The sequence below is a fragment of the Mustela erminea genome, chromosome 20, assembly GCF_009829155.1.
Source record: "Mustela erminea isolate mMusErm1 chromosome 20, mMusErm1.Pri, whole genome shotgun sequence".
In the NCBI taxonomy this organism is placed as follows: Eukaryota; Metazoa; Chordata; class Mammalia; order Carnivora; family Mustelidae; genus Mustela; species Mustela erminea.
In genome coordinates this window covers 8,658,518-8,800,829 of record NC_045633.1, presented here as the reverse complement: position 1 = coordinate 8,800,829, position 142,312 = coordinate 8,658,518, and the positions used below count along the sequence as shown (strand labels likewise).

Genomic DNA, 142,312 nt, shown 5'->3' with positions numbered 1-142,312 from the left:
CATTGTTTGACAGTGAGGATTTCTTGTTCACCATTCCTTCTTCTTTTTTTTTCTCTTTCTCCTTCTTCCTCTCTCTCCTTACCTCCCTCTCTCCTTCCTCCTTTTCTTCTCCCTGAGCTGAGATCAGTGACAAACTGCTCATCCCTGATGGATCTCCTGAAACTTGGACTAACTGGTAGAAGTCCTCCTTCTGGAACCCCCTCAGGGGATATGGGTAAATTGATCTTCATTCTCTCACAAACCCGCTCCCCACTGCCTTTCTTGCCAAAGCCTTACATCTTTATGCTGAGACAGTCCCCAAGCCTGGCCCTCCTTGGACAGGAGACTCAGCTCAAGAAATATCCTTCCACTGAGAATTTTGGAGTCAGAGAGACTTGAGTTTGTATCCCAGACTGGTCCCTGATCTTTGGTGTGACCTTGGAAATACACTTAACCTCTCTGAGACTGTTTCTTCAACTGATGAATGGGAGTAATAGGCCCACCGGAGTGTTGAGGAGATCAAATGGGATAGTAAAGCGCCTGGCACCTAATAGGTGCTCAGAGTTTGTTCCTACAGTCACCAAGCTCATAAAGCCCTCTTTTCTATCAGGGCTGATGGGCAGAGTCAGTCAGGTATGATTGATGATAATTTAAAATATCTACATAATTGCTACTTTTTAAACATACTTTCATTTCTATAATCTCATTTAATACCCACAGTAGCAGTACCTGCCCTGATATTAATATTTCTCCAAACCCTATACTTCAGAGGAGGAAACTAAGTCTCAGAGAGTTGTGTAACTTGCCAGCTTCAGTAAGTCAGTCAGTGGTGGGTTCAGCATTCCACTCAAGGTGTGAGAGCTCCAGAGCCTCTGGCCTGTCCCCTGGTAATATGCCAACACGTTGTCCTGCCCTGTGCTATTTGATTCTTTACAAGAAGCTCAAAAAAAGTGGACCCTTTAGTGGCCTTTCAGATCTCTTTAACTGGTCGGTGGGGAGACCAACACTGAGTCAGGAAAGTATCCCATGGGGATTCTACAGTCGTATCAGGAGGGTGACCTGGCCTCATAAAGCTAACAGGAAAAAAAGAGTCGTAGCTTTTAGAGCTGGAAGGAGCCTAACAGAAAATCTATTCCCCGCTGGCACTTTCACATGATGAAGTGGAGGCTTGGAAAGGAATTTGAACCCATGCCTTCTGATCCCCTCTAAGGGTCTCGCTGTATGACTTGAGGGAAAAGGTGCCGCTTGGCTTCTATAGCCTTGAGCCCCAGTGATAGCAGCCAGGAGGTTCCTCCAGCTCTCAGGGGAACCCTGTCCTCCCTCCTTGCCCCATCTTCAAAGGAGCTGGGAGGGAGGCAGCAGGATCCCTTCTTATCCCCCATCAAGGCCACTCTCTGGTATTGGTTGGGGGCTCTAGGCACCTGTGTCATGGCTCCAGGAGGCTCATGATCATCTCAGGAGGGATGATCCCCTGCCCTTCCCCCACACACTCCTTCACATGCTCCCCACTTCAGGGGGGAGAGAGGGGGAGGGAGATGGCAGTGACTGAGAGCTCCAGCCAATGCCAGGCATCGATCTGGCTCTAGACGTTGTCATGGCAACAGCTCTTCCACTCAGGGAGAGATCAGCTCACCACCATGAGGAGACCTTCTTAGCCCCCTCCCCTTCCCAGGCCACCCCCCTGTCTCATCAGCCCCCTTGCTCCCTGCCCCCAACTGTACTAGTCCCCTTTCTGTCTGCTCTGGACAGTCATCCTACGCTGCCAGCACCCCTTCCCCTCCCATCATCCTCCACCACTCTTCCTCCCCCCCTCCCCATCTCTCCTCTCCCTGCACTCTGCCCACCAGCCATCACCCCTGCAGGCCTTAGGGCCATCTCTTACCTGGGCACACATAGAGATGCAGGGAATGGGAAAGGATGGACCCTCCCTCTGAGCCTGGATGCTTAAAGCAGTCTCTTCCTTCAGGCAGGCTGTTCTCCCCGACTGCTCCCCAGTAGGCACTTCTTCGGGGGAGTAGGCAAGGTCACTAAACAACTCTGTCTGCCTGAGAGAAGCTGGAGAGAAAAAAGCTCAGACTTACTGTCGGACCATCCTGGATTCTAGTCCCTGCTCTGCCATTTACCAGCTTTGCAACTGGTGGGAGACTCAGTTTCCTCAGCTAAAAAAGAAAATAACAGTATGGTAACAGTAGCCACCTCGACAGGTTGTTGGGAGAATAAAATGAGATGCCAGTAGCAGCTCACATTCACTGGGCCCTGGCTATATACCAGGCACTGTGCTAGGCACTGTATATGTGTCACTCAGTCCTGTGAAAGCCACATTTCCTGTCCCCACTTACAAATGAAGAGCTAAAGCTTAGATCATGTAACTCACCAAAAGTCACCAGGCTGGGTGTCCTGTGAGCAGTCTTTGGTCCCAGTGAGACTGAAACCAGGGTTCTTCGATTCAAACTCTATCCTTTCTTGCACCCAGTATTAGGAAAGTGGCAAGCGGATTGCCTTGCACACAGTAGGTGGTGGATATCTATCACATCCTACCCTGACAGTTAATTAATTAAACCATTTGTTATGTGCCTAACATGTCCGGGGTGTTAGAAGTACGATGATAAATTACACACAATCTTTGTCCTTGAAAGGCTTAAGAGGCTGTAGCAGGAGACAGTCATGCAGATACCAGCAGTTTGGTAATACGGGCTTGAGCCTAGGCTCTGGAGCTACTAAGTCTGAATACAAGTATCACCTGCCAGCTAAGTGGTCTTAGGCACAGCACTTTTACCTTTCGGGGTCCTTCTCTCCTCATCTATACAGTGGGGCTTTGACTGGAACCTACCTTACAGAGCTGTTGTGAAGATCAAAAAAGAAAATGTACACACTACCCAGCATAATGCCCAGGATAGATTAAATCCTCCATGAAAGGGCAAAATCAGTATTTTTATTCGCAGCTCAGTTACACTAGAACCAGGAGGGGGAAGGGTCAGCACTCTTTGGAGGAATCAGGAAAGTGGTGAAGGTGGTGAGGCTCTTGCAGAATCTCGGAGGACTGGCTCTTTGCCAGGCAGTCCAGGAGGGGCAGGTCATCTAAGGCAAAGGATTCATCTGGAGCGAAGGCGGGAGGCCGACTAGAGCGTGTGTGTGAGGAAGGATGCACAGTGTGAATAGCAACAGCAGTGTTTCCGGAGCATTTACTCTGTGCCTGGCATCACTTTAGGTCAGTGGTTCTCCCTCCAGGCTGCACATAAAACACAAAAACACAAAAACACACCTGCAGAGGTTTGTATTTGATCTGTTTAAATATGAATGCTGGGCCCTATCCCTAGAGATTCTTATTTAATTGGTCCGGGGTGACCCAGCCATCAGCTCCTTCGGTGATGCAGATATGAATCCTGGATTGCAAAGCTTTGGTCTGTGTGTTTTAGAAGTATTAACTCCATCTAATTTCCATGACAGCCCTATGAAGTTAGTACCAAGGCTCAGAGAGGGTAAATAACTTATTTTATGTAAAGTTGAGTTAGGGCAAATCTGACTCCAGGAACCTCTTCACCACTATGCTGTGAATGGAGAAGAGGGTGTTAAGGGGAAAATCAGAGCTGGCAAGATGGAGAGGATGGGGCGGGTGTATAATAGGTGCCATTTGGGCATCCACTCTGATTGTCAGCTTTGTGACCCCATCTCCTGTGGCACCAGGCACGGATGCTATCGTCCTACAAATATCTCTAGGCTGTGCTGCTAGGGATCAGGACCTGCGTTGCCTTGTCCCTAGCCCCAGTCTTCACTGAGATGGGCACTGAAGTTTGAACATATGTGTGAACACCACAAAGGGATCTTATGAAAATGCAGATTCTGATTCAGTAGGTCTGGGATGCACTTCGAACAAACTCCTAGTAGCTTCCAGTAGCTACTCTGCTGTGAATAAAAAATGCAAGTATAATGTGTTTTTTCTATCTATGGGAGCCCATGTGTGCTAGAACTTGGAGCAAGTCCCCTTCTTTTTGCCCCGTGAGTGACTTCCGCACCTCGTCATTCCGTAGAAGCCTCCCCATGCTTCAGAAATGACCTGCCTTATTTGTTGCTCCCCTAAGTGACACTACAGTATGGTTCTCAAACTTAAGCATGCAGTAGAATCATTTGGAAGGCTTGTGAACATGCAGACTGCTAGGGCTCATTCCAGAGTTTCTGAGTTAGCAGGTCTGAGCGGGACCCGAGAATTTGGGTTTCTAATAAGTTCTCAGATGATGCTGCTGTTGCTGGTCTGGAGACCACGGTCTGAGAAGGGCTAAATCACGGCACTATCACCAGGACAGCATTTCCTTCACCATGCTTAGTGTGGTTAGCTGCAGTGGCTTGCTTCTTCTCCCAATGCAAGGGGTAGTTGGTATGGAGTCAGGATCCCCAGCTTCAAATCCTGGATGTGCAACTAGCTCCATTAGGGACCATATCTGCTTTGGACTGAGTTGGCTGCTTATGATGAAAAACCCAAGTAACAATGACTTCTACAAAATAGGGGTTTGTTTTGGTCTCATGTGACATAAAGTGCAGAGGTAGGTAATCCAGGGCTAATCTTCTAGGTCCTGGATATCATCAATATTCCAGACTCCTAACTGCTCTATTCTCTCTAATTTGTGAAATAGCCTCATGAACACAAAATATCCCCCTCAGCTCTGGCCTTAATGCTTGTGCTCCAGAAGAAGAAAGGGGGAAAAAGCCAAGGGTATGCCTAAGTAAAATCCTCTTTTAAGAAGATTCTCTGGGGGTGCCTGGGTGGCTCAGTTGGTTTAGCAACTGCCTTCAGCTCAGGTCATGATCCCTGAGTCCCTGGATCGAGTCCCACATCAGGCTCCCTGCCCGGCAGGGAGTCTGCTGCTCCCGCTGACCTCTCTCTTCTCATGCTCTCTCTCTCTCTAATAAATAAGAAAAATACTTAAAAAAAACAAAAAAGAAGAAGAAGATTCTCTGGAAGCCATACCTAACATCTTCACTTACATTTCATTGGCCAGAACCCAGTCACATGACCATCCCTCCCTAAAAGGGAAACTGGGAAATAAAGTTTTGTTTTTGTCTTTTTAAAAACTATGTTAGTCATCATCACCAACAAAACCTGGGTTCTCCTCATGAAGACAAAGAAGAAAATGTCTATTGTGCAGATAACTAGCAGTCCCTAACACAGTTATCCTGAGGAAGTTATTTCCACTCTTAGGCTCCATCTCTGCAAATATAAAACAAAGTTGAAGTTAAAGATCAATGAGATCCAACGCATCTCCATGGTTTTCAGATTTCATGACTCTGTACCAAAACTTATTAGTGGTGTTCAGGGAAAGTTAAAGAGGCCTGGGCATTACTCTCATGTAGTACTCCAGGTGTCCTCACTTTTGGAAAGTGTCAGAATCTATCTCAGCATGTCCATCCATTCATGCAGACACCTATTACAAATGTTTTTGAGTACCTGCTACCTGCTAAGTACTGAGGATACAGCTATGAATAAGACAGATGTGCTCTTCCTGCTCTTTTTGCCCTCTTAGCGCTTACAGTCTGGCTAGAAGACAGACATTAGCAAATAATGCTACAAATGTGCAGTAAAGTGCTCTAATGAAAGGGCCTTACTACATGAGTGCTCTAAGGAAGATGGGAGGGCATAATTTAAATGGGGGAAGCAGAGAAAAATCTCCCTAAGACTTTATTTTCAAGCTGAGACCGGAAGGAAAAGGAGTCAGTTATGCAAAAAGACAGAGGAAGCGCATTCCAGACACACAGAACAGCAAGTTCAGACACAGGCCCTAGGGCAGGAAAGAACTGGGCTCATTCTAGGAAATGAAAGATAGCCAGGGTGTCCAGATGTCATCAGTGAGGAAGAGGCTGACGTGGGATGAGGACGGAGTGGTCAGTAGATACCACCGTTGCAGCCCCATGTAGGCTCTGGGAAGGAATTTGGATTTTATTCTGAGGACAGTGGGATGTTATTGGTGTGTGTTAGGCAGAGGTGGGACAAGGCTGATAAAATCAAATCTGCATCATTACAGAACCTCTAGATGTTGTATGAATAAAAGATTTGGGGGGGAGGCAGAGTGGAAGTGAAACGCCTTTTAGAAGGCTATTGCATCTGTCTGAATAGGAGCCGAGTGGGGCTGGGATGGGGGTGATAATTGGTAAACTGGTCTCACTGAGAGTGATCTGATATATTTACCTAGTCACCCACTCATCCATTCATGCATCAGTCCACTTTCCCATTCGCCCACCCGCCCATCTGTCCACCCATCCGTCCGTCCATCCATCCATCCGACCGTCCGTCCGTCCATCCATGCATGCAGTTATTCATCCATTCAACCATCCACCTGCCCACCCACCTACCCATTCAAGGGATGTCTTGAAGTACCAGTTCCTACACTAGATGTATTGGGTGAATAAGATGGTTTATTCCCTCTAGGAGTTCACAAGTTAGAAGGGTAGAGACACACAAACAAATCATCACAGTTCAGCACAGGCCATAATAGCAGTGAGTTCCAAGAGGTGTGGAAAGAGACTCTTACCAGTGGTGATCTGTTTGCCTAGTGCTAGTGGAAGGTGAAAAGCCACAGTGTGATTCACAACTCTGGTTGCCAAGGGTGAGGACTTTTCTGGGTTACAGTGAAATAAACACATTTGAGGGCAATAGCAAGACCAGGGGAAGTTGACAGCCTTGGAATTTAGCTTGGGAATAGACAAAAATCCCAGGGGATACTAGGAAGTAGACACATCCAGAACAGATGGAGCTTTCCTATGATTTTATCCTGTAGGGTTTTTATGCAGGAGTTTGAGGTCTCCTTGTTGACAGCCCATTGGTGATTTATTGGCTGGACTCCATTGGCTGCCAGTGAGAGCAGGACTGGCTATTTCTGCTTTAGGCATCACACAAACCCTTCAAAGTAGGATTCTAAGGCTCTGGGAGCAGGAAAACCATGGGGTCAAAACAGATGTGTTCAGATAGGTGGTATAGTATAATGGTCAAGGATCCATGTTCTGTAACCCCGCTGCCTGGTTCCAAATCCTGCCTCTGTTGTCTGCTAGCCATGTGATCTGGCAAGTCATTTAATGTCTGTGTGACCTAGTTTCTCATCTTATGGGAGAATGCGATCATATCTCCCTTGTGAGGGTTCAAGGACTTAATATTGCTATAGTACTTAGATCAGTCCCTACAACACGATAGACACTGTACATGTTTGTTAATAAGATCTGCCCTTAGTTCTTTTCATTCAGCTCTGTAGACAGACTTTCAGGATGAGACCATGTGCTCCCTGGTTTCCAAGACACTGGGACCTGGGAATTGCCTCCCAGGTATAACCTTGGAATGTGCTGGTATCAGGTGTTATATTGGGACAGCTAGAAATCTGTATTTTTCTCCCATTAAACCAAAGCTCCTTGGAATGTTTGCTCTAATGACTTACTTTCTGTTCCTGGTACGTTGTCACTCATTCCTGAGACTGTACCTTTGCCTGCCCCTTGCTGTAGTAGGTAGAAAGTATACGGCCGTGGAAAAAGCTTGGGTTCGGGAGTCATACTTGTTTCGAGCTGCTCAGCTCTGTGTAGGTAATTTAACTTCTCTGAGCCCAGTTGGTTTAACTTTAAAGTGGTAAATAGCACTGAGCTTGAGAAGGCCTGGAATAAAGTAGTTGAGGCCCAAGTTCAATAGCTGGCACAATAGTGGAGCAGAGAAACTTGAAGGGATAGAAGCCATGAGGGTCAGAAAGGCATACAACAGTGGTTGAGTGTGAACTTTTGAGACCTCCTGTACTCATATCTTCCAGTTTCCTCTGCTTCCAGTTATATTCCATTTGGGTCTAGAAAACCATGTGCTCAAAGTCATGACTCCATAGGTGGGACAATGCCAGTATGTTCTCTTTTGACCATCGGTCCCAGACCTCAGAGCATTTCATCAGACTCTTCTAACAAATGAAGGGTTGTCATCCTTGATCTTGGGCCAAGCAGGTCTAGCTGGTACATTCTGCTACAAAGTCTACTCAACAAAGTGGCCTATTCTTAGAAAAGCCTGAAGTGAATTAATGCTTGTATATGGGGGTTCACATCGCTTTGTCAAGTATTTTGTTTGTTTGTTTGTTAAATACAAAGCATAGGGGCACCTGGGTGGCTTAGGCCACCCAGGTTCCTTTTACCCTTAGGTAAAACGTCTGCCTTTAGTTCAGGTCATGATCCCAGGTTCCTGGGATCACGCCCTGCATTGGGCTCCCTGCTCAGCAGGAAGTCTGCTTCTCCCTCTACCTCTTGCCTACTGCTCTCCCTGCTTGTGTTTTCTCTGTTTCTCTGACAAATAAATAAATAAAATCTTAAAAAAAAAAAAATAAATACAAGGTGTATGTTGTAGAAAGAACAACATCAGAATTTGGGGGTTACTGGGAGCCAAGAAGAGGGATGATAGCCAGTTCAAGGTTTATAGTTAATAATTTTAGCCAATTTCCTTGAGGTTCCAGGCCCTAGGTAACCCTGGGTTCTAATCCCTGCTCTACGTCTTTCTAGCTATGTGATCTTGGACACGTTTCTTTTTTTTTTTTTATTTTTTTATTTTTTTAAAGATTTTTTTTATTTATTTATTTGACAGAGAGAGAAATCACAAGTAGGCGGAGAGTCAGGCAGAGAGAGAGAGAGAAGCAGGCTCCCGCCGAGCAAAGAGCCCGATGCGGGGCTCGATCCCAGGACACTGAGATCATGACCTGAGCCGAAGGCAGCGGCTTAATCCACTGAGCCACCCAGGCGCCCCAACGTTTCTTGAATTTGTATTTCCCTTGTCTGTAAATGAGCGCCATTGGTAATAATAACTACCTCATAAGGTTGGGATGAGGAGCTAATTTGTTTGCCTTTGTTAGAACTCCTAGCCCAGTGCCTTGAACTTAGTAGCAACTCAATAAATGCTGTGTCCTTTCAAATGGCCACATGTACAATCTGCAGACTTATCCATTGACAGCGGCAGATGATGAACATCTTTATTTAATTAAGTCCCAGATTCTCATCCTTGCCCCAGGCACATAAACATAGCATATTATTATAACCCCTAGAAGCTTTTAAGCTTTTGCTTGGCTTGGCTTGGCTTGGCTTGGCTTGGCTTGGCTGGGTTGGGGCTGGGGCTGAGGTTATAGAGGAGCCAATCCACCAGTGGTTATGAGAGTCTTATGCAGACAGACCTGCATGGTAAAACATTTCCCAGTTCAGTTACCAGCTAAGCAGTGAGGGCAGCTGTGTTTAGACAAGTCTTAGTTCGAACATATTCCCTGCCTTCCACTGTGTTCCCTTTTCAGCTGCTCCCCACCATGGCCCAACTCTTCTTCCCAGAAATGAGTTGTATAAAATGGTCTTTGAGAGTCAGGCAAACCTGAATTTGAATATTGTCCCTGGCACCTACTGTCACATCTTTTTGACTCTGAGATGACTTTGGTTATAAAATAGGCCATTTTTTTTTTTTGTATCACCAAGAATAAAAGAAAGCTATGACATGCCATCAATTATAAAACAGGTTTCAGTAAGTGTGAAAAAAAAACGTGCTTTTTAGAGTCATTTTCCCTTTCTAAGGAATAAGTGAGGAAACTAACATTTAGTAAGCACCTACCATATGTGAGCCCCTTTAGTCATTTGCAATTTCATTTCATCTTCATAGTGTGAAAATTAATAGGGGGAAACCTCACTTAAGTGGAGTGGGAAGCTAGAAGAGGGAGCCATACCAGTCAATGTCAGTTACACCAAGAATTATCAGTTAGACAACAACAGAACAATTCTCAATAGGAAAGAATCATCCGTTGCAAGCCCCAACAAGAGAAGAACTACATCTCTTGCCAGAAATGGACTGTCCCTGCAGCTCAGCCACTGAGAAACCATCATCACCTTAAATTCCTGCTTTTCTCCAAGGTATTTTCCTTGGAGAAAATAAAATAATGCTCCATAAAATAATGTTTCCTCTCCTTTGTTGGACTTATAGTTTTACTGTAGTTTCCATGTCCAAAATTGAAATTTTCTGCTATTCCCAAGTAAGCCCATTTTTGCTGGTAAAATAACTTATTTTTAAGGTTAACAATAGGAACCCTGTGAGATGGGTATTTTCATAACCATCTCCACTGTATAGAATAAGAAATTGAGGCTCAGAAAAGTTTGGATTTTCCGAAAGGTATATAACTTATGATTGACCAAGCTTGGACTGCTCAGGTGTGCTGCCTTCTCTGTGCTGCTCAGTAGTGAGTCTCTCATCACCTAGGGTGATCAAATATAGGATGGATGACCAAATATAGGGTGTTGAAGAGTAGATGACTGGCACAGCCCTCTATATACTTGTAAAGTACATGCAAGAATCCCTATTTTGCAAAGGGAGAAACAAGAGTTTAAGTGACTAATGAAAGTGAGTAGACCAGCTGAGATTTGAACCCAGACCTCTCAAACTCTGGAATCCTTCCTTCACTGAGTTCCCGCTCTCCTGGGAGGAGTGGAGGAGTTGAAGCAGACAATAAGTCAGTAGACAACTAAATAGGCAGAGTTATTGTAAATATATTTGTAAAGAACTTTTAAATAAAGTAGGTGATACCATAGAGAGGAAATGGGTGGGGAGAGGTCTCTATCAATGGAGTGATCAAGAAAGGACTCATAGAAGACAGGGAAGCATTGAATCCTCACACCATCCTGGCTTGAGGATTAAATCTTGTCATGCATGCAATGCCCACAGCACCTAATAATTGGTAGCTATTATTAAGAAAAGTGAAGTGCTCTCTTAAAGGTCATTGTGGAATCAAAGGAACAGCATGCTTTGTCCCACCTCCAAAATCTAGATCCTTTCTCTCATGGAATAGGAGGGAGGAAGATAATTGGAGGAAGTGAGAGGCTTGGCAAATAAACCTTGGCAGGCTCAAGGCTATAGCACCCGCAGACAGCTGTCTCATTCAGTGCTTGGCTACTCCCCTGCAGAGTGGAGCATGCCAAGGGGCTAAGAGTCATCTCTGGCTGCCACACTATAGCTGGGTGACCTTGGGCAAGTCACGTCTTCTGCCTAAGCATCTGTTTGCTCATCTGTAAAATGAAGGTTTAGGTCTTGAAAATGAAGTTCCCTTCTGGCTCTTTCTAATTCTGACCAACGCCTCCTTCCTTCTGCAGACACGTTCCCACAGTGCCCTCTGTTGGTCATTTAGTAGAGAAGATGGACGTACAATCTCAGAAAGACTGGTGCTCACTATTGGGAGCCTGGGGAAATGAGGCCTGCTAAATACTTCTCTCCTGTGGGGAATTCAGAAGCTTTGGGGGGCACATAGGGATCAACACATTAGGATAAGAGTCAAGAAGTCTGACTTACCACAATCACAAAATTTTGGAAAGAGAAACATAAAAACTGTCTATTGCAACAGCAACGTTAGCTAACATTTGTTTAGCGCTAACCATTTACCAGGCACGGGCTAGATGTTGCGTGTAAAGTGCTGAGTATAAAAGGTACAGGACCTGCTTGAAAGAAGCCAATATCTGCCGTGAGGGCCAGAGGAGGAGCGCGTGCCCTCAGCTGGGCAGAGATTATGACAGCCTGAGACTTTGCATGTGCGAAGTCCCTGAAGGAGTATTCAAAGAGGCAAAAGAAGTTGAGTCAATAGAGACTAGTTACTGGAGGCTAAAGTATCTTGGAATGTTAAAAACATGTCTGGCCGAAGTACAACCACCTTGGAAAATTGCCTGACAGTATCTACTAAAGCTGAATACCACACTTCACCAGAAATGGGGAGCTATGCTCACTGAAAGGCAGACACAAGTAAGCAGCATGCCTCACAATAGCTGAATACTGGGAACAACCCATATGCCCATCAGCAATAGAAAGGATCAATAAATTAGGTCATATTCTTTGATATGTCAGCAGGTAGAATCATCAAACTGTAATTAAATACAGCAACATGGGTCAAGTTCACAAAGATAATATTGAACACAAGAAGTCAGGCTCGACTGATGCATCATTGACCTCTACCTCTAAAGCTAATAATACATTATGTGTTAATTAACTGAATTAAAAAATAAAATTAAAAAAAAGTCAGGCTCGAAAGTTAGATACTGTATGAGCCCTCTTATATAAAATTCAAAAAAAGACAAAATTACTCTGTGGTGCTAGTAGCTGGGATAATGGTTGCCTTGGGAGGGGTTGGAACTGGAGGGGCAGGAAGGGGGCTTCTTGGGGAGTGGGTACTGTTATATTTGTAAAAGTGGGTACTGGTTGACTGTGTTCATTTCGTTAAAATCCCATCAAGCTGTGTACATGGGATATGTGCATGATGTGTATATTATGCACAGTCAGATATAGCAAAAACACTCTGTGGCTGCAAAGTGACATCACCTTTTTCATCAGTCACATGACTGTCACCATCAGCAGGAGCAGCTTAGCCACGAATATTTTGAGGACAGTGCCCTAAGTGCTGCTTTTTCCCCTGAGAAATTGCAACCAGAGGGGAACGAACACTTGACACGGTAACCAGTTGCACTGAGTTCCCAAAAAGAAAAAAAAAAAAAAAAAAAAAGACTGACTAAAGGTCTGGCAGGCACATCAGGCTCTTCAGAAAGTGCTTGAAGGAACAAGGGAGGGAGCGTTTGCTCCTCAGCCATCTCTTGAGGTTGGAGTTGCCTTCCTTCCTGGCTTTTCAGAACCAGAGAGGCTCTCTCCTGGGTTCTGAATAGTCTGAGGGTTTTAAGGCTAAGTTTATCAATGGGAATCTGCCTTGAGACAGCCCCAGGCTGGACAAAAGAGGGCCATGCTGGGGCCAGAAGGTTTGACAGCCACAGCCTGTCAATGACAGAGTCATAGACCATTAAGTTAGTGGAGGGGATGTTATTATCTTAATTTATAGATGGCCTGAGGGAAATTAAGTGGCATTCTTAAACTCACACATCAGAAAGCCTGAAATATGAATGTCTTGATTCCTGGTTCAGGGCACTCTGATCACGAAGGGGGTAGGATTAGATCATCTGTAAATCTCCTCTGTGTCTCCTAGGTTCTGAGTTCCTGTTGAGGGTGAAAGGAGCTTCAGGATGTCTCAGGAAGAGTGGCTTTTGTTTTGTTTTGTTTTGTTTTTTGGGTCATTTAGCCTAGCCACAGTTATTGGCACACACATGTACACTCACATACACAGACTCCATGCACACACACACATGAATACACATGCATAGGTCTTGCTGTGATTCTGAGGTAGGTTTTTAGTCGTCATTGCAGAGTGTCACAGGTCCTGCAGGGAGGTTGTGTGGCATAGAAAAAGGAGCACATGTTTTAAATTTAAGCAAATCTGAGTTCCAATCGTGAAGTCTGTCACCTCCTCACTGTGCAACCTTAGGCAAGTTATGTAATGTTCCTTAATCACACCTTCTTCATCTGTAAAATGTGAAACTGGAAGTGCTGACTCACCTATATGCACAGAGTAAATGACAGGCATTTGCCATCTATATGATGTTGAAGAGGGGTCTTAAGCCCCTTTATGCCTCAGTTTTTTCCTCTGTGAGGTGGGAACATCACTATCTCAAAGGCTTATTGTGGGGATCAAGTTAGGTAACACAAGTAAAGTGTTTGGGGTCCTGGCTTATACATACTAAGTGGTCACAAAGTATTATTCCATGTGCTGAGGGAGCGGATGATCCCTTCCACGCGCTCCCCGGAGTCCTATTCTGGCAAACACCAAGATTCTAAAAAATGGCCGGTCTCCTCTTGGTCACATCTAGGAGCTAAGAGGGCAAATAAAGAGGGGCAACTGGGTGGCTCAGTCGGTTAAGCATCCGACTCTTGATTTTGGCTCAGGTCAGATCTCGGGGTGGTGAAATCAAGCCCCGCTTCAGATTCTCTCTCCCTCTGTCCCTCCCCTTCCCCTCTCCTTAAAAAAAAAAAAAAAAAAAAAAAAAGAGCAAATAAAGAGATGCGAGAAGCAGCTTAATACATTCCAGTGGGAAAAACAGTAGGTGATGATGATAAGGATGGTAATGCTGCAGTTGTCATCTGTATGATGCTTCCTGCATTGCAAAGGGACTGCACATCCTTTCTCTCCTTTATTTCTCTAGCAACCTCCTATTCCCATCGTGAAATATAAGGAGGGGGAGTGTTTGCATGGGTACTTTGGGACCCAGAGCCAAAGGGTTCTGCCCTTTAAAACTGTAGCTCTATAAATAAATAAATACATACATACATACATACATACAAAACTGTAGCTCTTCTCAATAAATTTGGAATGAGGCTTAGGCATTGAAATGAAATCTGTACAACCAGACCCCTTCTTTCCCCTATAAACCCAGATCACCACATAAAGTATTCTATGAAATAAAACTAATTCTTTTCTCAGACAGGGGTTCCCAGCGTCTGGTATCTGAAGATGGAATCCACAACAAATGCTTTCTATGCTTGAAAGTCCCTCTCTGTGACTTTCTAAGATTTGATTGGTGATTGACTGTGAAGGGGAACAGAATTTGCCACCCCAAAATATGCCTCTTCGGCATAAGGATTATTTTGAGCTAGTTACTTTTTTTGAAGTCAAAAAAAAAGCAGACACAGAAGCAACTCTAAAAACTGAGTAGAAGTTACTGGGTTTTTTGGTAAGATATTAACACTCATGAGGGAAATCTCCATTTGAGTGGGTGGCTTCCTCTCTGTGTCAGAAAGAGGAGGATGGCTGCAAATCTCCAGCAACTCTTATCAGTCTAGAAGACAGAGTTAAATCTGCATAACAATCTTACCCTTGGGGCGCCTGGGTGGCTCAGTGGGTTAAAGCCTCTGCCTTCAGCTCAGGTCAGGATCCCAGGGTCCTGGGATGGAGCCCCACATCTGCTCTCTGCTCAGCAGGGAGCCTGCTTCCTCCTCTCTCTCTGCCTGCCTCTCTGCCTACTTGTGATCTCTGTCAAATAAATAAATAAAATCTTCAAAAAAACAAAAACAAACAAACAAACAAAAATAAACAACCTTACCCTTGTTTACTGCCCTTTTTGGTAACTTCCCATAACTAACTACCCACCCTTAACATATTCTTTTGTCTTTAGCTGGAGATGATATTTAAAGTGATGGTTTCCGGACGCCTGGATGGCTCAATCCGTAGTGCATCCACTCGTGGTTTCAGCTCAGGTCATGATCTCAGGGCCCTCCATTGGGCTCTGTCTGTGCTCAGCAGGAAATCTGTTTCTCTCTCTCTCTCCCCCTTTCTTCCTCGCCTCTTCCCCACTCATGTGTCCACTCACGTCTGCCTACTCTCTTTCTCTCTCTCTCTTTCAAATAAATACATTTTTTTTAAAGTGATGGTTTGAGCCATATCAAAGAATTACTCAATTTTCTTGGTTATCTCCCATGTATATAGGAAGTATACATCTTATTAAACTTGTTTGCTTTTCTCTTCTTAATTTTTTTTTAATTGAGGGGAATTGTCTTAGCCAAGAATCTAGAAGTATAGAGGGGGGTTAGGTTCCCTCCTCTGTAGCTGTGATATGCATTAAATTCAGGAGTTAGTCTTGTGAAACTGAGTAAAGGAGACCTCATTTTAACTGGAACCAAGAGACCAGAAGGGGGAGCTCTGATGCTCTACCACTGTCCTCAATTGCAACCTTAACAGGAAGAGCTATACATCTTGCATTCCTAGAGTATAAGGAAAAGCCTATACTTACTGCTCCATTAGGAGGAGGGAAGAATGTCTCCCTGCCCAGTAACAAGCTCAGCCAATAAGAAACCAACACCACCCTGAATTCTCACTTTCCTCTGTGGACTTCCTTTCAAAGCAGCCCCTCCGGACTTCCTCCTTTTCTTATTTCCTCTCCTTTGCAGTGCCTATGGTTTGCCATCACTCGGCCATGTCCCCAGTTATAATTCCTCTGCTATTGTCAATAAGCCCATTTTGTTGGTAAATGACTAGCTGTTTTTCTTTTAAGGTTAACAGCCTCCCAAGCTCTTTACAGGTTTCGTATTGCTTTTTTGGGTTTTTTTTTCCCCTGCTGTTAAGTAGTGATTACTCTTGAGTTCTCTCACTTTACTCCCCACCAGTAACCACTCTGTCAGCTCCAATACAGCCCTTCTCAATGAAAAAAAAGAAGAAAAAGCACCCAAACTTTCAGTCAATACTCCCCTGAGGCCAAGGAAGATGGGAATTAAAGGGGAAAGGAAAACAGCCCTTTGTAAGGTCAGCTGACAATGGAATGGGCTGAAAGTCTTGGAGAGAGCCCAGAAGTCTTGTCTCAGATTCCGACCTGGTCCTTTCGTCATGATTATCCAAGTGAGAAAGTCTCCTTTATTTCTGAAATTAAGTGGTTCCCTTCTTTCCTGATAGTGTGATTAGGCTGGAAATAAAGGAATAAAGGAGAAAGGGTGAAGCTGTGTCTTCATTTAGTCAGCCGGTAATGTTCGAATATTGCAAAGCCCCTGTCCTCAAGGAACGAACAGTCTGGGGTGGAGGGTGGAGGGCAGATGTAAAAATAGATCATCTCAGATGCAGATAGTGCATGTGATAATAAGATTCTGTAGAGAAGGTGGTCACAAAGAGGAGTGGGATCAAATCTAGGCCAGGCAGGAGACTTAGGATAGTGTGACAGGAGAAATGACCCTAGAGCTGATGAGGGATGTCATCCCTGGGGGAAAAGGCCTTCCACACAGCAAGAATAGCACATGTGAAGGCAGAGCAGTGTGAAATAGGACCAGTCAGGGAACTGGGGAAATTCAGGGTGGCTGAAACATGATGTATGAAAGGGATAAGTAAGTGTAAGATCTGAAGCTGAAGAGAACAGGCTTGGCTCAGACTGTGGAGGATTTTGTCAGCCCTCTAGCTGACCAACCTCAACGGATAGAAGGTTAAAAGCTGCTGGAGGGATATAGAGAGAGAAGTGAGGGGCACCTGGGTGGCTCAGTGGGTTAAAGCCTCTGCCTTCGGCTCACGTCATGATCCCAGGGTCTTGGGATCCAGTCCCACATCAGGTTCCCTGCTGAGCAGAGAGCCTGCTTCCCTTCCTCTCTGCCTGCCTCTCTGTCTACTTGTGACCTCTGTCAAATAAAAAAAACAAAATATTTTTTAAAAAATAAAGAGAGAAGTGAGCTTGCTGCAAATGCTTGCTAGTTTCTGTGTAGAGAATGGATTGGGAGGGGTGAGGCTGGAGAACACCCATCTGGGAAGCTATTATATCAGGTAAGAGAGGACATTAGTTTAGAGATGATCAGGGTATATGGGGTTGAAGAAGAGTGGATGGATTTAGTAAAGTTTTAGGAGAATCTACTGTGATGAGGAAGGAAAGCAAAGGGGTGATTTCTCGCCTTTTGTAGGAGGAAGAGTTTAGAAGAAGAAAGGGTAAGGAGAGATTATGAAATGACTTAGGTGGGGTGGAACTTATCCTCTGGGGCCCCCATTCCAAATCGCCTTTAAATGACCAGCTTTCAGAGGTACCCTTTCTCCCCATCTTCTCATGCCCGGCTGGAGATAGCACATCCTGTAAGATCCTTTATAGGATTAAGAATGAATATCCCACTTCTCTCTTCTGGATCTAAGTTTCTATCTGGAAAGGGACTAAACTTCGCGGGACAGATCCTTCCCTCTTCTCCAGAGAAAGAGTGGAGTTCTCCCTTCTCCACAACTTGTAGCAATGTCTGTCTTGAACTCACACTGTTTAGCTTTGGCTGCCTAGAGTTTGTATTTCTCCAGCAGACCTTAAGCTGCTGGAGAGCAGGGCTGCCCTATCCTCCTTGTATCTTCCACCTGCTGCTTCTAGGTGCTCCCCCGGAGTAGAGATGCCAGTTTCTCTGAATGTGCGTCAGGTCCTCTCTCAGTGTCTCTGTCATCCTTCTAGCCCAGAACTCTCAGACGCTGGGTCCAGAGTATGTTTTCACTGTGCTCTCTGGTTTGTACTTCTTGTCCCAGTCCCAGCTTAGCAGGACTAGGGGAAGGAGGAGAGGAAAGCTAAAGGGAAATGAGACATGGCCAGAGTCCTGGCCTTGGGGAGTGGGATCCAGGTCCTGTGTCTTGTAGGTATGTATGCATATGTTTATGTATCTATGAGCATATGTATGTGTATATGTGTAGCAAAGAATGTTATTTTTTCTGTACTAAGGTGTATGTGTCTGCATCTAAATGACCATGCATAGATTAGTGAGTATGTTAGCTTCTGTGCATCCGTGAATGTCAGTGCCTGTGTATGTGTGAGGGCCTCTGTGTTGGCAAATATGTGTATATTCACATGTGTCACTGCATATGTATATGTTCCCATGTGCCTGTATGCAAGTGGGTACATGTATGTATGGTGGTTTGTGTATGAAAATGAGTGCCTCCTGTGTGTAGGGGGCTTTGTGTATAAACAGAGGCAGAATACAGTGTCTACTAAGTGTGTCCTCCAAATTCAGGCTACCAAGGCCCAAGCCCTGAATTCAGCATTTAAAAGCAATAGGTCCTTCAGTGAGTGATCGCCTTCTTTAAGCCTTAGTTGCTCATCTCTAAACTGGGACTAATAATAGTTCCTACCTCCAGTATCTAAGGGGAGAGTGGAAGGTTGCATTGCCCCTAATGTGCTTATAATAATGCCTGGTGCATAGGACAGGCTAAAAGTATTAACTTTACTAAGTTATGGTGATATATATATAAGTGATTGGGCCTGAGGGCCCTGGTGAGGATCTCTGCATGTGGAAATGTCCTTGGGCTCATGACATTGGTGTGTGTTTATGAGTCTGAGGGGGTCAGTGGGTATGCATACTTGAGTGTGACCTGTGCATGAGTGCCTCTGTGTTTGTGTCCCACCAGATTGTGAACCTCTAAGGAGAAGGGACTATGTTTCATTCATTATTGTACCTCGGCCCTTAGGTCTGGGATGTAACAATTGCTCAGCAGATTAGTGTTACCCAAATGAATAAAGTGGAATGGACGTTCAGAGATTGTTATTCATTTAGTATGTCCATCTGCAGAACACAAAAATCTGTAACTAACTCGGTATGTTATAAATATATAGATAGATAGATGGAGAGAACAAGGGGGATAGGTAGAGTAGGAGAGTTTGTGGTGGATAGATGATATAGATGGATAGACACATGCATACATAGTTAGCCGGGATTTGCTCTGGTTAAGTAGAAGCTCACATACTTTACACTGGAAGAGATATCAGATGTGATATATCCCAAGGAGTTCCAGAACTTTGCTTTTGGTAACCCTTTGGGTTATCTTGGAGTTTCTTTGAGGGCTAGAGGATGAGGGAATCACAGATGGGAGTACTAAGCCTGTTACCTGACATCAACAAGAGTCTATTTCCATTTAATGTCTACATATTGGGTATTCACGTAGAACTGTATTTAAAGAAAGGGTTCCACTATAAATGTTAGAGAATCTTCTAGTCCAGCCCCTTTATTCTATAGGAAGGAGAAGATGAACCTCAGAGACAGGAAAAGGTTAAGGCCCCTGACCTGTCTTTCAGGTGCATTCCTAGTGTACTCCTCCTTTAAAATGCAATACCTCTGAATCCATTGGCTTACTAGGAAACAAGAAGCAATTCCTCCCAAGAACTTCTTTTTTAAAAAAGTCACTATTAGAGTACACTTTTGGGGTATCTAGCCAGAAACACTGTCATGTGTTCGAGACCTGCCTCCTCAGGTTGGCTGTGTTGGCTGTGTTTGCATTAGGTGAGGCCACTCACCTGCCCTCAGATGTTTGGACCAAGGGAGGCACTCTGACCAAACAGGGAAATCTCATTCTTTCTTGTACAATTTAGATGTAGGATACCAAGTGTTAGTTGGTCTATATGGTCCCTGAATTAGGAAGTGAAGGGAAGCTTCAGTGTCCATGTTTAATTGAGGCATGATGAATGAGTAGCGAGAGTTAGTTTCAGGACGGGGGGGAATAAGGAAGACACACAGAGATAAGCAGATGTGAAGGCTGTGTGGTTTCAGTAAAACTGAGGGAAGGACAGACAACCTCGGTTTCTGCTGGTTTTCTTCATATAGCCAGGTTGTATCTTCTGTTCTGGATTTTTTGCTCTTATATTTTGATAATTAATTCTCCTTTTGCCTGATGTCATTGGCGTGTGTTTCTGTTTCTTGAAACCACACTATCTCTGAACATGAGAGCACTTCGGAAAGTCTCCTCCTGGCACATAAACAGGCTCTGCTCCGCTGTGGTCTGGTCCTGGCCTGATCATTTTTTCCCTGAGGCCAGCTTGCAGGAGCTTTGTGTATAGCTATGGGAAGGGGAAGCATTCTCTTTTTGTGGCATCTTTGTGGAGTATTTCATGAAGGCCCATCAGAGGTTTCCAGAAAGGGACTTCACTCATCCCCCAGGCACTTCTTCTGTATCCCCATGGCAAGATCAACATAGCATTTTCCACTGGGACTTCTTGCTTACTTTGGAGTGCACCACTGTTCACAGCTAGAGGTATACTCTGGAGTGACAGCATCTCTGCATTCAAATCAAGCAAGTCCTCCAGCATTTGGGTCCTAGGGTAGATTTTTGCCTACTCTTAGGCACATCAAAGCATGTCTACAGTATGGAGGTAGGCAGGGGAGCAATGGGAACCAGTCTTCCCTGGGAGTAGAATCTCCAGAAGTGGACCCTTTACAACTCATTCCCATGGCCACTACTGAGACCATGTTGGAAATACATCAGAGGACACAGGTTAAAGCAAGGATCAGTCTGTTCAGTTCATCAGCAGTTAGAACAAGGTATACTTGGGAAGGAACCATGAGAGGTGTCTTTTTAACAAGCTCATCCCCTTTCTCCTGCCTCCACCCCACAGTGATACAGCTCGTCTACTCTGGAGTTACAGAGTAACACATGTTACGTTTCTGGTAAAGGCTGGGGTCACAGAAGCACAGAGCAAGTCTGGCTCCAAAATCCTGCTAATAAATGAGGAAATCAGGCCAGTCCAGGCCAACAGGGCCCCCACCATGAGAAAAAGAGGACTATAAAGGCACAGAGAGTGTTGAACAAGGGGATCTTTTCCCTTTCCCCAAACCTAGCCTGTCCCAGAGTCTAAACACCAAGACTGTCTATGTGATTTGGAGAGAGAACCGGCATAGCTGATGGGTGACTGGAAGCCATCACCAGAGGGAAGAACACGAGCTTCAAGGCTAGATGCTTGGCTGAGCTCTTAGAATAGCCCAGCCAGAAGGACAGGCAGGAGAACCATGGGCCAAGCCACCAGGAACCCTGAAATATAAGAGAGATATCTGTCAAGTGTTGGCCTTTGGAACTCAGCAGCCAAAGCAAGCTAGCCCCTCTATACTTTGCCTTACTAAGTATCCTTAATATCCGTTCTAGTTTATAACCCCTGGGAAGTGGCAAAGGGGTCATGTGGTCATAGCTATCTAATCATCAAACACTTTTTCATATTACTTTGGGTATATTGGAAGGCAAATTTCCCCCATCCTCCTTTGCAGGTAGGTGAGGTCACATGATTGAATCTGGCCAGTGGAATGTGGGTAAAAATCATATATGCCATTTCTAGACCTGGTCCTTAAAACCTCCTGCATAATTTTCCATACTCTGATCACCCACCATCTAGGGGTCAGATGCCAAGGATCTGGCAGAGGACTTGCTGGGGACAGTGGAATTTCCGGAGTTACCAGAAGGTAAGAGCCTGACTTCCTTATGACTGCAAAGCACAGAACTACATCCCCCAATGATTTAGTGGGACATAAACTATTGTGTAAAGGCACAGAAAGGTGAGGATTGTCTGTCATAGCAGCTAATATTACCTATGCTGACTAACACTAAAGATGGAGAAGGACACAGACGTTAAAAAGCCTTCGAGACCTGACTTACTGGCTTAGAATCCCAGCTCTAGGGGTAGCTGGGTGGCTCAGTCAGTTAAGCGTCTGCCTTTGTCTCAGGTCATTATCTCAGGGTCCTGGGACCAAGCTCTAGGTCAGGCTCCCTGCTCAGTAGGAAATCTGCTTCCCTCGCTTTTTGCCCCTCCCCTTCACTTGTACACTCTCTTTTTCTCTGTCAAATGAATAAAATCTTAAAAAAAAAAAAAAGAGGTGGGGAGAAGAAGAAGAATCCCAGCTCTACAACCAGTTGTGCAGGCCCAGGTAAGTTACTGAGCCTCACCATGGCTGAGTTTATCTGTATGCAAAATTGAAAAGCAACTAATACCTCATGGGACTTTTGTAAGGCTTAAGTGAGTAAATTCATATCAAACATTTGGAACAGTTCCTGGCACATAATAAACACCATAGAAGTGTCAGTTTTGAATATTAGACTCCGAGATCTGGGAGGGTTGGGAACACATCTCCTCTGGAAATGATCATATACTCAGTGTTAATGAAGGGTGTGGGTCCTGGATGATAGATGCCTTGTACTAGGGGGCCTGGGAGAGGCATGTGCACCCCTCCCCCCACACTCTGAGATTATAACATTTCTCTGTCCCATAAACTTCAGAGTAACTTGCTGATGTTCTAGGAGGAAGTGAAGAATATCATAATTTTCTGAAATATTAGTGTGTGACAACCAGTTTGTATTTATGAAACGCAGGTGGTTGTTCAGTTAATTCTAAAATCTCAGACATGTTTGTGGGAGATAGCAAACAAAGAACACCATAAGTGCCCTCTTGTGGCGTTCTTATACCGCATGAAATCACTCCCCTTTTCTTCCAGAAAGCTCCAGAATCCACTGCCCATCCTAGAAACTCTCCTGGGAAACTGGGCTGTTTCCAACACTGTGCTAAACTGAAGTACTGGGAGAAGTGTATGAGATGTGATGTCTGCTCTCAAGCTCCTTTTAGTCTGAGCTCTGACTCCTGTCTCTGATGAGCACAATTTTCTGATTGTTGTCTGAATATTAGCCCTAAGTGTGGAGGGGCATCTTGACCTTATCTGGAAACTTTTAGGCTATTATCTATCTGGAGAATTAAGGATGGAAAGAACGTTTTCATGTCTGGGTTCACCAGTATAGGTCATGTGTGTGTTGGGAAGAGGGGCCAGTAAAATCTTAGTAGCATTGCTTTCCCTTTGGTCCAAAACACATTTCTTGGATTGGTCTCCCTGTTAAATTCCAGGTCACCCACCAAAACACCATTCAGATGTTGCCCCCTGCTAAAATTCTTGCCTGACCTTACCAGGTACAGTTTATTACCCTTCTGTGTGCTCCTGCCACACTATCTACTTGCTTGCAATTTGCTTCTATGACTATCTCATTTTTGCAACTCTTGTTCATTCTGCCTGTAGGGCTTGTTCCTTTATTATTTGCAAACCTGGCCCCTTTTTCTCATTGCATTCAAATATCACCTCCTCTGAACATTTTTCTGGCCATTTACCCATTCTGATAATTATTTTTCCTTCTTGCCTTATAAATAGAACCATCAAACATTGGTTTAGGACATGGCCACCCAGAATAAAGATTACGTTTTCCAGCTTCCTTTGCAGCCAGGTGTGACTAAACTTTGGCCAGTGAGATAAGTGGAAGTATCAGGTGTCAGCTTCTAGGAATGTTCCTTAACACTCTGACTTTTTCCATATTCCCTCCATCCTGCTGACTAGAGATGAAGATCGGAGCTCTGGCTTCCATCTTGGAGCAGGAGGATGAAGAAGGTGGAGGGGAGAGCTTACAAGAACTTGGATTCTTGATGACCTTGTGGTGCCACCCCAGGATCCCCAGATTGCTTGTCTTTGGACTTCATTTACATGTGAGTAAAATAAACTACTATCTTTTTAAAGACACTATTACCCATGCTGATGACTTTCTAACACATCACTCTCTTTTCTAAATTATCTTGTTAACTTTTAATTGACTGTTTCCCACACTGTAACATAAGCTCCCTGAGGGCAGGCACCTGGTCTGTGCTGTTTACTATTAAATCTTCAGCATCTAAACAATGCCTGGCAAACAGTGGGCACCCAATAAGTATTTATTGTTAAATGACTGGCCCCTGTGCTAGACTTTGAGCATCTCCAGAGCCACACTTGGGACTGATTGATTTCAGTGTCCACAGTCACTAGCACAGGCTAAATCAATGTGCACTGAATTGAGAAGAGGACTAAAAGACGGCAGGGAGGGAGGGTAGTGGGATAGGCAGGAGATAAAAATGTACCTGCAGCGCTGGGGGTTCCATTCACGACGCCAAAAGATGGAGCACCTGGGGACAAGAGCGGAGGTGAAGGTTTCCTCAGTCGTGTGCCGGGGACTGGCACTGTGGCCATAGCTGCTCCAGGTCCTCCTGGACCTGGCCACCACAGCCGCTGATCTGGCTGGACCTGGCCACCCTCACTGCTGAGGCATCTGTTATCTCTAAGCCCATTTCATGCATTTGAAACTTAGTTCTTCCAGCAGATTTGTGAGGAAAGTATTTGTGTCCCCATTCAACGGAGGAGAAGGCTGAGGCTCAGTTGACCAAGGAAGGCTAAGTTGACCTTGTTGTTGGTAGTAAAGCTGGAATTTGAACCTCCATCTATCTGATTCCCAAAAAAAATTCTTAACCCTCCAACAACCCTGTGATACCACATGAAGCCTCAAGTTGAGGGCTCAGTAAAGAGGCAGGACAACTCCGGACAGAGCCTTCTTTACAAGACAGCCTCAGTTTACTCACCTGGAGAATGGAAGTGGTAATAGTGCTTACCAACTTGGGCTGTCGTGAGCATTCCATGTGATGATGCATATAAATGTTTTGTACGGTGCCAACCCCATGTGTTATTACTGTTACTGTCATTGCTGCTGTTACTAGCATTACTGCGTCCTAATTTCTTTAGGACAAAAAAAGTTGCTTTCTTTCTTCTGGGTTTTTTGACTCCTCCATTCTAGTGGTAATAAAAATCAGAACAGTAGTGTTCACCCATGGGCAGGATTGGTTAACATTTGTGGGCAATTATAAAGCTTCCCCTACATCATGCCCCAGAATATTAAAACTGGATATTGGAAAACATAGTCATTCACCAGAAAACAAAGTTGGGTTAGAACCTAGACTTCACCCAAAAGGGGCTGAGGTAAGGGGGCCTGGCAGGAAGAAAAAGGGAAGGGGAATATGCTGTGGAATCAGTCTGAGCTGGGTTCAGTTCTAACTCCAGCTGATCGTGAGCTGAGTGACTTGGGGTGAGCCACTTAATCTCTCCAAGCTTCAGTTTCTCGCTGGTAAAATGGACTCAGTCAGGAGAATGAAGTGAGTTGATGGATACTGAGAGTTTAGCCTGGTCTCTAGCACATAGAGGTTCAGCACAAATGGCAAATGCTATTGTTATTTACCCAAAGCACCTCATGGAAAGGTAGATTCACGGGTAGGGGCTGCAGTGAGGAGGCAAAAAAGGCTCTACGTTGTTAGGGTGATGACCCAGGCATCTGTGGTTAACTGTCAGCACTTGACCACCTGGCCTTCTCACCCAGAAGTGGGCCACTCACCTTTCCGAGTGATGGGTCCCAAATCTACAACCTGGGCTGGGTTGATAGCCACTACTCCACTGCGACGTTGACTTCTTGAGCAAGACTGTGGGGGATGGAGAGATCTCATTATATCAAAATTTAAAGTCATAGTTTCTATCCAGGATGTCCCTGCAATGGGACAAGAATTTGGCCCAAGAATGGGACCCTATGCACCATGTGCCCCTAACTCTGAGGCTGTGGTTTTCTCAACTTACTGTCAAGTCATAAGCAAACATGGATTTGACTCCTTTCTACTTATCTCATCCATTCCATCACATCTCCACTCTGATTCTAGCTGTCTAATTTGGTACTAATGACTTCACCTCTCTATTACCTTCCTGGTCTTAAAGATTAAAATGAGCGTGTCTGTAACACCCAGGTACATAGTCCACACTCAACAAATGCCAGCTTCTAGCAGGCAGTACCAAACAGGGGCTAAGAGCATGGACACTGGAGTTACCTCCCAGCTCTGATGCTCTCTAGCTGTGTTGCTTTTGGGCAGAAGATCTCTCTTAAGCTCAGTGTCCTCATCTGTACAAGCGGGTTAACAAAAAATCTACTTAAAGGGTTCTCGTGAGAATTTAATTAAATAAGGCATATGAAAGTTTTAGTGTAATTTCTGACATGAAATAGGCACTTAAAATTCCACTATTATGAAATCATTCAAAATATGTCTTGTGCCAAGGAAACTTAGTGGGCAGGCTTCTTTGATCTACTTCCTAGGGACACAATAATTACATACACATGGGTTTTTTGGAGATTGAATGTCCATCCATTCATCCTTTCCTCTTCCCCTCCCTCCCTCTCTCCCTTTCTTCTTTCCATCCCTCTGTAATTGCAATAAATATATATGGTGAGACTACCAGGTACCAGGCCCCATGTGAAGCTCTGAATAGTTCACTCTAAAGAGATACTCACTGGCTGGCACTGTTCATTAAGGGAATCGCAGAGATGAATCTCACAATGCAGGAAGACTAGGTCATAATTTCCAGCAAACATGAACATCTGAACTGAGAACCGGCTTTCTGAAGACACCCCATTCTCCTCCACATGGATGGTGGAATCATACTGATTTGGGCAGCTGGGAAGGTGACAGGGGCAAGGGTCTACTTTCAGAACAGCTCAAGGAACCCGAGGCCCTTGGCTGTATCTTTAATCTGCATCCAGTATAAAAACATCATCACAGAGAATTTAAGAGTTCCCTGATTCCCTCCATCCTGACATAGACTTTTATTCCCCTGGGTTTCCTTCAAGGTATTTATTTTGTTTGAAACAGAGAGAGAGAGAGAGAGAGAGAGAGGGAGAGCGCTCATGAGAGTGGGGAGGGGCAGAGGCAGGAGCAGACTCCCCACTGAACATGGAGCCTGACCTGGGCCTCAATCCCAGGACCCTGAGATCATGATCTGAGCCAAAGGCAGATGCTTAACTGACTGAGCCACCTAGGCGCCCCCTCCAAGACATTTATTCATCAGCCCAGGTTTCAGTTTTGTGGGGTTTGTTCTCCGAGGTGAAATAGACCGCTTCAAATTCCACCCAGACCTACTTTCTAGCTAAATGATCATGAGCAAATGACTTAACCTGTCCGAGACTCCCTTTTCTGGTCTGTAGAGCAGACAGTAATCTGTACCTCCTGGGGTTGATGTAACCATTTAGTGACACAGTGCATGGCTAAACTCATAACTAAACTCAGTGATACTTACTAGCTAATATTGTTACCATGGTTTGAATCATGATTTATGGATATACATTTTCCCTTTGTTTTTGCCAGTTAGCAATTTCAGCGATATCTTGTCCCATAACACTTGTCGTACCGTTTTCATGTTGATTTGTCGGTGTTACCATCTGTATAATAGCCCATCATTACTTAATGGATCCCTGTTTTTGAACTGTGAACCTATTGCCAAGGTTATAAAGGATACTTAAGTGAAAAATAATTGGCATTTCTTTATCTTGCTGACCTATTTTGTATTAATGCTTTAGGCTAAAGTGTCAAGAGTGATACTCCTGGGTCAAAAGTATGGTCGTGATATGTAATGCCAAATTATGTTCCAAAAGAAGTAAGCCAGTTTACACAACTACCAAGCAGGGCCATGGTGATTTTTCTCCCCCGAAAACCTTATTCAGGCCAAAAGATAACCCAGAGTTGCCCGTTACCTGTTTCTGATGATGAAATATTTCACGGGGTCAGTCTTATCTTCAGTAGGTGTGGCATAGCAGTTCCTCAACAACAGGTTAAACCGGGAGGTGTCCCCTCTCTCCAAGATGGCACCCACATAGAGCATAGATTCAACAGCCAGGACAGCTACAGCCCCTTCGTAAGGAGATACATAGTTCTGGTCTTGAAACAGGGCCATTCTGACAGTGAACTCTCCATCCCCATCCACACTGATGTTCAGAGAACTGAGAAGAAGAAAACCGTAAGAGTGGAATCGTTAGGTTCCCACCAGTGAGAACAAAGTAAATCCAGCCCTGCACTTGTGTGAGGCTATGAAAGTGAAGGCACATCTTTGATTCCTAAAGGAATTAGTCAATCACCTATTTAAAGCATGCATTTAGTATCTGCTAGGCACTAAACTTGACAGGCAGACAAGTGAGTCTCTGGGATCTCCACCCATTCTCCCTGCCTCACAGATCCCCTGTATCTCCTTCCCTCAGAGAATAACAGCAAATGCACACCTCCATCTTCCCCCTGTACAATGGGATCCGGCCCGTGGGTTCTCACCGTTTTTAGCAGCAGATCTCCTCCCTCCTCCAGGGAATCACCCAGTGAAACATTCATTTTAAAAGAGGAATGGCTTTAATTTTTATTTATTATGAAACCTGGAGCCCCAACACAATACAGTCTGAAAACCATTGAACTAGAAAATTACTGGTCCTTTTCATGCTACTCTGAGAGCCCAGGAGGCAGTGGGGGGATGGAAAGGGCACCCTGGAGTTCTGACACAGAAAACCCCCCGCACGTCTTACGGTCTAAATACTGAGGGGTCCATTCCGCAAGGCCCTGTTTGGGCACTGTGAGACAGCAGTGACCAAAACAGATGAAAACGTCTTCCAAATGAATCCCCACCCAAATTGCTACTTAGTTCTATTTCTAGTGAATTGGGAGTGCTTTTATCTAATCAAAGCTCATCCCAGCTTAAATCCCACATCTGTGGGGAGGCCTTCCGGCTCCCTCCATCCCCTCCCCACAAAGCTTAGATCAGGAACCCTTGCTTCCTGACCCCACAGCACCCTGTGCTTCTCCCACATTGCATTCATCTCACTTGTAAATAGTGATGAAATAATTAGTTGCTTAATTCCTTTCTTCCTCAAGATAAATGAAACTGTGGTGTGTTTTTGTTCCTTAGCATATTTAATTAACATTATTTTATGTTGCTGCATTGCTTCGTAATAATAATCTTTAATGCCCACAAAATACTCTATGTCTGCCTTGTGCATGCTGAACATTAATCTATGATCAAGAAATATTTGCAGAGTGAATGTTGGAAAGAGTGAGAGCTCCTGTAGGAATTAGGCAGCAACCTGAGGACATTTTAAGCTTTGCTTGAAGTGGATGTGATCAGTGTCAGGGTTATAGATCAAAAGGCAAGGGTCAGTGCCATACCTTACAATGGGCTGCAGGGCAGTTTGGAGGCTGACTTTCATGTCCAATGGGTAGGCACACTGGAAATTGATGTTGAGGATGGTGTCTCTGATGATGAACTCATTGGCCACAGAGAGGGTGTTTTTGTAGATGGCATGGGTTCCATTTCTCTTTGGCATAAAAACAAGACCACGTGTATGTTTATGTGTATGCAGCTGTATCTAGAACTCAGGCCTACATGACTGTAAGGTTGATACTCTCCATCATGCTGCCACCCTGCCTTCCGATCACCAGGAAGAACATGGGCCTCTTCCCTTAGTGGCCCCTGGAGCCTTATGGGAAGGGGACTGAGAATCCCAGATCAAAAACTAGAACAGTAATTTTTGGCCTTTGGGGAGAATCAGCAACTACCATGCTTACTCCCATGTTGACCCCTCCCATATCACCCCTAATTAAAATAATCATAATCACAGCTTACATTTATTGAGCTCAAGCAGCAAACCTCTTCTAAGCTCTATATGTGAACCAGCATGTGTACTCTCACATACTACATACACTACTACTCTCACATACTACTAGATACTAGAGGCCCAGAGAGGCTCAGTGATTTGTCCAAGGTTTCACAGCTACTGAGATAGCTCCACAGCCCAACTCCCACCCTCTGGTAGCAGTGGTGTAAACACCATTCACCTCCAGAATGTTTCCACAGGCTCCAGCATGGGTAGGGCTGGTCACGGATATCCAGTTTCTCTCCTCTCTTTGTGTGATACTGCTGCAGTTCCGGTCTCGCAGGTAGGTGATGACATTGTCCCCAAAACCCAGGCCTCCCAGCTGACACTTGTTCAGTGACACCTTGATCTCCTTGGCCCCACAGTCTAGCTGAGGCTGCAAACTGTGGACATCTAAAAAGTTGAGAATGGGGTAGGTGGAGAGTGGACAGGGTTCTGGAAGCAGTGGGCAGAGCCCACATTCCATGCCCTTTGGAAAAGCCATCATATGTACCAGGGAGTGAGGTAAACTAGTAGGAGCCTGGGACCCAGGTGGGATTCACACCCAGATTGTATTGGGTGAGGCTGGCAAAAAAGCCCCTGGTCCAAGATTTCTAGGCATCCTGTGTGCAGGTGTGGACTTTCATGTCTTGGGGATTGGGGATCAGGGTCTCTGGGAATTGGGGTCTCTAGAGAAGCAGAACTACCCTGCATTCCAGACTGGAATCAGGGGTAGACACATACTACTCCTGCTCCCTGGCTTTGTGAAGCCAGCACATCTGACCAGGTTCAGAGCCATTGCATTTCTTTTTTTCTTTTGTTCATTCATTCATTTGGCATTTATTCAACAAATAATACATCTTGAGCATTACTGTCTGCACTGTTCTAGGTACTGAGGATACAGTGTTTGTCAAAACTGACAGAATCCCTACACTTATTTATGGAGCTAACATTCTGATGGGGAGGTAGATAGCAAATGAAGAGAAATACCATTTTGATTGTATTTATGAATGCATTGATTCAAATACATTTGCTAACCACCTTCTGTATGTGTGAGGCACATTCAACACAAAAATAAAGAAAACATGGACCCAGGCCATGAGGATTCCTTGGTCTTGTGTCAGAACCAACATGCCAACAGCTTATTAAGATACAGTGTGATAAAAGTACTAACTGAAGTATGTTCTAGGTGCACAGGGAAACACAAGAAGGTATTTCTGGGTCTGTCAGTTAAGTCAGGGAAGGACTCATAGAGGGCTGGGAGTTGGTCAGGAGGAGGAGTTTTGCAGGTGCACAGGGCAAGTGAGGACACCCCTGGCTTAGGAAATAGCAGAGGCAAAAGCGTGGTGATGGAAGAGAGGCTGGTTGTTTATGGAGAAGCTAAGCTCAGAGGTGCAGGAACTTAGAATGGGTAGGTGTAGAGTGTGAGAGATGGAGAAGTAAGCAAAAGCCAGGTCACAACGGTATTGTGTCTGGAAGCAATGGGGACTTGTTGAGTAGCCACCAGTGAAGACTTGAGGCAGGCCACCCACCCACCCGGTCAGCTCAGAGGACCTGCCAAGGATACCCTTGGAGTCTTCAGGTACAGAGGAGACATCCTTGAAGTCCACCATCTGATTCTGTGGTTGCCCAAAACCTGGAAAATAACCTGGAGCCTTTGGGGGCTTGTCCACCCAATAAGCAGAGAGCGTCTTCATGGAGATCAGGATTGTTTCCTTCTAGTCCTGCCCCTCATCCTCACCCTACTCCTGCTAGGCACACCCAAGCACCACCTGGTCCACACTCCAGCCCAGTCTTCAAACATATGCTTGTTCTTGGTCCACTGTCTAGAACACTTCCTTTTCTGTAGGGACTGGGAGTGTGTTCCGAGGAAGGCACTTTTATGCCAAGGGCAAGAGTCAAACAAAGGCCCTAATTAGAGTCCCGGGAGGGAAGGGAATAATCTTAATGGGAAGTTCATCTAACCCCAGGGCTTAGGGCTTGTTGATGGCATCTCTACCCATAAGTCATGTGCCTCTGCTTGCTTACTTCCTGGGACAAGAACCTTATCACCTTATAAGCCTGCCCATTTGGACTGCTCCAATTTAATTTTTGCAGTTACCCTGTATTGTGGTTATTTGTACTGTAATCTTATTCCCATTTTACAGATGAAGACATTAAGGCTCAGAAAGTCTAGGTGCCTTGACACAGGCTCTAGAGAGCTACTATGTCACAAATCCAGGACTGGCACAGGAGTCTACCCATGTCCTTCACATGTAGATCTACAGATATTTTAATGCAATTCCCACACCTGCAGAGTCCTCATCGTTAGTACCTTTGTGCCCTATGGGTCAAGCTCACCAACACCATAGCTGCTTTCTCAGGCTGTGGTCCAAAGACTGACTTGGCAATTTGTTTTGTCCCAGCTCTTCCATACTTGCAAATAGCTTTGAGAACCTTCATTCCGTGACCTCAGTTCCATCCCCACTGACTCTGGTCCACACCTTGTCCATACCCTCGGAAAAGGACAATCCTTCTGTGCTGCCTTGTCTGCTCAGACCAGCATTGTTCCCATTGCTCAGCCCTGCCAAGCCACTCACCAGAGCTGTTGTGGTCCTGTCTGCAGTAACAGTTCCAGGTGCCGTTGAGAAAGCTGCATTCCTCCTCCGGGCGGCAGGTATTCTCACACTTGTCCTTCGCAGTGTAGGGGTCTCCAGGGTGAGGCACAGGGGAAGAGGATCAGGATGCAGAGCAAGGCAGTCTGAGGCCACCAAGGCCAACTCTCTTATTCTACCAGGGCCCAGAACTCCTGCCCAAGGGTATGCGATACATAGTGGAAGGGTCAAGCCTCAAACTCAGATTATCTGACTCCCAGTCCAGTGAAATGAGAACCCAGAGACAGCCATCCTCATGCTTACTACATGGCAGACACTGTTGGAGCACTTTCAACAAATTAGCTCATTCAGTTCTCATGGTAGGTTTATGAAACTGGGTAGCATAGCGGTTAGGTATATAGATCTTGGAACGAAAGTGTCAGGGTTCATATCCCACCTCTGTCATGTTCCTGCTCTGTAACACTGGGACAGCTGTTTAACCTCTCTCTGCCCCAGACCTCTCATTGGGTGTAGTTATATAGTACCCATATCTCATGAGGCTGGTGAAAGCATTAAATGAGTTCATAGTCTAAAAGCACTTTGGCTTGGAGCAGGGACCAGTATGCATTGGCTGTGACTTTTGCCATCATCCATTTTTCTCATATCAGAAAACTAAAGCTCAGAGAGGTAAATTAAACTGCCCAACTGGAATCTAAATCTGAATGAGCCCGAGTTCTTCATATCATGCTACACATATGGATATATGTGTGTATGTATGTGTATGTGTGCAAATGTATATGCATATGCATATGTATATATCAAGAGAGTTTGACCTCAACTCTGAATTTCTGGCGTTACTTGAAATGTTGGAAAGCCTGGCAACCTTGGGTGATATCCCCACTGGGCAGTAACAGGCAGGGGCTGAATCCAGGCTGTTCTGCTTAGTCTCCTGATCTGCTCCACTCACTGCTGATGCCTGGGCTGGTCACCAGGTAGCCCTGCCCCACAGTCGTCCCCAGCTCTCTGCCACTCACCTGTGCAGTACCTCAGATTACACATGGGGGTGCCCTGCAGCCGGTACACGTGGAACTCGCCTGGGCAGGCCTTTACCTGCACCTCAGTCTTCCAGAGACAGCAGTTGCCACTCCAGTGGGCACAAGCAGTGCGGCTGACGATCCCCTCCTCGATGGTAGGGTGTGTCCCATTCAGCCACATGGGAGCCTCTGTTTGGCATCGGAGCGCTGGGACACAGGTCTCTGGCAACCTCGCTCCTCCATCTCCCACGAAGCGGTACCAGCCGTTCAAGGTGCTGTCACACAGCTGACCCCATCCTGTGTACTCTGTACTTCGTGATGGTTCATCCAGACGGGTATAATTCTGGCAGGGGTCATAGGAACGGATGTTGGTGAAGTTTCTGTCCCCTGGAAAGCAGCAGTGTGCTTCAGTTTACTGCGCATCCTCAGAGCCTACAGGGTTTTAATCCTCCCCTCTCCACACATATACACATGGGCACACACACACTCGTTTTGTTTTGTTTTGTTTTGTTTTAGAGAGGGAGAGGGCAGGCAGAGGGGGAGAGAGAGAGTCTTAAATAGGCTCCACACCCAGTGCAGAGCCCAACACGGGGCTCAATCTCACAACTTTGGGTCATGACCTGACCTGAGTAGAAATCAAGAGTTGGACGCTTAAGCCACTGAGCCATCCAGACACCCCCTATGCACTCAGTTTCTAATTTTGAATGTGCTTAAGGACACTAATGAGGAAATGAGGCACACAACCCATTCATTACACATTGGCCTCATCCCCTTAGGGTCAGAATAATAATGAGGACTTTGTGTGGTATTTTATAGGCATTAAGAACACCAAGGTCTCCACCCTGCACAGTTTCAAGGGGCATCCTTCACATTGAGCTTGATGCCCTTCTCTTTGGCTCTACAGTTGTGCATTGTTCCCCTGTGCAACCTTATACTGTGGTCCTGTTAGACCATTGTATTATAAATGTAATACAGGCTCCCTGAAAAAACTCAAATGTCATTAAAATGAATAAAGTAGAAATGAGAGTTGTCATAAGCCCATTCCATCCCTGGAAGTAACTATAAATTTGCTGTATGGTCTTCAAACTCTTTCTTTTTTTTTTTTTTTTTTTTTTTTTTTTTTTTTTTCTTCAAGATTTTATTTATTTATTTGACACAGAGAAAGAGAGAGATCACAGTTAGGCAGAGAGGGAGAGGGAAGCAGGCTCCCCGCTGAGCAGAGAGCCCAGATGTGAGGCTTGATCCCAGGACACTGAGATCATGACCTGAGCCAAAGGTAGAGTCTTAACCCACTGAGCCACCCAGGCGCCCCCTTCAGACTCTTTCTATGCATATGTTTAAAATATAGGGATTTTTAAAAATGGCTTAATGCTGTACAACTTTTTTTGCCCTCACTTACATATTTTACTTACTATATCATAGACATTTCCCCCTTATTAATAGATAATAGATTTAACATAAGATTTCTCAACCTCGGCACTACTGATGTTTGGGGCTGGATAATTCTGTGTTATGGGGGGCTGTCCTATGCATTGCAGGATGTTTAACAGCTTTCCTGGGCCCTTCTCACTAGATTCCAGTAGTTCCTTCCTCCTAGAAGTTGTCTCCAGGCATTGCCCAAATCACCCCCAGTAGAGAACCACTGCTCTAACATTTCCAATTTTGCTCATCTCATGGGGCTTTTTAAAAGATTTATTTATTTATTTTTGAGAGAGAGGGAGTTAGAGGAGAGGAGAGGGACAGAGGGAAAGGGAGAGAATCCCAAGCAGACTCCCCACTGAGCACAGAGCCCCATGCGGGGCTCCATCCCACCACTCTGAGATCATGTCCAGAGATGAAATCAAGAGTTGGCCTCTTTATTGACTGAGCCACCCAGGAGCTCTTAATCTCATTTTTTTTTTTTTGTGGCTTCTTTTAAAGATTTTTTTAATTTATTTGAGTGAGAAAGAGTATGAGAGCACATGAGTTGGAGGGAGGGGCAGAGGGAGAGGGAGAAACAGACTCCCCACTGAGCCAGTAGCCCGATGTGGGGCTTAATTCCAGGACCCTGAGATCATGACCTGAGCCGAAGGCAGGCACTTGACCAACTGAACTACCCAGGCATCCCCATCCCATGGTTTTTAACAGATTAAGGAACTATGATGTGTAGCGAAGCTGAGAATTGAAGGGGGGTGGGTTGGTCAGTCTGGGTTTAAATCTAGTGCCATACCTGCTGGATTTAGGTCATCAAGGATGACCTTCACAGGTGGTTTGACTCCCCTGAGACTTGTCTGCAAAACAACACCTGCAAGTTAGTGGTTCCCAAACTCCCTCCATTCCTAAGCCTTGAGTCACAATGTTTTCCACATTTGTGTCCCCTTGTCCAGTTATCTGCTTAATATGTTTCTTTCAATGACTCTCTATAAATTTGTTTCATCTTAAGGAATAATAATCTGTGATACTGTAGGTGTGCTGTACTAGTTATACATTTCTAACATACATGAAAAAGTATACCTAGCCATCAAAAAATTCTTCAAGAGTTTGCCATGCACTACTGTAGTCATCTTAGGAGGTATTCCCTGCTTTGGAGAAATAAAACCCCACAGCATTGCTTATAACAATAATAATAAATATAAAATGCCAAACACAGCCCCTGAGGCCTAGTAGGAGTTCACACTGGTTCTGTTCTCCAGTTCTGATTTACTGAATAGTGTCAGTGCCTGAATTACGGACTAAGTACACACACATGATCACATTCTTGAAATACGTGTTAGAGGGACTTTTTTGAAAAAGAGATTTTTAAGCCTTGCTTACGTATGTACTTGTTTTAAGTAAAGGAGTCACTGCACTTGCTGTTCTTGGATTATTTCCCACACACACACTGTGTTTTTCCAAGAGCGGCCATGAACTGGTTCCCCCTTCCTCTTCCCACAGCCCCCTCCACAGGTGACACAGACAGAAGTTTCAGCCTGATGTTAAGCCCGAGGACCCTTGCTGCAAACATCTAAGATGCCCAGTCCACAGATCTTTGAAAGGATCACCGAGAGATCATTACCTCTGGTCCTTTCTTTTTACAGATGAGTAAAATTTCAGAGGAAGGAGAAGGTGCTTGCCAACGCAAGGGCACAGAGTGACTAGGAGATTCATGTCCCCATGAATCTGGGCTCTCTGAGCTCCACATATTTTGGATATGGGCAGTTACATTAACTGACTCCATGGTCCTTGCAGGGGGGATTTCCTGTTTGACTCTGAGAGATTATGGCTGTATTCTGGCTTCCCTCGTCTTGTACCCCTTGACTTCTAGCTACTGAGTCTTCACTTTAGACATGTCCCTGTTCCCCTTACTGACCCTGAACTGCCTTCTCTGCAGCTCCCCAGATATTATGGGGCATCTGAGATGCCAGGTGAGCAGACACACACCTTGCTGTTCTGTAGATGCCAGGGTCAGAAGGCAGGAGGCCAAGGCCAGCCACAAGACACAAGAGCCCACCATCCTTTCCATAAGGTGAGACGTGCAGGTCATTCAGCAGCGTGCAGACTCTCCATGCAGCTAGGGGAAAGGAGAGACTCAGATACAGTTAGGACGACAGAGGTCATTCCTTCTCAGATGAGGGTAAGAAGGGAATTCATATCAGTTCAGCACCATGACTTGTACTCAGCCCCTTGCACATGTTAGCTCATTTAAGGCTGTGAACCGCCCTCCGGGAAAGGTACTGTTTTTGCTCCCATTTATGGATGAAGAGGGAGATGGGTCTCAGAGCATATTAATCCCAGAGATATGGACTGAGCTCCTCCTACATGTAGACACTGGAAGTTAAATAGCTTGCTTAAGGACACGGGCCCATGTTCACAGAAACAGACCCATAATTTCTTTTGTGAAGGGCTGCGTTGTTTTAAAGCAGGCATGTCTTGCAGAGAGGAGGTGGGGTGATGAGGGTAAGAGGCTTGCAGAGGGGATGAGGTTGACAGCAAGAGAACCGAAGGCAAGTTTGGAGCTGGCTGGCACTGCAGGACGTCCTAGAAGGCCTTAGGTTGGTTCTTACTCAAGTAGGGGTTCAGGCACTGAAAGACTGGATGGAGGGGAACTTATAGTGCTATGAATATCTACAGACAAAAGTAACAGCTGCTTTCTCAATGCTTTGCTCAGTGGTGTGTTGGGCACTGTCCTAAGAGACTCCTGAAGTGTCCTAGATGCATACAGATGTCCTGGGAGGGTGGGACCATGTCAGACCGTGCCCACGTTGCTTGCTGCTAGCATGGTGTCTGCCACATAAGGGGTGCTCAGTAAAGATCTGAGTGATAAATGAATAAGTAAATACGGATGGGGAGGGCAGAAACAAAGAGCTGTGCAGAGTCTGCCAGTAACAGTCCCTCTTCTGGCAACTTTCCTCCAATAAGCAAATCTTTGATGGCTTCTTAAAGTCTCCGGAAGACTCAAGTTGAATCTAGATATCCTCTCTGTTCCTAGAGAGGATATCATGAATATGTTATGAGAGAGCACCCAGGACTACTAATTCTAAGGGATGAGATCCCAAGTGGGGGCCTATGTTCCTGGAGGAGGGACAGAGTGAGGGGGCATCTTTAGACCTGGAGTCGCCAGCAGGTAGCTGGAATCTTGGTTGAGCTGAACGCACAGTGAAATCCGGAGCGCTTGACCGGGCTGAAAGTTATTCTGAAAGCTTCCAGAAACAAATAACCCCAGCACATCCAGTGGGTCAAGGGTGGTGAGGAAGCCCCCCAAGATCAGAAGGAAGCCTGCTGGGGCTTGAAATGGTACTTACCTTGGGATAAGAGCACAGAGCTGTCGTCTGGTCAGCCGTGGAAAAGCCGGCTCTGCACCACACTTTTATTGCAGTTTTCCGCCCACGTGGCTCTCCGCGATTGGTACCCAGATAGGACTGGAGTTAATCTCAGGTATACATTGGTCTTGTTGGGCGTAGGTAAGATAAACAATTTACCACAGAAAATAGCGGAAGAATATTCCCCTCCATAAACCAATGAAGTTGGGACCACATTTATTACCAGAAACCAAACACTAATCAAAAGGGAGCTTAAAACCCAAAGGGAAGTGAGAGAAATTAAATAGGCACTTGTTTGCACAATAGATTTCCAATTGTACCTTGTGTTCTTAGCTAATCACCTTAGAACACTTCTGCTTCTAGATGCCACTCCACTTGGGGCTAGTTAGAGCAAGGGAATAAAGAAGGAAGTGGGAGATGGGTGTTTCCTATTTTTGGCCCATAGACTCTACCCACCTTCAGATACTCAGTGTTGTGTCTGGGAAGGGCCAGTTTCATGATGGTGAGTCATGGAATAATAGCAAAGGACAGACCAAGTAAGTGTCAGAATCACCTCTCCTCCAGCACCTCCTAATAGGTGGGCTACCCTAGAGATTGGAAGGTATGGAATGGAGATGAAGCCGGAGATCTTGGACTTGGAAGTGTCAGGCTTGGACCTGGTTTCCATGGCATGGTATTGTGGCATTAATAAGGGAGTTGAAGCTTTTGCAGAACAAGTGGTCACTGCCTGTCCTGGTTTCTCTGAGACTCCTCAAGGAGCCAAGGCTACTGAAGACAGGGAGCACAGGGGTCTTGGCATTGGTAACACCTTCCAGCAAAACCCCAACCTGAGCAAAATAAAATGCTACAAGCCACCTTCCCTACTCCTAGTACATTTGGAGAAAAAGTCCCTAAATGTGGAACTTAGAACCACCACAAATGTAGGATTCCATAATTCATCTGGGCCCACAAAACCATCACTTCCACCTTCCCTCCTCCAACTCTTCCATTCCAGTCTGAACCATGTGGCTTGAGCTGCCCTGCTAAGGCCCTGTCTTCAAGCATTTTTTCTGCCCCCTTGTCAGTACTTTTTTTGCTGCTTCCTCCAGACACTCTGCATCTCCCTGACTCCCCTGTGCCACTGTTTTCTTGACTTCGTTCCTCTTTCTCTGTCATTGTCCTCTTCCTTCATGTATCCTTAAGAATGCCAGTAGATCCCTCCTCTCTCTCTCTCTGCCTGCCTCTCTGCCTACTTGTGATCTCTCTCTGTCAAATAAATAAATAAAATCTTTAAAAAAAAAAAAAAGAATGCCAGTAGATCACATTTTTCTTGTCACTCCATATACGCTCACTGGACGGTGTCAAGTTATCTCCTGGTTTCTAGTACATTTTACAGGCTAGTGAGTTTCAAATCTGTATCTCCATCCCTGACCAATCCCTTGAACATCTGATCCATCAACCCAGCTGCCTGCCGAACCATCTCTCCTTGGGCCGAGATGCTTGAGGCACTTTCAACTCAGCAGTCTCAAATCTGAAGTCATCCATTCTCCAAATCATCCCCTTTTCACTGCATTGTCTGTCTTAATCCATGGCACTGCTATGCACCTGGTCACCCAAAATGGAAACCTACCTCCCTCCTTTCTCCCTCACTCACATTTCCAGTAATTGCCACAACTTGTCACTCAGTTTTCAAGGATTTCTTGAATCTGTCTTTCCTTCTTGAGCCTTATTTCACCAACCCTAATTCAGGCCACTGTTATCTTATGAGGGTGATTTTAACAGGAGCCTAGTGAGTCTCCTTGCTTTCATTCTTTGCCCCTCTTTGATTCTGTTACCTCTCCTGCAGCCAGATGCCATAGCATCACCTCTCGGCATTATCCCCCACTCCCGTCACTTCATGCTTCTTGGGATTTGACCCCTGGCCGCACCCCTAACCTCACCTACAGCTTCTCCCCAACACATTCGATGCTCCATCCAATCTGTGGCTCTCTGAACTCTTCCCCACCTCCTGACCTTTACATGTGCTATTCCCTCTGTCCTGATCATACTGTGTCTGGCCTCCTACCACATATTTAGGTCCACCTCTCCTAGGTCCACATATTCCTAGGTCCACCACCAGGAAGACTCCTGAACACCACACGCTTGCTGGTGCATCTTTTCTCTGCTCCTGTGCCTCTCTGGGTTGATTCCAGTCCCACTCAAAACCTACTAATCGATCTGTCTCCCTCTGAAGGCTGTAAGATCTTTGTGGACAGGGATCCTGTCTGCACTTCTAACCAGCACCTAGTAAGTACTCGTTGAGTAAACAAATGCGGAAAAAAAATAACATGGATCCTTCAAAGCCTCTCCTGTGAGTAATGCCTCAAAATTTATGGCTATCCAAGTCTTAGTGAAACCTTGCTGGGAAGACACAAAATCCTGCCTCAGGGCCTTTGCGATTGCCTGTAATGTTCTTCCTTAGATATCCCCCTGGTTCGTTCCCTTACTTCTCTCAGCTTATGCTTATCAGAGAGACTTTCCCTGAGCATCCTATATAAAATAGCACCCCCAATAGCTCTATTCTTTTCCTTGTTTTTTTCCCCAAAGTGTTTGTCTCCACCTGACATTTCACATAATTATTGTTTAAATGTATTCCCCCTTTTTAAACATGAGCTCTTAATCAGTCAGCTCTCTGTTTTGATTACTTGCTGTTTCTATGGTGCCTATAAAAGTGCCCAGCATTGAATTTATATTTAAAATATCTATTGAATATTGAGCTGAATACTTAAGTGATAAAAAGAAAAAAAAAAACCAAGAAAGTAAAAAAAGGAAAAGGAAGGGAAAGGAAAGGAAAGGAAGGGAAAGAAAAGAAAAAAGGAAAGGAATAGAGGGACAAAGGGATTAATTCTGATGTGTTTTCTTCTCCCTGTTTCTTGCATTTGGCCCCTGTTTTTATTTTTCCTCATGTTCTGTTGTACCTGGGTCAAAGTGAATCTGCACACAATCCAGCCAGGCTCTACTAACCATAGACAGGGCTGGGCTCAGCACTGAAGTTCTCCATAAAGCTCTTCTGTAAAGGCAGCAGGTTTAGGGATTCAGTGCATGTCTGCGTGTCTCCCTGTGAGGTCCTGTAACTTAATATACATATCCCCATAGTCCCTGTTTGCTGATACACACATGTGGTTTTCCCTGAGATCAGAAGGCTCTACTAACGCAACAGGACCTTGGTCTGTCCTGGAAAGTCACAGCCGGAGTCCTGGAAAGCAGCTGGTGTCCGGCAGACATTTCCCATCAGCATTGGCTTCCACTGACCTTGACAAAGAAGTCCAGAGCCCTTAAAATATCTGGGTCTCCTGGGCCCAGTAGCCTCTTAGTTTTTGATTGTGCTGTCAGTGAGCCTCCTGAAGGCCCCTCTTATGAAGCAACCCTACCCAATAGAGGTCATGGGTCTGCTTTCCACTGCTACTGCTGTTGTGGCTGTGCACGCAGGCCTACATCTTCTGCATGGAGAGAGACAAGTACAGGGAGGAAATCCCTGGGATAGGTCATACATTACCTCTAAATACTCTGAGACTTCTGAAGATAGGGACTGTGTCTGTCTTATTTACTCCTGTCTCCCCAGTACCTTAGGTGAGCACCTAGAGCATACTGGATGCTCACCTAAATGTTTCTGCAAAGCTGAATGGACCCTGTGAAAGCATCATTTTTAATCTCTATTATAGAGCAGCAGCAGCCCCCAGTTACACTTTCCATTTCTGCCATTTCTTCCATGCCTGCCACACTTGTAATCACCATTCAAGTTCTCATTTTCCTGCCAGACTGTATGCTCCAGGAAGGGAGGGATGGTGTGTGGCTCATTCCCTGCTGTATCCCCAGCAGCTAGGACAGGGCTGGCACATAGGAGGTGCTCAGCAAATATTTCTGAGTAAATGGATGCATGGAAAAATGAATGAAAGAATGGATGGACGAAGCTCAGAGACATTGTGTATTTTATCTGAGGTTGTACGCCAGAACCAGTTGAAGCCAGTCTCTCCAACCAGGGTGTGAGCACCATGAGTGCAGGGTTGCAGTCTGGTTTTTTTCACCACACAATCCTCAGCTCTCTGATTAGTTCTTACATATACACAGTGCTCAATAAATCCTTGTTGAATGAATGAATGACTTCAAAGACTGAGCTTTTAAAATTATAATTATTTTGCCATACTCTTCAAAGAGACATGGAACCTTATGTGCAGACACATCACAAGTCCCATTTTGAGAGAAGGCAGAATTTGAAAATAGAGAATATTTTGCAACAGTGAAGATTAAAGTGGGTGGGGTGGCGGGGAAGAGGGGCCAGGTTGACTGAAGTGTGAGCTCCCTTTTCTGTGGCTGGAGCACTAAGCTGCATCATCCCCAGCCATCAGGAAATGAAGCCACAGAGCACAGGGTTTCCAGCTGCCAGTCACTGAGACATCAGGGTCAAGGTGGCCCACAGAAGCAGAGGCAGCCAGACCTTCAGGAACCCTGCAAAGAAAACAATTACAGGGCTGCTGTTACCTTTGTACAGAACTAACATAAGATGCCACCTTTAGACTGACCAATTAGGAAAGGACACCCTCTCTGGGCTGATCAGTTAGAAAAGGCAACCTTTTTTTTATCTGCCCTGAAAACCAACTAGAAAAAGGTTCTACTGGGGTGGAAAAAGAAAAAAAAAAAGTGCCCTCCCAAGTGGACCAGATTGAAGAAAACGGTCTTTCCTCTGACACTAGGATTGGTAGCCCCTCAAAAGGACACTCATGTGCAGTGCCCAACCTACTCAACCATCCTTGGTGACTTTGGGATAGTCACAGAGGATGAGCCTCTTAAGAGCATCTTGAATCTTCAACTCCAAGCTCACTGGTGAAGGGTTGGCCTAGCTCAGATAAAACACTAGGTTGGTGTAACGGCTCCTTCAGATGTAGATGCCAGGAGCCGAGAAGGGCAACACTTACATGAATTCACTTTTCATCCAGATTTTCAGACAAGTCAATGTCTGTGAAAATCAAAGGCCATAAAGTGCCAGCTCTCCCTGGCCTTTGTGGTCAGAGAGGCAGAGAAACAGAGCTTCTTGTTTGTCTAGTGTGTTCATCCCAGAACTAAGCATGGTCCTTGGCATGTAGTAGCACTCAACATCTATTTGTCACCTATTGAGTGAATCCTACAAAAGGTGTTAGAGATGAGTCACAAAGCTTCAGGAAGTGCCCAGGGTACAGATCTAGTGTGTGCATGTCTACAGGGTATAAGTTTATAGAAGTATGTGTATGTCTGCCCTTGCAAATATGCGTGCGCGCAGCTGCAGCTCTCTATGCCTCTGTGTGTGCAGATATGAACATATGCATGTGACATGGTGTGTGTGTGTGTGTGCACACAGACATGTCTGCATGATGTCCATCCTGGTGTGCCTGTCTCTGCACGCCTGTCTTTGTACGCCTGTCCATGTGCACATATCCACTACTGTGGGACAGCACAGGTGTATGTACCTATATGTACAGCCTCAGGACCAGGCATTTCTACAGATGCAGTCATCTCTTCAGAGCTCAGGCCAAGCAGGCCAGGCACTCCAGCACATCCTGGGCCCACATATAAAAGCCCCTGAGGAAGGTTCTAATGCAAGTCCTCCTGAAATGAGGATCTGAACTTACCCAGGCTGCTAGAAGCAGCCATTGAGGCTACTGCCTGGACATCTGTAAAGGGAAAGAAAAGGATTAGTGCAAGGAGAAAGCATGCAGATGGCAAGAAGCCTGAGGGATATACCTTTAGTTTGCTCTCCTGTTGCAGCTAGAGTGGTCTTTCTGAATCTGGATCAGATCATGTCTCTTCTCTGTCTTGGACACTTTAGGAGTTCCCCACTACTTTTAGGAGAACGGTCCCAAACCTTAGCAACAATGATAAATTCCCACATGGTCTGGGCCCACCTGTAGCAGCTCATCCCATACCAACCTCTTCCTCTTTACAGCCTGCCTGGCCTTTTCTCAGTTCCTCTAGCAGGCTGGGTTACCCACCCCCTCACCTCTGCCACTACAGGCCCTTTGCCTATGCTGTACCCTCTGTCTGGGGTTCTCTTTCCCTGACCCCTCTTTGTTAATCCTTCCTCAGTCTGAATAATGACTGCTCCACTGGTCTATAGTCTACATGTGAACCAGGTCTGTATGTGTTTTTGCTCACCACAAGATTCCCACCCACTAGCACAGGACCTAGTACACAGGAGGTACAAGAACAAATTTGTGCAATAGAATGATTGAATGACTAGGAACTGGTAAAAGGCAGGCAGCTTGTAGTCCACCTTGCCCCCACAGAATCTACTTGCTCTGGTTCTTCAGAACCCAGTAAGATCTATGTGCCAGGTTCTGTCATCCCTTCTCATCTCCAGAGACTATTCCCCACCAGAAACCTGAGGGAGGGAGTGGCTCTCTTACTTTTCCGTGTGATGGGACCCAGGTTCAGGACATGGGTTTGGTCTATGATGCCCCCACCGCGTAATCTGGTCCTGGAGCAGGTCTGCAGGAAGAGGGCAACAAAGAATCCTTTCCATGAGGGAGACTGAATGTGGTCCTACCATGGGGAGTGGGCTGCACTCCTTACAGGGGTCTCCTCCTGCCTCAGGCTGGGGCTTGAGGATGGTCTAGGGAGTTGTCAGGAGATCTGTATACCTGGGCTCATGCCCCACCTCTGCCATTCATTAGGTGTTTGATCTTAGGAAAGTCACTTAAGTTCTCTGAACTGCTCTCCTCATATAGAAAAGGGAGCTAATAAAATTTCTCCCCTTTAGTTACTGCCAAGAATTAGAAAGTTAACACAGATAAGGTGCACCTGGTACTTTAAACTGTCAGCTTCTACGATGAGAACACAGGCTTGCAGACAAGCCAGAGCATTTACCAGCCTGTCGCACTGTGCGGATCCCGCCTGATTTCCCAACGGCTTAGGTCTCCTACCTGGCTCTGCCCACCCCATCTTACTGCACGCTCTGTTCCTGGACTAAAAGAGAAACACAACAGTAATGTTTGTTTTCTTTTAGACCTTGTGGCCAAATGTCTTTGGTTATGGAAGACAGGTGAGGGGGAGATCATGGTAGGCAGCCTGAGTGAGGAAAGGCAACTCACAGGTTTGCATTTTTCAGTAAAGGTGTCACAGAGATACACTTCACAGTGTAGGTAGACCAGGTCATAGTTCCCAGCAAAACGGAACATCTGGACAGAAAATCGGCCCTGAGAGGACTCCCCATTCTCCACCACCTGGATGGTTGAGTCCTTAGTGCGTGGACATCTGGGAGGGTTAAGTCACATAACATGGTTAGTTAAGCAGGCACTCTGGGGCCAAACCTCCTGGATTCAAATCTCACTCCACCACCTATTAGCTATGTGTCCTTGAGCAACTTAATCTCTCTGTGCCCCACATTCCCCATCTGTACACAGGAAATACTATTTGTAACCCATATCATAAGATAGCTGGGAAGATTAAATGAGTTAACCTTTCCAAGAGCATACTGCAGTGTATGACACATAATAGATGCTATCTATCTATAATGCATATATGTAATGCTGAAATAAAATATCATCAGCACAGGGTTGAAACTATGCTATAAAGTCAGCACCTCTGATTTCCCAAGAATTGAGATTCAGGATCATTACCTACCATTTGTTGGCTACCTCCTGTGTGCCCAGTTCTAATGATAACAGTGGCACTTATAAGTCCTGAGGGGCAATGACCAAAAGGCAGAGTGTGTTTGTGTGTGTGTGTGTGTGTGTGTGTGTGTGTGTGTTTATGCACGCATGCCCATCTGTATAATTGCACAAGCAACACAGTTGCACCAAAACTCAAAATTGCACATGCAGAGATCATGTGTGTGCTGGGCTGGATCAGGATACAAGGGCAGGCAAACTGGGTGTTTTCTCTGCTTTTTTACATGATTTGTTCAAAATTGATTTAGGAGAGGGTCTGAATGCTCACTACACAGAGGAAGAACTGAGAAGGGAACTCTCTGCTTTGTGCAAGCCATTCAGATCTTTTTGTGAAAATGCAGACTCCACTTGGCACAACGAAAGCCCTGAGGTTCAGGGGCCCGCCCCCTGAAGGCCTCATGCACGCAACCTAAGCAGGGCATCCAAGTTTCCCCTCCTGCCCCTCGCTGTCTCCCCAGTCGCCTCTTCCTTACATGTCCTGAGATGTTTGCCACCCTTCCTGGACTAGTGCTTCCCAACCCAGCTCCCACACCCAGACAAAAACACAGGCACACCCAGGACTTCTTCCTGCTTCCTTTTCAGAACTTTCCAAGTGTCCCACAACGTACATACTCAGTGTTTTTACTCAGGTTAAAAAAAAAAAAAGTTTACCAATCCCTGCACAGTAGGTATTTATGCTCATTTCACATGTGAGGACATGAATATTTAGAGAGATGAGATGAATTGTGTCTCCAGACGAAGAAATAGCAAAGCCAAGATGTGGACCCAAATCTCCATGATGCTCTAATCTCCATTAGTGCCCCTTTCCAAATTTGCTTTTTTGGTCTTACCTAGAAACCACCTTTGTGTATATTTTTCTTTGTTTCCCAGCATCTGTATTATTATAATTTACTTGCTTTGTGCATTAAATATATTTACATTTTTATTGGAGAATACATCTATTTTTTAGAAGAATCTTTAGATCCTGACCACAGATAGCAAACCAGCATCACTTGCCATAAGCACAACATGGGTATTTATGGATAAATGCAAAGTAAAACAGTGCTATTAAATTTTAGTTAGCTCCTGTCACAGCGGAAGGCCCTAAAGTAGACTTCTTTCTGTTGCAGAGGGGATTAGCAATAACAGATATATATGTCAAATGAGCACCCAACTGATATCCCTTGATGTAACCAGACAGATTCTAAGAACCGAAACAGGAATAGGTCACTGCCTTTTGGGGATGCTTTTTCTGACTATGCTATTAAATAGCATATGCCCCTTCCCTTTCCCTGCTTTGGGTTTTTCCTATAGCGCCCTTACCACTGACATGCTACACATTTCATCTTGTTTAATTATTGGTCCCCCCTCTTAGAATATCAGCCGTATGAGGGCAGAGAGTTTTGTCCTTTCTATTCACTGTGCTGTCCACAGACCCAGGCACACAGTAAGCTTTCAAAAGACTTCTATTGTGATTTGAATGACAATGTGAATTACTTCCTCTCAGTGTGGTCGACGGTTCTCCAGTGCTGCTGGAGTGGAAAGTAGCACACCTGTGTCCTCCCTTTTACAACTGGTCCTAACTGTGTCTCTAGCTCAGTCCTCCCAGCCAAGTGCCAGCTTGCCCCCTACCCTGGGTGGGTGCACCTTCCAGTCAGGTTTCTTAATCTTTTCTTGAGCCCTGGACACCTGTAGCCTTCTGGTGAAGCCTCTGCCTCCCTCTTCAAAAATAATGTTTTAAATTCATAAAGTAATGTACCTAAGGTTATAAAGGAAACCAGTTCAGCTGAAGCATAGTTCTCAAGATATTAGAGCATTTGATATATGCATTATATATTTACATAATCTATTCTATATAAATACATATATTTACAAAGATATATATTTGATAATACATTAAATAATTTCTAGTAGAAACTCTAATACTCTAGTAACTAAAAAGTACTGACGTGTAAATATTTTCATGTGTCCTGCTAATACTTCTATGGTTTGTTGCCCGTGTTCATAATGGCTGGTGATGCCAAATTTCAGCTAGAGGTGATTGAATATAAAGATGTACTTTGTCCCAAATCCAAATCCAAAGGCTGCCTCCTTCTGCCCCAGAATTCCATCCATGGGCCTTACCTATCCTGGATGATGAAATATTTCAAGGGGTCTGTGGCGTTGCCGCTGGGTGTGGCATAGCAGTTGGTCATCAGCAGTGCAAACCGGGACAGGTCACCCCCATCCAGCACGGTGCCCACGTAGAGAAAGGCCTCTGTGGCCAGGATCACAGACGAGCCTTGGTAGGGCTCTGTGTAGGTGGGGCTCTGGAAGAGTGCCATCCGCACGGTGAACATGCCTGTCCCACCCACGCTGATGTTCAGAACGCTGCCGGGGGAGAGGGGCTGGTGAGAAAACCAGAGCTGAGAACAGCAACAGTTGGGCCACCCTTTCTGGTCTGTGGTCCCAGGTGGTCCCTGGCAGCTCTGTGCGTGTTTATCTAGCAGAAGGACTAGAACCCACCAACCACTGCAATGGCTGCCCACTGTGATGAGCAGACATGGTGGGTCACCTCGGGATCTTGTTGAAATGCAGTTTCTGGTTTGGTAGGTTCATATAGAGCTCAAGATTCTGCATCTTTAACAAGCTCCCGTGTGATGCTGATGCTGCTGATCTAGAGACCACATTTTTTGTAACATGTCCACACACCACCCCCCTTGGTGGCCCTTGCCTTCAAGGAGTCCAGTAAAGAAATTCTCAAGGGAGTCACCTACATTCCTTCTTTGGTCTCAACCTGGGACAATTAAAAGGGATGGCTATGAGTCCTACCGCCTAGATCAGAGTTCTGGCTCCACCTATAGCAGAAGGTGGGGGTTTTGTAAATGGGTTGTTTTTAACCACATTGAAAACAGCTACAATAATGAGACTTCACAGGATGAGCCAATAAAGGACACTGTAAGACTGATTCACTAGGAAATAAGGCACATGATAAAAGCTCAGTAATACAGAAGTCCATTTTGCAGGTGAGAACTCGGTTATTGGTTTGGACTCAGATTTGGACTAGGGCAAGATTTCCAGCTCAAATCAAAAGACATCTCCATATAGGTATGTTGTTCCCTGAAGTCTCTCAGGCCTGAGACCTGGCCACATTGCTCCAGGGCATTGCTTGGCCAGATGATGCTCCACCCAAAGGCAGACAATAAGCAGCCTTCTTTCCCCAAGTCAGCCACACATTCTCATCAGTACCTAGTGCCCTTCCCTGAGTCTGGTTGGCCCAAAGAACATGAAGTCATGGATGAGTTGCGTAATGAAGGTCATGGTAGAGTGAGGGCTCTAAGCATGATGGCCTGGGTTTGAATTCCAGCTCTGTCACTTATTAGACTCTTAACTTTGGACAGGTTACTCCGTCTTCTCTGAACCTCAATTTCTACATCTGTATAATGGGAGTAATAGTAATAATAGTAGTAAATACTTACACCTCTTAAGGTACTTTAAGATTTCAATGAGATGTTTCCTATAGAGCACTTAACACAATGTCTGATATATAATGAGCTCTTGATAAATGCTTGTTATAGTTACAACTATAATTTTTCCAACATTAGCATCATTGGCCTGTGATTCTCCCTACTCAGAGATTTTCAATTTTATTTAGCAACAGGATCCTTTGATTTATTTATTTTTTTAATAAATCTCATGTGGCACCCAATATGGATGGAACTTCTTTGGTTCACCGTGCAGGCATCCCCAGACATACTTCCTTAAAGACCCTCAGACTCTAAGAGGCATAATTTATAAATCCTTCTTTAACCAAATTCCTATTTATAGAGAAGAAGGGAAACTAAGGTTCAAACAAGGCATATGAATTACTTCTCATATAAAGAACAGGTCTGAACCTAGAGTCCTCCCTCCTTCCATCTGATCCAACCACTCCTGCCCTCTGATAAGCCCTCATAGTTAATTCACATATGCCAAGCACTGTTGTGCTTCTAAGATAGGCAGTACGAGTACTTTTAGTTCATTTCACAGGTGAGAAGACTGATATCCAGAGTGGGGCTATCAATTTCCAGAGCTGGAAAAAAACACATCTGGTTAGTATGTGACAGAGCCTGGATTTGATTCTGGGGTCCTTCCTTCCACACTGGACTCCTCCATTGGAAATACTGCCTCCCAGCCCCCCCCCCCAACCAACAACTTATGGCTGGCGGTTAACAGGGAAGCTGAGGACCTAGTGGTTAAGTGGTTGCGGGGGTAGAGATGGCCAGGGGCACTGGGGACCCTCTCTGGCCATACCTGACCATTGGCTGCAGGGAGGTCTTCAAGCTGACTTTCATGTCCAGGGGATAGGAACATGCAAAGTTGACTTTGATGTTGCGGTCACGAATGATGATGTCATCTGCCAGGTAGAGGGTGTTGCTGTATGTGGCATGGGTTTCGTTCCTCTGTATTGGGGGGTGGGAGTGGGAAAGAAGGGCATGAGAATCTGAGTAGGACTCAAAACCAAAGCGGTTTCTCTGGCCACCTGTGAGTTGCCCTCCTAGCTGTTATAATCAAAAGTTGGGACAGCAACCATATATGAACCAGGCCCTGAGCTAAACATTCCTCCTGCATGACTGCATTAGCTCCTTCATGACCCTAAGAGGAGGGCAGCTATCTCCCTGCCTCATCATGAGGAGATGGGGGTTCACAGAAACAGTAACTCTTGAGTAACTTGCTCACAGTATGTGGGATCTAATAAGCCTGGGCTCTTCAAATTAGATCATGTCTCCTCTCAAACACTAAAAAGACTTAAAACCACGTCCAGACTCATTATTAATGCTGGAATTTCAGACGCTGTGCTAAGCAAATAACAATTGCTTTCTTCCTTTTTTTTTTTTTTTTTTTTTGTCTTCTTTCTTTTTCTTTCTGGGGGATGAGGGAGTTGGAGAAGCAGTGTTCCACTCAAACATTGAGCTCTGGGTCCCTTCTGAGGAGTTTTCTGGAGGAGAGGTCCTAGTTCTCTGAACACTAGTGATGCAGACCTTGTCTTCAAGGACCATTCAAGACAGACACACCTGTTTCTGAGCCCAGTGCTGAACAGTGCTGAGCCCAGTTCAGGTTTCTGAACCTGCTGGCTGAGAAGACGCACTGCCCAATCCAGGCCCTTCTCTTCCCATCGGTAAAAAGGGGAACTATCATCATGGATCATTCTCTTTATTGAAACTTACATTTACCAAGCACTTACACTGTGCCAATCACTGTCCTAATCATTTCACACACCTTAACTCCTTTAATTCTCTTAACCCTGTGAAGTAAGTACTAGTATCATTATTCCATTTTATAGTTGAGGAAACTATAAACATTTTATAGCTGAGGCACAGCTGGGCTCATATGACTAGGAAATGCTAAACCTGGGGCTTGAACCAGGCAGTGCTCTAACCCTGTCCCATGTTGGCCAGGACATACCATCATCACCGTCCCACAGGGGCCATCCCTGGCTGGGGTCACCACAGATATCCAGTCCCGGTCACTCCTCTCACTGAAGCCTGAGCACTGGCTGTCACTCAGGGACATGAAAACCTGCTCAAAGCCCAGGCTCTTCAGCTGGCACTTGCTCAGGGACACCTTGATGTCATTGGCTCCACACTCCAGCCTGCGCTCCAGGAGGGAGGGATCTGAAATGGGCAGGAAAGCAGGATTGGAAACTTGTAACCACAATTCAGGGTCCAGCACATCCCCGGGGCCCAGGCCCAGCTGGTCGGGCTGGCCATCAGCTCGGGACATTCAGACTAGCCCCCGTCTCATCTTGCTGTGATTTCCTCTCTCAGAGGGATGGAGACAAAAGACTGGATTCCAAGCATCACTGGATGGATCCAATTGGCCAACCATCAGCTCCATATTACCCTAAGTATGGGACTGTGTACAAAAAACAATATTCTGGTTGTTCACCTCCCAAAATTAAATACACTGAGTCTCAGTAAAATTAAACAAAACAACACACACATTAATCTCAATATCTTTCCATCCTTTTTGTATAATCCACACTAGCTACTAATGTTTTTAATGCTATACACTTGCTAATTTCCCTTTTAAAACAACAGAGTGCAGACATCAGGCTCAGTGTTTGGGGCACACAATGACATCCAGCTGGATTTTTTTTTGAACTTTTTAAAAATTGAAGTATTACACACCTGCTGGGATTTAATAATTTTCTAGCATTGTATTCATTTTTACTGTTACCTTCTATCTAAAGTGTTACTTGCCACAGACATAGCAGTGGCCATAAATGTCCTGTTTATTTAAAAGAAGGATTTAACCAGTTTAAAGAAGAACAAGTTAATAATAAAAATTGCAGTCTAGGTAGTACTTGGAAAAAACAAAATTGTAAAATTAGTATTTGGATGTGACTAAAATCATGACTGAAGTTTGGGAGATACTAGCCTGCTTCAGTCATTGTATGTATGGGGAAACTGAGGCTTGGAGACCCACAGAGCCCTGCTCGTCTCTGCTGGTCGGTGGAAGGCCCAGCCCTTGAAGCTGTAGGCTGGTCACCAGTCCTGTGTTCTTGTGCTGTAGAAATAGGGCTTGGGCAGCCTTAGGCCAACAAGTGGCAGCCACCTGTGCTGTAGTGTGGGAGCCCCAGAAAGAAGCTGGGGGCAAGGAGGTCCCCAAAGCTCTGGGAGCTTTGGGGTCTCCTGGTTTTTTGTTTTTTTTTTTAAATTTTATTTCTTTATTTGACAGAGAGAGATCACAAGTAGGCACAGAGGCAGTAGAGAGAGAGGGAAGCAGGCTCCCTGCTGAGCAGAGAGCCCGAGGCGGGGCTCGATCCCAGGACCCCGGGATCATGACCTGAGCTGAAGGCAGAGGATGAACCCACCGAGCCACCCAGGTGTCCCTGGGGGTCTCCTGGTTTTAACAGATATAACTGGGCCCACTTTTTACTCGGATGGGATAATATACAGCCCTGCATCATCTTCACATGTTTCCAACTCACACATAGAAATCTGTCCCTCCCTCAGTTGCTGACATTTTCAGCACGGTGGCCTCCTCCCACTGGCCTCACCAGTGATGTTGAAGTCCTGTTTGCACTGGCAGCCCCATGTGCCGTCATCCGATTTGCAGTCCTCTTCTGCACTGCACTCCTCACATGTCCCCATCACAGAGCTGGGGTCTACGGGATCATAGACACAGACGGTCAACAGGGATGCTCCCTGGGCTCTTGTGATGCCCACCCAGGTCTGGAGTGTGGGGATGGGGCGCCCACTCACCTGTGCAATAGGCCAGATAGCACTCGGGGGGTGCGGTCAGGTTGTAGACATAGTAGCCACCAGCACAGGCCTTCACTTGGACGGGCGTGTCCCACAGGCAGCAGTGACCACTCCAGTGTGCGCAGGCTTTGCGGTTCACTATGCCCTCGTCACTGGACGGGTGCGTGCCGTTGAGCCACATGGTTGCGGCCGTGTTGCAGTGCAGGACCGGCACGCAGGTCTCTGCCAGGCGCACACCACCCGGCCCCATGAAGCGGTACCAGCCGCTCAGGCCCAGGTCACAGGTGTAACCTGCCCCATACTCTGTGCTGCGCCAATACTCATCTAGAACGTGGTGCTCCTGGCATGGGTCCACGCACACCCGCGTGTCACCCTCGTGCACACAGTCCAGTCCCGGCCCACAGGAGCCCGGGGAGCACTCGCAGTGCTGCCCGTCCCCCAGGTAGCCCGCAGGACAGACACATGAATAATTGCCCTTGGTATTGACGCAGGTGGCTAGGGGGTGGCAGTGGTTGAGCCCCGGCTGGGCGCACTCATCCACATCGGTGCACCCCAGCCCAGGCGTCAGACGGAAACCTGCAGTGCAGGTGCACAAGTAGGAGCCCAGCGTGTTCACGCAGCTGCTGCCCTCGGAGCAGTTGTGGGCCCCAGGAATGACACATTCATCCAGGTCCGTGCACAGGAGGCCGTCGCCCGTGAAACCCACCTGGCAGGAGCATGTTGTAACAGTCCCGTCCTCCATGCAGGTGGCATTGCTGTGACATTCAGAGCAGCTTCCTGTGGACAGAAGAGCCCAGCTTCAGAGTGGGGGCAGCGGGGCCAGTGGTCACTCACAGTCCTCCTGCATCCCTCAGGGTACCGTATGCTTTAAGATTTGGTCCCTGGATGAGTCTTTCGAAAACAACTAAACACAAAACTCCCCCGATGATTCCACTGTGCATTCTTCTGTGTTAAGCATTGCTTCAAACTGTGTCTTCTTTCAAAATATCTACATTTCCACATTCAGAGGAATCATACAGAGTTCTTGACACTTGGTAAGATTTAGGTAACCCTGTTGCCCCTTCCCCACCTTTGAACATTAATTTCTTTTGCCCAGATCTTCTCTGCCTCCCTTCTGAAGACTTCCCCTACTCTCCCTGAAAGGGGTTGTCACACTTTGTGTGATGTTCTCCATGACAGTAAAAAACAACGAAGATAACGAGCTGTCATTTATTAAGCACTTACTATATACTAGACATTGGGATTGTGCTTTTCATTCATTATCTCCTTGAATCCTCCCCAACGGCTCTGTAGGATTGCTTTTGTATTTACCCTAATTTTAAAGATGAGCAAACTGGGGTTTCAAGGGTTTAAGCCACTTGCTTTGTTGGTAAGGAGCAGAGCCAGGACACAAACCTAGGCAGCAGGACCACAGAGTATATGCTCTTAACCTCTTAATCATGACACTGAAATGGCATTTACTGTGCCCCAAAGTACTCCAGCTCAGGGGAGAAGCTCAGCTCCTTTCTCCAGGGAGAAGCTGAAAGCTAGGAGGATAATGCAAGACCAATGGAATGACCTCATAAGAGTGCAGGCGGATGGGGCACCTGGGTGGCTCTGTGGGTTAAGCCTCTGCCTTCAGCTCAGGTCAATATCTCAGAGTCCTGGGATCGAACCCCGCTTCGGGCTCTCTGCTCAGCGGGGAGCCTGCTTCCCCCTCTCTCTCTGCCTGCCTCTGTGCCTACTTGTGATCTCTCTCTGTCAAATAAATAAATAAAAACTTTAAAATAAAAAAAAGAATCCAGGGGAAGGTGTTTGGGAGCCACTTAGGTGTGTTCAGATCTCCAGTGGGGTTGAATATGTTCTTTCCCTTCCAGTAAAGTGCTAGGGGACCTTAGTGGTGTTCTAGACTCTTGCCTCTCAGTGTGTAATCCAAGGACCACAGCATCAGCTTCACCTGAGAGCTTGTCAGAAATGCAGAATCTCAGGCCCTAGACAGGGCCTACTGAATCAGAATCTGCATTTTAGCAAAATTCCCACCTGAGTCATATATACATTAAAGTATAAAAAATGGGTTTAGAATAAATCAAATACTAAGCAATATAGGAGAGGGAGCTGGACATCCTCTGTGGACAGCAGCATTGTTCCCTGCACACACACACATGTATACATACACATACATACACATACACCCCACTTACTTGCTTCTGAGGTGTCAATGAATGAAGCTATGATGACCCAAGAGGTTACCGTGACTACCGTCCACACTGAGGTCAGGGAGGAAAGTTGCCCCATTCTTTCTGCTCTTCACAGTTACTTCTGGTCTGGGGAGAACCTGCCCAAAGGCAAAGACAGGTTGACCCCTTGGGATTTCCTCCCTGTCTGTGATGCCTGCAGTCCTGTGGAACAGAGATGGATGGGGTGATCTTACTTACTTCCCCACAGTGTTTTGAGAGGAGTGCTTTGGTCATGTACTGTACAACTCCTGAAGATGCCATTTATATGAACTACAGCAAGTGTACAGTGTTGGGGCCCTTGCTTTGGTGGTTTTCCCATCTGTGACCCCACCCTTACTCCCACCCACATACTAGCCTCTGCTCTCCCAGGCTCAGTGCATCTGGAAGAACTGAGTCTCATTTGGAACCGGAAGCAGCAAGGTGGAGTCCTGTGTTCCGGACTCACCATCTTATTGGAGGCAGCTTTGGGTTTTCCCAGCCCACTCCTGATCCCCTGCTGGGATACTTACAACTTGCCCAGATCCATTTATCCATTCAACATTTATGGAGTAGCTACCAAGTGCCAAACGGAGCTACAGTCCAAGGAAAGCATGAATAGGACAGGCAAGATCCCCAACTTCATGCAGCCCATATATTGCAAAGTTGCTTGAGATATGACTAATTTTCACAGTGGATTTTAGTGCTTCCAGAGCAGTTGCTTATTATTTCACTCAATTGGTCAGATAATCCTAGACAGGTATTACTATTGCCTCCATTTTTACAGCAGCAAACCAGGGGAGTAGATGGTGGTTAAATGTGTGGGACCTGGAGGCTGTCACCGGCATCTAAATCCCTGTTTTACTAATCACTAACAATGTAACACTGGGCAAGGATTACAGTTTGCTAAGAATTCATTTCCTCATCTATGAAATACAGATCATTGCTTTTACAAACTGGGTGCCTAGGATGTGCCAGGCTCAGTTTGAAGTCCCTGTGATCAAAGAACTTGTGTTCTGGAACTGTATTTTCCAAGCTTTTGTGACCACAGTCTGTTAAAAGGAAAATATCTTTTGCCATTACGTGATGTAGGTGCCTGTGTGTATGCATGGGTACACACATGGTGTATACACTTACACAGACACACAAAAGGTAAGTTTTATAAAATTCTTAACTACTGTATGTATTGCTTGCTGACATAGTTGATAACATTTAATTAAAAGAAAATTTTGGATATAAACCACAAACGATTTCATGATCTACTAATGGGTCATGACCTGTACTTTGAAAACACTGAGGCAGACGATAACTGACTGCATTTTAACATGGGGATTAATCAAAGCAGGGCCCGGCATATAGCAAATGCTATTATTGTTCACTACTCTATCCCCAGTGCCTAGTACCTGGTAGAGATTTTGCTGATACTTGTTGAATGAATGAAGAAATAAATAGTCATTGTTACTAGAAAAGCACAGCCTCAAAGAGAGGGAGATTGACCAACCGAAGACAATGAAGCCAGTAGTCAGCAGAGGAATGACCCAGTCTGGGACTGACCCAGGAGTCCAGTCTCTTCATTTACTTCCCAGTTATCTCTCCCAAACAGAAAGGGAATCAGCAGAGAACTAGGTGGGGAGAAGTGGCTAGGAGAAAAGAGCCGTGGATAGCCTTACCTGAAGCCAGAGAGACAGAATTAGTCCATTGACGAGTGTTTGCCTCCTATATATCCATCTGCCCCTGGTTGGCAGTCTCTCCTCCAATTATTCTCTGGTTCTGTTTCTTGAGATTGTTTTCTTGAGGGTGGAATGTTTTCCCCTTTGGGCACAGTACTTTCCTGTCCTAGGATGTCAGATTGTTGTTCTTTTTCCTGACACCCCAAATGATTGACATTGGGGGTCAAACTTGTGCCTGCAAATATAAGGCCTCAGTTTTGTACCTTTTGGCATAAAGAGATTCCTTAGTTAGAAATTAACTGGAAAAGCAGTGCCAAGGTACTAGGCATTTTCTTGGTCATTGAGAAGGACAAGGTGGACCCAAAGAGCCAGGCAGAAGCATGTATCCAAAGCCAGGGTGTGCTAGGGCGAAAGAGAGTTTTTATTGACCCCATTAGGACATGCACCTGTGGTCATTTGGGGAGAGCACCCTGCTAAGGCACACTCCATCCTCATGAGCTCAGCAAGCTCCTCTATGGTCTGGACATGAGCAGGAGAGGAGGCATATATGGCTGAAGGTCAAAGCCAGAAGATAATTCAGACATCAGACCAGACCCATTCTCTAAAGTAAGAGATCTAAGTTTCCATGAGGATAGGCCCCCTAGGGAGGTGGATAACTTCCATGACTAAGGAGACTGACTTTTGAGTCAGTCCACCGGGCTCCCGATTAGCCATTTATTGTGTGCAAGAGGACTCATTTCTTTAATAATCTTCCTGAGGTCATTTTCGTTATCTGTAAAAGGAAAGTACTTATCTTTTAAAAATTGTTATGGTGGTTAAAGGAGAAGATGGAGAGAACAGAGGTGGTGTGACGATTCTACCTGTCAATACTGCTTTGCTGATGTATAGTCACAGGGGTCAAAATGGCAGAGCCTGGGCTCAAGCCCATGGGTCCTGACCCAGTCCCACGTAGATGGCAATCCTTTTTAAGAGTCAGTCCCATAGAGAAAAATTTAATTCGTGTAAACTTTCTCATCCTGTCTCATTTAGTGGTAGGGTAACCATCAGCCCATCAGCACTATACAGTTGTCTCCTCAGGATAATTCTGTAGGATTGAAATTTCTGGGTCAAAGAGGTGGTGCGTTTTTTTTTTTTTTAATATATATTTTGTAAAGATTTTATTTGTTTATTTGGCAAGAGAGAGCGCACAAACGGGGGAGTGGCAGATGGAGAGGGAGAAGCAGGCTTCCCGCTGAGCAGAGAGCCTGGTGTGGGGCTTGATCCCAGGATCCTGGGATCATGACCTAATCCAAGGCAGACCCTTAACTGCCTGAGCCACTCAGGCGCCCCAAGGTGGTGCAGTTTTAAGAATTTTGATACCTCTTCCCAAACAGCATCCCAGAGAGAGATTTTTTTAAATAACTAGTTTAGGAGCACCTGTGTGTCTCAGTTGGTTAAGCATCTGACTTTGGATCAGGTCATGATCTTGGGGTGCTGGGATTGAGCCCTGTGTTGTGTTCCCTGCTCAACAGAGAATCTGCTTGTCTCTCTCCCTCTGCTCCCCCGCCCCACCCCCTGTGTGTGCACCCGCTCTCTCTCTTTCTCATAGTCTTTTTAAAAAATAAGTAAACTCGTTTAGGATCCTACCATTGTACACTTTCCTTCATCTCTGTCAAAAAAATTAGTGAGAAATCTCATTGCTTACTTTGGCATTTCTCCAACAAAAAGGGAAATCATTATCTCTTCCTTTGTGTATTATTTTTTTTTCTGAACTGTCTGTCCTTTTTTTTTTCTTTTTCTTTTCTTCTATAGGAATGTCCCTGCCCGCCCCCCCACCCCTCACTTAAGAAGAAAATAAAAGTTCGTAATATTCTTTTTCTCTATTTTGGATGGTGAATATCCCTTCTGGTTGGTGCATATGAGGCCCTGTCTAAACTAGAGTCCGGTGTCTTTAAAGGATTAAAATGGAGGCTCGAGGTGGCTCCTGGAATTGTCTGGGCAAAGGCTATGGGCAGGAATATGGGGCGTTTGGGTTGGAGACTATTCATCAGTCCAGTAACCACATTTTTCTAGTTTTGTATTTGATGCTTGTACATCTTGGGGATTTACTGACCCTGGAGGGATTGTCCCTCTCAGACTAACTAATTCCTAGAGATTGCAAACAGCTGGCTAGAGATCTGCCTTTCATATGCAAATGAACCACCCAGAGCCCAACACCCACTCCCACCCCCCAGCCCTCCTTTGCTGGGGGCTCTCACACTCAGGGCCACTATTCCCCTGCCCTCATCACCCCAGGGCCAGACACCAGACAACCAGAAGCATTTCCTCATCCCAGGACCTACTGAAATTATTCAAACTATCCATCCTAAACCTGGTTGCCCTGCTTCTCCTGTTCCCTCCCATGGAAACCACAAGAAAGGTTCTTGCTCATGGCTTCCCCCCTCCCTTGGCCTCCTGAGTGACCTTGGTGCTTCTTCGTGTGCCCCCTCCTCTTGGGATCTGGGAATCTAATCAACTATGTTTTCAATGGCATTCATCTTCTCATCTGTTAGCCTTGCCATATCTGAATAATAATAACAAAACTACATTTTAAAACAACAAGCATCACCTGCCCTCAACACAGCTGGAGCATCCTGTGTTATTTCTCTATTTGGCTGTTTTTCCAATCTTTCTTCAAAACCCCTGCCATCTCCCAGCCCCACACATTTAATGACATTATGGCATTCTCCCTGGAGTTACTAAGCATTGCCTCCCTTCCTGTCCCTGGACTCATCTTCCGCATCTCCTCTCCTGCCGTGATGAGAGCAGCTTCCTTCTCCCTGGGCTCATAACCTTTCTCCCTCACCTTCACCTACCCCTTCCTCCTATAACTCCCTCTTCTCAGAGGCACTTGAAGTATTCTCATCTGCTCATCCCATCTTTTTTTTTAATTATTTTTTTCTGCTAGTCCCCTCTGTAGATACCTTCCTTTAACCCCACACTCCCTCCAGCCACCATCCTATTTTCCATCCTTTCATCGCCAAACTTCACAAAAGATTTATCTGCACACTTTCTCCTCAAATTCACACCGATACATGTCCTGAATGGCCAGCTCCATCGACATTGCTCATGAAGATCACTAAAGACATCCATGTTGCTATTCAGTCACTTTTTTTTCTTTATCTTAACTTGCAGAAGAGTAGCCAAAAAATATTTGTTTGTGAACAAACCTTACTTTACTCAGTTTATCAGAAGTTTCCATCTTCTTGGAATGCTCTTCCCCTCTTAACTTTTAAACGCTGGTAAGAAACTTAATAATCTCGACAGCTGTCACTTACTGAGTGCCTCCCTTGGGTCAGAAACTATAATGATTGCTTTTACATTTAGTGTCTCAGACAACGAGGCCCAGCAACACGTTCCCAAGAAGATTGTAGTTCAGAAATACTGAGTTGCTTCCCTGAGATTACCCAGCTAGCCCGTGGTAAATCCATACTATAGCCCTTCATCTTCTTCAGATTTTCTCCTATGATGCATTGCACTCCTTGGGGTAAAAAGCATTCTGTGCTCAGCCATGAGAGATAAGTGGTTTCAGGTCTTTTTTTGAGGGACTGAAGCTAAGGTGTGGAGAAATTTGAAAAACTGACCAAACAGAATAGAAAGGATTTTTGTGAGAGTGGTGTATGCTAGAGGGGGTAGAAAATGAGCCAAGGGAGACGACTCTCCAGACAGAAGGGTCATCCCTGGCCTTACCTCTAACTGTTTTTCCCAACCTGAGCCCCCACTTCCCAAGGCCTCAGACAGATGCAGGACCTGCAGGTAGCACATGCATTCTCTGGCTGGGGCCCAGCTGGGGACTCTGTTCCATGTGATTTATTCCTAGCAGCCCGCCCCCATGAACCCCTCCTTTGACCTGCAGCCACATAGCCTTAAGGCTGAGGCAGGTGAGCCTCACACCGTGTCCTGAATACTAACACCTGCCCCTGTCGGGGCAGTCTGGCTCAGGTGAGTTCCAGGCTGTTCCCTGCTTCATCTGGATGTGGACAGGCCAGGTTTAGGGGTGGGAGAGGGAGGCCCAGGAGCTGGATCCAGAGGCTTGAAGGAATACAAACAGCCTTTCTCTGAGATGATAGGTGGGAAGTGGAAAGTCCTAGACGATTTGTAGAGACTTTGGTCTGTAAAATAATATCCTTTTTTTTCAAGAGGAGTTCTTTTTTCACTTGGCCAAAATGTTACAAATCAGCCACATGAATCTGTGGTCAGCTGAATGGTGACTTTCCAGTATGTCTGTCCTAATCTCCCAGCAGCTGTGAATGGTTCCTGACGTGACAATAGGGACCTTGCAGTATGATTTAAGTTCAGAGAATCGTGATGTAAGGTTGTCTGGGCAGGCCCATGAGCTAAGGAATGCAGTCAGTCTCCAGCAGCAAAAGGCAAGTCAAGGGATTCTTCCACAGGAGACCAACCCTGATGACACCTTGATTTTTTTAGCTCAGTGAAATTGACTTCTGATTTCTGGCCTTCAGAGCTGTAAAAAGTTTGGTTACTTTTTGAGCCACTAAATTAGTGGCTATTTGTTAGAGCAATAATAGGAAGCTAATACAGAATCTAATTTGTGTCTCTAGGCAACACTGTCAGCACCTCCCCCTTCTGGGATGACAGTGAAATCATGTATCTCAGAGATGGGGTGCTGCCTGATATGAAATTTCATTTGATCTATGGATACTTATTTACTAAGCATCTAGTGTGTCTAAGCAGTGTTTTAAGTATTGGAAATACAGTGGAACAAAATACAACAAAATAGCTGATATATCAGCTCCCCAGGGACTTACCCACCAGTGGGGGAAGCAAGTGGTATATTAGTGCATAGCAAAATAAGATGCTTTCAAATATTGGTATCTGAGAAGGCCTCTTTGAGGTGGTGACATTTGAACTGAGGTTTGAAGGATGAAAAAATACATCTGCATGATGATCTGTGGGAGTGTGCCGTGTGTGCATTTAGGCAGAAGTAACAACCATGAGGAGAGACGGCACTTGAACTATTCAAAGAATAGACAGGAAGCATGGCTGGAGCCTAGAAAGTAAGAGGGAGAGAGGAAAAAGTAGAAGAGATCTGTGGGGCCGGAACTTTCCAAGCCTTGAAGGCACATTAAGGAGACTGAATCTTACTGTAAAAGCAGTAAAGATTCCATTATACTGTTAAAACAAGTAGTGTTGCAAGTCTTCAAGACTGTGGCTTTTTAAAAGATAATTTCAGCAACTTTATGGAATATGGATGTCCGGTGGGCAGGGATGTACAGAGTAACAGTAGAAGCACACCATTCCAGGAGACTTCCAGGGCTGAGAATGGTAGGAGGTGGAGGGGAAGAGGGTGGTCTCATCCTGAGATAAGGGGGGCGTGTCACTGGATGGAAGGGGGTGGAGCCAGTGCAAGTGGGTGGAGTCACACCAATTGGTGGGGTTTCCTTTAGGGTAGTGAAGGAAGGGACTTGAGCATTATGCTAGCAGTTTGGTGCTTAAGAGTGAGTCACTTACTGAGATATAGAAGACTGGGGAGTTGTTTGGGGCTGGATCTCTTTTTTACTGTGTCAAAATGAAGCATAAAGAAATCAGTCCACACCCTGGGGACTCCAACCTAGTGGAGGTAGTGTGTGCATAGTGGTTAAACGCAGTCTCTGGAGTGAGCGTGCCTGGGATCATATCTCAAGGGCTTCCTAACTGTGTGATCCTCACTAGTTGCCTAACGTCTTTATGCCTCAGTTTCCCCATATGTAAAATGGGAATAATGAAAGTGATGAGAATTGCATGACTGAGCAGCATGTTGTAAATAATCATTAATTGTTGCAGTTACGGCTTTGCTCGCAACCCTGTACGAATTTCAGACCAAACAGCTCTTCTAAGGCAGCCCCAAGCAGGAAAAAGAAGCAATGAGTAGAACAGGGCCAGAGACATTCAGGAGTTTTTAATCATCCAGCTTCCACCCACCCCAATGATATATAATTTTTTGGGAGTAGATTCCCCTTAGAAAATGGCTCTGGGCTTTGAAGAAGCTATAGTTCTTCCTTCACTTTTGGTTTCTTCTCTTGTTTTGGAGGTCCCTTTGGCTTAGCCACCTTCTCCTCCTCCTCAGCTGTTTCCTTCTGTCCAGCTGGCTCTAACAGCACTGTCACATTCTCCAGCTCGGGCAACTTCTGGTCAGGTAACTCTTCCTTGATGAAAGGTACCTTCTTTTCCTCAGCTAATGCCTCCTCTTCGGTCACTTCACTTTGTTCAACAGACAACAGCTATTCAAAAAAAGAAAGAAAGAAGGAAAGACATAGGATAAAGAAATAAAGAGGCAAGAAATATGTGATAATTGTGATTGTAATTACCAAGCCTTCTTTTTTGGGAAATACCCAGAGACACACACTTGAGGATCAAAGGCCCATTGACTTAGGTGAGGAAATTCCCAACCATGGGAACCCTCTAGAAATAGGGCCTTTAGAGAGCCCCGTTTCTCCACTTGCAGGCCACAAGTGTGGGTGCCCCAGGTCTAGCTCCAGGGCTGGACGTATGACCCAGGCCTTTCATGAAATCCCTAGCCAGGACATTTGCTAGGACTATGAAGAAATAGATGCCTTCTCTTCTCTTCTCTTCTCTTCTCTTCTCTTGTCTTCTCTTCTCTTCTCATTTGTAGAGAGCAGGGGGAGAAGCAAGCTCTCCGATGAGCATGGAGCCCAAAGCAGTGCTCCATCCCAGGACCCCGGGATCATTACCCAGACAGAAGGCAGAGGCTTAACTGACTGACTGACCCACCCAGGCACCCCAGGTGTTTGTTTTCTAAGCTGGAAGGATATTAGCTTAAAGCTGTGGGGCCATCTTTGACCCTCCATGGGAAGTGACTGTTTAAGAATAAAGCCAACATAGAGGAAAGCAGAGATGGGAAGACAGAAAATGAGTTTGAGCCCCTGGATCCACCTGTGCCTGATGTTCTTACCAGTTATATGGATTAAGTTCCCATTGTTGCTTAAACCAAAGAGTAATGTTTCTGACATTTGCAACTGAAAGAGTTCTAACTAGTTAGTATAGATGGCACCTTCTTGCAGATGGCCTCACTGAGGCCCGGATGGGGTTGGGGATTCTGAGGGGATGGGGATGGTTATCCAGCCATCAGGAAAATAGTGCCAAAGAGCTGGGTCTCGTCAAGACATCTGGTTACCAACTCAGGAACGGTGGACCCAGGGAAGCAGCCTTAGGAGACCTCACAGCCTTTCCTTCTGTTTCTAAAGTCTGCTGTTTCTGCTTCCTTGCAGTAAGTGCCCTGGAAATTAAATCATTTAGAATAGGTGGTTGTTCACCTGTAGTCAGGGATCTCCAGAGAGCACAAGATTATTGGACTCTTGACACATTCTTCCCTAGTTAATTGAGTTCTTGATGAGTTCTTGTGTGGAACAGAATGATCCTGGGTGTTGCCGTTTTTGCCTTACCTCCTCCTCCTCCTCCTCCTCATCCTCCATCCTTGTCTTGATTTGACTTTCCAGGAAGTCAGAAAAGCCCCTCAGGGTATGTTCGCCTGTGTACAGTACAGCCTAGAAAGAAAACAGAAGAAGGTCACAACAGTAGCCTCTTCCTGCAAGGTATTCAGGGATTGCTATGTAGGATAAATCCAGGGTCAAATTCCTAAAAACCTGAGTACAGTGAGCAGGTTCCTTAGCCTCTCTGAGCCTCCGTTACTATGGCTCTAAGATAAGGGTAATAAAAATTCCTCCGTCATTGGCTCAGGGACTTCAGAGCCACACTGTCAGGGCTCAAACCCTATGTAACCTATGACCCAGTTTTGCTATCTAAAATGTACAGATGATAACATTACCTATGACATACGTTATTATGAGAATTTAATGAGCTACTATATGAAAAGCACTTAAAACAGTGCCTGACTCACAGTGAGTGCTGTATATAGTTGTTTTTACTGTTATCATTAAAAAAGACTAGTTATTTTACAAAGCATCTGATACATGATCATTGCTCAGCCACCCCTAGTTCCCTTTAGTCTTTCAGTCTTTAAGACGATTCTGAAGCTGCTTACTGCCCACTAGTTGTCTACACTCTTCAGATAATGGAATATCTGTGACAGCTGCACCACAGCTGCACCCTCTCAACCCAGCCTCATTTTCCACGACTCTCCCATGTGCACGTTCTGTACCAGAAGGATGGCCTCTTCTTCACAACACTGTGGCCACCCTTTTGCCCACCTTCTCATGCCTGTTGCAATTCTGCCTATAGTTCATACCCCTCCACTAATCTGATTTAAATCTTCAGCATTCTTTAAAATCCCATGTCTGCATGGAATATCTGCCCTCCAGAATCTGTCCCCTTCAATTCCAGTTGCAAGTAGAGGTGGGCCCGCATCATGACTTCTCTCCCACTCTGTCATACTCCTGTTGGGGCAGGAACCTTTGCTTGCAGTGCTTTGATGGACACCCTTCCCCACATGCCAGAGCAGCACAGAGAGTATGTTCCATGGCACTGGTGATGCTTGGTGATTGTGACACTGGTGTGTAAAAGACATTGACCTATTTTTCTATCATGTGGTCTTCCCTCTTTTTGTAGCACCCCACCTCAAAAATTCACATGGAGATCCCCCCCCAACCTTATTCCAAATAGTCTGGGTAGAGCTTAGCCCCAATATCAGAGGGAACCACATCTTCCGGACAATAATGACTAGGTCAGAGAAGAGCAGCTGACCCAAGTGGGACCCAGTTCTGCAAGTCTTGGGACTTTGGGGGAAGCTCATGGAGAGCACGCTTCAAGTTGAACATGAGAGGATAAGGGGGCTGGAGCCGAGAATGAAGCTGATTTGGTAGAAGGCAGAGCTGGAGATCAGGAGACACTGGGTCCATGATAATAGCATAACGATATTTCCGGGTATGTAGGTCCCGGAATTTGGTAGAAGGCAGAGCTGGAGATCAGGAGACACTGGGTCCATGATAATAGCATAACGATATTTCCGGGTATGTAGGTCCCAAGAGCCCCTCACTTGTTGAGAGTCGATGGGGAAGAGCCTGAAGAAGGGGTACCGGTCCAGGTACATCAGCTGAATGTCATTTGCTGTGATGTCCATCTTGGCAATGGTGACTGTCGAGTGGTTTTGATACTTTCTGCCCAACTCCTCCAACACTGGGAACAGTGCCTTACACTTATCTGACCAGGGTGCATCTGGAAGAGAAGGGCTGTTGTGTAAGCTCACACTAATAAAGACTGAAAGCCAGTGCTACCCCAGAAATACTGTCACTGTGTTCTACTAATGGTCCTGTTATTTCTGCAAATTGCATTTCTTCCTTCTTTGAATATTATATTACTTATTTTACATTTCAGCCACAGTACCTGGTCATTATTAAATCAATTAGAAAAAAATTAATCTAGTCCCCTCTACCCAGACACTAATATTTTTAGCAGGCTAGGACATTTTCTTCTTTTCTTTTTTTTTTTTTTTAACATAGCTTTCCACTCCAGGGGCACCTGGGTGGCTCACTGGGTTGGGCCTCTGCCTTCGGCTCGGGTCATGATCTCAGGGTCTTGGGATCAAGCCCCACGTCAGGCTCTCTGTGCAGCGGGGAGCCTGCTTCCCCCCGCCCCCGCCTGCCTCTCTGCCTACTTGTGATCTCTCTGTCTGTCAAAAAAAAAAAAAAAAAGTCTTTAAAAAAACAAAAAAACGGCTTTCTACTTCAGTTGAAGGAAAAAGAATACGCTAGATGATTCCTCATGTTCTACCAGAAATTGTGTGTGTGTGTGTGTGTGTGTGAGAGAGAGAGAGAGAGAGGGAGAGCATGCACACACAAGAGTTTTCTAGCAGAGGTTAAGCTCACAGCCCAAGGTCACCCAGATAATTAAGCAGAGGAAGTGGAATTTGAAGTCAGGCTGCTTTGACTTGTGACCATTCTACCACCCTGCCTTTTAGTCCTTAGGGACCATTCTTTTAGCTTTGAATCAGGCCCTCTGAAGAAAATCAGGGACGAGCTCTAACCTTCCCTGCTTATCAACCTCTTAAAGTTTCTGGCTCTGTGGGAGGGGTGGCCTCAAGGGCCCCAACACTCTGCATTTGGATAATCATCCCTCCATTTACAAATCAAGTGCCTCCAAGACCATCTGTTCTCCCCACAGCTCCCCTGGAGCCGGGTGGGCCTGGGTTGGGAGTGGGAGGGGGGTGGGGAGATAATGTTCGCAGCCCCTGGGGGCCAATCTGACAGGTCTGCTTTCAAGAAAATGAGGCTGCTTTTGCCTTTTACCAGAACCAAATAGGCATTCTCTTAGCTCTGTGTCAGTTAAGTATAGAAAAGTGGCCCCGCCTCTTATCTATTGCACTTAAAGGCAATAGATCATGGTTATTCCATCATATGGCCCTTAAACACCTCACCCTGTGGATGAGAGTCCATTTCAGTGAGTTTTTTAAAGGCATGCATGATGCAATGCAGCCCTCAGGAAGGAATGGCATCAAAGCTTGATTGGAAGTTTTTGCCTTCCAAGTTACTTACTGCGGGACTTGAGGTAATTAATCTTTCTGAGGCTAAGTTCTTTGATTTGTATCATGGGGAAATCTCCTGGACCTTCCTTAGAGGCTTGTTTTGAGGAGGAAATAAGAGCACATGTATACAGCCAACTCATGCCTGGCTCATTGTGGGTGCTCCATAGATGGTAAAATACAAGAGATTTCTGAATAACTTCAACGTCATCCTTCTCTGTGTCTCAGGGTGGGAGAGAGGTCCCTGGCTCTCACTCTCATGTGCAAATCAGAAACAACAGAGAAAGGGCAGTAGTCCTTAGGCAAGCACTGAAAGTAATTACAACAATAGGAATAATAAGAACTGTCATTTATCAAGTACTTGGAATATGCCAGACACTGCTAAGCCCTTAACCTGCATGATTTGAGTCTTCAGTTTGGCCACACCAACTCAGGTAGGTTCAATACGGGCCATTTGACAAGTTACATAAAGCCAGAATTGCTATTCTGTCCAGCAATGACCAGCCAAGGCACTGGGGTCAGGCTGTCCAGACTTCCAATTCCAGTTCCAGCACTTACTCGCTGCCTGACTTTGGAAGTTTTTTCACCTCCCTGAGGCTCTGTTTAGTCCTGTGCAAAGTGGTAGCAATAATAGTAGCTACTTTCAGAAGTATGTTATGAGGGGCGCCTGGGTGGCTCAGTTGGTTAAGTGACTGCCTTTGGCTCAGTCACGATCCCAGGGTCTTGGGATCGAGTCCCACATCGGGCTCCCTACTCAGTGGGGAGTCTGCTCCCCACCCCCACCTCTGCCTGCCTCTCTGCTTTCTTGTGCTCTTTCTCCCTCTGTCAAGTAAATAAATAAGATCTTTTAAAAAAAGTTATTAAAAAAAAAAGTATGTTGTGAGGATTAAATGAGATAAAGTATAGAATGGCTCAGCAAGAGGCCTGGTATACCATAGCATTGAATCAGTGTTAGCCATTAGCATTATTATTGCTATAGAAGCCACAAGACTGGATTATATGGAAGGTATTCCATATGTTCCAAGAATTGGATTTTCAGGGAGGGTTGAATTGTAGCTGATAGCACCTTGATCCAATCCCTTTAGATGTTTGAAGACCATCCTTGGCATGGTGTTTTGATAGATTTTGGAGATTTGGGGCCCCAGAATTCAGGAGCAACACTTGAAAGGTAATGTCTGGGCCATGTCTTCTATGGCTTCTGCAGAGATACTTACAGAACATCACAAATACATCCCTTTCCTTGTCAAAGACCACTACGTTGAAGTTCTTCCCAACGAGCTGCTTAACTGGCCCCTGGTCCCAATATTTTGGAATGTCTTCACTGGATTGATGTTTCTAGGAAGCAAATTTGAGAGGTCTAACAGTCTCCAGAAAGGGGTTGGCAGTTGGGGCTCCCTGCCCTGATGGGAAACAATGAAAAGTTTTCTCTTTTTTTTTTTTTTTTTTTTTTTAAAGATTATTTATTTATTTATTTATTTATTTGTCAGAGAGAGAGAGCGAGCGAGAGCGAGCACAGGCAGACAGAGTGGAAGGCAGAGGCAGAGGGAGAAGCAGGCTCCCTGCCGAGCAAGGAGCCCGATGTGGGACTCGATCCCAGGACGCTGGGATCATGACCTGAGCCGAAGGCAGCTGCTCAACCAACTGAGCCACCCAGGCGTCCCGAAAAGTTTTCTCTTGTTCTTACAACTACTTTGGGAAAGAGTTTGAAGTGCTTGATGTCCAGCCTGAATTATTCAGGGAAGACTGAGAGATCAGAGGGTTGGGAAGAGGCAAGACTTCAGCTTGGATGAATTCTAGCATTCCAAATACATGATTCTTGAGGTTCTTAGATGAGAGTGGGGTTCACGTCTTCAACATCTTAACTAGTTTGTCCCTCCCTCCCCCCAAAATTTAGCTGTTCCCAATTACTTCAAGAATCAAACGCAAGATAATTTACGTGACCTGTAAGACCTTTATCACACTTTGGCTCCTACCAGTCTCATCAAGTTCATTACCATTCTTTCCTTGGTATCTTCAACTGTACTGATCTTCTATTTCCCCAAAGGGCTAGGCTTCTACCTCAGGCCTTTGTTTATGCCATAGCTCTGCCTGGAGGGTCTTCCCCACTCCTCATTCCTGCTCTCTGTTCTCCTTTCCCATTAACTCGGATTTGCAGTAATTCCCTCATCCCCATAGCAGCCTCTAGAAATGACTTCAGGATTCATTTTGAGGGAGCATAAAGGAGGGTGGAGGCTGGGCATGGTTGATGGGAAATGATGAAAAAGATGAAAATTAGAAGTGAGCCAGATCAGGCATTGACATCTCGTGTCATGTGAAAGGTGCTCATCTCTATTTCAAGAGCATGGGAGTATGTGTTGGCCCTTGAGGAGGAGACAGACACCTCCTGAGGTAAACTAGTGGGAAGGGAGAGAGAATGGGTAGAGCTCTGGGTAGGTTTGTAGATGTGGTGATGGAAAATGAGGGGCCCCTGTCATGATGATACATGGTCTTTTACTCAGCTGAGACTGGAAGTAGGAATAGGGTATGAGGACAGAGACACTCAGATTCAGAGAATGAACACACTAAGAGAAATTTATATAGAGATGTCAGGACATTTCAAAGAGCCCCTGGGAGATTTGTGATTTCATGAGGCCTGCCTCATGGTGGTGGTCTTTTTCTCTAGCCTTGGCCTGGAAGGAGTAGGGACGTTAAGTGGGTTCAACCAGAGTTGTCATTTTGCCTTGTAAATTCTACAGGGTAGAAAGAAGTAGAAGGTAGATTAAGGAATAAAGGGATAAAGACGTTAAGGGAATCATCAGCAGAGCTATGAACCATGGAATCCAAGTTCATGAAGGAAGGCAGGAAAGAGTTTGTGAAAGGAGATCAGGAGATTGGAGCCCGTGAGAAAGGTAAAGAATTGGAGCAATGTGGATATTAGAAAAAGAAATTAAGAGGATGGGGAGCTTGAAATCACATTTTCAGAGGGACTGCCATCTGTAGTGTGTGGCCCCAAGAGCAGGTGGCTCGGATGGCTTGGACATACCCTTTATGAAAGGAGAGAGAGAGAGAGAGAGAGACCAGGGTTCTGGATGCCGGCGTCTCTGGAAATGCTGGCAGAGAAGGGATGGAGGGCAAGTCTGCAATGAGGAGCTTAAGTCTCCCGATAGCGAAAGGGACATGATCAGAGGACAGCAATGGAGGGAGGGAGCAGGGGATCCAAAGTCCAAATGCATAGGATCTGGGGTTTTGAAGGTAGGAGGAGGAGAAATGACATGGAAAATATCAGCCTCACCACTTGGCTTGTGATGATGATGTGCATCAGAGAAAAAAAAAATGGCTTTCACTTGAGAAGGCGTGTCTGTGCAGGAATGGACAGAAGGTAATGGGAATCCTCAGAGGGGAGCTGACCAATCATTCTGGTTTGCCTGGAAAGTTCCAATTTATTCTTGTTGTTCCAGAATACTTTTAAAGAATGCACACCCCCACCCATTAATCTCAAAAGTGGTCCCATTTGGAAAATAAAAAATACGGTCCCCTAATTCAGCAGGGTGGCTGGGGGACATTGCAAATGCTACATAAACAGCAGGAGATACTGTGTTACGTCTGGTCCTGCTACAGACTCTCCTTCCTTTTAGCAAAACAGGCTCCTTTCTAGCCTCCCAATAAGAGGCACATAAAATCTTTGAGGCTAAATCCTGATTGCTTAATATATCCCCACCCTATCTCCTCTCCGATAAAATCCATCTATCCTTAAATCTTTCACAAGAGAGTCTGAAAGGAGGAAAAGTGTCTCCTTTCAGAGAATATTGGCCCTGGGAGCTCCTGCATTTCAGTTCTGAAATGCCGTTCAAAATAAAAAAGTATTGGTGGAATTGTTAAATGATGGAATTATAGAGTCAGGACAGGTCAAAGGTGGAAAAAATTGGAGATGGAGAGATATGGCTATTTCCCCACTTTGAACCACGAGATTCTGCCTCCCCATTCAGATAACCAAAGCCAGCAAAATTACGCAGTTTTGAGGTTCTGAGTAAACCTTGTCCAAAAGCAAACTTACCTTGGCATTTCTATTCAGGAAGCTGTGGCCAAATTTCTTGAGATTTTCATAGGTTATCTCCTCAGAAGGCATTTTGTACCTTGCGTCAGAGCTTAAGTTTAGGATTTGTACACATGGGATATTAACCTCTGTGATCCTGAAGTATTTCAAGATATGTCCATTTCTGGGTTCATCTGCATTCACAAGGATGAAAAGGATCTGCCAAATCAAATAAAACCTGAGTCTCTCTGGGATTGGAGGCCATGAAAAGGGTAAAGATTGAAATTAGCTAAGGAATCCCTTACTGAAAGAAATTTGGGAAACCTTGGGAGAGCCCTAAGGGAATGCGAATAGCAGGGTCTATGGCTATTTCTATCTGAAAGACAGAACAACTTTCTATTGGGCAGGGGCAGCTCTGTGCCCTAGGACACAGTCAGAGGTCAGCCTCCAGCCTGGTTTCACCATCCTTGTGCAGGGTCCCATCCACACAACCACAGGAAGTCAGGAGGTCCTAAGCTTTCATCCAGGTCCTTGGACAAAACAGTAACTGACCCTCTCTGTGCTTGTTTCCTTACCCATATGGTGGTGATTATAAGAGCACCCACCTTATAGGGTCACTGAGAGAATTAAACAGGACAATGTGTATAAAAGCCTGGTTTGATACTGGGAAGTAAAAATGCTCAATATGTGTCAACTCATTATTATTCTATTCTTCGCTCAAGGAAATTCATGACTTCATTCACTCGCCATTTAACAAGTGTTCCGCAGAGTACCCGCTGGGCATTTTGCAAAGCACTGGCAATACAAACTGCCCAAGGCAGATAAGATCTGCCCTCGTGGAGTTTATGTTCTAGTGGAAAAGACACACAACAAAGGAGTAAACAAATTAATAAATTCAGATAGCAGTGAGTGTTAATTAGACAGTAAAACAGAGCCCCGTGATAGAGAATGACCATACAGGTGCAATGAGGTTAGAGCCCAGTGTTAGGTAGGAGGGTCAGGAGTATCTGAGGTGGTGACGTTTTAGCTGGGACCTGGGTGATCAGTTAACAAGTCAGGGGAACATTGAATCAGGCAGTGGAAACTATCAGTGCAAAGGCCTAGGGTCAGGGAGCTTAGAATATTCCTGAATGGAATGGAAAGACCAGTGTGGCTTTAGCACCATGAGGGGAGAGTCAAGGGAGACAAAGTTAGAGATGTGTCAGAGATGAGATCAGAGGTCTAGTAAGGAGGCTGGCTTTTATATGAGTAAGATAGAAGGTCACTAAAGAATAGTGAGAGCCAGAAAGTGCTACGATCATTTTTAAAAGATGACACTGGTTGCAGAGAAGAAGCAAGAGGCAAAGCAGGAAAGCCACAGCAAACACTGATACCCTCAGGTCATTCATCTATCAAAATATGAAGGGCCCTACTATGTGCCTAACAGGCTTCCCTCTGCTGGGGAGGGGAAAACAAAGCAACGCGTTAGAACCATCCTTGGGGAAAAAAAAATCCTTGAATATTTTCAACAAATATTGACCAGCCATGAACAAGATAAGATATAGGGGAATGGCCTGTGTAAATAATGTTCATCCATTTATCTTTGGCTCTAAAATGGATCACAATCAAATGGCATTCAGGAAGCTAGATAGCTGGGGTAAAGGCCATCTTAGAACCTTATCTCCCAATATATGATAAAAAAAAAAATCCACTGAGATTAAAGAGTTAAATAAAAAAATAAATCTGGGAGAAATATGGCTATGTATTGACTCTTACAATGTAAGAGACAAAGAAGGAAGCAGTCAGATTGTGATCAGCCGAATTACATCAAAAATTTAAAATTGGAAGGAAGCAGTCAGATTGTGATCAGCTGAATTACATCAAAAATTTAAAATTGAATAAACCAGGAAGTTCTATCTACAAGAACTATTTATGTAATTGGAACAAACTCCCTGGAGAATAGTGTGGTGGGTTATAGCATGAACATTAAATATGCATCCTGGTGGCTTTACTGAGTGTTCATTTTGGGTTTCAAAGTTTTTAATGGTTTCATTTGAGTTTTAGAGTAATTTTCATCAAAAGGAAAATAATCTGCCATTACTGTACTTCTCATAAAAAATAAAAAAGGAAGCAAATTGCCCCCACAGTCCAGGTGGTGGGACACATAGGTATGGCGCTTGAGAAAAACAGATTTGTTTCTAACAGTGATGAGAGCAATAATAGCGCCGTTCACTGCACATTTGCTCATTGCTTTGCCTGTGACACCTCTAATTCTTCCATGAAGTTCTCCATTTTACATAAAGTGATTGAAACTCAGAGGCTAAGACAATCACGAACAAAATCTCTCCCAAGAAGAAAAGAGTTTGAAATCAGGTCTGTGCGATGCTAAAGCCTTGAGTCTTAGCAGTTACTTATCAATCCGTGCCACTTCACACCTGCAGGCTGTTCATACTCCCTGACCTCAGACAGGGGTGGTCTCTCCTCCCCCTCACTTCCAGGCCGAAGACCACCCACAAGGCAGCCCTTCACTCGTGCTGGAGCATCTTTCATCAAAAAAGCAGCCAAACCATCATGTTCCCATAGTAGACTTCTCAAAAAGATGAGGGAAGGAACAGCATAGGTATGGCAAGAAAGGAAGAGATGCTGGGCAGGGAGGAGGAGGAAGCTGGTTTAAAATTAAGTAGGAGATAATATGTAACATCAATACGCAAATAAGGGAACTCATGCAAATGAACATGCAAATCACCCTGGGCTTAATTTACAATCACCAGGGCAGCAAACAACATTAGTGTCCTGGATACCCCTCCAACAAGGGCAGTAGCACTTTCCACAAACCTTGTTTGTAAATTCCTTCGATGCCAGTTTATAATGCTGCATTATCAAACCAAATGATTCCCAGCTTTTGGAGGCGAAGAGCAGCATGTGATTCAGGATGTGCAATTCATAAATCAGGTCCTTGCTCTGAAATTACCAGGGAGGTGGGTCATCCATGCACACAGCTGCCCTACCTTCCCTTCTCCCAGGGACCCTTTGGCTCACTGACCTCAGTGTTGTATTCAATAACAAAATCGGTGAGGTGCCCTTTTATGACTTGATTGAGGACATGTTTGTTGGTAATGTCATTAATAAGCTCCTCGCGTTTCACAATTTTTCCCTTGGACAGAAGGAGAAAAGCATTGGAGGACAATAGCTTCCATAATGTAGACACTTTATAGATACAAATAGCACAGTTTTCCCCATGGACAAAAGGAGAAGACCATAGTGACAAGCCTAATCTGTAATGTAGGTACTTGGTAAATATGAATGGCTGGGTGGATTAGCATGTAAGTGAAAGATGGGCCTGTGGCAGCTTTGAAAATCTCCAGTCTATAAAGCAGGGAGTGTGTCAGTGGGCAGCCAGTTGCTTCATTTTGAAATCCATCCAAATAGTTGTGTTGATGCAGTTCCTTGCACACTGCTCCTAACTAATGATGCTGTGTTGGGGATACTAAGGCAAGCCCATTTCTGGGAGGTGCAGGACTTCTCTGGTAGGTGACAGTGACCAGCTTTCTTAGAACTTCTCTGCAAGCAGGGGACCTTCCTTCCTTCCAGAAGGTCAGACGTGATGAGTGGCCTGATGAGTCTCCCCCAGCTCCTTCTCTTTCCCTTCACAAGCATTTTCCCTAATCTTTTGCATGTCTAATCCTGCTTGAAGACTGCTTCTCAGAAGGACTGGATTAACACAGGGAAGGAAATAGTTCTCTGTAGCTTAGGATCAAAATCTGTGTGGGAAGAACAAAGATGTAGCTGTCTCTGGATGATTTCTCCCTACTCTCTCTTCGCCTTCAGGGAGCTTAACCTGTAGTCCAGACCTCTTGCCTGGACTCCTGCAAAAGCTGCCTAATGGTCTTCCAATTTCTCGCCTTGTTTCCCTCCAACCTACCCTGCACCTTTAGCCAGAGTGATGGTCTTACACTCTCGTTTAAATACTTCATAGGCACCGTTGTCCTTTTGACAAAGCTGAAACTCTTTTCTGAACATGACAATAGTCGATAATTTTAATCAGACTTATGGAGAGCTCATATTGCATCAGCCACAATGCTGAATACATTATATGCAAGAACTCATTTAATCCGCATAACATTCCACTGAGTTACAAATCATTATTTCTCCCATTGTACAGCTGAGGATGTCGAGGCACAGAAAAGTGAAGTGACTTGCCCAAGATTGCTAAGCAAGTGAGAGGGGGAGCCAAGATTCCAACCCAGCAGTCTGACTCTAGAGCTCATACTCTTAACCATTAAAATATACTGACTCTGTCCTAGTCCATTTTTCATGTTTGCGCTTTGGTTTTTTATATCGTGATGAGGTTTATTCTGTGGAAATTTTAACTTTTTATGTGGTCCAAATTTATTAGTATTTCTTTTCATAGTTTTGTGGGTTTCTGTCATGCTTTATAGAAGGGCTTTCCAGCTCCGAGTTTAGAAATCGAAGTCCCCCGTGGCATTTTCTAGTCTTTCCATTGTTTCATTGTTATATTTTTAAGTCATAAATCAATCTGCAATTTAGTTACGTGCGTGGAAGGAGGTTATATAGATTTAGCTTTTTTTTTTTTCTAAATGGCTACCCAGTTCTCTCAACACCAGTCATTGAATAACATATTTTATTTTATTTTAAGTTTTTATTTATTGGACAGAGATCACAAGTAGGCAGAGAGGGATGCAGAGAGAGAGGGGGAAGCAGGCTCCCTGCTGAGCAGAGAGCCTGATGTGGGGCTCGATCCCAGGACCCTGAGATCATGACCTGAGCCGAAGGCAGAGGCTTAACCTACTGAGCCACCCAGGCGCCCCTGAATAACATATTTCAAATATCATCTTTATCATATACTAGATTCCCATATGTATTTGGATCTATTTTTGGACTCTTTGTTGTCCCATTCAAAGACGCAAATCAGGTTATTTTGTTCTCCAACTTAAAACCTTGTAATGACTTCTAAGAGCCTAAGTAAAATTAGTGGCTCACAGTCTTAAGCAGGTCTGGCTATCACTTTGCCCACCTCCCGTGTGGCTCTGAGCAAGTAACCTAACCTCTCTAAGCCATATCTGTAAATAACATGATTATTGTAAGGATTTGGCTTTGTGTGACGAGGGAGTAAGACATGTTCCAGGAACCAGATTACAGTGTCTAGAGTTACACTGTTCCATAGAACTTTCCGTGATAATGGAAGTGCTGTGCTGTCCAATATAATAGCCACTATTCACATGTAGCTTGTTTCATTGAGGAACTAAAATGTTAATTAATTGGAATGTAAATAGTCATATGTGATAGCTGCCCTGTTAGACAGCTCGGATGGTCTGTTCTCAGATCCCAGTGAGGGAAAGGAGGAAAATGTGTAGTAGAGGCTAGACTGAGGAAGGCCTTGTGGGCCTTATTAGGGCCTTGAGTCTTTATCCTAAGAATAATAAGAAGCCATTAAAGAGCTTTCAGTGGGAAGGAGGCAGGTGGTCATAATTTTTGAGTTTTGGAAATACAACTGTTTATTTTTTTTTAAAGATTTTATTTATTTATTCATGAGAGAGAGAGAGAGAGAGAGAGGAAGAAGCATAAGAAGAAGCAGGCTCCCGCTGAGCAGGGAGCCCAATGCGGGACTCGATCCCAGGACCCCGGGGCCACGACCCAAACCGAAGGCAGAGGCTCAACTATCTGAGCCACCCAGGCATCCCATTGTAAATATGACTCTTTAGAGGATAAGAGAGAATGTGGCAGACCAATTGGGTGAATGTTGCATTAGGCTATGGGAGATCATGGTCACTTGACTTAGGATGGTAGCAGTGGAGAGAAATAGATAGACTCAAGGGATACTTTGGATTTAAAATCTATAGGTTTGGGGTGATGGACAGTTGTGAAAGGTGGAGAAGAGGGATGGGTTAGAATAATGCCTGAGAGTATTCTGATTGCTCAGATGGGACTTGGGAGAAATGGTGATACCATTCATTGAGAGGAAAAAAAAAAACTGAAAGAAGATTTGGAGGATTGGAAGGGAGATTATGATGTTAAGCTTGGTCATGTTGAGACATCTGGTGATGGATATGAAAGTCTGGAGATAGAGAAGTCTGGCTGAAAATGGGAGATTTGTAAGTCACGGGTGTATGGGTGGTAATTGCTAATGGAGGGTGGGTGAGAGAGCAGGGACCGGAAGAAAACATAGGGGAGAGGACTGAGCTTTAATGACTGGCATTTACTGGTTAAGAAGAGGAAGAGGAGCTTACAGTGGAAGATGTCTAGAAAGGCCAGAGAAACTCTGGGTGACTGTGATCTAATAATAGCTGCCTAGTCCAATGCCATGTAGCTTGCAGGTGGCAGTGGCAGAACCAGAATTTGTACCCAAATTTTGTAGCTACATGCATAATCCATTTTGAGCTAGGGACCCTTCACTCTCAGTAGAACCCAAGTCTTACCTTTTTGAACACCAGAACACTGTCAAGGGTGACATGGAAACGTCCAATGACATTGCTAATTGATATCACTCCAAATGTTAGCTCTGGAAAGTCTTTGATCATATCATAGAACAACTCTGCTACTTCTTCCTCTAAATCCTGTTTGGAGAAAGAGATTTGGTGGGACTTTGGTGGAAAGAAAAACGTCTGGCTTATTTAAGGTCAAGGTGGAAATGGTGATCAGTTCATCTCCTCACTTTTCCAAGTTCTGGGGTTTTCCTGGGTTCCCTAAGTCCCCCTTCATGAAGTTACATACTCAGAATACTTCTGTGGCTATGACTAAAGCCAAAATAGGCCAATCCACAGAGATTAAAGGAAAGAGCTGATAAGCTCAACTTTTTCCAGGTATTTAGAATAAAGCTGTTCTAACACACAGGTTGAGAATTTTTTTTTTAAGATTTTATTTATTTATTTGACAGATAGAGATCACAAGTAGGCAGAGAGGCAGGCAGAGAGAGAGGGAGAGGAGGAAGCAGGCTCCCTTCTGAGCAGACAGCCTGATGTGGGGCTCGATCTCAGGACCCTGGGATCATGACCTGAGCCGAAGGCAGAGGCTTTAACCTACTGAGCCACCCAGGTGCCCCAAGGTTGAGACTTTTAAACATTTATTCCTTAATTTTTTTCAGAAGAGGCAACTGGTTTGACCATGCGGATCACCAGATATAAACTTGGTATCAAGATATGGCTGTAGTTGCAGCCTTCTTTCTATAACTTGAAAGAAAATTGGGGCTGTCCAAAAGTGAGATGAGACAGAAAGAGGTATGTACTCTCCCCGTGTAAAAATATAATGCCAAAGGTCTGACTTCCACTGGGGGAAGGCAGGAGCCATCCTAGTTACCAGAAATGAGTAAAGATATATAAGAAATTCATTCTCCACAAGGAAAAACAATTTGCAAATTACTTACTACTCAGTGATATTCTAAATGGAGCTCCACAAGATCATTAATATTATCAAAACCAATTTAATAAAAATCAATTTCCTCTACTCTCTCTGCATTTCTGTCCACCTTTCCAATTAGCTTCTCCTACCCACGTCATCTTCCATTCCTTCCTTCTTAATTTTAGCATTGCTGTTACCTGGAAAACCAGCTCATTGGAAAATAAAGAATGGGTATGGCATTAACCCAAGTAAAAGACCTCTCCTTACCCTACCCCCCTCCCAGACACAGGACTGGGAGTCACCAGTCAAAAAGCCACTCCCACCTCTTGACCCCAGTACCTGGAAGAAGCCGATGATGACCAAGGGCCTAGAATTCACAAACTCTACCACCTGCTGGGTGTTATTGAACAAAAATGCTTTCTGGCTAATTTGTCTTCTCAACCAAACGACCAAGGCAGTAGATTCAACCACTCCTGGAGAGAGAGACAGTTAAATAGATCCCCTATACAAGTTTCCTCTTGAACTGGAGCAAGGCCTGTTTTCTCCAAGCTTAATGACCAGAAGCATCTGGTCTTGGGCTCCTACCCATTGAAGGCCAAGGTCAGTCCTTCCTGCCCCATCCCCAAGGCATGAACATTTTTTTTTTTTTAAGGTTTTATTTATTTATTTATTTGTTTGTTTGGCAGAGAGGGAGGCAGAGAGAGACAGAGAAGCAGGCTCCCTGCTGAGCAGAGAGCGGGATTCGGGACTCGATCCCAGGACCCTGGGATCATGACCCGAGCCAAAGGCAGAGGCTTTAACCCACTGAGCCACCTAGGGCGCCAGCAAGGCATGAACATTAACAGCAGTAGCTAAATGTCATGGAGCACTTATCAAGGACACGGCATTGTGCTGAGCCATTTACATGTATTACATCCCTGCAACAGCTCTACCTTATGAGATATTCTTACTCTCCCCATTTTGCAGATGAGGAAATTGAGGTTAGACTTGCCAGTAGCCACCCATTAGTGAACCTGGGAATTAAACTCAGAAGGAAGCATACCCAGTCTTCTTTTCTATCTACCTTCCAAAGTGACAGGAAGGTAGATTTATTTTTAAAAAATGTAAATGAATGAAGTGTAAATAAAAATACCAGCTAGCTTTGTGACCTTGGGAAAATTCCATTATTGCCTGTGCTTTCAGTTCCTCAGCTGAGATGCAGATATTCACTAAGGTCATAGATCCTGGCATCCGTTTCTCAGCTATTATACGGAAGGTTCCAAGCACACAAAAATCTTAGCTTTTAAAATTGGGAAACATACACCATATCTGGGGAGACCTAACAGTGTGCTAGAATTACATTAGGCTACAGATGGATATGTGTTTGCTAGGATCATCAATTCCACATGATGGTATATAATGTAAAATATTATTTTCTATCAAAGACTGCTATAGAAGAGAATGGAACATTTAAAGTGAATGAATTTCTTCATTCGCTATTCATTCCTTCACTCATTCATTCATTTGACAAATATATACTAAGTACCTATCATGTTATCAAGTGCTGTACTTGGTCCTGGGGATGTAATGGTGAGCAGAAACAAATACACTCCCACTGTTTTGCAGTTTTCATTCTGCTGAGTAGGACAGTTGTCAAGTGATTACACAAACAAGTATATAATCACACCCAAAGTAATAACTCAAAAGCAAAGTTCTATGAGCCTGTAGCAAAGATATGTGACCTAGACTGTGAAGTCAAGGGGGGCTTCCTGGAGGAGATCAGTTAGGAGCTGAATACTGAAGGATGCATAGGAGTTAATAAGTAGGCAACAGTAAGACTATAACTGGACAAGGAAGAAGAGGGAGAGGTTTACAGGCGGAGCAGGCAGCCTGTGCTGGATTGCTGCATGGGGCTTGATGAATGCATGTTGAGTTGGTAAATGTACTGAAAAGGACTCTTTTCAGCATCTTCGCTTACATTTCCTAAGAACTTAGGCCATTTACAAAACTTACAATGAAGTATGTTTGCATACAGAAAGCTATACAAATTATTATGCGTAGTTTGGTGAATTTTTGCAACATGAACAGACCTGAGTACCACCCAGATACTGATCTGTCAAGAGACAGATCATTTTGCAGCGCTCAAGAGACAGTCTGTTACCAGGCTCTCAGAAGTCCCATTATGCCCCATCCCAGCTCCTCACCTATCCCTACCTAAGGATAACCACTATTTTAACTTCTAACAGCATGCATTAGTCTGCCTGATCTTAAACTTTATGCAGGTGGAATCACATTGTGTGTTTTGGGGCTTAGGCTTTGTTACTTTATGAGATTCATCCATATTGTTGTATATGCTGTGTAGCATTTTGTTGCATGAATATTCTATAATTTATTTATCCATCCTCTGTTGGTGAGCATTTGGGTTGTTTCCAGTTTGGGGCTATTAAGAATTAAATTTCATGCATGTCTCTGGGGGCACATTGGATGCACTTCTTTTGGGTACATGCCCAGGAGTAGAATTTCTGGTCATAGGGAATGCTACGTTTAGTTTTAGTAGATACCGATTAGGCCATTTTATGAGCCACGATGAGTCAGGCCCATAGAAGTTCATAGAAGGACGATGTCTTGGCCTCAAGGGACAGAGAGGGGTGAGGGGAGACTTCCTGCCGCTCCCAGATCACAGTACTCCACCCTCCGCCCTCCTGCAGCCCCCTTCTCCTCCTGGATTCAGCCCCAAGGCTGAGTTTCTATTTTCAGTGTTCCCAGCCATCTTTCAGGAGGAAACAAGCACATATCATGGAAACAGTTCATCTTATAGGCATTTGTCTGGGGAAAAAAAAAAAAAATTATGTTGTAAGTGCTCTGGAAGGAACAGATTCCAAAGTCCTGAAAATACAAAAAAAGGTGAACAAAACCCCACCAAATGCATTTGAATTTCAGCTGATCAGAACCATTGCTCTGATCTCATTTTGTGTGGCTGTCTCCTACAGTCTGCACTGCAGCCACACCCTCCTCGTCCTGCTCGCCAGGCTTTGATGTCTCCCGGTCCTCCCTCTGCCTGGGCTGCCTTTCCTCAGTAGTCTGGGCAACTCCTCCGGCTTATTTAGTTAGAGGTTTAGACTTCTCTTATCACCCCCACCCCATCATATCATTCTCTAGGTTATGACCTGTTGCATTTTCTTCATTGAATTTGTCTTTTTCTGAAATTATGATTTTTGGCTAGCTTGCTCACTAGCGCCTGTAATGTCAGCTTATACTAGATGCTCAAGAAATAATTACAGGGTAAATGGATGAGGTGGGTGAATCATAACGTAAGCTGGCTTGAGGGAATTCGATCTTAGGCCATCTTCTCTGAGATGTCTGGGCTCTGTTTGCCCCTCTGAACCCTATGGGGCTGAGGTAGCTCTGAACTTGACAAATAGGTTGTTCCTGAGTGCCTGCAGATCGGTCCCTGACCGCCTTGGGCAGGTGTCTCCGCTGGCACTTGGCTCTGAGCCAGAGGACAGGGTAACAACTGAGGTGTGAACGCTATGTCAATGATTGACTGGGGCTGTCCCTCCACTGCATATTTCCAAGCACAAGCTGTGAATGCATCATTAACTGAGGCCCTGGAGCCAACCTGAGTTTTCCTCCCTCCAGAGAGGGGGTTGTGACCAAGTTTCCCATCATCAATCCTTGGGAGACTAGAGGAGAACCAGAACTCTAGCTTTGACCCAACAAGGACTAAACCCCAACTTGCCTCCTGGGAAGGTTTTCAGAAAAGTTGGTGCAGGAGACCAGTAATGCTCTGTCACCCCTCTGAGCTCAGGGAAGCTCTGCCAGGTTGGCAGAACTGGCTTATTCATCCTGTTTAGGAGATGAGAAGTTGGAAGACTGGCTCAAATTCTCTAACTCGTGTTTGTCCTAAATCTAGGCTCTGGCTCCCTCCTAGCACCCCACTGCCTCTTTCCCTGGTTGGGGGTAACACTAAAGAAAGGGAGGGATGGTCAGGCTTAGTAGAAATAGGGGCTGGCTCCTTAGCCCAAGTCAGCCTGCAGTGGGTCCTTGCAGTTCCATCCCATTCAAACTCAAAAACTATTCTGAAGAACCTAAGTGTTGCAGGCAGGCACTGTGCAAGGGTCAGAAGAGTAATAGTTTGATAAAAACAAGAGCCCCACCTGCCATTTATTTTGAGTGCAGTACACCGTAGAGCAGGGGTTGGTCAATGACAGCCCATGGGCCAATTCTGTCCTGCCAGTTGATGTTGTAAATAAAGTTTTATTGGCAGTCAGTGGTTTATATAAGACTACTTTCCCACTGTATCCGCAGAGTTAAGTAGTTGCGAAAGAGATTGGCCTGTACGGCCTAAAATATTTATTATCTGGCCCTTTGCAGAAAACATTTGTGGGTTGCAGTGCTTAGTAGCTGGGGATCCTTGAGGAAGTTGCTCCACCTCTCTGTGCAGTTTCCCTGTGCAGCACCTGCCATGCTGGGTTGTTGTGACATATGTAAGGGGCCCAGAATAGTGATGGAGCACAGTAAACGGTTCAGATCCATTCAGGGCTTGTGCCTTACAATCTTGTTTCACCTCATCAGTAACCCTCGGAGGGAGATACTTCCACCATCTCCCTTTCACAGATTAGGAAAATAAGAGTTGACAAGGGGAAGCGATTGTCCTTCAGGTGCGTGGTAAGGATTTAAAGCCAGCTGGTGCCTGCCAGTTTGGGCAACCTCTTCAGAGGACCCAGGAAAAGAAGTGAAATCAGCTTCTGTCCCGTGCTCTCGCTAGAGAACAAAGAACAGAATCAGTTCTGTGAGTGAGGGCCTTGAGGCACAGGTGCTATGGAACTCCTGAGGAGGACAGACACCCTGATGTGGGCAGTCAAAGGGGACTTCCTAGGGGAGGCGGTGATGCAGCTTTCCTGCATGACAGAGGGGGTCCCAGGCACTGGCTTCTACCAGAAGGGGCCCAGACAGTCTGGAAGTTGCCACATTGTCACATTTATTGCTTCAAAGAGAAGTCAGACCTCACCTGCCCTGCCCCGCCCCCTGCCACCATGGTCCCACAAGGTCCTTGGGAGCCACTGCACTGCCTGGTCTTGTATGTAATGCGCTCTGAGGTTGGCGCTTTTGCAGCGCCTTCCCCTGCGAGTCTGGCCTGTGTCTCATGCCCCCTTGTGTCCGCTCTTAGAACTGTAAGGCATACTGCAAGCCCCTGCAGGAGGTTGCTCTCTCTGGGCCCTTTTGATTTTTGCAACAAAACTCAAACAGGTTTATTGCAGACTTGCTAAATGCCAGATGCTGCAAGACTATCTCAGTTTCCTGATTCAGTCATTCACACATATAATGGGAACATTCTACTAGCATAGTGTGGGCTGTGCTGGGCACCTTGGCATTTGTTAGTTTCGTTCCATCCATCCATCAGTTTTATGGACATTTATGCATTTATATATTTAGTATTTTTAAAAATTAGGACCTACCGTGTGCCACACTGAGTCACATAATGCTACAGCATTTTTGATACCAAGATAGGGACTGACACATGTTAGTTTCTCAATAAAGGTAATGAATAAGTGAATGAATGAGTTAATGAATGAAGTGGATGATGATAGAAGCTCCAGTGTCTGGTAGTCACCCTGTCCCAAATCTGTCTTGTTTTCTCATCTCCCAGAGCCCCTTTTCTTGGCCTGGGACCCTGTCAAAACCATTCTAAAGTAGAAGATTGTGGCGGGAGGTGAAGATTGGGGCGGGAAGTGGGAGGTGGAGTTAGGATTTCTCTCTCTGGTCTCTGGCAGTTTATGAGCCATGCATCTCACTATCCCACTTCATGGTGCTTCTAGGGCCCACCAGCTGAGATGTATGCTGTGGTGGAGGCAGCCATGTGTTCACCATAATTGTATTTTCCTTATGGACACAGATCAGGGCCATATTGTTCAGCCTTTAAGTTGAGTAGATCAGGGCCATATTGTTCAGCCTTTAAGTTGAGTGGGGCCATGTAACAGAATTTTGGTCAATGGAGAAGTGATGTTTGCCACTTCCAGGCCTGGCTCATGAGCACCGTCAGTGGCAGTCCTCTGCCTCCTTGCCCCAACTGCTGGCTAGATATAGAGAAAATGGCAGGGAAGGCTCTAAGGGAAGATAGAGCCGCATGCTAGAAGGAACCTGGGTCCTTGAAAAATTGTGTGGAGCTGAGCCACCCACCTCCACCCTCTGGCTGCCACCTGGGTTCTACATGAGAAGAAATAACCTCGTAGTTCTGTTATGCCACCTAAATGCTGGTGTTTGTGTTTCCGTAGCTAGCACTGCCTTGATTGATGAACAGGGACTCTTACCTTTGCAACTGATGGGTTCTGACCTGTTGCCCTCAAAAAACAGCTTCAGCTCTGGGGCCTTCTTAACATCAAACTCTTTCTGAAGTTCCTTCTCTACCGTGATGTCCACTTTGCCAAAGCCGAGCCCATTCTTGCCTTTGCCCATGATTTCCACAGCTTGGCCCAACTCCTCAGCCAGATTCCTGGATTGCTTGGAGGATGGGTTGTCTGAAAGAGCCAGTATAAATCAGAACTTGCTAGAGCCTCTCCCACTCCCCATTTCCCAAGAAGGAGGCTGGGTTTGATCAGCTTGGCTACTGTGCTCTGCTGTAGTAGATTTTTCAGAAAACATGATGCGATGGGAGGCACATGTTTCATGAAACTGGACATTTGGGAAGCACATCAGGGTTCTTGGGGCCTAGCAACACTGAAGCCATACAACTTTGGGCAACTCATTCCAACTCTGTGAGTCCCATTTTCTTCATGGGTAAAATGAGAAAAATATTATCAACTATCCCATAGAGTTCTCAGCCAAGTAAGATTTAACAATCAGTTATACAGAGCTTATTAATTTCTAAAAGCTTTCCGTGGATTGAGACTCCTCTCAGCACCCCTGTGGGATAGGTATGATTATCATCTCAGTTTTATAGATGTGGAAACTGGTAGGAAGCAAAATGTCCTACTTGCCCGGGGTCCTGTGGCAGTGAAAGATATAGCCAGGATCTGGAACCACTCAATATGCTGTCTACCCAGCACTGGTAGACGACTCTCAGCATAGTGCCTGACACATGATAAGGACATAATGCATTATTATTACTACTGTTATTATTGTACAATTTTTATGGTCAGAAGTCAGAGGAGAAAGAATGAGGGAGCATGCTCGCCATCTGGTGGAAAGTTCCAGACTTACAGGCCAAATGGAGCTGCTCCCGCTGCATGAATGCATCAGGGAACTCTCAAGTAAGGAAGGTCAGGTGTGGGAAGCGGTTATGAAGCTCCCTCAGAGCCTATCCCTTGGGTAAGTGGTATTAAAGAGAACTCACACTCTCGATTAGGATTCCTTGGTGCCTCATATTGCTGGGCAGTGAGGTGGGGATTAGAAGTGGGGAGCCCCCTTCTGGAAAATGGCCTCAGGGAGCTGGCATGGGATTCCTGGCCTAAATGAGAGAGGACTAAAAGGCGCTCACATTAGCCTTCCCTCTTCCTGATAATACTGAGAGATTGCAGGCCCCTCCCTGCCCTGATGTCTGCAACAGGTGGGTCAAGCCAGGGCAAGGGGTCACTGATTACCTTTCAAGTCAGAATGCATTCCCTGTGTCAGTCCCCACTCCTCTGCCCTGTCTATCTGGAACACACTTGGAGGAGGTACAAAGGAACAAGTTCCAAGTTCAACAGAGAGGGCTTTTGTAAAGCAAAACCCAGAAAGCCAGCTCCAGGACAACTGGCTCATGCTCCAGCGTCAGTCAGTACACCTGCTCCTGCGATGGAACCCGAAAGTGAATGATTGTTTTCATTAAATTCCCAATCAGTGCACAGGAAGGGAGACTTTTTGCCTCTCCACCACCTGCTTTGTCACCATCATTGTCTTCGATACCCCCCATCCATCATCGCCAGCAGGCACTGGCCTGTTGCCAGTTGCTCCGGCCCTCAGGCCTCTCCCTGGGCTTCCTTGTGGATCTGGCCCTGCGTGGCTCATGGTGACTGATTGACATTGTATCCAAATCTGAATTTCTAGGCAACTTAGAGCAAGAAAAACACATGGAATGATGGTTCAAATGCTGGAGCATTTAGAGGTTCCACACACAGCCCAGTGCTCCTGAGTGTCTGCAATGAAAGTGAGAGAAATAGTCTGTGACAACAGGAATGCTGGGATCCTAAAGGTAGCCGGATAGGATCTAACAATAATAGTAATGGACATTTATGCACACATCCGCCCATCCATTCATCCAGTTGTTCCTCATTCATTCCACAGATCTTTTCTAAGATTTGCCATGTGCCAGACATGGTTCTAGGTTCTGGGGATTTAATAGTCAGTGGATAAAAATCCCTGCTTGTGTTAGAGAAGACAGAAAGTAAAGAAGTAAAGAAGTAAAATATGGGCACCTGGGTGGCTCAGTTGGTTAAGTGGCTGCCTTCGGCTCAGGTCATGATTCTGGAGTCCTGGAATTGATTCCTGCATTGGGCTCCCTGCTCAGCAGGGAGTCTGCTTCTCTCTCTCTCCTCTGCTACTCCCCCCCCCCCCCAGGCTTGCTCTCTCTGTCTCACCCTCATTCTCTTTCTCTCAAGTAAATTTTTAAAAATCTTAAAAGAAAAATATTTTTTAAAAAAAGAAGTAAAATTTATGCTCTATTAGATGCTAAGTGCTATGGAGACAAGAAGCAAAGCTGGAGGTTAGGAGTATCAAGGCGATTGAGTTTAAGTAGGGAGGCTGAAGGAGACCTCACCCATAAGAGACATTTCAGTTAAGACTGAAGGAGGTGAGGGAGGCAGGCTTGTGGATATGTGGAGAAGAGTTTCCATGCAGGGGAACCATAAGTGCAAAGATCCTGAGGTGCGAGTATGTACAGCATGTTTGAGGAATGACTAGAAGTCTCTTTGGTCTAGAGCAAAATGAGAAGCCTGGGGGTTAGATAGCATAGGGACTTGTTGGCCACTGAATAGATTTTGGTCCCTCTCCCTGATGGTTGTGGAAAGATACTGGAGAATTTGGGCAGAATTAGATATGATCCTACTTACTATTTAACTGAACTGTACTGAATATTATATGAACATTAGACCACAAAAGGGAAAGAGAGCGGATACAAGGAGACCATTTGGAGGCCTCTGTAATATTTCAGGTGAGAGCTGGTGATGGCTTGAGCCAGGGTAGTAGTAATGGAGGAAGTGAGAAGGGGTCAGAGTCTAAGATTTTGGAGGGGGAGATGATTGGTGATAGATTGGATAAATAGGATAAGATGATAGATTGGATGGGGAGTGTGAGTGAACAAGAGGAGTCAAGGATGACTCTGAGGTTTTGACAGGAGCAGCCAGATGGCTGATTGATGGTGATGATGGTGATGATGGTGATGGTGACAGTAATGAGAACAGGGTAACAACAATGACAAGTTATTGAGCACTTACTGTGACAACCGTGTTGCTAAGTGTTACATGCATTATCCTGGGTATCCTCAGAACCACCTCTGAGTTATCTGCCGTTCCGGGTGAGGAATGTTACAGACAAGAAACAGAAGCCCGAGGTCTTACAGCTAATATGTGGTTGGGGGACAGGAACAATTCCCATGTACGTTTTTGCTTGGGCAGAGTGGAGCCCAATGGGTTGTGGATGGGCAGGGAGCCCTCTGTGGGAGGCAGAGAGCTCCTGCAAGTACAGCCTTCCTTGTGTCCTAAGCTCAATCTAGATGGAGCTCTTTGTCTGCCTGTCATATGGTAGTCCATGAACTTCATTAGGTCGTTTCATAAAACAGAGGCCGTTCTGGTGGTTTACAGCACCTGTGGTCCAGGCAGGTTGTTTTTTAAACATCTCTGTACCTCTGTTTCCTCATCTGCAGAATGGAGATATTAATTGATCCTATACCTTAAGATGTAAGGCAAGGTGTGCAAAGCTCTGGCACAGAAGTGCCCCCAAAACATTAACCATTATGATGGCGCAGGTGGAAAACCCTTGATCTTGCCCTGACCAGGTTCTCTCTGGGAAGGGAGGGTCTTAATGGAAATGTCAGGATCCTCAGAACATCTGGTTCTTGGGGAAAGGGAGATAAGTGTGACTAACACCAAGTCATCCAACACAGGCCTGGGCCTATTGTGTGGCTCTCATGTGGGTTTGGGGGTAAGCAAATGGGACCCAGGCTCATATTAGAAGAGAAAATGGCTCTCTGAATATCTGCCGCATGTGTAGATGTGTTAATGGCTAACTGACCTAGAATCAATGTTTGCCTGGGTTTTTAGTAGATAACCCCAGGTTCCCTTTTCTGAGCAACTAGGAGGAGGGGCTGGTGGTTGGGAAAGTGAGACTATAGGGACTGGAAATTAGCTCTCAGCACAGGGAGCTGGAGTCTGCCTTTCTTTAGACAGTGGTTCTCAATGGGGCATCTTTGGCCCTATCTGGAGACCTTTCTGGTTGTCACCACCAGAGTGCTACTGACATCTAATGGGTAGAGGTCAGGGGTGTCACCAAACATCCTACAATGCATCACACCCCCGCATACAGCAAAGAATTGTCCATCCAGCTGAAGTGTGAATAGTGCTGAGGATGAGAAACCAAGCTTAGACCAAGCTCTAGATCAAGTGTGGAAAAATATTCTGAGAATAATCCTCTCCCCATCGCATAGGGCCATTATAGTGTAAAGAGGTGCTCACAGGTGATAGAAACTTTGGGATGGTAATCAGTACCTTCTAGTTCCTCAAGTGCCAGCCAACAAATTCCTCTGACCATCACAATGGCCTGAAGGGCCTAAAGGACTATACATCCTTTGGGATCTTATCTCCCACTTTTCTTCAGCATCTCAGCTTTAGCCATCCTGGCACATTCCCACCCCAGGGCCTTTGCACTTGCCATTCCCTCTGACTGAATGCTCTCATCTACCAGCTATCTGTATAGGTTGCTGTCTTTCTGCCTTTAGGTCTTTGCTGAATTGTCACTTTCCCAGACCACGCTATATAAATTTATAGAAATAAATTTCCCAGGCCACCCTCTGTAAATTATATAAGTTTATATAAATAAACTTCCACTAAGTCTTTGGTCTCTCTGTTGCTCTTTTTTGTTTTTCTCCATAGTGCTGTTAACCTGAAGAATACTACCTTCTTTACTCCTTTCCTCATTTGTGCAGATCATTATGGGCCAAAGGAAAGCTCATTTCATTCAGCCATTCATTCAGCATCTCATGTAAGCCTACCAAGCTCAGATGTTAGTAATCAAGAGGTAAATGAGATTTGGCCCCTGTCCTCCAGGGAGCCCACAAGCTTGAAAGCAGTTTCAGTACAGTGTGGTAAATGCTATGAAAGGGAGGGTCCAGGGGGTTGTATCAGCATAGAAGGCCTGCTAGCCGTGTAGGTGGGAGTGAGTGTGGACACAGCCTCCTGACAAGGTGGCTTCATGAGCTTAAACACCACAATCCAGGCGAGGAAGTGTAGGAAGGACACTGTGGTCAGAGGGAATTGTAAGTGTAAACGTCCTGGGGCTTGAACCAGTGTGACCTGTCTGGCAACCACAAATTACTCCAGAGCTAGAACGTAGCTCTCATGTGAAGTGGGGAATCGGGCCAAGCAGAGGATTCTTTAGCCATGTTAAGGAGTTTGGAGTCTTAGAGAATCACTGAGGGTTTTTAATCAGGAGGTGACCCAATCAGACTTGGTTTTTAGAAAAAAGAAATTTCTGGGTGTGCTGTAGGGATAGCTTTGGAGGAGATGGGCAGATGCTCTAGGGGGCTGTTGTGGTGTTTGGGGTGGGAAACCCTGGCTGGAACGAAGGCAGTGGCAAGGGGCTGGGAAAACTGGAGATTGCAGAGGGCTTTAGGAGTGGGTTCAATGGGACCTAGGGAAGAGTTAGATGGAGAATAGAGAGGAGTCAAGGATGACCTTGAGATTTCTGATTTTGACATTGGGTAGAGAGAGCTGCTGTCAGTTAAGGCAGGGCGTGAGACAAAGCAAGTTATAGGGAGCAAATAAAAAATGCTGAGTTCTTATTTTGAGCACATGTGGAATTTGAGACACGTGAGGAACACACAAGAAGTAGTCCCATCGACCATTGGCTCTTGAGCCTGGAGTCCTCAGAGAGCTAAGAACGTAGACAGCCGCTAAAGATTTGAGAGTTACTATACAGTATGTCCCTGGGACGATATTGGAAAAATCCTTTTTGTAAGGAGCCTGTTTATTCCCAGGAAAAAAGAAAATTTATAATGCTTTCTCCAAGTGATTAGTTTTTCCAAAGGTCACTTTAGAAGGCCTGCCAGTTTTGGAGAACTCATTTTGTTTTAAACCATATATTGGAAGGAATCAGATACTCAAATGTAATGAGCCTGAGTGTCTCTTTTAGATAATAAAATCTCTGCTGGTGTTTACTGCTTTGAAATACCGGCTAGTGGGAATGCTTCAAGTTTCAAGTATTCAAATTGGTTTTCATTTAATGTCATTAAAGAATGTAGAATTGATTGGTTCTCTCTGTAGCACTAGATTCAGTGTCAATCCCCAAGTTACGTCAGTTAAAGCTGTGAAGAGCCATGGGCTCCCGCTTCTGCCCTGATTAATACAGTCAGGGGGCAGAGGTTTGCATTCTCATGCAAACAGGACAGGTTCCTCCGTCTCATCCACCTGCTGCATCGTTTTTGGAGGGTAAGTGTGTGTTGACATGTGCGTTGTGTCATGCACAGTGTGTGGCTCTAGTTCCTTCAACATCGAGGGGCCAGGATCAGAGATTAGGGCTGCAGCAAAAAAGAGAAGATGGATGTATTCTTCTTGGATCTCTGATCTGTGCTAACCATTAGCTTACAATTCTGCAGCAGGCAGAGGAGACCTGCAGGTTCTCAGTTCTTCCCGGAAGGGAACCATGAAACAGATGTGTGGGTGGTGGTCCATGCCCTGGGGTGGATAAAGGATGTGGGGAATCAGCTCTAGGAGGCAGTCAGCAAACCGGAAAGGCCTGCCCCGCTCATAGGCTTGTGTAAAGAAAATGGCCCAAACCAGATCACCTCTACAAGGTCTTGTTCCATAGGCTTGAAGTAAAATCCAGCGTGCACCCAGGCACAGTGAAAGAGACCATTATGGGACGCCTGGGTGGCTCAGTGGGTTAAGCCTCTGCCTTCGGCTCAGGTCATGATCTCAGGGTCCTGGGATCGAGCCCTGCATCGGACTCTCTGCTCAGCAGGGAGCCTGCTTCCTCCTCTTTCTCTGCCTGCTTCTCTGCCTGCCTCTCTGCCTGCTTGTGATCTCTCTCTGTCAAATAAATAAATAAAATCTTAAAAAAAAAAAAAAAAAAAAAAAAAAAGAAAGAGACCATTAACAGCCTGGGCTACATAGAGGTCAGAAGCTTGGAACTGCTGGGGTGAAATTTTATGCATCAGGCATACTCTGTGTGGGATGGAAACAAAAATGACCCAGTCAGATTTTCCCTTCTGGGAACCATCAAGGTTAAGGGCACAAAAAGAGTATTTTTGTTTCATGTTGCTATAAAGTGGCTACACAAGCCAGCTGAGGCGGCTTAGGGACCCAGGACAACCGAGTTTCTGAGATTGTCGCATACCCAAACTCCCCCACTGACATGACACCACTCAGAGAGATTGTACCAATTCAGAAGGGACTAGAGGCCTGAGTTTCAGATGGGGGATACACACTCAAATGCTACAGGGGTGAGGCCGTGTCTGTAACCGTGTGGGGTTGGCTTGGTAGGGATGTGGCAAACTCACTGGCATGTTTTCTGATGAAAAGGAAAAATCATTACTCAGTTCCAGCTACTTGTCACTTTGCAAGAATGTGGGCCTGTGCCTCTAGATCTTCTGTTTCTTCAAGAGCAGATGTAAATTCAACTTTTATTGTGAAATGTCTCAATTTTTAAAACACTGTATGGCCCAAACGTAATCCCCGTCCTGGGCATCTTCAGTCCATGAGCTGCCTATTACATCCTTGATTTCAGGGTTATGGGAAAGAGGAGGAGCCATAAAGACCTGAGAAGTGAGCCAGAGAGATCAAAGGGAACCAGAAGACAGTGGGCTCATGGGCACCAAAGGGTAGAGGTTGTCAGGTTAGGGCTCCAAAGGGGACAAGGAAGGCAAGGACTGACAAGTTCCTATTGGCTTTGGGAACCAGGTGTCCTTGGAACATTAACCTGAGCAAACAGTCCATAAATCAGCCCCAGGCAGGAAATTGTTGGCTCTGCTGCCCAGAAGAGAAAGCTGTTCCTGGTGGTTTAGTGTCAGGAAGAATTTATACCATCCTGCTGCCTCTCAGCCAGCCCGGCTTCAGGTTGTGTTTGAATCAAAGGCTGTTTCAAGGCTCCTGTAAAGTGCAGTGTGATTAAGGCAGGCATTGGCTGCATATGCCGGGTCTGCATTTGAGCATATGAGATAATTCTTGGATTTAAGTCCTCATTAGCCAATTCTTTATTCCTTGAAGCTGAACCCAGTCCTGCCTGACAGAAAGTTGATGATCTGTCTTGTGCCCCAGTGCCACAGCAGGATGAGGACTCATTTACTGGTCATCTCCCATGTGCCAGATCCTATGTAGACACTCTCAGTCAGTCCCTACAATGATTCTACCATTTTTGTTAATTCCCACTCCACAGATGAAGGTGAGACACAAAGAAATGTACCCAAGGCCACCTGTCTGGTCATGGCAGTATTGGGTTTCATGACCAGGTTGGCCTGACTCCCAAACCCATGTACTTTACCCAAAACCTTGATGTCACTTACAGACAAAAGTGTGTGGGTGACTCAAGCTAAAATAGAACAAAACAAACAAAAAAAACACTTTAGGATTTTCCAGTGCTTGGCATATCGTCATTGATAATTACTGACGTCAGCAACGATAGCTTCCAGAGTGCTCATTCCACTGTTCTGACCGAAGACTGCCCATCTCTGGGCATCACTGGGAGGCCAAATAACGAAGATTTCTCTCACTTCAAGCCAAACTTCAAGGTTCAAGACGCATTTGCATTGACCGGGAGACCCATGTGCATTCCAGGATGCAAGAATGCGGGAGCCAGGATCAAGGAGGCTGCTCAGCTGGTTTGCAACCAGAACCATCATTTCGGAGGACATGTCCAAGCTGTCACTTCTCCACGAGTCACCCAGTGTATACCGTTTGGACACTTCTAATGGCATGAATATTATTATAAAGAGTTTCTCCTGCTTTGTGACACTCCTGACTTCAACCACAAAGTCTTTCAGAACAGAAACCAAGACCCCTTTTCTGTGGGGCTCCCAAAGGGCCCACCCAAGGCCTGGCATTGAGCAGAGCTGAGTAAAAGTGGGGTATATCAGAATGCAATAATAACAGTTTCTGCCTAATGAATGCTAACTCGGCACTAATGACATATTTAAGCCCATTCTCATCACCACACTTGCAAGGGAAAAATAATTAATGTTTTTGTGCAGAGGAGGAATCTAATAATGATGATAAAGAGAATGACAACCAATATATTCTAAAGGTCTTATTATGCACCAGGTACTGTGCTAAGCACCCTAGGAATTATATCGTATTATTAAATTCCCTATTTCATAGCCAAGTAAAGAGAGGCTCGGAGTAATCAAGGTCACCTGCTCAAGGTCATCTGGCCAATAAGTGGCCAGCATCAGAGCCCAGCATCTGAGCCTAGGACTGTGAACCTTTAAAGCTGAACTTCATTCCAGGACATACATGGGTCAGACTGGAGAGAAAAGGAAGCCTGGGAGGGGTCAGGGTTTGAAGAGGGCAAATTGACAGAAGGGAGAAAAGGCTACACCAGAGCAGCAGCCAAAAAGAGGGGAAGAAAGGCTGCACGGAAAAGGGCAGAAACCAAAAAGGAACAGCGCCCACCCTGCAGTTCCCTGTCCAGGTTTGGAACCTCAGGTCCTGCCTGGCCTCCAGGAACCTGTGTGCTAGTCAAGCCAGGTACATTCTGGAAGCAGGCTTTGGGGATGGACACAGAGCCAGACACTTCCCAGGAGAGGCTGTGAGGGATTCTGGAATCCAGTGTTTACATCTACTTTCTGCACCCATGCAATCATTGCAGGTGGGAAGTGGTGTAGCACAGGGTCCGCAGGCCACACTTGTGAGCTCTGTAACTTTGGGCAAATTGCTTGGCCTCTGAGCTTCTGTCTCCTCAGCTATAAAATAGGGAGACAAGATGGTGCCACCACACTGGCTTGTTGTGAGGATTAACTGACTTAACATGTAGTGGGGCACTCAGGACAATGCCAAGCTCACAGTAAGTGTTGACCATGTGAAAGCCGATATGAAAATCCCTTCTACCCTGCCCCAAGGCACAGGTCTGTGTTCAGTGCCTGAGGAAAAGAAGAGATGTCTGCCAACGTAAACAACAACAGTCCAAAGGATAAAAGTGGACAGGCAGAGTTCAGATGAAGGTGATGGTTGGCAAATAATTGCTCAAGAGCTTGCCCCTAACTGCTACCATTCATTGTTCTCTGGTTGCATTCCAGCTACTTGACGTATTATCTCATTTAATCTTTACAACAATCCAGTATGGCTGTGATGCTCATGCCCATTTTACAGAGGGGAAAGTTAAGTTTCAGAATATAAAGATATCTAAAAGGAAAGCTTGACACTTTACCTTCAGTGAGACTGAGCAGCAACATATAAATCAAGACTAAAGTGGCAGTGTAGTGTCTTGTAAATTGCTTAACCTCCCTGGACCTTAGTATTCTCATCTGGAAATTGAGAATGGGAGTATATACTTATTAAGTATGTTAATAATATGTGTTCTTGTGTGTTTAACAATATGTAAAACTCTTCTGGCTGCCAGGAGCAAGGAGGCAGATCTCACCCCACCCCTCACCCACCACTGAGGAGTGGGGGACACTCACGAAAAAGCACCATGAGGAAGCGGGTCTGGTTCAGCATCTGGGTCAGGCCAGCAGGTGTTAGCACTAGCAGGTTGCCTTCCTCCACGATATGCATGGGCTGGGATATGTTGATGCTGGCTTCCTTGATGTCCTCCTCTGGCAAGCCACAGACAGTGGAGATGCAAAAGGCCACGAGCAGCAGGGACATCCATAGCAGCTTCATGGTTATCCTTCAGGAGCACAGAGAGGAACAAGAGCCCGTATCAGCATAGGTGGCACGGCACCATGTCATTACTTCTCCCCCCCAGACCTTCCCTGCCTACCCAGTTTATGCATGGAGAACATGGCCTGAGCATGGCCCACTCCCTCCCTAGTAGTCCCTGCAGCTTGGCAAGGCACTGGAAGAGAGACAAAGTGTCAGCATAAACTCCCTCCCTGTGTAAACTGCATGGGGATAGCTCAGAGCAACAGGGCTCCACTCAGAGCAGTAAGAATCCAAATTGCACACCAGCCACTTGAGCCCACTGGCTCTCCAGACAACAGGTGAGACTTTCGGAGAGATGAGTCCCACTCCAGAGTCCTAGGGTAAACCTCTGAGCCTCAGAGATAACTGGTCCAATTCCCCATCATGGCCTCTGCTTCATGCTCCTCCAGCCCCCTACTTGAATGCCCCCTTATGGTGGGAAGCTCACTACTTCACTTCCTATTCATACACCTCATTTGATATTTGAACAACTTTTCTCAACTGTTGATATTTTAAAAATCATAACTATAAATCACACTTGTAAAAATTCCAAGTAATACATTGAAAATATGTTAAGTAGAAAATAAAATCTCTCTCATAATCTCAACTCTGAGAAACCTATTAACAGTTTGAAATGAATTCCTACACATGTTGAAAATTCCAAAATAAATGCATACTATTTGAATGTATGATTTTAAACATAAATGGAGTCAGCTAATGCATATTGGTCAGCATTCTGTTTTTCTTAATAATACGAAATATACCCTTATATGTGAAATATATCCTATATATATGTCTTATAAAAGTATAAAAGTACATTTTAGATCTATGACATGATTTCTGTTCTAATTCTTTACTTTTTATTTTATTTTATTTTATTTTATTTTTTTACAATTTTTAACTGTTAGAATGGTCTGGATCAGAAGCTTCCTTTCTGACTTTTCTTAATTATGTCTTCCCGAACAATTTAGAGCATTAGAATCACCTCCTCAGATTTTCATAAATACTCCTCAATCATAGAGCTATTTCTCCATGTAACATAGACTGTATGAGTGTCTTAAATAAGAAGACCTATAGCAGTATTCTAGGCCACACCTTCATATTAAATTTATGAGGATCTTCATTTCTTTGTTGACTGCTGTAGCCTAGCACCTGGCATTGTGGTAGGAAAATGAAAAAGTGGCGTGAATAAATATGTGAATGAATGAATAAACACTTTATAATTGCCTGGGAAATTGTTTGTCAAACTATTTGAAGGTTTTTAAAAAATAGATCTAGTGTAATTTTTTGGCCTAAAATATAGAGAATTGTGGCCAGCTCTAAAGCTAAATTTTGTGAGTACCTATAGCTTAACATTCTTGTAATGTGCCAGACACTGTTCTAGTGCTTTCCACACTGTCGTATCTCTTATGACAACCCTAGGAGGTAAGGATAGTACTATTGTAATCCTCTTTTAATGAGTATAAAATAAGGTACAGAAAGGTTAAATAATTTGCCCAAGATCACACAGTTAGTAGGTGTAGAGGCCATATCTGTTCATTTATTTACTATTGTTTAAAATGGGGAGGGTATGTGCTGTTGTTTAAAAAGGGAAGGGTTAGTGCTGTGAAGTGTGTAAGCCTGACAATTCACAGACCTGTACCCCTGGGGCTAATAATATATGTTAATAAAAAACTAAAAAAAAAAAAGAAATTCTTTATTTAAATTCAGTTTAGTTAACATATACTGTAATGTTAATTTCAGGGGTAGAATTTAGTGATTCATCATCTGCATATAACACCTAGTGCTCATTGCATCAAGTGCCCTCCATAATGCCCATCACCCAGTAACCCCATCCTCCCCACCCACCTCCTCTCCAGCAACCCTCCGTTTATTTTCTCGAGCTCAGTGTCTCCTATGGTTTACCTCCCTCTCCCATTTTTTTTCCCTCTTCCCTTCCTCTATGTTCATATGTTTTTTCTTAAGTTCCACATATGAGTGAAATCATATCTTTCTCTGACTTATTTTGCGCAGCATAATGCCCTCCATTTCTATCCGCATTGTTGCAAATGGCAAAATTTCATTCTTTTTAATGGCTGAGTAGTTTTCCAGTTTATATATATAGATATATAGATAGAGGTATACACACACACACATACACACATACAGTATTCCATTATACATACACACACACCCCACATCTTCTTTATCCATTCATCTGTTGATGGACATATGAGCTCTTTCCATATCTTGGCTATTGTGGACATTGCTGCTATAAACATTGGGGTGCAGGTGCCACTTGAGGCCACTTTTAGGCAGACAGCCTTGAGCAATGGAATATACACAGAGCCCATAGCGACCCCCTGGCTGAATACAGACAGGCCCATTAAATGACCCACCTCAGAATATCCATAGGCCCTAACTAATCAGTGGGCTCCTTACAACCAGACACAGTTGCCAAACAAGAGGGAATTCCACGTCGCCCTAATGCCTCATATTTCCTCTTTGTTTTTTATTTGTTTATTTTTAAAGATTTTATTTATTTATTTGACAGACAGAGATTAGAAGTAGGCAGAGAGAGAGGAGGTGAAGCAGGCTCCCTGCTGAGCAGAGAGCCCAGATATAGGGCTCGATCCCAGGACCCTGAGATCATGACCTGAGCTGAAGGCAGAGGCTTTAACCCACTGAGCCACCCAGGTGCCTCTCATATTTACTTTTTAAAAACAGCTCCCACCCACTGCTTCCTTGCAGACAGCCTCTTCTCTGCTGTCCTGCCCACTGCTCCTTTGCGGTGGTGTATTCAGTAAATTTGTCTACTTTGTTCTGCCTTAGCTGAGTCCTTTCAACCCCTGTGCCGCCAGCTTCCACCCCCTCGTCACCCCACATTTGGGGGCAGGCGGTTTAGCTACAGATCCATGCCCTAACCACAGTGATATCGTGCCTCTCTGTGGCCCCTTGGTGGCACAGTAGGTTAAGTATCTGACTCTTGGTTTTAACTCAGGTCATGATCTCATGGGTCATGAGACTAATTCTCGCATGGGGCTCTAAGCTCAGCACAGAGTCTGCTTGTCCCTCTCTTTTTCCCTCTCCATCTCCCCTCCCACATGTGCATGCCCTCTAAAATAAATAAATAAAATAAATAAAATCTTTTTTAAAAAAATGGATGCCGTGAACAGTATTTTGAGACGTTAACAGAGGCTCCCCACCCTCATACCCTTTACCTTCCATCATTGCAGGGCTGAGCCTGCAACAGAGAACAGAATCAGATTTTTGATTTGGGGTTGTAAAACCGGCTTTTGAAACTCATAGCAGGAATCAGGCACTTACTTGAAAGCCAGGGCTCGAGTTACAGAAATGGATTGTGGGTTTTTTGTTTTTGTTTTGAAAGAGAGAGGTTTTGAGTCCCCCATGGTTTATGCTCTGAATGAAGTGTTTTTTTCAGGAACTGAGGACAAGAGATCAAATGCTGTAACAAAAGATGCTCCATTGCTCTTATTTTATTGCTCAGGAAATTACAATTGTTTTGAGAGCTGTGAGCCAGGAATTATGGATGAAGACCAAATCTAGATGAGAAATGTATTTGGTCATCTGAATGTCCAAATATATATTCCTTACGTTAAAACAGAAAAAGAAAAAAAGTCCCAAATTGAATAATTTGAGCCCCTCCCCTTGCCAGTGGCAAACAAGACTCAGTTATAGTTTCAGCTTATCCCAGGAATATAACCTTACAAAAGTCAACCTGAAATTTCTTGTTTAGCAAGATAAACAAGAAATTTGTAGCTTAGTAAGCAAGTAACAAATTTCTTGCTTAGTAAGCAAGTAACAAATTTCTTGTTTAGTAAGATAATCTGCATGATGAAAAAAACCCAAAAGGCAAAATCTCTGCCTTTCCCTTCTCCCACAAAACAAGATGTTCTTGCCTGAAAAAGTCCTTTCTTTTGCTAATATCTTCCCCCACCCTCCTGTCTATAACCATCTTCCATTTTGTACAACCCCTAGGGGCATCTCTCTACTGGCTGGATAGGATGCTACCCAATTCGTGAATTGGTTAATAAAGCCAATTAGATTTTTAAATTTACTGGGTTGAATTTTGTTTTCTAACACTTAAAAATCGAAGTATCACAGGGGCCCTACCCTGTTTCTCCTCTGCACTGAAACCCCAGCTTCAACTCTCTGCTGACCATTGCAGACCTAGTAACATGCCAGCCCATAATGCTAAGTACATATCACCATGTATGAAGCTAGTATTTGAGCTTTACACATACCATCTTGTTAATCATCACAGCATGTCTATGAAGTAGGTGATGTGGGAAGCAAAGGCAAAAGAAAAATTAAATTTCTTTACTACTTATAGTCCATTCATTAACAAGGTCTTGAAACAGTGACATTCCTCTAGGAACTCAGCTGCCTTGGTGTTAATATTTTACGAAGGACAAAGGCAATCTTAACCCAATCCCAGGGTCCTGTCGAGCCTAATTTAATATACAGAAATTCCTTTGGAAATGTCCTTTATCTCTGCCCCCCAAGATACGTGTTGAAAATCCTCCTCCAAGCATATGACTCACCGGTGAACATCTGAAGGGTCTCATGACTGAGGTTTTACTAGATAGTAATAAGTGATCTTTTCCTAACAGTAGCTAGCCTCCTCAAGGTCCTGGAAACCTTGCTTCCAAAATTCGTTTGACACTTAAGCTATCCCTAACCTTCTCCCAGCTTGAAAATATATAATTGATCATTCCTCATGACCCCAGGGCAGCTCGTTTCTGCTGATGGGTTCTGTCCCCATGCTATAATAAAACCACCTTTTTGCACCAAAGACGTCTCAAGAATTCCTTCTTGGCTCTTGGCTCCAAACCCCATTTCTTGTATCAGTAGGTAAAATTATGATGCCCCCTTCATGAAGGTGGAGATTTTTACAAGACCACCCAGCAGGCAGATGGAAGGAACACATGGGCTCAGGTACATCTAAGCCCAAAGTCTGTGGTCTAAACCAGAGTTCAGCAAACTGGCCTATGGCCTGGTCTTGTAAATACGGTATTATTGGATCACAACCATACCCATTCTTTTGGTATTGTTTGGCTGCTTTTTATTACAACGGCCAAGTTAAATAGTTGCAACAGAGATGATATGTAGGCCTGCAATGCCAAAAATATTTATTATCTGGCACTTTCCTGAAAAAGTTTGCAAACCTCGGGTCTAAGTCACCATACCACACTGCCCACATGCCCTCACCTTGCACTCCCCCCTCAGATCTTGGACTCCTTCAAATTTGTGAGTTTACTATCAGAGCTTAGCGTCTCCATCTGTAGACTGCGTGAATAATGCCTGCCTCTCAATGTATTTTAAAAGCTCCCCAAATGGTTTTTTTTAAACTTTCTTTTGGAAAAAATATTGTATGCAAAAATAGAGAAAACAGTTAATGTGCCCCAACATACCTGTCACTCAACTTGGGTTACTATCACTGCCAGTCTGTCTTAGTTGCATCACTCCCTGTCCAGGACTATTTGAAAGCCAGTCCATGTGTTACATTAGTTCATCCATAAATAATTCACTATGAATCTCTAAAAGATAGAGTTTGGTTTTTTTTTGTTTGTTTGTTTTGTTTTGTTTTTTTAAAGATTTTATTTATTTTTTTGACAGAGAGAAATCACAAGTAGATGGAGAGGCAGGCAGAGAGAGAGAGAGGGAAGCAGGCTCCCTGCTGAGCAGAGAGCCCGATGCGGGACTCCATCCCAGGACCCTGAGATCATGACCTGAGCTGAAGGCAGCGGCTCAACCCACTGAGCCACCCAGGCGCCCCGATAGAGTTTGTTTTTTTAAAAGATAACCGCCATACCATTGTCTTAGTTAACAGGATGAATGATAGCTTCTTTTTTTTTTTTTTTTTTTTTCGAGATCACAAGTAGGCAGAGGGGCAGGCAGCGAGAGACAAGGGGAAGGGGAAGCGGCTCCCCGCTGAGCAGAGAGCCCGATGTGGGGCTCGATCCCAGGACCCTGGGATCATGACCTGAGCCGAAAGCAGAGGCTTTAACCCACTGAGCCACCCAGGCACCCTGAATGATAGTTTCTTATCAAATATCCAGATAATGTGAGAAATACCCTAGTTATCTCATAATTTAAAGTTTATTTGAATTGGGATCCATATGAGATCCATGTGTTGTTGTTGACAGCCCCAGGTAGTTCTGTCTTACAGTCTGTAGGTTGAGAACCACACAGTCAAATAAATCAACCCAGGGGAGTCATCCAGCTAGAGTGAACAGTAAGTCATCTAAAGGTCAGCCAGGCCAGTCACAGCTACTGTTGGCTCCCCATCGCATTCTCCTCTCAGGCTTTTGACAGGAATATTCCCGCATACAGATGGCCAGTAGACATATGAAAAGGTGTTCAAAACTGCTCATCATCAGGGAAATACAAATCAGAACCACAATGAGGTATCACCTCTTTCCTGTCAGAATGGCTAGAATCAAAAAGACGAGAAACAACAGATGTTGGTGAGGATGTGGAGCAAAAAGAACCCTTGTACACTGTTGGTGGGAATGTGCACTGGTGCAGCCACTGTGGAAAACAATACGGAGTTTTCTCAAGGAGTTAAAACTGGAATCACTGTATGATCCAGTAATTCCACTACTGGGTGTTTACCCAAAGAAAAGAAAGACTGTAATTTGAAAAGATAATGTACCCCTATGTTTACTGCAGCATTATTTACAATCCAAGATCTGAAATCCACACAAGTGTCCATCCATAGATGGATAACGATGATGTGGTATACACACACACACACACACACACACACACACACACACTCTCTCTCTCTCTCTCTCTCTCTCACACACACAAAAAATGGAATATTAGCCACGAAAAAGAATGAAATCTTGCCATTTGCGACAAAATGGATGGAGCTGGAGGGTAACATGCTAAGTGAAATAAGTCAAAGACAAAGACAAATACCATAGAATTTAACTCATACGTGCAATTTAAGAGCCAAAACAAATGAATAAACAAAGAAAAGAAAACAAAAACAGACTCTTAAATACAGAGAATAAACAGATGGTTCCCAGAAGGGAGGTTGGTGGGGGGAGGGGGGATGAGTGAAACAGGTGATGGAGATTTAAGAGTACCCTTATCATCATGAGCACTGAGTAATGTGTAGAAATGTTAAATCATATTGTACACCAGAAACCAATATAATACTGTATGTTAATTATACTTAAATAAAAATAATATATAAATAAAAAACTGAAGAATACTTATAAAAAAACAAACAGGGATGCCTGGGTGGCTCAGTTGGTTAAGCATCTGCCTTTGGCTCAGGTCATGATCCCAGGGTCCTGGGATCGAGTCCCATAGGGGGCTCCCTGCTCAACAGGAAGCCTGCTTCTCCCTCTGCCTGCTGCTACCCGCGCCTGTGCTCGCTCTCTCTCTCAATCTCTCTGACAAACAAATAAATAAAAATCTTTAAACAAAGAACCAAACAAAAAGAGTATTCTCAGTGGTTCCTGATGGAGATGGGGCAGTGGGAGGCCCCGAGCAGGTTTCCTGCTAACCTGGGCAGATATGAGTACAAGCCTAGAAGGCCTCCAGTGATTGAGCCTCACAAGGAGACCAAGCCCCCCAACTGGTGGGGAAATCCCTCCATGGTCAGACTCCTGTGGACCCTGGTTGACAACTCCTATTCATTCACTCATTCGTTCATTCATTCATTCCCTCATTCATTCAGATATATATAACAAGGTCAAATATATCTTGAGGTCTTAATAAATACATGCTAAGTACCATTCCAGGTACTGGAGATAGAAAAGTAAGCAAAATAGACAGTACCCCTTGTGTTCATGGAGCTTACACTCTGCAAGAGGGGAACATAGCGAGTGAGATAAAGAAATAGAATATATTAGATATTCTGATATATTAGATATGTCAGATGCTGATGAGTGCTAAGGAGAAAAAGTCCATCAGGGAAGATTTGAAAGTGAGAAGGTGAAAGGGGGCACTTTGACATTTTAAATACGGCGACCATAAGCAGCATCACTCAGAATTTGCTGTTTGACTTGTTAAAAACAAGACGACAGGCCCCAAATGGAGTTACTTGTGGTGAGTACCATGTCACCTAACTGAGACTTAACTTAATTACAGTCTTTGGCTCTCCAGAAATGGAATATTAAACCACTCAGTCAGGAGTCACCTGATCGGTACTAGCTAGATCATCTGCCACCCGCTAAAGAAAAGCGACCTTGTAATTACCAAGGAGACTTTTTGTCTGGTGTAACTTCCTTGTTCCTGCTCCCTTCAGCCTATAGAAGTCTTTAGTTTTGTACAGCTCCTCGGAGCTCCTTTCTGTCTGCTAGATGGGATGCTGCCTGATTCATAAGTCATTGAACAAAGCCAATAAGGTCTTTAAAATTTATTTTGTTCAACACACTGAAGGGAGCAAAGAAATGAACTGTATGTATTGCCGGGAAAAGGGTGAGAGGGGGCAGGTGCTTTCTCTTTCTCCCGGCTTCCTCCACCCCCTTTCCAAACACGGCCCCTTGCTCTCTCTTCCGAGACCATCTCTGGCCACAGATCAGCTCATCACATGGATCCCCCTCAAACTCTGGACCCCATTCTGGTTCCCCACCTGGACCCCTGTCCCTGCCCAGGAACCCAGCCTCTCCCTGCACCCACCCCTCTGGCCTGACAACACTGGTGGCTCCTCTGTGTCCCTCTGGGAAGCTCTCAGCCCCAGCCACACACATTCCAAACCTAGTTCTGGCATCTCTAACCAACCCCCCACATGCAGAGGAGTGCCATGATAGGAAACGTTTATGATTAAGAATAAGTAATAACAGCTAATACGGAGAGGCTTTGCTACCAGCTGCCAGTGCTCTGAGCACTGAATGTCTCCACCACCAACAATCCCCTGTCCCGGCCACCATTGTCTCTGGTCTGGTCAGAGTAGTGGCCTCTTCTCTGCTTAGTCTTTTTGCCTTCCCCCAATCCATTCCTCACACAGAATTTAGAGATTTCCTTCTAAAACATTGCTGAGATCACACCGCTCTCTGATGGAAGCACCCAGGGTCCTGCCCTCACATGCGGTCCGCTGACATCCCTGCACTCACAGCGTGTCAGCCACACTGGTTCCTTCCCTTTCTCAGGCACACTCTGCCTGGGACCTTTGCTTCTGCCTGGAACACCCTTCCCCTGATCTGCAGCCCTTTTTGGTCATTCAGGTCCCAGCATAAATACCAGTCCCTCCGAGAAAGGGTCCTCCTATGTGGCTCTGTCTTCCTACTGCCACCTCTGCCTCTACCGCGCTTGGCCACATTACCCCTGTTTGCGCCAAATCTGGTTTTATTCTTTCTGAGTAGTTATCGTTTGTGTTTCTAAACTTCTTGATGTAAGTGCCTTTGTTCACAGCTGTTTCCCCACCTCCTAGAACAGTGCCTGTCCAGATCTGGAGCTCAGTGAATGTGTTTGAATTAATGAATGAACAAATGATCTAATTTAATTCTCACACAAACCCTAGGGTCAATTTCAGTGATTCTCAACCATGACTGCACATTAGGATCTCTTGGGGAAACTCAAAAAAATACTGATGCTCAAACCCAAACATACTAGGTTCTAATTTCATTGATATCTATGGTTTGAGTCTGGGCATCTTTTTTTTTTTTTTAAAGCCTCTTAGGTAATACTAACATGTAGCCATCTACGCAGTAAACCACACTGTATTTGTAACCACCTTGGCAGAAGCAAGGCAGCCCAGCAAGGCCCTGTGGTCAGAATTGCCATATTCACTCAAGGCCATACCTGTAGGAAGCCTGGTTACACTCGGGCCTGCTAGGGACTTGAGGAGGGAAGTCAGGTCGTGGCCTGAAGAGCAGGCTCCTAGCTTCCCTTTGCAACACAAAAGGACCCGCAGGCAGCTGAGTGTTCTGAAGAAATCCAGAGGCAGAAATGAAGTCCGTCCTTACTGGGCACGCAGGGACTACAGCAGATTGAACCACAGTGTTCCAAGTTCTGGGATTCTCCAGGGTGGCCCTGGAGAAGAATGGCCATTGTTGGGTAAGAAGGCCCTGACCTGCCTGTGTCAAAGGACAGTAGTGGGGCTGGAGGTCACAGGAGGGCCAGAAACAAATCACAGCCTGGGATGCCGAGAGGGGCATGGTAGGGTGGGCTCTGAACTCGGGGCCTAAACATTAGAATCTGAGTCCCAGCTCTGTTCCTCTTAGCTGTGTGCCCTTGGCCATGTCACTCACCCTTTCGGAGTCACATTTTCACATGTAAAATGGTACAGCTCACAGGGCTGTTGAAAGGATTAGCCCAGCTAACATGAGCCAAGTGAGCCACAGGGTACCCGGAGGGCAGAAAGCTGGCCCTTGTCCCACCTCCTGGTCTCTGTCCCACTCCCTGTTGCAGCCACACTGGCCTTCTTGTCATTTCTCCAGTATGACTGTCACATTTTCATCTTAGGGATAATTGTGGTTTCTTCTGCTGCCAGCTCTAAACCCAGATGTATTCAGGTTCACTCTCTTAATGTCCTGCAAATATCATTTTGCTCAAATACCACTTTCTCAGCCTAGGTCTTTCTTATTCCTTTGTTAAAACCATTAACTTGTCCAGCTCACTCTTGGGTACTTTCTGTCTCTTTCTATGCTTTATTTTTCTTCACAGGACTAATCACCTTCTAAGTTCCATATAATTTACTTGGCCTAGCAGGCAACAGGTGCTCCAAAATGTTTGTTGAATGACAAAATAAAAGGCAGTTATTGTTATTATTAGCATCATCATTTTTGTCAGTTTGTAGCCCCAAGTTCTGTGCTGCCTGATTCTTACCAAACACTAATGGACAACAATGATATTGAAATCAGGCTGCCTGAAGAGCAGGTCATCTGTCCATCCACCTTCCTGAGAGTAGAGATTGTATCTTTAGTTCTGACTGCAGATTTGCAGATGAGAACGTTTGCCTGGGACCCAGCAGAAGCCTGGGCATTGAGGGGAAATGGAATTTGAAGGCCAAAGAGGTGATTTTCTGTGGCCACACTTGGTGGGGAGAGAGAGGAGCTGCCTCCTAGAAATGAGCCACCCTGACCTGGCCAGGAAATGAGCCAGAGCTACAAGGGGAACAAAACACAGTGCAGGACCAACACCCAGTGTGGTGCTAACTAGAGGCAGCTGATACATAAGCATCCTCTCTTCCATTGGAGGGACTTTGAGCCACTTCCAGGGATAGCTAAGGAAGGTGCTTTGAACAGTAAGTGAGCCTGAAGCTCCCACAGATCCTGGAGACTGAGAGCTTACACTGCCTTGGATGTGATTCTGGGAAAAAGCAAAAAAATAAATTTTGTGTCTAGAATGCTGAAGGTCAATTTTTATCTGCTACACATAGCAATGTCTGGCAGATAAAAAATGTTCACTATTAGTTCTCCTTTACTCTTCACTGGCTCAATAAATATTTTCTGAATTCTGACAACGTGGCAGGGCACTGTCGTGAGGATACAGCTATACTGAAAATCTAAAATCTCTGTCGTTGTGGAGTTTATATTCTAGTGTATGTGTGTGACAGGGGACAGATGACACAGTGAGTAAATAGAAAATATTGAACAAGTATGAGAGGTGATGATTGTATTAATTAAGCTTAACTGTGTAATGTACATGTTGTATACCTTAAACATGTGGAATTTTATCTGTCAGTCATGCCATAATAAAACTGGAAAAAAATAAAAAAAATTTATAAAATACATTGAATGTTAGAAAGTCATAAATGCCAAGGAGGAAAATCAAGGAGAGAAGGAAGAGTGGGAAGTGTCAGATAGGAGAAGGTTCTAGTTGGGGGTTGGGCGGTGGCTCAAGGCACACAGAGCAGGGCCTGTGTGTGAATGGTGAGGCCGTGAACCGTGTGGAAGGAATGTCCTGGCAGCAAAGGCTCGAAGCAGCACTGGCTGGAGCCAGCTCACCGGGGCGTACCAGTGACCATTAATAATTCTTGTTAAATCTTTGGTTGCTTGAAATTGGCTGTGCCACCATGGCAATATTTAGCCACAGATATTGGCAAACACTGCAAATAGGATCTTTTTTGCTGTTGTTCCCAGAGATTCAGGTTACCAGCAGCAGGGAGAGCAAAAGTCGGGCAGACCAGTGCAATGTGGGGGGAGCAGAGCTTAGCAAGTGGGTAGGAATGGAGAGCCAGGAAATCACGTAGGGCCTTGCAGACTGCTCTTGGAGCACTGGCTTGGACTATGAACCAGGTAGGGGAGCCTTAGGAGGCTTACAAACAAAACAAAAAGCTTTAGGTTTAATTTTACATACCATAACTCATTCAAGTATGCCATTATTACTACAGTTATCAGTAGTAGTAGGTAGTAATAATACACTTACAGATTTATGCAGCCTTGATGATCACTGTCCGCATTTAAAACAGTTCTGTCACCTCAAAGAGACCCCTTGTGTCTATTTGCAGTCATTCCCTGTTCACATACCCAGCTTCAGGCAACTACTAATCTACTTTCTGTCTCCATGCATTGGAGGGTTTGGAGGAGAAAAGGAACGCAGTTAGCTTATATTATTGCTACTATTATATCCTTTCTGGTAAAACGTAAGGAAGTTCCTGTTCTCTTTTCCAGTGAGGTGGTGGTGACCTGAATTTTCAGAGAAGATATCCACCAGAGCCACTGGAAGCTGTGAGCATAGCTTAGCAGGGCCACTCTCATTGGCTTCTAGCGTGCTGGCCAGTTGAAGCCGCCGTGTCCTCTGTTGGCTTTGGGCTCTGCTCTCTCTTTGCTGCATCTGGGGCCAAAGTTCCCAGCGGGAGACCAAGTCAGCAAATTGCCTTCTCCAGTGTCCTGGAGGAACCTGAATGTTTAAGGCCCACATTCAGCTGAAGCAGGATCGAAGGCCTTTTGCATTTCTTGGGTTCAAAAGCAAGGTAATGTAGAGAGAAATCTTTTTAAGGACAGGTGTTAGCTGCCTCTGAGGCCTTTGCTGCTTAAAGCAAGAAGGGGCATGCCTGAAATGGCCCTGGGTTAGCAGGGAGGCCGATTCTAATGATCAGCTGTCAGGGGGCAGAGGAATCCATGGGAGGGAGGTTGAAGCGGGGGGTGGGGGTGGGGGATGGAAAACGGTCAGGGACGGGGGGTCTGAGGACTCAGGGCTCACAGCCAAACAGAAGCCCGGACCTGGGCATTTCTGGGAGGGGAGGCCTGTGGTCACTTCTCCTCTTGAAACCTGCCTTTCTGGTTCCATACGTGTTTTGGGATTTGTTCCAGCACTTTGAAAAATGCTGATGGTATTTTGGTCAGGATGGTGTTGAAAGTATAGGAGGGGGCGACAAACTGTGAGGGACTGTGGACTCCAAGAAACAGAGGTTTTTAGAGGGGACGGGGGTGAGGAGAGGGTTAGCCGGGTGATGGATATTAAGGAAGGCACATATTGCATGGAGCACTGAGTGTTATATGTAAACAATGAATTTTGGAACACTACATCAAAAACTAATGACATACTGTATGGTGACTAACGTAACATAACAAAAAAAATAATTAAAATAAAACCCCTATGTTTGTATTTGCATAGGAAAAAACCCCGACTTTCTGTAAAACAGAGAAAATAGCATTATATCATAGAGTCGTTGTCAAGATTTAAGGAAATAACATCTGTAAAGTACCTTCCAAATGCCTGGTACACAGTAAGCCTTATTCTATGCAAAGCATTAGAAGTTAGACTCACCCGCCAGGGGAACGAGACTGAGACAAAGTGAAAGTTATGTGAAGCTTTATTCTATGCCAAGCATTAGAAGTCAGACTGACCGGCTAGGGCTGCCTCCGAAGAGAGCGACCCTCTCCTCCTCTCGCAGGCTGGTTTTATAGGGCATGACCGCAGACCCAGGATATGTGGCTTCTATTGTTAAGGCAGTTACTCCCGGAATCGATGCCCGGAACCAAACCAGGACAGGGGCGTTGATTCCCGGAATGAAGTCCGTGGTTGTAAACAACAATGTGGCTACCTAGGCAACATGGAGTTGCTCTGGTTAAGCAGGCCCTAATAGTTAAACAGGTTTTAACATTAAATTGGCCCTAACATTGGTTATGTCGTATTCAGTTTGGGCAGTTGTCGTTTAAATAACATTTATTTCTCATAGTTCTAGGGACCAGGAAGTCCAAGATCGAATTGCGGCGGGCAGATTCGTGTCTGCTGAGAGCTCGCTTCTGGTTCATAGACTCCTGTCTTTTTGCTTTGTCCTGCCCATTCAGTAGGAGCCAGTGAACTCTCTGAGGTCTCAGAACCTAATCACCTCCCAGAGGCCTCCACCTCCTGTTATGATCACACTGGGGGGGCTAGGATTTAATAAAACAATATGGGAGAAGCTCAAACTTTTAATCTCTGGCAGTTACAGGACCATATTCTGTTATTATTATGGCCGAGAGGAATTTGGTGGGAAGAACCTGCATCTGCTTCTCAGTGCTCTTTAAACAAAGTGCACACAACTCTCTTGGGCTCCTGTTGGAGTGCAGATTCTAATTCCCCCTGCCTAGGGTGGGGTCTGAGGTTCTGCAGGTGTCCCAGGCTCCCAGATGATGCTGATGCTGCTGTTCTGTAGATCAGACTTTGAATAGCAAGACACCGAGACTGCCCTGTCCCGTATGATAGCCGGTAGCCACCTGCGGCTGCTGAGCCCTTGGAATGTGACTAGTCCAAACTGAGGTGTGCTTGTAAGTGTTAAATAAATGTTGGATTACGAGGACTTCGTACAAAAAAATAAAATAAAATGGTAAAATATCTCTTTAGTAATATCTTTTTATACTGGTTACATGTTGAAATTATAGGATATAGCCAGTGTTGAGCAAGAAAAGAGGCAAAGCTAAAATAAAAAGAAAATGTTTATTTGGAGGTCTCAGAATTGCAATTCAGAGAACACAGATTTGGGCAGCAACCCAAATGTGCCACCAGCCCCCACTCCCACTCCACCCCATACTCCAGGGAACAAAAGGCAAGGGTTTTGTTCTGGTTTTGTTGTTGTTGTTTGTTTTGTTTTGTTTTTTTAAGAGAGAGGAGAGGTGGGCAGAAGAAGAAAGAGAATCTTATAAACAGCCTTTACACCAGCATGGAGCCACTGTGGGGCTAAGGTGGTGCCTGATCTCATGACCCTGAGATCATGACTCTGAAATATGACCTGAGCTGAAATCAAAGAGTCAGATGATTAACCGATTGAGCCAGCCAAGTGCCCCAAAGGGCAAGGGTTTTTTAAAGACAAGAGGGAATGTTGTATATATTGCTTACAAAGAATTTTGATTGATGTTGGGGCAGAAAAAGTTCACGGTTCTACCAGTGAGGACACGAATAAGGTCCACTTCCTTCATGGCCTCCAGGATCAACCCTTAACATATATGACTCCATTTTTTAAAAATCTTTCATACTGGCTAAATAAAATGCTATTTTAATTCATTTCACCTGTTCCTTTCCTTTTTTTTTTGAATGAAGCTTCTGGAAAATTGTGTATAACATGTGTGGCTCACATTATATTTCCATAAAGCCCTAGAACTTTGTTGGCTTTGTCAGGCCAGTTCAGGATTTACCTTGGGAAAGTGGGCTTGGGAAGCCTTGAGAAGTGGGCTCTGAGTTAACTGACCTCAGACCCACAGAGATCCATAGGCCGTGAGAGGTAGAAGGGATGGATCTCAGGCTCAGAGAGAAGAAATGACCTAAATCACACTGTGGAATTAAGACTAAAGCCCAAGACTGTGTTTACAAGTTGGCGTGTACTATAGTCACCATTGGGGCTGACTGCAGATTTCTCCTCTAGCTCAGTCTCCCCACAGAACCCAGAATTCAAGGTCATGTTCTCTCTCTTCTCTTTTGAAACAGGCTACAGGCAATAGCAGGATGCTATTGCTAAGAGGATGGGTCCTCCAGGTGCTGAGAAATGCCCGGGGATTCTGTGGGCCTCATGGGCAGCAGCCACCTCTACCTGACCCTCAGAAGATTGTGGCCACCTGGGAAGCCATCAGCCTGGGGAGGCAGCCAGTGCCTGAGTACTTCAACTTTGCCCATGATGTGCTGGACATGTGGAGTCAGCTGGAAAAGGTGAAGCCCACTGTGTCCTAGTGTCCCTCTTGGGCCGCAGAGGCTGCCCTCAGTTACCCCAGTGTGACTCAAGGCTACAACACAGGTGGACATTTTGACCTGGGAATTTTGCAAGTCCTAAAACTTAAACTGTTAGCATTTAATCCTTAGGGGGGAAAAAAAGAATTATGACCAAGTTTCATGAGCCTTAGGTACTTAGCCCAGTGTGTCTCATATTCCTGAACACACATCACAGAGTTGAGACAGTTAGGCCCTCTTTGATTCCGTTCCCATCATTCTGATCAAGTGAAAGAGAAAATTTTGTTTTGATACTCTGTCGTTAATATTGCTCTCACTGTTGTGTACTGAGAGAGCACAGAGGTGAGGGCCAGAAGGAGAGAGAATCTGAAGTAGGATCCACACCCAGTGCAGAGTCCACGTGGTGTTCAGTCTCATGACCCTGAGATCATGACCTGAGCCAAAATCAAGAGTTGAACACCTAACTGACTAAGCCATCTAGACATCCCTGTATTTCCCTTTTAAATAAGTAAAAAGCATGCCTGAGGCTCAGAGCTTTTCACAGATCATAGCAGATACGTAGAATTGAATTAAGATTATCTTGATTTCTTTGTGTGTCTCTGAGCATATACTTCCTTCTTTTTTTTTCTCTTTCTTAGGTGTCTGTTGTGTCTCTGTATTTTATAGTCACTTTTTTTTATGTTAAGGATGCTAACATTTTATAGTAAGAGACTATAAACTCTATCTCCACGCAATTTACTTATATTAATTTTAAGAAGAGCTTGTGTAAAGAAAAACAGTGAGGAAAATAATATTGTTAGCAGATTCAGTGAAAGTATACTGTTAGTGGATATAGTAAAGTATGAAGGTGGCTTTGCAGTTAGACATGGTCTTTGGATACATGCCCTAAGCCCTTTGGATCTCAGTTTTCTCACCTCTAAAAAGGAAGTCATACCATCTGCCTCCTGGAGTTGTTGTGAGAATAAAATGAGAAGCATATGTAGGAGATGGAACTGGGGTGCCCTGTTCCTGTCTATATAATCTGAGCTCTTTATCCACACTGGGATCATCCTTGGAGGATTTCTTCTAAAGATATATACAAATAGGGTTATATCAGCAAAAATGATAGAATAAGGACATTCTAAAATTTTGTCCTCTGTAAAAACAACAACAATAAAAAATCTTGAAAATGAACCAGAATGAACCTCTTAGAACTCTGGAAACTAACCAAAGGCTGGAATATGTCAGGAGTGTTTATTAAAGAAGCACTCGTTAAAGATTTGGATGAATCTCAGAATGCCCTGAGATATTACCTCATTATACAAAAATAACATACCCCTTGATGATAGTTTTGGGAAGAGTCTAAAACATCTGAAGAAGTTCAACTTTCGGAAACAGGAACAACCAGAAAATATTAGCCTCTCCATTATGTATGCATTTAGCAGCTTACTGAAGTCTGCCTTTGACAGGGTTGAACTGTATGTTTTTTAGACTTGATTCCATTGAAGCAGAAATTATAAAGCTGCAAAAAAAAAAAAAAACCCAAAACATATCCCAAATTGGTCTAGATACTCAAAGTAACCTTTATTAAAATCTCAGTAGACTTCTTTGCAGAAATAGATGATCTTGTCCAAAGCTTCATGTGGAAAGGCAAGGGGCACCTAATAACCACAACAGTCGTGATAAATACAATAGGACTCACACTTCCCTATTTCAAAATCTACTGCTAAGTGACAGTAATAAAGACTGTGTGAGAAAAAAAAAAGGTGTGGCACTGGTAAAAAGACAGGTATAGATGCATGGGATAGAATTGAGAGTCCAGAAATAAATCTATGGTCGGTTGATTTTCAACAAAAGTGCCAGTAAATTTAGGGAGGAAAGAAGCATCTTTCCAACTAGTGGTGCTGGCACATATTATATGATTCTGTTCATATGAAATATCCAGAATAGGCAAATCCATAGAAACAAAAAGTAGATTAGTGGTTGCCCAGGGCTGGGGGTGGGGTGTGGAAATAGGGAGCTCCTGCTAATCTGTATGGTATTTCTTTTTAGGATAATGAGAATGTTTTAGAATTAGGTTATGGCAATGATTATACCACTTTGTGAATATATTAAAACCATTGAATTGACCTTAAGGGAAAAGCTCTCATCTTTTCCCCATTAAGAATGATATTTGCTGTGGGGTTTTCATAGATGGCTTTTAGGTATGTTCCTCCTATCCCTACACTCTGAAGAGTTTTAATCAGGAAATGGGCAAATGCTTTTTCTGCATCATTTGAGAGGATCATAAGGTTCTTGTCTTTTCTTTTACTAATGTGATCTATCACACTGATTGACTTACAATATTGAACAGCCCTTGCATCCCAGGGATAAATCCCACCTGGTCATGATGGATAATCCTTTTAATGTACTGTTGGATTCTGTTGGCCAGGATCTTGTTGGGTATTTTAGCATCCATGTTCATCTGGGATATTGGTCTGTAATTCTCCTTTTTGATGAGGTCTTTGCCTGGTTTTGGGATCAGGGTAATGCTGGCCTTATAGAATGAGTTCTATTTTTTTTTTGAAACAGCTTCAGTAGAATAGGTATGATTTCTTCTTTAAATATTTGGTAGAATTCCCCTAGGAAGTCCTCTGGCCCTGGAGTCTTGGTTTTAGGGAGATTTTTGATTACTGCTTCTTGTATCGTTGAATAACACTACATCAAAAACTAATGATATGTTGGCTAACTGAACATAATTTAAAAAATAAAGTGAAAAAGACCCATTGTTAAGTTGAAAATATCACAATTGGAAAATGCATTCAATACACCTAACCTACTGAGTAGCTTTGCTTAGCTTCAACATGCTCAGAACACTCATGTTAGTTAGATGGCAAAACTATTGGTTATCACAAAGCCCACTTTATAATATCTTTAAAAATCCCACTGAAGGGGCGCCTGGGTGGCTCAGTGGGTTAAGCCACTGCCTTCGGCTCAGGTCATGATCTCGGGGTCCTGGGATCGAGTCCCGCATCGGGCTCTCTGCTCAGCAGGGAGCCTGCTTCCTCCTCTCTCTCTCTGCCTGCCTCTCTGCCTACTTGTGATCTCTCTCTGTCAAATAAATAAATAAAAAATCTTTAAAAAAAAAAAAGATTAAAAAATCCCACTGAATTTTGCACTTCAGAATAGTGAATTTTGTGGTATGAGAATTAAAGCTCAAAAAAAGGGGAGGACGCAGAACAGTATGAATCATATGCTACCTTTTGCATTAAAAAGGTGTTACGGAAAACAGAATATACTTATTTGCCTAAATACTGAATGGATTTACAAGAAACTAATAATATTGGTCACATGTTGAGGCAGGTAAAGTGGGGAACAGGGTAGATGGGCGTAAGGATAGGAGTAAGACTTCTCAATGCATCTTTTCATTGTTTTGAATTTGAACCCTGTGACTAGTAATTACAAAAAAAAAAAATTAAAAAACAAAAAGCAAACAAAAATTCTCAAGAAATGTTTTCTATTTCTTTTCTGCCTACACTGCTGTCTAGGCTGGGCACCGGCCCCAGATCCCTGCATTCTGGTGGGTCAATGGCAAGGGAGCAGAGGTCAAGTGGAACTTTGAGGAGCTAGGGGAGCAGTCCAGGAAGGCGGCTAATGTGCTCCAGTGTATGTGCGGCCTTCAGCCTGGGGACAGGATGATGCTGGTGCTCCCGCGGCTCCCAGAGTGGTGGCTGGTCAGCGTGGCGTGCATACGGACAGGTCAGTGGGCAGAGCTGAAGCTACCAGTTGGGACGGATACCACCTGCCAGAGCTTTGCAGAGTCACATGGTTTGGGAGATGGAGAAAATCAAACCCTATTTGTTTACCTCCCTTTTGCCCCACAATCACAAACTTGATTGAACACAAGGGTGAGAAGGTAATGTAACTGATGAAAGCAGGTCAGTGTGAAGCAATAGGGAGCACCGGGGAATGGAGTAAACTGGAGCTCACATGCCTCATTACGGGGGTGGCAAGTGCTTCTCGACCCCAGCTAGATGTTTCCATGTGTGAAGGAGGGCCTGTGTTGCCAGCACTTCTGACTTTGTGATGGCAAACTGGATTTTTATGAAAAAACCTTCTAATTTTTTAATATTGAGAACTGAGTAAACTTTTTAAAAATTCTGAGTAGACGAACCAATCTTATTTTTTTGCTGGTTGTGGTTTAGGAGCTGCTACTGTATAGAGAGCAATGCAGTTCTGGATAAGAGACCTTCATTATCAATCTACGTTAGTTTCACTCTTAGATTTTATGACTTTTACCACCATAGCATCTACCAGCTCTCAAGGGAAGGAATTGAAGGAGAAAATAATAAAAGCAATAAGATTAGCCCTTGAGGGTTCCTCGTCCCACTGTTATGAATGGCCTAGGCAGTGGACCATTGATCTTCCTGGGATGATTCTTCCAGTAGAGGAGGCGAAAGGACACAGTCCAGAGAATTCAAAGGGCCTCTGCTGACCCTGTCTGATGCTCTTACTGAAAGGGCTGGGTTTTGTTTTTGGTTTTTGCTGATTGTACAAAAACAAGACAATTACTTCTGATATCCACTGGGAAATTTCCACCACTTGGAATGTTTCATGTCCATAGAACAACCTACCTGAAAATACAGATGTTTTCACAAATAACGCTTGCAAAACAGAGGGATATAAACTCACACCAGAGAATTAGCTTTTCTAAGATTTTTTTTTTTTTTTTTTACAGATCACAAGTAGGCAGAGAGGCAGGCGGAGAGAGGGGAAAGCAGGCTCCCTGCGGAGCAGATAGCACCACGTGGGGCTTGATCCCAGGACTCTGAGATCACGACCCAAGCTGAAGGCAGAGGATTAACCCACTGAGCCCCCAGGCGCCCCAAGAATGAGCCTTTCTATATGAACAAGTTTAGTGAACCGTTTTTGTGACTGGATTGCTCCTTCCCCCGAAAAAGGCAGGAACTTTCATTTTATTTTTATATATCTTTGCACAATATATCAAAGTGAATGACATTCTAGTGTATCTAGGTAGAGGAAAAGAAATAGGCACACAGGTTTGAGGCGTTCTCCATATTCTGCCCTGACATATAAGGTTTATTTAAATGAGGGCCAAGGTAAGGGAGCCCTTGGACTTTTCTTGAGGACCTACTATGTGCCAGCCATTGGGTTGGGCAGTTTGCATGATCAGAACTTCCTTTTGGGATATTATTTTCATTCATTTCCCTATTACCTAAATGTCTCCAGCTCCCCCAGTTATGCAGATTCACCCATTTCTTTGATGTCCAAATAAAATAACTCAAGACACTATCACACATGACTGTGTCAAGCCCAACATCCTCTCCAGTATCTTAAAGGATACCCAAGCTGGATGTCCTCACATTCTCACATTCCCTTGTTCTCCTGATGTGCACTGATCACCTCTCTTCCAGTCTAAGGTTTTGGACTCATTTCTCTTGCTGAAAGCCCTAGCTGTCTGCCCTCTGACTGGGCTCCGAAAGCACCATGCACATCTCCAGGTGGGACAAACTTGTTCTGAAAATAGCTAAAGCAGAGAGATGAACTGAAGAAACACTGTTCAGCTTCCAAAGTGTTCATGTTGGGGTTTAAACCCTGTAAAAGTTTAGGAGATAAAGCGAAGAGTAATAAGAACTCTGGTTTGGCTCCCACAACATTTGGGATTGGCCCCTTCCTTTGTTTATTGGTCTCACTCACTGGCCCTGAAGGATGACTGATTCCCTTAGGATCTCTTTCTTCTCGTGAAATGAGAGTGCTGGCTTCAATGGGGTGTTTCATCTTCCATTCTGAGATACTCAGGTGGTTTTTCAGGTGTCTGACTAAAATTTGTCCCTACTTTTTGCTTACTCTTCCCTTCTCCTTGAGAAAAGCTGGACTCAGCTTCCTTCAGAATGGCTTTGGTTGAGCTTACAGGAGTGCTGGAGCTCCCACCTACTCTGCTTACCCTCCTGCCTCCCACCCCAAGAGATCCACTCTCAACACTAGAATTTGTTGTAGCCTTTTGTATGCAGGCAGGGAAGACCACAGAGCTAGGCCATGTCTAAGGCAGTTTAATATATTGGAGATAATGGACCCCTAGGCTTACTTCCTGGATTCACTATCACAGCTCTACAACATGTTAACCATGTGATCTTGGGCAAGTTATTCCATTTAATTAAGGCTGTGTCTGTCTTAGTTGTCGTTGTTGCAGTTTTAATCTGCAAAATGGGGATAATGATAGCACCTACTCTCCAGAGTTGTGAGAATTAAGTGAAATAATGCACATACAGTTCTTAGCATGTGTAATTCCTCCATAAACATATTCTGGATTTCATTATTATCATTATTGTTACCTTTTCCAGTTCAGCCATTCCACCCCTTTCTAATCTCTTCCTATTCCTGTCTCTGATGGGGGTATCTGGTCTGGACCTCTTCATAAGGGTCTTCCCCTGCTGCCCCCCCAAAAATATCCCTTCTCTCTCTGATGCCAGGGGCTGTCATGATCCCGGGTGTCTCTCAGCTGACAGAGAAGGACCTCAAATATCGGCTGCAGGCATCCAGGGCCAAATCCATTATCACCACTGACTCCCTGGCTCCACGGGTGGATGCCATTAACGCTGACTGTCCCTTCCTCCAGTCCAAACTACTGGTGTCAGACAGCAGTCGGCCAGGCTGGATGAACTTCAGGAAACTCCTCCGGTAGGTTGGGGCTCTCTAAAGGACAGCATGAAGAGGAGGCCAAGGCTTTTCCCCTTTAAACAATAGGAGATGGAATGCATTACTGACTACAGCGAGAGAGTAAACCAGAAAGGAACACTCAATGTAGGGCCCAGATGGACCTGAGACCTAATCCTGGTGACCACCTTAAGAGCCTTCAAAGTCACTCACTGAGCAGTACTACGATTGTCCTTAGTTTTTGTGGGCATCATTTGCTTCAGTATTGGTGATAGTGGTTGCAGAGCTATGAGCCAAAGTAAACGAGAGAACCCATATGATGCATTTAGGGCATAGTAGGTGATCAGTTAGCAATATAATAATAGCTACCATGCATTGTGTGCTCAGTGTATGCTAGGCATAGTGCTGGGTAAGCGTTTACCTACATTCATTCATGTACCACAGATGTGATGAAGACCTGTTTTAAGTGTTGTGTTTGGTGCTCAGAGCCCAATAATGAATCATACATCATCTTATTTAATCCTTGGAAAAAACCCTATGAAATGTGCTTTAACCCAATTTTACAGGTGAGGAACTGATAACTGACTTATATAAGATGTGAACAGGCAGTTACATCAAACAGAACCAAAAGCCCTTTGTCTTTGAGCAATGCCCTGGTGGAAGCCTTCCTGGGAATTTGAGATTTTGTCCTGATCAGAGGCAGAAGCGAAAAGGGGCCCTGCCAGGGGCCTACACCATTAAGTCACAAGTCCCACGGACCAACTGCCTCACATTCACCTGGGTGTTGTTCTACTTTATTTAATTTATTTAATTTATTCATTTTTTCTTTACTAATATCAACATTTGTTTCCTATTAGTATCTTCATTTGAAAAAGAACTATATGCTGCATTCTCTTAGATGTGTCCCAATTTTTAGTATAAGACCCATAACCATGCATTATAAATAATGTATTATATTTTCCAAAATATTATATTTCCAACATATGACTTTTTAATCATATATTATTATATTTCAGTGTAATGATTAGGAACAGAAACTGAAACAGAAAATATTTAACATGTGTAGGTAATAAAGTTAGGTACAAAAGATATATTTCGAAGTTTGCATGGACATGGTAAATACTCTTCAGATTTTTCTGGACTCCTCTAGAAAGTAAACTTTCTACCATGAAATTATGGAAAATTCTCTTTTTAAAATTTTTTTTTTTTTTTTTTAAAGATTTTATTTATTTATTTGACAGAGACAGATCACAATTAGGCAGAGAGGCAGGCAGAGAGAGAGAGGAGGAAGCAGGCTCCCTGCTGAGCAGAGAGCTTGATGTGGGACTCGATCCCAGGACCCTGAGATCATGACCTGAGCCGAAGGCAGCGGCTTAACCCACTGAGCCACCCAGGCGCCCTCTTTTTAAAATTTTATTTAACTATTTATCTTTGGGTGCTGTTTTAAATTCAGGTTCCAAGGTCCCCCATCTGACTGACTTAACAGGACATAGCTGAGCAAAGACCCCGGGACCCTGTGTTGTAAGAGATCTGCCCAGATGATTTTGATGAGCTGTCAGGTTGGCCTAGATGAGTGATTCTCAGTTTTAGCTGTCTTTAGAATTACCTGAGGAGCTTTAAGAAAAAAGCAAAAAAAAAAAAAAAAAAAAGAAAAACCCACAGGGGTGCCTGGGTGGCTTAGTCGGTTAAGCATCCAACTCTTGATTAAGCTCAGGTCATGATCTCAGGGTTGTGGGACGGAGCCCTTTGTTGTGCTCTGTGCTGGGCATGGAGCCTGCCTAAGATTCTCTCTCTCCCTCTTCCCACCACCTCCCCCACCTTGGCCCCTCCGCTTCAAGTACATACTCTCTCAAAAACAAAAAGCAAAAAATAAAATTACCCACACAAAAAAATTCCAATGCCTAGCCCACCATTGAAGATTCTGGTTTTTCTCTAGGGTGGGGCATTAGCGATGGGATTTGTTTTAAAAACTAACCAGGTGTTCCTATGGTGCAGCCAGGGTTGAGACCCATTTGGAGAGAAGATTCTCCAGATCACAGAACTTTAGGAATTGCCCAGATCTCAAATCTTTGAATTGAGGAAACCCTTCAGCCCTAAACTATGGGGAATTGAGGTGGGGGTGAGGCTGTGGCCCAGTGTGAAGAAGCACAGGCATGGAAACGGGCACGTTCCTCCAGAAGGTCCTCCTGCCCTAGTGGAGGAGCACGGGCGCTTCAGAGAGAGTTACTGCACCATTTTTGAGCCTCCATTTCCTTATTTACAAAGGCTGCTAATGGTGGTTGTACTGACCCCGGAAGGTCATTGTAGGCCTCAGAGATGCAAGCTGGAGCATCCAGCACAGTGCCACATGGTAGTATTTATTAAAATGGTGGCCAGTATTGTTATAAATATTATTATTATTATGACTCTTTTTACTACTTGTAATGCTACCGAGGATGTTTATATCTTACAGCGAGGCATCCACAGAGCACAACTGTGTGAGGACCAAGAGTCAAGACCCTCTGGCCATCTACTTCACAAGTGGCACCACCGGAGCGCCCAAGATGGTTGAGCACTCCCAGGCCAGCTACGGACTGGGTTTTGTGGCCAGTGGAAGGTACCAAGGGACAGTTCATCTGCTGGGTCCAAGGAACAGAAAGTAGGGAGTGAGCTGGAGGAATGTGAGTAGGGGACGTAGTGGTAAGACTGAGGTCAGAGAGCTAACAAAGTGGCAAATCCAGTAGTATCTGAAGGCTTTGGGCTTTACTTTGAGCGAAGTGAGAAGCCATAGGAGGTTTTTTGTTTTTATTTTTGTTTTTAATTGTGGTAAGAGATGCTTCACCTAAAATTTACCATTTTAACCATTTTCATTTGTAAACTTCAGTGTAATTAAGGACATTGACATTGTTTTGCAATCATCTCCACCATCGATCTCTAGAACTTTTTTCCATTTCGCAAATCTGAATCCATGTGTATTACATAATACACATTACACAATAGTTTGGCATTCCCTCTCACGTCTGCCCTGACATTCATCATTCTGCTTACCGTCTCTGAATTTGACTACTCTGGGAGCTGCCTGTGGGTGGAATTATACATATTTTTCCTTTTATGTCTGACTTATATCACTTAGTGTAATGTTCTCAAGTTTCATTCATTTTGTAGCATGTGTCAGAATTTCCTTTCTTATTAAGGCTCAGCAGTAGTCCCATATATGTGACATTCCAATGCAGTTTATCCAGTTGCTCGTGGATGGACAGTTGGGGGGCTTCCCATCTTTTTGGCTGTTGTGACTAGTGCTGCTATTAACTTGGGGATATAAGCATCTATTCAAAACTCTGCTTTTAATTCTTTTGGCTATATTCCCAGAAGTGGAATTGCTGGATTGTATGGTGATTCTATGTTTAATTTTCTAAAGTACAGTGGAGTTTTTGAGCAGTGACTTGATCTGATTTTTTTTTTTAAGGTTATCTCATGAGTTTGTGTTGAGAATCAACTGTAGGGGGCAAGAGATGAAGCAGAGACCGACTTCAGAGGCCAGTGCATTAAGAGGGAATGGTGGAGGCTTCCCCAGGGGGAGTGAGAGGAGCTAAGATTCTGAATGTATTTTGAACGTAGGCCTGGAAAGATCTGCTGATGGGTTTGACATAAAGCAAGAGAGAAAGTGAAGAGTCAGGAATGATGCCAAGATTTATGGCCCAAGCAACCAGAAGCATTAACTGATAGCGGGGAGGCTGGGATAAACTGTCTGGTGGGAGGAACACAAGGACTCCGTGTTTGGCACTGTAAGTTTGAGACGCATGGTGGACATCTCCATACCCTGAGTTAAGAATGGAGATATTGGGGAGGCAGTTGGAGATTTCATGTGTAGAGTTAGTGGGAAAGATTTGTGGTGGAATTATCAGTAAAGTAGTACTTAATGCCATGAGATTGGATGAGATCGGTGAAAAGTTATGGACACTAGGAAGAGAAGAGGCCTCAGCACTGAATGCCAGAGGCCTTTCCACAACAAAGGGAGAAGCAAGGAAAACTCAGAGGAGAAGACCAAGAAGAGCATCTATTGAGTAGGTTGAGGACCGGAGACCATATGTCCCCAAATGCAAGTGCAGAACATGATCACTTTTCTATGCTCGCAGGTACTGCTTCCCCTTCCTGTGATGTGGTTCCTTCTCTGCCTCCCCAGTGTAGCTCCTGTGCATCATTACATCTCGCTTAGACCCCACCTCCTCTGGGGAAGCATTTCTCAGATTCCATCTCCATTCTTTCTCTGGGTTTGGTGCCCATTCTCTGTAATTGTATAAAGCTATTGGTTTAACCCTATGAAAGCTTGTTCTCTAGGGGCCTCCTTGATGTTTATACTTACCAACCTACAAGCCCCCCAAAGCAAGACTAATCATTCTTTCCTACACTCTAATGCCAAGTCCAGAAGAAGTATTGGATGAAGAAAGTGCCCTCATCACATTATATGGAGATTATGTGTCCCCTTATAGATCACTCCCACTAGACTGTGAACTCTTGAAGGCATGGAATCTGTTTTTTTTTAATTCTATATCCTTCCCTTAGGGCATAAAAAGCAAGAATATGCTCAATAAATGCTTGTTGAGACAAAGACTGACTATGGTTCTTGTACAGATTTGATAACTGTCATACCCACAAGTGAGTACTCGCTGTGGGAGAGGTTCCAAAGAAGGTGACATGGATAATGTAATCCTTTTTAAAGGTAGAAGCATTGCTGAGGGTTCTGACGTACTTTAATTTTTGGCAGGCGGTGGGTGGACTTGACCAAATCGGACATCTTCTGGAACACGTCTGACACTGGCTGGGTTAAGGCAGCTTGGACCCTCTTCTCTGCCTGGCCTAATGGATCTTGCATTTTTGTGCATGAGTTGCCCCGAGTTGATGCCAAGATTATTCTGAATGTAAGAAACAAAATCACGGCTTGTGTGTTGGATGTAAATGAGATGAGTGGAATTTATGTTTTGAATTTGCAGGAGAAAAGGCATGAATAGGTGACCATAAGGCTTCTTTGGTATGGATAGCAAACAAAATGTCTCCCAGGACCTTCTATAATCTGATTCCTGCCCACCTTTCTACCTTCAATTATTGCCTATCCTCTAACTAGATCCTTAGACATAAGACAATTTCATATATCTGCATATTCTGTTTTTTCCTGCATTGGGTTCTTCTCTGTCTACCACTTTCTTCCCTATGCTCCTGTTAAAACCCTAGTTATTTTTCAAAACTGCGGTGAAAATCATAATCAGAGTGTGTTCTTAACACGTTGATTATCTTTGCCACAGTCAAGCTCACCATCATCATTATTCACTGAGGGCTTGATCAGCCAGTATATGCCTTGTTCCCTCTATTGCCCCCAGGCCTTACATGGTATATTAGTTATCTATGGTAGTCAATTACCCCAAAACCTAGTGGCTTAAAACAAATATTTATTATCTCAGTTTCTGGTGGTCAGGAGTCTGGGAGCAGCCTAATAGCTAGTTCTGAATCAGGGCCTCTCATGAGGTTGTGGTCAAGATGTCAGCTAGGTATATCTGTGTTCCGAGCGACATTATTACTAATAGCCCAAAGGTGGAAGCAACCCAAGTCCCATTGGCTGATAAATGGATAAACAAAATGTGCCACATACATACAATGGAATATTATTCAGCCTTTAAAAAGAAGGAATACGTATGCTATATCATGGATGAATCTTGAAGACATTATGTTAAGTGAGCTAAGCCAGCCACTAAAGGACAGATACAGTATGGTTCACTTATATGATGTATCTAGAGTAGTTAAAATCCAGTTTCCCTGCTCCATCTCCATGAAGTCCCACCCCAGTACCTCTGAGATCTTCTGTCCTTTGTTTTTGCTTAGACTCTCTCCAGGTATCCGATCACCACCCTCTGCTGTGTTCCCACCATCTTCCGGCTGCTGGTACAGGAGGATCTCACCAGGTACAGCCAGCCCATCCGTCTGGTGCTTTGGGGACCTAAATATGTGAATATACAGCAGTATATGCCCACATGCACACCCAGCCTCTCATACCGACTCTGTTTCTCTCACTCTGTCCCTGTCTCATCTCTCTCTCTCTCTTTCTCTATATATGTCCACACACGCATACATATACACATACGTCTGTGATTCTTTCTCTCCATATAGAATACATATCTGGAATACTATATATATCTGTGGTCCTCCTATCTCTCTCACACACACATACACACACATGTTGAAGCATACACATCTATATCCTTTGCACATGCCCCATAAAAATCCTCTGCACCACCACTCCCTACCCAAGAATTTGTATCCAGATGGAATTGGATAGATTTAAGATAGTCTGGAATTTTAGCACTTGAGGTGGGCTGTCTCTCCATCATACATGCACAGGCCATTCTCTCAGCAATATGTCTGCTACTTGTGTGAGGATGGAGAAATTGTTGGGTAATTGTTAGCCACCTGTGGAATGGGATTTGTGGCCAGGGCCTGAGGTCTGGTGGGACCAGCAAGCCCACCACAATAGATGTTCCATCCCTCAGCCCCATACGAACTCCATCCAGCCACTCTCTGAGTGAATGTCATTGGGTATCCCACAGAAGGCAACCAGACACTATGTGCATGTGGCTCCCATCCTGGGTGCGTCCAAAGCAACATCTGATAGCAGGACAAGTCTAGTTGCTGAGGTGTGTGGAAAGAGACCTATGACTCTTCAGTAACTCACTGACTGATCTATGTCTGCCTCTTCTGTTCTCTTTGCTCATCGCATGTATCTGTCCATGAAGAACCTAAGGGGGAGTTTTTACATGATTCCCCTGTTGAATTCTTTGTTTTAAGAATTTATCCCATTCATTGATCTCTTGTGTATACTTCAAGATCATTATTTTAACTGTAAGCAAACTCAGAATGATTTAAGAACAATTTTGTTGAAAGCTACTAGGTAGTATTAATTAATAGTCAAACCAAGTTTATCCAAAGGGGAAAAATGGTTGAAATATATTTGCAACCACTCATTTTTTACATTTTGGATAATTTGTTGAATGGAGGGGTGGTTTTATAACGTATTTAATATCTGTAGGAACTTGGGGCCCATTTGTTAGAATTGTCAGATTCTTAGGGGGCTCCTTTCTACCTTACAAATTTGCAACTGATTCATTCCTACCGGACCACTTTCTACCTTTTAAATTTGTAACGATTTATCTTTTCTTTTTAAAAAGATCTTATTTATGTATTTGAGAGAGAGAGAGAACACAAACCAGAAGGGGAGGGGCAGAGAGAGTGGGAGAAGCACACTCCCTGTGGAGCAGAGAGCCCGACGTGGGGTTCAGTTCCAGGACCCTGAGATCATAACCCAAGCTGAAGGCAGACACTTAACCAACTGAGCCACCCAGGTGCCCCATGTAATCGGTTTATCTTTTTTAACTAGGTGGTTGTTCTAACCAATTTATCATCATTTTGTTTTTGTTTTTGTTTTTTTCATTTTGTTTTTAACTGATTTTGGCCAGTTCACGTAGAATTCGCTATGTTATACCAAAACCTACAATACAAGGTTCTGATTTTATTCCAAAATCAGATAGGATTGATTTTTTAAAAAATTTACCTACCCATGAGGAATATGCCTACAAAGCCAGAGGATGGGGCACTTGGAATAGGTGATAAGAGCCTGGACTTTACCCTCCAGTGGCTTTAGATGTCTAGACCTAAGCAGTAATACTGGGGGTACAGTGTTGGGTGCAGGGATCCTGACACAGGCGGTCTTGTTTTCCACCTGAGAAAGGTACCAGTTTCAGAGCCTGAGGCACTGTTTGACTGGAGGAGAGGCACTGAATCCTGACGTGAGAGAGAAGTGGAAGAGCCATGTGGGCCTGGAGTTGCACGAAGGCTATGGCCAGTCTGAAACAGTGAGTGCTAGTGGAGCCCGGGTCCCTGCCACAGGTCACCTCTACCCAAGCCCTCAGCCACTTGGTGGAGATGACCAGCTCTCAGAGCCTCTGCCTTCCCAGCTGCCACACCTATCAGGGACTGCCCTGTCCCCTGGGAGAAGCTGATAACAAAATCCCATCAGTTTTTTTTTTTTTTTTCCCTTTTGGCTGATAAAATGACTTCACAAGGACATTATAGCCAAAAAACCTACTCTCGTGGCCTCGGCTACCATTTGTCTCCACCAGGACAGCCTCTTTCTGTCTCTGGTCAGACCCAAAGATCTTACCCAGTATTGCCCATAGCCATCTGGGCAGCAGAGAGTTGAAGGGTCAACTGAGTCTTTTGACTTAGTGACACATTTGGTTCTTTATGTGTCAGTGTCCAGTATAACATTCAATAAATGTTTGTTGACTATGGAAAGAAGCGAAGGGAGGAAGGGAGGGAAGGAAGGGAGAGAAAGAGTGAGTAGGAGAGGGAAGGAGAGGCAGAAGGCAGAGTGAGAGAAAAGGTCGGCACCCGGAAGGAAGAAGCTACAGGGATACATCTCCACCTTTCTGGAACTGCTTTCTCTCCAGGTTTTAATCTGTGCCAATCCAAAAGGCATGAAAATCAAGTCTGGATCCATGGGGAAAGCGTCCCCACCTTACGATGTGCAGGTAGGCAGCCTTGCCCAACTGTTGTTGAGGCTTGGTTCAAAGAGGAGAGCAAAATGCATGTCCTGGTTAGCAACAGCAGGCTCAGCTGGTGGGGTGGTCTGGCTGCACAGATATCCAGACACGGCCCTCTGATCTCTCTGCCAGATCGTGGATGATGAGGGCAACATCCTGCCTCCAGGACAAGAGGGGAATATTGCTGTCCGAGTCAGGCCCACCCGGCCCTTCTGTTTCTTTAGTTGCTATTTGGTAAGTGGCAGGGAATGGCCATTTTCACAGTGATTTCTGTGTGCTGAGCATTGTGTTCTGAGATTTATAAACACTTGTTTAACCCTTACAATAACTGCATGAGGTAGGTTGGCACTATTATTGATAAGGAAATGAGAAAGATTGACTTATCCAATGTCAAGCAACTAGTATGTCCAGGACATGGATTTAAGCACAGATATGTCTGAGAGTGCAAATTTATAGCACAGGGGACATCCCATCATTTCAATGACGACAATTTTTTTAAAAAGATTTTATTTCTTTATTTGAGAGAGAGGGAGAGCGAACACAAGAAAGCACAAGCAGCGGGGAGTAGCAGGCCGTGGGGGAAGCGGACTCCCCACTGAGCAAGAAGCACGATGTGGGGCTGGGTCTCAGGTCCCGAGATCATGACTTGAGCTGAAGGCAGTCACTTAACCGCCTGAGCCACCCAGGTGCCCCTAACGATGAGAAAATTGAAGCTCAGAGAAGAGAAGGGACTTCACAAAAGTCAAACTGCAATTTGTATCAGAGCCTAGTTTCAGGATTCTTTTTATCTTAAGTCTTATGTGGAGAGGGGTCAGCTGGCAGAGCTTATTATGTCCAAGGACTCTAGTCTGAATTTCTGTGATAATCCAGGAATGACCTCTCCCTCATGCCTGCTTCAGTGAGTGTTTATTATGGGCTTTGTTTTTGCCACACTCTCTCTGTAAATCTCTACTGACATGGTTTCAGCTTTGGTTGCACACTAGAAACACCTTGGAAGCTTCAAAGTATGACTGATACTCGGGCCCCACTGAGATCAAAGATGAGATCAGACTTTCCTATGATGTGGATTATGTGGTGATTTGACTGTGGAGCCGAAGTCAAGAACCATGGCTTTATTAGGGATTCCACCTGGCGTGTATATGATGCCATCGCTCAGCTACAACACTGGAAGAAGCAGTGAAAATCAGTCCATTTGTTTTTAGAATGAATTCTAGTGGCTTTTCTATAACTACAAGAGAGATAGTCTTTCATAGTATTTCATTTAAAGTCACAGAAACTTACCAGACAGAATAAAATAAAGACAAAACAAAACAAAAAACCTGGGTGGCTCAGTTGGTTAAGCAACTGCCTTCAGCTCAGGTCATGATCCCAGAGTCCTGAGATCGAGTCCTGCATTGAGTCCAGCTCCATGGGGAGTCTGCTTCTCCCTCTGACCTTCTCCCCTCTCATGTCTCTCTCACTGTCTCTCTCTCAAATAAATAAATAAATAAAATCTTTAAAAGACAAAACAAAACAAAAAACCCAAACAGTAATGCAATAATACATTAAGCAGAGGTAATTTTAAAATTTTAATCTATTTCCTTATAATCAGTTTTGTAAGCAATAGCAAATCCTTGACTTTTCTGAATAATTTATTCATTCATTATTTATTGAGTGACTTCTTCATGCCACTAAGTCTACAGCAATGGGCAGGAATGACAAGCGTATAGGTCAGTGACTTTTGACACCTATATACACTTGTGTGACCACCACTGCTATCAAGATATAGAACCTTCTTGTCTCCCCAGCAAGTTCCCTTGGGCTCTCTAACAATCAATCCCCAAGCCATCAGCTTTTGCTAAATTATTTGTTGTTGCTAATAGAATACTTTTGCCTTTTTAAAAAAGAACTTTATGTAAATAGGATTATAAGTATTCGTTTTTGTGTGTCTCATTATTTTTTTTTAAAGATTTTATTTATTTATTTGACAGACAGAGATCACAAGTAGGCAAAGAGGCAGGCAGAGAGGGAGGAGGAAGCAGGCTCCCTGCTGAGCAGAGAGCCCAATGCGGGGCTCGATCCCAGGACCCTGAGATCATGACCTGAGCCGAAGGCAGAGGCTTAACCCACTGAGCCACCCAGGCGCCCCTTGTTACTTTTTTAATAAGACATTTATTTATTTGACAGAGAGAGAGAAAGCACACAAGTAGGGATAGAGGCAGAGGCAGAGGGAGAGGGAGAAGCAAACTCCCCGCTGAGCAGAAAGCCTGACATGGGGCTTGATCCCAGGATCCTGAGATCATGCCTAAGCCAAAGGCAGATGCTTATCTGACTGAGCCACCCAGGCACCCCCCGGTTCTTTCTTTTAAATTCACTTTTTATTTTATTTTTTAACTTAAATTTTACTTAGTTAACATACAGTGCAGTATTGGTTTGCAGAGTAGAAATCAGTGATTCACCACTTACATACAACACCCATTTCCTTATCACAACAAAAGCCCTCCTTAACGCCCATCATCCCTCTAGCCTATCCCCGCTCTGCCTCTATCAACCCTAAGTTTATTCCCTATTGTTAAGAGTCATTTTAATGGCTTGTTTCCCTCTCCTTTTATTCTTTTCCCCCTTCCCTTATATTCATCTGTTATCTGTCTTAAATTCTACATATTAGTGAGATCATACTGTATGTCTTTTTCTTACTGACTTATTTCACTAAGCATAATACATTCTAGCTCCCTCCATATCATTGCAAATGGCAAGATTTCATTTTTTTTATGGCTGATAATATTCCATTATAAATACATACCATATATGCATGTATATCTGAATACATGGATATGGCATACACACACACACACACACACACACACACACACACACACGCACACTCTACATCTTGTTTATCCATTCATCAGTTAGTGGACACTTGGGCTCTTTCCATAGTTTGGCTATTGTTGATAATTCTGCTATAAACATCAGGATGCATGTAACCCTTGAATCTGTATTTTTGTATCCTTTGGGTAAATATCTAGTAGCTCAATTATTGGATCATAGGGTAGTTCTATTTTTAACTTTTTGAGGCACCTCCATAGTGTTCTCCAGAGTGGCCTCACCAACTTTCATTCTCACCAGTGGTGTAAGAGTTTCCCTTTCTCCACATTCTGACCAACACCTGGTGTGTCCTGTGTTATTAATTTTAGCCATTCTGACAGGTGTGTGTTATCTCATTGTGGTTTTGATTTGTATGTCCCTGATAATAGTGATGTTGAGCATCTTTTCATGTTTCTGTTAGCTATCTGTATGTCTTCTTTGGAAAAGTATCTATTCATGTCTTCTGCGCATTTCTTAACTGGATTATTTGTTTTTTGCATGTTGAGTTTGGTAAGTTCTTTATAGATTTTGGATACTAACGCTTTATCACATATGTCATTTGCCAATATCTTCTCCCATCCTGTAGGCTGCCTTTTAGTTTTGTTGATAGTTTCCTTCACTGTGCAGAAGCTTTTTATCCTGATGAAGTCCAAGTAGTTCATTTTTGCTTTTGTTTCCCTTCTTGGCATTGTGTCTAGTAAGAAATCACTACAGTTGAGTCCAAGAGGTTTCTGCCTGTGTTCACCTCTAGGATTTTGATGGTTTCCTGTCTGACATTGAGGTCTTCCATCCGTCTTGAATTTACTTTTGTGTATGGTGTAAGAAAATGGTCCAATTTCATTCTTCTGCTTATTGCTGTCCAGTTTTCCCAATGCCATTTGTTGAAGAGACTGTCTTTTTTCCATTAGAATCCTTTCCTGCTCTATTGAAGATTAGTTGACCATATAGTTTTCAGTCCATTCCTGGGTTCCCTGTTCCATTTGTGTCTGTTTTTGTACCACTACTGTATTGTCTTGATGACTAGAGATTTCTAATATAGCTTGAAATCTGAAATTGTAACACCTCATTTTGTTTTTCTTTTTCAAGATTGCTTTGGCTATTTAAGATGTTTTGTGGTTCCATACAAATTTTAGAATTGTTTGTTCTAGATCTGTGGCAAATTCTGTTGGTATTTTGATAGGGAATGCATTAAGTGTGTAGATTGTCTTGGGTAGTATAGACATTTTAACAGTGTTCTTCTAATTCATGAGCAAGTAATGTTTTTCCATTTCTTTGTGTCCTCTTCAGTTTCTTTCATAAGTGTTCTATAGTTTGCAGACTCTTTAGTTAGGTTTATTCCTGGGTATCTTACTGGTTTTGGTACAATTGCAAATGGGATTGATTCCTTGATTTATTTTTCTGCTGCTTTGTTATTGGTATATAGAAATGCAACAGGTTTCTGGACATTGATTTTACATCTTGCAACTTTGCTGAATTTGTGTGCAAATTCTAGCAGTTTTTTGGTGGAGTTTTTCAGGTTTTCTGCATAGAGTATTATGTCATCTGCAGACAGAGAAAGTTTTATTTCTTCCTTGTCAGTTTGGATGCTTTTCATTTCTTTTTATTGTCTGATTGCTGAGGCTAAGATGTTCAGTACTATGTTGAACAGTAATGGTGAGAGCGGACATCCTTGTCTTGTTCCGGACCACATGGGAAAGTTGTCAGTTTTTCTCCCATTGAAGATGATACGAGCTGTGGATCTTCCCGTATATGGCCTTCATGATGTTGACGTATGTTCCATCTATCCCTAGTTTGTTAAGGGTTTTTATCAGGAAAGGATTCTGTATTTGGATAAGATGCTTTTTCTGCATCTACTGATGATCATATTGTTCTTACTTTTTCTTTTATTAATGTGGTCTATCATGTTGATTGATTTGCACAAACTGAACTATTCCTGAAGCCCAGGGATAAATCCTACTTGATCATGATGAATAATTATTTTAATGTACTATTGAATTTGATTTGCTAGTATTTTATTGAGAATTTTTGCATTTATGTTCTTCAGGGATACTGGTCGGTAATTCTCCTTTTTTGTGGGGGTCTTTGTCTGGTTGAGCCACCCAGGTACCTCTCTTCTTCTGGCTTTAGGCTTTATTTGCTATTCCTTTTCTAGCTTCTTTAGTTGTAAGGTTAGGTTAAGTATTTGAGATTTTTCTTGCTTCTTGAGGTGGGTCTGTATTGCAGTATACTTCCCTCAAGGACCGCCTTTGCTGCATCCCAAATTTGGTGTGTTTTTATTTTCATTCACTTCCCTGTGTTTTTTAATTTCTTCTTTAACTTCCTGATTAACCCATTTATTCTTTTCTTATTTTTAGATTTTATTTATTTATTTGTCAGAGAAAGAGCAAGCACAAGTGGGGAGGAGCAGCAGGCAGAGGGAGAAGCAGGCTCCCTGCCAAGCAAGGAGCTTGATGTGGGACTCCGTCCCAGGACTCTGGGATTATGACCTGAGCTGAAAGCAGGCACTTAACTGACTGAGCCACCAGGCATCCCCCATTCATTCTTTAACCTCCATGTACTTGTGGTCTTTGCAAATTTTTTCTTATGATTGATTTCAAGTTTTGTAGTGTTGCAGTCAGAAAATAGGCATGGTATGATCTCAGTCTTTCTGTACTTGTTGAGGGCTTATTTGTCTCTAGTATGGGATCTATTCTGGAGAATGTCCCATGTGCACTTGCAAAGAATGTGTATTCTGCTGCTTTACGATGAAATGCTCTCAATATATCTGTTAAGTCCATCTGGTCCAGTGTGACATTCAAAGCCATTGTTTGCTTGTTGAGTTTCTGCATAGATGACCTGCCCATTGCTGTAAGTGGGGTCTTAAAGTTCCCTACTAGTATTGAATTATTATCGCTGAGTTTCTTTATGTTTGTTATTAATTGTTTTATATATTTGGGTGCTCCCATGTTGGGGGCATAAATATTCACAATTGTTAGATCTTCTTGTTGGATAGATCGCTTAATTATGATAAAATGCCCTTCTTCATCTCTTATTATAGTCTTTGTTTAAAATCTTGTTTGCCAGGGTGCCTGGATGGCTCAGTCAGTTAAGCAGCTGCCTTCCACTCAGGTCATGACCCCAGAGCCCTGGAACTGAGCCTTGTTTTGAGCTCCCAGCTCAGCGGGGAGTTGGCTTCTCCTTCTGCCTCTCCTCCTTGCTCATTCTCTCTCTCTCTCTCTCTCTCTCTCGCTCGCTCTCTCTCAATTAAATAAATAAAATCTTTTTAAAAAAATCTAGTTTGAAAGAAGTATGGTTGCTCTGGCTTTTTTTTTTTTTTTTTTTTTTACATCCATTAGCTTGTTAAATGGTTCTCCATCCTCCACTTTCATTCTGCAGATGTCTTTGGGTCTAAAACTGGTCTCTCGTAGGCAGCATATAGATGGGTCTTATTTTTTTATCCATCCTGATACCCTATGCCTTTTCATTATAGAGCATTTAGTCCATTTACATTCAGAGTCATTAGTAAAAGATACCAATTTAGTGCGATTTTGTTATCTATAGATTGGTGTTTCTGGTGATGTCTCTGGTCCTTTCTAGTCTTTGTTGCTTTTGGTCTTTTTTTCTCCAAGCAAAGAGTCCCCCTTAAAATCTCTTGCAGGGGTTTAGTGGTCACAAGCTACTTTAGTTTCTGTTTGTCTGGGATATTCTTTATCTCTCCTGCTCTGAATGACAGTCTTATTGGATAAAGAATTCTTGGCTGCATATTTTTTTCTGTTCAGCATGGTGAATATATTCTTGCACTCCTTTTTGTCCTGCCATGTTTTGGTGGTCAGATCTGCCAAGAACCTAGCTTAGGTTCTGTCTTCCCTTCTAGCTTAAGGACCCCTTGTCCCTTGCAGCTTTCAGGATTCTTTCCTTGTCTGTGCATTTTGTGAATTTGGCTATGATATGCCTTGGTGGTTGTCGGTTTTTGTTGAGTTGAATGGGAGTTCTCTGTGCTTCTTGAATTTTGATATCTGTGTCCTTCCTCATATTAGGGAGGTTTTCAGCTATAATTTGTCTGAATAAACCTTCTGCCCTTTTTTTCCTCTGTCTTCATCTTCTGGGATTCCTATGATATGAATGTTACAATGTTTTAATAAGTCACTGAGTTCCCTAAATCTGTCTCCATGGTCCATCACCTTTCTTACCCTCTTTTTTCCAACTCATTATTTTCCTTAATTTTGTCTACTGTATCACTGATTCAGTCCTCTGATTCATCCATCCTCCTTTTTATGGCCTCTATCTGGAATTGCATCTCAGTTACAACATTTTAAATTTCGGTCTAACAGATTTTAGTTCTGTTATCTCTGGAGTAAGGGATTCTCTAGGATCTTGTATGCCTTTTTCAAGCCCAGCTAGTATCCTTTTAATTGTTGTTTTAAATTCTAGTTCAGACATCTTACTTATACCTATATTGATTAAATCCCTGTCCATGGGTTCTACCTCCTGTTCTTTCTTTTGGGGTGAATTTCTCCAGCTCATCATTCTGTCCAGAAATGAAAAGAAGAGAGAAAAAGAAGAAAGAAAACAACAACAACAAAACAAAACAAAATAAAAAAACTAGATCCTGGGTGTTTCTTGGTCTGCTTATTAAAAGAATCTAGATCCCAAAATAAGAAAGAAAAAAAATACAATGAAAGTAAACAAAAAAATAGTATATATGTAGTATATACGAAAACAAAAATTTTAGAAATTAATAAATTTTTTAAAATAATTGAAAAAATAAGAAAATAAATGAAAAAAATTTTAAAAATAAAGAATAAAAGTACAAAGGAGTCTAGACAGTATTTTCCCTTAGAGCTGAAGCTTTGCAGCCCTCTATGATCAGTAGACTTTGTGTGAGTGAGTTGTTTGTGCAGGTCTTCTGGGGGAGAGGCCTGTTGCACTGATTCTCAGATGGACTTGCCTTAGTGCATATGGGCCTCCAGATTGCAAATGGGAGGCAGGGGTTGGTGTTAGAGGCTCTGGACTCCACCAGGTGGTGCTCTTTTTCTCCCTGAAGCCTTTCAGTAATGATGCATAGGGTGACTAGGACAGCCCCCCACCTTCTAGTCCTGCAGTTGAAAGTTCATGCCCCCCCACTCTTCAGTGAGCCCTCACGGAAGAGCAGTTACTCTTGTGTCCTTGGTTTCCATCAGAACCCTACGTTTACCCTGCCGGTCTCTGAGAATTTTGGGGGTGGTTTTTTTTTTTTTTTTTTTTTTTTTTTAAATCTCTGGCGCACAACTGAATTTCAAAACTCCTACATTTTAGGGACTCCTGCAGGTCAGGAGTGCTGTGCTGTGCTGTTCTCCTTGGAGCACTGGGGAGGAGGGTGGGGGGGGGTGTCTCCCTACGCTTCTGCTGTTTGCCAGGCCTGTACCAGGAAAGCCGTCACAGTTTCATAGTTATCAGAGCGATTCACAGTTTATGGCAAAACAGAGCAGAAAGCCAGCACCTGCACTGGCTGTTCTCAGCCACCTTCTACGCTCCTGTGCCTGGAAACAATGCAGCACTTAGGTGCCATCTGTCCTTCTTGTGACCAGGGGATCCTGAGAGACTATGTGAGTTCTGCCCTGCTTTGCCACCTGAGCACCTTTAAGCCAGGCACATATCCTTGGTAGCAGACTTCTAAAAGTTCCAGTTTTGTGCCTTGCTGCTTATAATGCTTTGTGGTAGCCTCCACCTGTGGGTTCCCTCCCTGCCACTGGATCCACAGCTATGTCTCCCCAAGTTCAAGTCTCTGCATCTCCTACCTACCAAAAGGTAGTCACTTTTCTACTTGTAGACTGGAGTTTTTCTTCTCTCAGAACTCCGATTGATTTCTCAGGTGTTCAGAGTGTTTGGATTACTATCTAGCTATATCTGAGGGGCGAGACAAACTTATGGTTCCCCTGATCCCCCGCCATCTTAACTCCTTGTCTGGTTTCATTTACTCAGCATAATGGTTTTGAGACACACCTGGATAGTTGCACACAGCTGTAATTTTGTTTTTGTTTGTTTGTTTCAAGTAGCTTCTTTAAAGCTTTGAGAATCAGAGTTTGATTAGCTTTTCGTCTTTCCTCGACTCTTGCCTTTTGGCCAACTGCTCTCTTCCTACCTTCAAGGATTCCTGAGCACAAAGAATATCAGTATGTTCTTTTATCTTAAAAAATAGAGCCAGTGACCCTGTGTCCACTGTCCTCCATTTAACTATGCTTTCTTGGACCCTTCCAAGGAATGGTAGCAAGTGGCTGTCCTTAACCATTTCTGGGCATCTCCTTCTATTTATGAGAGAGAAAGTGTATAAATTCACAACTCCTAGTCCTGTGGGAAATTCTGGCCTGCATGGTCTTTGGGAACTGCTTTTATAGGTCCCCAGCCTCCTGCATGGGCCTGTGAAGGCCAGAGCTGGCTTGAGTGGCTGTTCGAAGATGGCCCTTCATGTGTTTACTTTGTCTTCCAGAACAATCCTGAGAAGACAGAGGCATCAGAACGAGGGGACTTCTACATCACAGGGGACCGAGCCCACAAGGACAAGGATGGCTACTTTTGGTTCACGGGAAGAAATGACGATGTAATTAATTCCTCAAGGTCAAGCTGTCTACTCTGTCCTTCTCCCTTTGAACCTTTGTGTGTGTTTGGGGGGGGGGGTCACTTGGAAGAGTTTGTTTTTCTCTTCCAGCTACCGGATTGGGCCCGTTGAAGTGGAAAATGCCCTTGCTGAGCACCCTGCTGTTCTGGAGGCTGCGGTGGTCAGCAGCCCGGACCGCATCAGAGGGGAGGTAACAGTCCAGCCAAGAACATTGCCTCCTGGTTCTTTACCTGTTTGCACCCAGCAGAGTGAGCTGGAAGACCCACATTCCCCCCATCTCACTCCACATGGGTACTACAAAGTCTGAAATGCCACACATTCCTTTCGGTTAAGCATTAATGTCATGTCTTTAGAGGCTGACTCTTGAGAGGGACACGAGGAGAGGATACCAACACTTTCGTGTCAAATGGACCTGGAACTGGGTCCAAAAGAGGTGGATATTAGACAGGAAAGCTTGGCAGTGGGTTCAGTCCCTGTCATTTTTCCTGGCCGATAGAGAGCCCTTTCCCATTTGCCGATGAGGATATAACAAGCACACATGGCTGCTGACAGTGCTAACCTGAATATCCATCTTAAGAGATGACAGAATAAGTATCCAGCATGACCCTGCTGTATCAGAAGGATGAGCCAAATTTAACAAGCTGACCTCTCCCAGGAGAAATGCAAATTCCTTCCCATGGGTCTCAGAGAAGTAGACAGAGTGGGAGAAATGAAGCTTTTCACTGGCAAATCCAACATAACCCTACAGTATAGAGTAGTTACTACCTTACGAAAGTTAGTACGACATCAGGCTATGTGTGTTCTCAGAAGCACCAGGGCCAGAGGAGTGGGTCTCTAAGTCAGGGCCCTAGACTACTCACAGCTGCATCATCTGGGATTCTTGTTTAAAATACAGATTTCTAGACCTCAAGTCAGTCTTGCTGAATGAGAGCGATTGAGGATGCAGCCCAGGCCTTCTTCATTTTGACTAGAAGCCCCTATCCGAGTGATTCTGATGCCTGTTAAAATTTGAGGCCAATGATTTAGAATAAGGAAGGTGGGAGCCCCATATATGTTCTGGAGAAATCACACCTGGAAAAGTATACCTCGCATTGTATATCGCAAGTTAGCTTCGGTTGTGACAGATGGGTGTGTGTGGTTAATCTGCATATACTCAGAATGGAGCCTGGTGCATAGAAAGTAGTCAGAACATGTTCGGTAGTTTTAACAGTCAGAGATAGCCTTTCCCAATCACCAGATCTATCTGAACATGAAATGTAGTGAGATGCCCGCTTTTGGGAAGCATGCAAGGATGGTGAACCCCCACCTAACAGGGCTTGGGATGGTGAACTCCCACCTTGACAGAGCTATATGCTGGGGTGGGTTAGTAACCTACTGGCCTTTGACTTCTTCCACTCCTGTCAGAAACCATGTGTCAGGTTGCAGTGTGTCAGGACTCTTCCTTCTTAATGGGAGGCAGCCTGCTAAGAAAGGTTCAGGCAGTAACAGCCAAGGTAACAGAATGTCCCTCAGGACACGTGGCATGGAAGCTGTGCAGCAAAATGTTTGCTGGTTGGAAACACGTATACATGCAGGCTCAGAAATACCCACTTCCCCTCAGTGCATTATTCCCAGCCCTGCATGTCCAAACCTCTGCCAGGTACTTTTCCAGTCACAGAGACTTGAAAGTAAGGGACCCTGGGGAGATTGTGAAGCTTCTCTTTCCACAGAGTATTTGCATCAGAAAAGAAGCTCCTTGGCTGCTTACAGTATTATTTTAGGAAAGAGAAGCAGTTTGGGAAACAGGTAGGATCCAGGAATCATTCTACAAACGTCAGTGCTTCCAATAGTTGGTCCTGGAATGGAGACAATAGGAAAAAAAAATGATGTCCATTTTTCTGGCTGAGCCAGAGGCGCTGGCAGAACTTTCATGCTTGGCTGGCAAAAGGAGAAATAAGTTGTTATAAAGGGATTGATTCTTTCTGGTTTTGGAGGGTTTGTTTTTGTTTTCTTCTGGCAGGTGGTGAAGGCCTTTATTGTCCTTTCTCCATCTTACTCCTCTCAAGATCCTAAGAAACTAACTCAGGAGCTCCAGGAGCATGTGAAAAGGGTGACTGCTCCATACAAGTATCCCAGGAAGGTAAACATCAGGGGTTCTAGGACTTGAGGAGCTGAGAAATCACCTGAGCACACACTGCATCTGTTCTCAGTCAGGGCCAAGTCCCGGGGGTGAGGGGTGTGGGTGATGAAGGTACAAATAACAGAGCTTCTCCTTCAGCCTTTTCTCCCTGTTTCCTCACTGGGCCCGCCCCAAACCAGTTTGTTCCTACTCTAAGAAGTGACAGACATCAGATTCAGGGGGGTGGGAGAATGGGGGTGTGGAGGGGCGGGGCTGAATCTCTGTGGGCAAGATCATGTGTCCAAGACCCTGGCCATTTTGGTCATTGCCATTTAGAGAAAACTATGAGTCATGGACACTTTCAACAAAGTGGCAGAGGGTAATGATTCTTTCAGGTCAGAAGTCCTTCTAGGAAATGATTTCAAACTGTTTTTGTTTTATGGTCACTAGGTGGCCTTTGTTTCAGAACTGCCCAAGACGGTTTCTGGAAAGATCCAAAGGAATAAATTGAGAAGCCTAGAGTGGGGGGAGATGAGAGGCAACCCCCGAAAGGCCCCATAGGCCTCTGAAACTTCTAAGAGGAACTGATGGGATCACTGGTTAGTCCTTGTCTGGGGCATCATCCCTTTAACCCTGTGAACATCGAAGGCTTTCAGTTACAAATGAGCAGGACCCTGGAAGAGAGCAGAAGAATGTCACTAACCCAGATGCACAGCCCCTGCCAGCCTAGTGTATGTTTGATGGCTTGACTTCCCCTTCCTCTGTCTGAAGGCATCCTCAGCAGCTGCCCACAGTCTTATTTCCAGCTGATCCTCTGAGGACAGGTCGCCATAAAGTCAGGGCTCCTGTGATCTCGAATTCACTGCTCGTGGGGAGTCACCACTTGACCCTTTTGATAAAGCTGTTTAGTAATCATATCCAGGGACATGAAAAATTGGTCCTACCCTTTCATCTGGAAAGTTCTTCTTCAGTAATTACTGCAAAAGAAAGGATTCAAGGATTTGTACTGGAGCATTGTTTATAACTATAACAACAACAACAAAGAAAAAAAAAAACAATGTCCAGCCAGTAGGACAATGACTAAGTTGTAGTAGCTTAACTCAGTAACATATTATGTGACCTTTAAAAATAGGTCTTGGGGCATACTTGAACTAAATTAAGTTTAAATCAGAATAAAAATAATATATGTGTAGTGGAGAACCATAACTTTGAATGGTAAAGGAAAAACTATGGGAAAAAAGCCTGAAAGGAAATACTTATGTTAAAACTAGTATTCCAGGGGATGAAAATAGTGGTTGATAGTTTTTTTCTTTCCTCTGTGTTTCTCTATTTTCCAAGCTTTTTCAGTAAGTATGTATAACTATTATAATGAAAAAAGTATCTTAAAGAAACGATTCCCCCCAACCACACTCTGCCTCCAACAATCATCTGCTGAAGACTAGTGTATTATGTTGTGCCCACCACAAAAGATGCAAGGACCCAAAACCACATCTCAGGTCCTGAAACGGAAAGAAGTGGCTCTGGGCCTCTGACACCAGCCACGCAGAGATGAAGCAGATGGAAACTCAACGTGATCTTCAGTGCCACTTAGCCAACCTGCAGGACCTCCATTCAACCACCAATCAATATTTATTGAGCACCTACTCAGTGCTGGGCTCTGGAAATATAACAATAAACAAAAGTCAACCCAGTCAGTAGCTGTATTAATCTGTTTGGGCTGCCATGACAAAGTACCATAGACTGGGAGGCTTTAACAAGAGAAATTTATTTCCTTGGTTCTTGAGGCTGGAAGTCCAAGATCATGGTGTCAGTGGGGTTAGTTTAATTCTGAAGCTTCTCTCCTTGGTTTGTAGACAGCCGTCTTTTGTGTCCTCACATGATCTTTCCTCCGTCTCCTGTCTGTCTCCTGATCTTCTCTTATAAGAACACCAGTCAGGTTGGATGAGGGCCTGAGGACCTCACTGTAACTTAAGCACTTCTTCAAAGGCCCCATCTCCAAATTCCAACCACATATTGAGGTACTGGGGATTAGGACATTAGCATAGGAATCTGAGGGGACATGATTCAACCCATGACACTACCCTTGCGGAGTTTACAGTTGAGTGGGGAGTTGATGTTATTCATCAAAGAGTAAGGCAAATAATGCACAACTGTGATAAATGAAGGAAAGAGTTTAGTTAAAACATAGATTGTGGGGACTGACTAAGACTGGGAGGACTCAGGGTAGCAGGAGACCTTCCGTAAGGAGGTCCTTGGTGAACTGGGATTGAAAGGAAAGTGGAAGTAAACTAATTAAAGAGATTGGGGCCCAGCATTCTGAACACAGGATACAGCATGTGCAAAGGCCCTGAGAGGGGAGAGATAGGTTAGTGTTTCTAAGAACAGCACACTGAGCAACCAGCTACAGTCAGGCACAGTTCTGTATATTTTAACTGTCAACCTTCGTGTTGAACAGTACTGATGACATTCTCATTTTACAGGTAGATCAAAGAGGTTAAGCAATTTGCAGTTCAGGATGACTGGAGTTTTGTTTTCAGGGAGTGCTAGGGAGCCACTAAAGGTTTATGGCAGAGGAGTGATCCTTAAAGTTTTAATAGCCCTTAAAAAGGAAAAGAAAAACTTGTCAAAATGGTTTACTTGTTCTTAAGTCTTTTGTCTTTAAGTCTTAAGTCTTTTGTCTTTGGGGCCTTCCTGGGCTGAGTAAATTTTCTTTATGTTAAGGTGGAAATTCACAGAGCTTTGGTGATTACCCCAGACCTGATAGGTCTGACTCTGCAACCTCATTAGTGCTCTTGGGGTGAGGTTTGGAGTCATGCCTGAGACACTGCTAGAATTCCTAATGAGCCCCCCAAATGTCAGTTCCTTCCAAGCCAGGGGTTTGGATGGAAATGCTACCTGGGGGAGGTGGCTCCTGACATCACTGTGTCATTGTGGTTACGTTGTTCCCTTCTCTTAGACTCAGTCTTAGATGCAGGACAGACGATCCCTGGCCTCTCCTCCTTTAAGGCCCTGGGCTGAACCATTCTGTTCTTCTCCAGCTGTAATCAGAGAGGTCCTTCGTCCAGACTTCAGTCAACATAAGCCTGAAGGGTGGGTGATGATGAAGGGTGGTAGCAGGGTGTGGGGAGGCCCGCCCACCCTCACCCCTTCCTGTCCACCCTCCCCAATTCTGCCTCAAACCCCCTCTGCACCCCCTGATGCACTTGACCAACCCCCACCCCTGCCAAGCTAACTCTCCACAGTTGCCTCAGCCGAGCTCAGCTTTGAAAGGAAAAAGGCCAAACTCCCAGAGGCTGCTGAAAGGTTGGGAGCCAGGCACCATCAATCCACACTTCCCCACCAGCAGCCCCAGCCCTAGAAGTCATCATAGCAGTGACAAGAATGGCTACCATCCCTCTATTGACAACCTGGCACTGTGCTACATGCTCTGCTGAGGTCCTTTCACTCTCTTATTCCCCACCTTCACTCACTCCCATGCTGCCTTTGGGATTGTGACTCTCTCCACACGCCATCTGCGCTGTAAATCAAATCCTCTTTAAAAGAAAGCATCTTTGCCCTAAGCAATATATACATGCATAAGAAGATGAGTCTGACGTTCTGTTCATTTTCTTTCTTTTCTTTCTTTCTTTTTTTTTTTTTTTTTGCCAATATGTACCAAAAGAACCATGAACGTGAACGCTGCTCAACCAAAATCACCTTGCAAAACCCACACTGGGGAAAACAGAACCAACCCATTTCTCACTCAGGTCCTGAGAAGAAGGCATTAGGCTCTCTCCACTTGACAGATGGAAAGACTGAAGCTGGGGATACCTTGCATAGCAGCCCCTCCCTGGGTCTCCACCCCTCTCCAGGCTCTGCCAGGACCCCTGCCCACTTCTCTCAGGTTCCTATCTCTTTCTCCTTCTCACACTTTTCACCCCATTCCTTTCCCTCTTTTGGTAAGTTTTTATTTAATCCCAGGTAGTTGACGTGCAGTGTCGTATTCTTTTCAGGTTTGCAATATAGTGATTCAGTACTTGCCTACCGCACCCCGTGTTCATTTACCACATGTGTCCTCAATCCCCATTACCTGTCTCACCCCTTCCCCGCCCCCCACCTCCCCTCTGGTAACCATCAGTGTGTTCTCTGTAGTTAAGGATGTGTTTCTTGGTTTATTTTTCTCTCTTTTCCTTTGCTTCTTTGTTTCATTTCTTAAATTCCACATATGAGTGCAATCTGTGGTATTTGTCTTTCTCTGACCGACTTATTTCACTTTAGCATGATACTTCCTAGCTGT

The 142,312-nt window shown here is 44.5% G+C and overlaps 4 protein-coding genes across 8 annotated transcripts; 1 reads left to right on the top strand and 3 right to left on the bottom strand.

The window, feature by feature from the left end:
- Positions 1-20,553: 20,553 nt before the first annotated feature.
- GP2 (glycoprotein 2) lies at positions 20,554-37,835 on the bottom strand. Its single transcript, XM_032327484.1, has 11 exons — positions 37,725-37,835; positions 36,364-36,493; positions 32,965-33,351; positions 31,937-32,047; positions 29,560-29,771; positions 28,891-29,039; positions 27,441-27,686; positions 26,205-26,367; positions 25,266-25,350; positions 23,968-24,012; positions 20,554-21,086 (listed from the first exon to the last, which is right to left on the bottom strand). The coding sequence occupies exons 2-11, from the start codon at positions 36,464-36,466 to the stop codon at positions 21,028-21,030; spliced, it is 1,560 nt and encodes a 519-aa protein (XP_032183375.1). The 5' UTR covers positions 36,467-36,493; positions 37,725-37,835; the 3' UTR covers positions 20,554-21,027.
- A 3,833-nt stretch (positions 37,836-41,668) lies between these two features.
- On the bottom strand, positions 41,669-56,688 carry UMOD (uromodulin). Of its 2 annotated transcripts, none has more exons than XM_032327472.1 (11): positions 56,468-56,688; positions 54,786-54,983; positions 52,606-53,382; positions 52,401-52,508; positions 50,804-51,012; positions 49,652-49,800; positions 47,504-47,749; positions 44,822-44,984; positions 44,138-44,219; positions 43,364-43,405; positions 41,669-42,206 (listed from the first exon to the last, which is right to left on the bottom strand). In XM_032327472.1, exons 2-11 carry the CDS (start codon positions 54,877-54,879, stop codon positions 42,145-42,147), a joined length of 1,932 nt encoding a protein of 643 aa, XP_032183363.1. In that variant the 5' UTR covers positions 54,880-54,983; positions 56,468-56,688; the 3' UTR covers positions 41,669-42,144. The 2 variants fall into 2 exon arrangements, with proteins under 2 accessions (XP_032183363.1, XP_032183365.1); XM_032327474.1 differs by having other exon boundaries at positions 54,786-54,919.
- Positions 56,689-62,369: 5,681 nt separating this feature from the next.
- PDILT (protein disulfide isomerase like, testis expressed) lies at positions 62,370-105,304 on the bottom strand. Of its 3 annotated transcripts, none has more exons than XM_032327478.1 (12): positions 105,033-105,300; positions 95,048-95,256; positions 84,558-84,764; positions 78,607-78,740; positions 77,349-77,486; positions 73,955-74,065; positions 73,747-73,872; positions 70,954-71,151; positions 68,135-68,255; positions 65,439-65,617; positions 63,889-63,990; positions 62,370-62,706 (listed from the first exon to the last, which is right to left on the bottom strand). In XM_032327478.1, exons 2-12 carry the CDS (start codon positions 95,247-95,249, stop codon positions 62,473-62,475), a joined length of 1,752 nt encoding a protein of 583 aa, XP_032183369.1. In that variant the 5' UTR covers positions 95,250-95,256; positions 105,033-105,300; the 3' UTR covers positions 62,370-62,472. The 3 variants fall into 3 exon arrangements, with proteins under 3 accessions (XP_032183369.1, XP_032183370.1, XP_032183371.1); XM_032327479.1 differs by having other exon boundaries at positions 63,895-63,990; positions 105,033-105,298; XM_032327480.1 differs by lacking the exon at positions 73,747-73,872 and having other exon boundaries at positions 105,033-105,304.
- Positions 105,305-107,380: 2,076 nt separating this feature from the next.
- ACSM5 (acyl-CoA synthetase medium chain family member 5) lies at positions 107,381-139,214 on the top strand. Of its 2 annotated transcripts, none has more exons than XM_032327476.1 (14): positions 107,381-107,470; positions 111,081-111,299; positions 114,824-115,034; positions 117,767-117,974; positions 120,403-120,546; positions 122,695-122,848; positions 123,804-123,883; positions 125,704-125,827; positions 126,425-126,505; positions 126,650-126,751; positions 135,810-135,937; positions 136,029-136,128; positions 137,938-138,057; positions 138,487-139,214. In XM_032327476.1, exons 1-14 carry the CDS (start codon positions 107,462-107,464, stop codon positions 138,595-138,597), a joined length of 1,791 nt encoding a protein of 596 aa, XP_032183367.1. In that variant the 5' UTR covers positions 107,381-107,461; the 3' UTR covers positions 138,598-139,214. The 2 variants fall into 2 exon arrangements, with proteins under 2 accessions (XP_032183367.1, XP_032183366.1); XM_032327475.1 differs by lacking the exon at positions 107,381-107,470 and adding an exon at positions 107,915-108,147.
- Positions 139,215-142,312: the final 3,098 nt, after the last annotated feature.

Coding starts and splice junctions, on each gene's coding strand:
- GP2 (XM_032327484.1), bottom strand. CDS start 36,466: ATGACCTGCACGTCTCACCTTATGGAAAGGATGGTGGGCTCTTGTGTC. Junction 32,048..32,964: donor TAATCTGAGGTACTGCACAG/GTGAGTGGCAGA, acceptor CTCACCCTGGAG/ACCCCTACACTGCGAAGGAC. Junction 29,772..31,936: donor ACAGGACCACAACAGCTCTG/GTGAGTGGCTTG, acceptor TCAACTTTTTAG/ATGTCCACAGTTTGCAGCCT.
- UMOD (XM_032327472.1), bottom strand. CDS start 54,879: ATGGGGCAACTTTCCTCCCTGACCTCAGTGTGGACGGTAGTCACGGTA. Junction 53,383..54,785: donor CATTGACACCTCAGAAGCAA/GTAAGTGGGGTG, acceptor TTCTGTCCACAG/GAAGCTGCTCTGAATGTCAC. Junction 49,801..50,803: donor CCTGTGGGACGGTGATGATG/GTATGTCCTGGC, acceptor CCCCCAATACAG/AGGAACGAAACCCATGCCAC.
- PDILT (XM_032327478.1), bottom strand. CDS start 95,249: ATGAAGCTGCTATGGATGTCCCTGCTGCTCGTGGCCTTTTGCATCTCC. Junction 71,152..73,746: donor CGAAGGAATTTACAAACAAG/GTTTGTGGAAAG, acceptor TTGATTTGGCAG/ATCCTTTTCATCCTTGTGAA. Junction 65,618..68,134: donor GGATGTATTTGTGATGTTCT/GTAAGTATCTCT, acceptor CTTCTCTTCCAG/ATGCACCCTGGTCAGATAAG.
- ACSM5 (XM_032327475.1), top strand. CDS start 108,079: ATGTTTAAGGCCCACATTCAGCTGAAGCAGGATCGAAGGCCTTTTGCA. Junction 117,975..120,402: donor AACTTCAGGAAACTCCTCCG/GTAGGTTGGGGC, acceptor TATATCTTACAG/CGAGGCATCCACAGAGCACA. Junction 126,506..126,649: donor CCCCACCTTACGATGTGCAG/GTAGGCAGCCTT, acceptor TCTCTCTGCCAG/ATCGTGGATGATGAGGGCAA.